Source organism: Macaca mulatta, chromosome X, assembly GCF_049350105.2.
Source record: "Macaca mulatta isolate MMU2019108-1 chromosome X, T2T-MMU8v2.0, whole genome shotgun sequence".
Taxonomy (NCBI): Eukaryota; Metazoa; Chordata; class Mammalia; order Primates; family Cercopithecidae; genus Macaca; species Macaca mulatta.
Genome location: NC_133426.1, coordinates 50,063,443 through 50,198,024, shown reverse-complemented (window position 1 = coordinate 50,198,024; position 134,582 = coordinate 50,063,443). Strand labels below are relative to the sequence as shown.

Here is a 134,582-nt window from a genome sequence, read left to right as displayed (position 1 = left end):
GTTACTGGGGAGGCAAAGTGGGATAGAGTGTAGCCCAGACTGTTAAAAAAATGCATAAGGCACCTTGAAATCTGACAATATAATCTATTCCCCCCAATGCATACATCACATACTCCTCTCCTCTCCAGAGGGGTTTGAGGTGGGAAGGCATATTCTGTTCAAATGCAAAATCAGTTGGGCTCAGCATTAAATACAGTTTAATTTCTGTCACACTAATAGTGACCCCAGGGGAGCCAGTTCTTAGTCATGTTTAATAGGTAGGGAACTGAGGCTGTACTAGGCCAGGATTCCACAACATGCTACACTGGAGTGAGAACTTGAGTCTTCTAAATCCTTGATTTTCCAAACTGAAAAGTGTCTTACTTAGAGACAAAACATCTGTGACCTTCGGGACCACATTTCAGTCTACCCCCATAAAAACTACATTTTTAGGCTTTATGAGGGGAAACAGCCTTGTTGTTGAGGCGCTACCATCAGGGTGGGCCCTGTAATCCACATTAAGAAGTCTGTACTGCACCCTGTAGGCTAGTGAAGGACCATCAGAATTAAATTTTAAGTCTATTTTTCAAATGATCATACAATTGCCCTTTTCTTTTGGTGTAGAGTTCCATGAATTTTAACACATGTAGACATTCATGTAACCACCACCACTATCAGGATACAGAACAGTTTCCACTGCCCCAGAAATCTCCTATTATTTCTTTATAATCACACCTTAACCCTATTTCTAACCACTGATCAATTTTACATCACTATGGTTTTGGGCTTTCAAGAATGTCATAGAATATGTAACCTTTTGAGACAGACTTCTTTAATTCAGCGAAATGCCTTTCATATTCTTTCAAGATGTCATGTGAATCAACAGTTTGTTCCTTTTAATTGCTGAAGAGAATTCAATTACATGGATCCACCAGTTTATCCATTCATCCACTGGAGGTCCTTTGGGTGGTTTCGTTTCTTTGACCCATGGATTAAAGGTATGTTATTTCCAAGTGTTTGGAGATTTTACTATTATTCATCTGTTACTGATTTCTAATTTAATTCAATTGTGGCCAAAGAACATACTCTGTGTTTTCTATTGTTTTTAATTGGTTAAAACTTGTTTTATGACCTAGGATATGGTCTATCTTGGAGATTGTCCCATGTGCACTTGAGAAGAATGTGTATTCTGCCGTTTGTTTGGTGAAGTGTTCTATAAACATCAGTTGGATTCAGTTGTCTAATGGTGTTCATTTCTTCAATATCCTTTCTGATTTTCTGTCTGCTAGCTTCCATCAATCACTGAAACTATAATTATGGATTTGTTCATTTCTTGTTTCAATTCTATCAGTTTTTGCTTCTAGTATTTTGAAACTGTTATTACGACACATTTAGGATTGCCGCCTTCTTGGTGAATTGACACTATCAATATATAACATCACTCTTTATTCCTGACACTTTGCAGTGAAGTCAAGTTTATCTGATGTTAATATAGCCACTCCAGCCTTCTTTTGGTTTTCAAATGGCATTTGTTTTCAGGCTTTTACTTTTAACTTACCTATATCATCATATTTGACATGAGTTTTTGTAGGCAGCATGGGGTCATGCTTTTTTAATCCATCCTGACAATATGTCTTTTCATTTGTATGTTTAGACATACAAATGAAATCTTACTGATAAGACCGGATTGGGGTTTGCCATTTTAAAATTTTCTGTTTGGTATCTGTTTTTTTTTCCTTCTCTGTTTCCCTTTTCCTGCTTTTTTTAGATTATTTGAACTTTTGGTATTACATTTTAATTTATCTATTGTGGCTTTGATATCTCTCTGTATAATTTTTTTAGTAGTTGCTCCAGGGATAACAAAATATATACTTTTCACAGTCTACTTAAAATCAACATTTTACCACTTCAATTGCAATGTAAAAACCCTACCAGCATATTGAGCCCTTTGTTCTCTCCACTTTATGCTATTACTGTCTTATGTATTACATTTACATACATCAAAAATCCCATCAAAATGTAATTTTTGCTTTCAATCAACAAATATGTTTTACAAAACTTAAGAGAAGAGTAGTCTATTATATTTAGCCAGATACTTACCAGTTCTATTGCTCTTCCTTCATTCTGGATGTTCCAATTTCCCTTCTGGTATTTCTTTTTTTAATTTGTATTAATTTATGGGGTGCAAGTGCAATTTTATTACAAGCATAGATAGTGCAGTGGTCAAGTTGGGGCTTTTAGTATATCCATCGACCAAATAATGTACATTGTACCCAAGTATTTTTTCATCACCCACCCTTCCGAGTCTCCACTATCATTCCACTTTCTATGTCCATTTCATTTCTATATGAATAAATTTCTTTAGCAATTATTTTACAGCAGATATGCTTGCTGTGAATTTTCTTAGTTTTCCTTCATCTGAAATTGTGTTTTAAGTTTTACCTTCATTCCTTAAAGTTATATTTTGCTAGATACTGAATTCTGGATTGATCATTCTTTCAACACTTGAAAAATTTTGTTTCTTCCTTCTGGTCTACAGAGTTTCTGATGGTAAATCTATAGTCATTCAAATTGTTGTTCCCCTATGCAGTACATAATGCATCATTTCTCTGTTTTTCTTAGTCTTTTCCAGCAGTTTGACTATGATTTATCTATTTATCCTGCTTGAGGTTCACTTGTTTTCTTAAACCTACAGGTTGGTGTCTTTAACCAAACTTGAGAAATTTTCAGCCATTGTTTCTTCAAATATTTTTTCTGCACTGTTCTCTTTCTCCTCTCCTACTAGGGCTCTAATAGCATGACTGATAGACCTTTTGTTATTGTCCTACAAATCCCTGAGGCACTGTTCATTTTTTTTCAATCTTTTTTCTGTCACACTGCATAATTTCTATTTATCTACCTTCAACTTTACTCTTTCCTTTGTCCCCTCTCTTCTGTTGAGTCCACCCAGTGAGTTCTTAAATTTCAGTTACTGTATTTTTCAATCCTAAAATGTCCATTTGGCTCTTCTAATTCCTATTTGATGAGACTCTATAGCTTAACATTTATGTTTTAACATTTGTTCCAAAAGTGTTTGCAATTGTTCATTTGAGTTTTTATGGTAGCAGACTTAAAGACTTTGTTGGATAATTCCAACACCTATATCTTTTTGTCCTTGGCTGTTGTCTTTTGCCATGCAAGTTGAGATGTCAATGGTTCTTCGTATGCCTAGTAATTCTGGAGTATATCCTGGATGGACATTATAAAATTGTAGATCTGGTTTAAATCTTATGGAAAATGTATGTTTGCTTTTGCAGTCAATTTGATTAGGTTCAGGACACAGGTTTCCATCTGCCTTCCGTGGGCTGAGGGTTCAACCTCAGTTTTCTAAGCCTTTGCAGTGCTATCTGGATCTGTCTGCTGTGTATGTCATGAAATGGTCAGTCTAGAACCCAGATGGGTGTCAGCTCAGTTCTCAAATTATTTAGTATACTAATTAGGATCTGGATCAACACACGTACAGGTTGAGGATACACACCAAAGAGCACATTAAAAAAAACTTTATGGGGTTACTTTCCCAAGCTCCTACTTCTCCACATTCTCCCCAGTACTCCCCAGTTCCTAGTACTTCCCTTTCAGTCCACTAGTCAGAAACTGTTCATGTCTGCAATTGTGCCACGTCTGGAGATAAGCATTGAGAGAACAGAAAGAGAAAAAAAATCAACAGAATGTGCTTTGCTCTCTTGGGGTCCATCTCTACCTCAAATAGAGATCATGGGTCCATTCCCTGAGAGTATTGGTTGTCGAAGGCTCCCATTGCTATCATTGTTGCTGTTGCTGTATGATTGCCTGAGGGTTGGGATGTGAAGGAAGAGAGAAATAAAAAGATGGGGATTTCCACCTCCCCAACCGCAAGCTTTAGGAATTCCTTCTCTCACTTCTCAAGCCAGAACTAGAAAGCTTCTTCTGGAGCTTTCTGTCTGTACCATAGTGCTCCCTTCAAGGTTTCTGACTGGATTAAGTTGCCAGAGAAAAAAATGTGGGAAACTCGCCATGAGTTTGTTGCTTCTTCACATTCTGCTGTTTTCCAATCTGCTTGCTGCTATTTACTTTTCAGAATTCTCAAATAGCTGTGCCATGCATTCTTTCTGGGTTTTATGATAGTGTTCAGTGGGAAACAAAGGGTAACAGATGCTTAAATATCTTACCCAGAACTGTAATCCTAAAATTGAATTTTAAATAAATCTTTCTGGTGCTTGTATGGAAGGTGAATTTGAAAGGAACAAGATTGAAGATAGGGAGATCACGTAGGAAACTACCACAGTAATCCAGGCAGTAGAATGAGATCTCAAACCTGGGTAGCAGTAGGAGAGATTCTCTATGATGAGAATGCCAATCCAAGAAATATTTGGGAGGTAAAATCAGCAAGACTTAATGATGGCACCCTCTTATAAGGCCATAATTGAAACATGGAAGTCTAAGACATGAGTGGTCAGGCTTTAAGTTAGGAATTGAAGGTAAAAAATCAGTATGATTGAATAAGAGATTATTAGGGAGGGAAAAGAGAGCCCAGATGAACTCCTGAGTGTCTGGTTTGGGTGACTAAGTGGATGGTGATCAAGATACAGAATATAATAGAACCATGTTAGCAGAAAGAAAAAATTCACTTTTGGACATGTTCAGTTTGAGGTAACTGTGTGACGTTCCGGTAGATATGGCCAACAGAAGACAAATATAAGCCTGAACCTAGGACCACAGGTTTGAGCTGAAGACTAAGTCTCAAAAGTTAATGGCTTGGTGGCACTTGAAACTATGGGAGTAGCTGAGATCACTCAAGGAGATAAATCAGAGAGCCAAAGCTGGAAACCAACAGAACACCAAATTTTGAGGGCAGATGGTACAAAAACAGCCTACAAAGAAGATAGAAAAGGAAGGTCAGAAAGATGAGAGAACTAGAAAAACCTAATGGCCCAGAAACCAAGAGGCTAGAGAGTGCCAAAAGGAATGAAAAGACACCAGTGTCACAGGGAGCAAAAGGGTTCCAGTAAGATAAAGCTCAAAACTGTTGACTAGATTTGCAAACCAGAAAATCATCAATGTTTCCGCTAAAGGCCCATCAATGAAGTGCTAGGGGACAAAAGCTACATTACAATGGGTTAAAGGACTGAATGGAACATGAGTTAAGTACAAACAGTGAGTCAGTGTACTTAAAAAGAAGTTTAGTACAAAAAAGAGATGAACTGGACAGCAGGTGGGAGGTGGATGCAGATAAAGAGTTTTATTTTGGCCGGGCACAGTGGCTCATGCCTGTAATCCCAGCACTTTGGGAGCCCGAGGTGGGTGGATCACCTGAGGTCAGGAGTTCGAGACCAGCCTGGCCAACATGGTGAAACCCCCGTCTCTACTAAAAATACAAAAAAAAAAAAAAAAATTAGCTGGGAGTGGTGGCATGCGCCTGTAATCCCAGCTACTCGGGAGGTTGAGGCAAGAGAATCACTTGAACCCAGGAGGTAGAGGTTGCAGTGAGCTGAGATTGTGCCACCGCACTCCAGCCTGGGTGACAGAGTAGGACTCCACCTTGAAAAAAAAAAAAGGTTTTATTTTGTTTTGCTTTTCATTTTGTATGCATGTGGCAAGAGTGTCTTGAGCATGTTTTTAAGCTAGAAACGGAGATTACAAAAGAGGAAGAGGATGAAAGTACAGGAAATGGTGGCAGGGAAAAGCAAGGGAAGGGCTAAGATGAGGGAGAAAAATTGATGGAGAGAAGTCCCAAGGTAGTTGAGTTGCTTTGAACAATAGGTGGGTCAGTCCAACCTTTAAAACAGAAAATAAAGATACTTGAGATAGGTGAAGAGGTAAGTATGTCTGTGGGGAATGAAGCAGGAAATTGAAAGTGATTCAAGACTGATGGCTCAATCAAAAAATACTTAGGATATACTTAGGAAAAGAAGAACAAAACTTATATACTGAAAACTACGAAAAACTGTTGAAACGAACTAAACATGACCCAAATAAAAGGAAAGATATCCATGTTCATAGACAGGAAGATTTAAGATGGTTAAGATGAAAATACTCCCCAAATTGACCTATGAGTTAAATGTAAGCCCTATCACAATCCCAGTGGACTTCTTTTCAGAAACTGACATGTTGATGCTAAAATTCATATGGAAATGAAGGGACCCAGAATAGCCAAAATAAACTTGAAAAGGATCAAAAAATTGGAGGACTTATATCTTTTTTAAATTTTAAAACTTACTACAAAGATACAGCAATATAATTTTTATTTGTCATTGTTTTTAATCTTTGAAAAATTACAGTACTAGCATAAGGGCTAGATATCACATAAGTAAATGGAATAAAACTGAGAATCCAGAAATAAGCTCTCATATTTAATTTTCAACAAGTGTATCAAAATAATTATGTGGGGAAAACATAGTTTTATTCAACAAATAGTGCTGAAGCAACCAAATATCCATATGCAAAAGAATGAAGTTGGAATCCTACATACCATATATAAAAATTAACTTAAAATGAATTTAAAACCTAAACATAAGAGCTAAACCTATACAATTCTTAGAATAAAAGGGATAAATCTTCAAGACCTTGGATCAGGTGATGGTTTCTTAGCTACAACACCAAAAGTAAAAACATTTAAAAATGGATAAATTGAACTTCATCAAAATTTGAAACTTATATGCTTTAAATAACACTATGAAGGTAAAATTTTCAAGACAATTGGTATAATCAAATGTTGCTAAATCATATATATGACCCAGAATATATATTAAAAAACTCTTACCACTCAATAATAAAGAGACAAATAACCCAATTAAAAATGTGCAAACAGGAGCTTGAGACCAGCCTGGGCAACACAGCAAGACCTCGTCTCTACTAAAAATAAAAATTAAAAAATTTAGTTGGGTGTGGTCGCAAGTGACTACAGTCCCAGCTACTCAGGAGAATGAGGTAAGAAAATTCCTTAAGCCAAGGAAATTAAGGCTGCAGTGAGTCATGTTTGTGCCATTGTACTCCAGCCTGGCCAACAGAGCAAGACTGTTTCAAAAAACATATATATGGGCAAAGGATTTGAATAGATACTTCTGTAAAAAGGATACACAAATGGCCAATATGCACATTAGAATATGCTCAACATAATTAGCCATCAGGGAAATGTAAATCAAAATCACAAGATATCACTTTGCACCCACTAGGAGGGCTATAGTAAAAATATAATAACAAGTGTCAGAGAGGGTGTGGAGAAACTGGAATCCTCACATACTGTTTATGGGAATGTAAAATGGTGCAGCCACTTTGGAAAAGTATGGAGGTTTCTCAAGTTAAACATAGAGTTATCACATGATCCAGCAATTCTGCTCCCAAGTATATACCTGAGAGAAATGGAAACTGAGGCCCACACACTTATACATGAATGTTCATAGCAGAATTATTCCCAATAGCCGCCAAATTTCTACCAACTGATGACTGGGTAAACACAATGTATATATATCCATACAATGGTATATTACTCAGCAATAAAAGGAAATACTGATACATGCTACGACATGCATGAACCTTGAAAACATTGCTATGTGAAAGAAGCCAGACACAAAGGCCACATATTGTATGATTAAATTTATATGAAACGTCCAGAATAGGCAAACTGATAGAGACAGAAAGTAAATTTCTGGTTGCCTAGGGCTCATGGGGTGTGGGAAAGGAGATTGATTGCTAATAGGTTGGAGGTTTAATTTGAGGGGTGATGAAAATGTTCCAAAATTGGATTGTGGTGATGATTACAAAACAGTTAGGTTTTTTGTTTTTTTGAGACAGAATCTGGCTCTGTCACCCAGGCTGGAGTGCAGTGGCACAATCTCAGCTCACTGCAGCCTCCGCCTCCTGGGTTCAAGCAGCCTCCACCTCCTGGGTTCAAGTGATTCTCCCGCCTCAGCCTCCTGAGTAGCTGGGATTACAGGCATGCACCACCATACCTGGCTAATTTTTGTATTTTTAGTAAAGACGAGGTTTCACCATGTTGGCCAGGCTGGTCTCAAACTCCTGACCTCAAGTGATCTGCCCGCCTCAGCCTCCCAACCTGCTGGGATTACAGGCGTGAGCCACCGTGCCCAACCACAAAACTGAATATACCGAAAACTTGAATTACATACCTTTTAGTTTTTTTAAATATTTTTAAATTTTTTGTAGAAACAGGGTCTTACTATGTTGCCCAGGCTGATCTTGAACTCCTGGGTCCAAGCAATCCTCCTACCTCAGTCTCCCAAAGTGTTGGGATTACAGGCATGAGCCACCAAGTCCGGCCTGAATTATACACTTTAAGTGGGTGAATCATATGGTATGTGTAAACCCTGAAGACTCGTCCAAAAAGCTCCTAGATCTGATAAATAAATTCCGTAAAGTTTCAGTATACAAAGTCAATGTACACAAATCAACAGCACTGCTGTACAACAACGATGACCACGCTGAGAATCAAATCAAGAACTCAATCCCTTTTACAACAGCTGCAAAAAATAAAAATAAAATACTTAGGAATATACTTAACAACCATACTGCCAAAAGCAACCTACAGATTCAATGCAATTCCCATTAAAATACCACCATCACTCTTCACAGGACTAGAAAATACAATCCTAAAATTCATATAGAACCAAAAAAGAGCCCACAGAGCCAAAGCAAGATGTTCAAAAAGAACAAATCTGAAGCATCACATTACTCGACTTCAAACCATACCATAAGGGTATAGTTACCAAAACAGGATGCTACTGGTATAAAAATAGGCACATAGACCAATGGAACAGAATAGAGAACCCAGAAATAAAGCCAAATATGTACAGCCAACTGATCTTCAACAAAGCAAACAAAAACAAAGTGGGGAAAGGACGCCCTATTCAACAAATGGTGTTGGGATAATTGGCAAGCCAATTTGAAGAATTAGAAGAATAAAACTAGATCCTCATATCTCACCTTATACAAAAATCATACATCTAAGACCTGAAACCATAAAAATTCTAGAAGTTAACATCGGGAAAAACTCTTCTAGACGTTGCTTAGGCAAATAATTCATGACCAAGAACCAAAAAGAAAATGCAACAAAAACAAAAATAAATAAATGGGACCTAATTAAACTAAAAAGCTACTGCACAGCAAAAGAAATAATCAGCAGAGTAAACAGACAACCCATAGAGTGGGAAAAAATATTCACAAACTATGCATCTGACAAAGGACTAATATCCCGAATCTACAAGGAACTCAAATGAGCAAGAAAAAAACAACCCCATCAAAAAGTAGGCAAAGGACATGAATAGACAATTCTCAAAAGAAGATATACAAATGGCTAACAAACATATGGAAAAATGTTCAACATTGCTAATTATCAGGGAAATACAAATTAAAATCACAATGAGATGCCACCTTACTCCAAAAAAGTCAAAAAATAATAGATGCTGGTGTGGATGTGATGAAAAAGGAACACCTTTACACTGCTCGTGGGAATGTAAACTAGAACAACTACTATGGAAAACAGTATGGAGATTTCTTAAAGAACTAAAAGTAGAACTAACGTTTAATTCAGTGATCTCACTACTGGGTATGCACACAAAGGAAAATAAGTCATTATATGAAAAAGACACTTGCACACGCATGTTTATAGCAGCATAATTCACAATTGCAAAAATATGGAACCAACCTAAATGCCCATCAACCAATGAGTAGACAGGGAAAATGTGGTATATATACGCCATGGAATACTACTCAGCCATAAAAGGGAACAAAATAATGGCATTTACAGCAACTTGGATGGAGTTGGAGAAAAATGGAGACCATTTTTCTAAGTGAAGTAGCTCAGCAATGAAAAACCAAATAGCATATGTTCTCACTTATAAGTGGGAGCTAAGCTATTAGGATGCAAAGGTACAAAAATGATATAATGGACTTTGGGGAGTTGGGGGGAAGAGTGGGAGTGGGTGAGGGACAAAAGACTACCCACATAGGGTACAGTGTATACTGTTTGGGTAACAGGTGCACCAAAATCTCAGGAATCACCACTAAATAACTTATCCATGTAACAAAAAACCACCTGTTCCCCAAAAACTATTGAAATATAAAGAAGTCAGGCTATTTCCTTTCTCACTCTGCCTCCAGCAATAGGTCTGGCAGTAATTTTGTTTCCTTCCTGGCTCCAGCCTTCTTTCATCAGTCCTACCCTCATTGGTCCCAACTGATCACTGGTTCCAAATTCAGCTTATATCCCTGGCATCTGGGGCTCTGGTGACACCACCTCTTGGCTACTGTTCCTCCAGCCCTAAGTATAACAGAAGCTTCACGCTGTGCGTGTGACTTCTTAGCTCTTCTGTCCTTGAGTAACCAATTCCCTGTATTAAATTTCCTGTTTGAAATATAACTGGAGTGGTTTCTGTTTTCTGACTGAACCTTGATGGATTATGTCTCCCAAATCAAAACTCTTAGCATAAAAACCTTCAACATACCGATTAAGCGTTTTCTTTTTTTTCTTTTTTGAGAAGGAGTTTCACTCTGTCACCCAGGCTGGAGTGAGTGGCATGATCTCAGCTCACTGCAACCCCCGCCTCCCGGGTTCAAGCGATTCTCCTGCCTCAGCCTCCCAAGTAGCTGGGCCTACAGGCGCCTGCCACCACACCTGGCTAACTTTTTGTATTTTTAGTAGAGATGGGGTTTCACCATATTGGCCAGGCTGGTCTCGAACTCCTGACCTTGTGATCCACCCGTTTCAGCCTCCCCAAGTGCTGGGATTACAGGAGTGAGCCACCGTGCCCAGCCAGGCCTTTTTTTTTTTTTTCTTTTTTTTAACAGTCTCACCCCTCCTTACCTCTGTAGCCACTCTGTGCCCCTTCTGCTACCAGAGAGTACCACCACCATTTATTAGATATTTATGCTATGTGTCAGGCATTTTTCTAAGCATGTCACATTATTTCACAGGCTATGTTTGTTTTACTTATGAATTACTGGGCACATTTCTCTACCAGAGTGTTTTTATGACCTATATAGATGATTTTGTGGTTTATTTAAACTTTTAGCATTTTTTAGTTTTGTTTTTTAAACTGTTATGATCTTAAAGATATAGGCAGATATAAAGTTATATATACATACAGAAATAAAATAATTTGCATCCAGTTAAGAAAATAAAACTGTTAAAAATACATAAGGTTACAAAGAAAGCTAGTTTTATTTATATAGAGAGAGAGAGTCATCAAAATATAAAAGCAAATTTTTTTTGAAGCAGGATCTTGCTCTATTGCCCAGACTGGAGTACAGTGGCATGATCATGGCTTACTGCAACATCTGCTTTCTGGGCTCAAGTGATCCTCCTGCCTCAGCCTCCTGAGTAGCTGGGACCACAGGCATGAGCCACTATACCTGGCTAACTTTTTAACTTTTTGTAGAGACAGGGTCTCACTGTATTGCCCAGGTGGGTCTCGAACTCCTGGGCTGAAGTGATCTTCCCTCCTTGGTCTCCCTAAGTTTTGGGATGACAGGTGTGAGCCACCTCACTGGGCCAGCAAATTCCTGATAAAGAAATAGATATGCTTATTTAATAAGGCACTAAATATTAGGTTGGTGCAAAAGTTATCCCGGTTTTTGCCATAAAAACCACGATAACTTTTGCACCCACTTTTAACAAGATCCAGTTCTAACAGCTATCTTAATTTTGAAGTAGTGATGAGTGTGTGCAAAATAAATGTTGACGCATTGCAAAAACAACAAAAATTACTGATGGTTTCATTAGCACCTTTAAAGAACAGGGTTGGTAAAAAGGGGGAAATAATTCAACCGGTTAATTTTTTTTCCCTTGACGTAAAGCTCCAGAATTCAAAAGCAGGTACACGACACATCCTTCTAGTAAGGCTGGAGACTTGCAAGATGGCTTCCAGCCTAATGCTTTTAGCATGTTCATGCAAAGTTGGCTGTGCCCGCAGAATCACTGCTGAGCAGCTTGGACCTCTCTGGCTGTACCTTTAGTCATCTTGCAACACAGTGGAATGGGGCAGGAGGAAACCTAGTGATGTCTGGTCTCCAAGGCAAAGCAAGTCAGGAGAAGAATGGGAAACTGATTCAAAGGGAAGGAAAGCGCTGAGACACCTAAGGGCTTGGCATGCTCATCCATCTGTCTCTAACCCATCAGAAAAGGTGATGTAATTACAATAGCATGGAGAGTCTTGGGACAGAATTGAAGAGGCATTTTCCCCGTAACTGCTTCCTTGATTGTCCTCTCCACCAAATGTCCACCCTCCAGGACTGATATTCAAAATATTTGACAAGTGGTAACAAATGGTCACAGACCAATCAGCATAACTGCCAGCTACAATACTAGAATAGAGTACTAGAGGTCTCCTGCTGTGGTAGACTTTACATGCTGGATTGTGGGGAGGTCCTGGGGTGAGACTGAGGAGCGGCTCTTGAACAACTGGCATACTGGATGTTCCACTCCTCCATTAACAACTTAAGTAACTGTCCCAGTACACATCACCCCAAAGGTAGGGCACAGTGAAAAAGAAAGCAGAACCTCTTAATGCTATATGAGTTAAAGATTGGGCAAGTCGTTGATGCTTGCATTTATGGGACACCTTGCCAATTTCACAGGTAGGAATTTCTTCTCTTGGCAGAAGACAAGGGCCAAAAATGATTTCAGCACATACCACTCCAAGAGTGTTTTCAAATTTGGACTCTAAAAAGCTGCCAAACTGAAAGCAAGGCTACATTTGGATTAAAATCCTGATCCCCAACTTTTCATCATCTAGGAAGAAGCAAAGAAAGCAAAATACCTGAGATTGAGACCAAAGGGTATTAGCCTACACTGCCAGCTGCCCAGCTCTGAACAGAGAGGCCTGTCTGTCAGGTAAGGAGCTTTCTCCTTGGACTGGGCACCTCCTTCTGTAGCACCATCCATCAGTTCACAGTTAGCTCAATTCCTCTTCCCATGAGGAGAAGGCTTCTAAACAGAGGAGGGAATTGGGTAACCTAGGCCCTGGGGCCCAGCCTTGACTAGGAAGAAGAAAAGAATTATTCAGCTGTGCATGGGATTCCTGAACAATAAGAGGGGAGATGAGCCATTTTAACAATAACTATTAATTTTTTATTAAATTTGTAGTCAAATATGACAATATTTTTTTCTTTCATAAAAACAAACAACATAAATATTTATAACATTATCAGTTTGGGAAAAGACAAAGAGGAAAAATGAATAAAAGCAATCAAAAGACAAATTCAAACACAGAATAAATATACCCTATTAACATGCATGCCTAGTCCTGTGGCTGCTGCTAGAGTACCACGCCCTTGGCCTCACAATCAGCAGTTCAAAATCTCCTCCAGCTTCAACACATCCAAGGCGGGGATTTTGGCGACTTCAAAGAAGACCCTGCAAAAGGAAGAGGGGTCTCCTCAGTATAGAATAGGGCAAATACAATCAGGCTCCATGGAACAAGTGGGACATATGACCCTTAGTTCCCTATCTTGCTTTAACCCTAGAGTAGAAAGGAAGGTGAAAAGTGCCTGAATCTTTTTCTCCTAAGTGAGGCTAGTCTGGGTCTAGTATTTTAAAGCTTCCCCATAAATGAACACAAACCCAACCTCATCCGGGGCTTGGTACTTACGGGTGAGAATACTTGTAATACACAGCCTTGAGACTATCGTAAGAACTGAAAGTCAGCAGTTTGTTCAGCCGTCTGACCAAGGGGTGAAGCTCAGAGATACTGTAGCCACTGTAATACTCCAGGAAGGGAACCTGGAAGAAGCAGCATGAATAGTGATTTCTACTATAGGAAGCACAATCCTCCCTCCATCTCTGCTATCCCAAGTCTAAGCTTCCCACACATGGTTTAAACAGAGATGACATTCAAAACATTTCAAAGACTCACATAGTATGGATGCTGATCAATAATTATACTATGCTTTACAGAAGAATAGGTTCCAGCCACAAACTACTGAGATGGCTATATCCATACGTACCATTTAGATATTAGCTCTTGGCCAGGTGTGGTAGGGATCATGCCTGTAATCTCAGCACATTAGAAGCCCGAGGCAGGAGGACTGCTTGAGCCCAGGAATTCAAGACCAGCCTGGGCAACACAGCAAGACTCTATCTCTATAAAAAAATTAAAAAATTATCTGGGCATGGTGGTGTGGACCTGTAGTCCCAGCTATTGGGAGGCTGAGGCAGGAGGATCACTCGAGCCCAGGAGTTCGAGGCTGCAGTGAGCTATGATCGCACCACTGCACTCCAGCCTGGGTAACAGAGCAAGACCCTATCTCTTAACAACAACAACAAAAAAGATATTAGCCCTGGTCACAGATGTTCATGTAAGCAGAAATCCACCAGTCCTAAGGAATAGGACTGATTTTGTAATTTACTCACTCTCAGGTCCAGAGCTAATGGCCAGGTAAACCCTAGAACAAAGTTTAGGTGCCAACTCAACTGCCAACGTGAACTTAAGGCTGATCCTCCTCTCCGACTGTAACAGCTATCATGGCACAGGTTCATTTTCTCACTCAGCTAAGAATGCCTATTATGTGACAGAAGCGGTATAGCAGTGTTTAAGGGCAGAGGTCCTGGAGGCAAAATGCTTCAGGTCAAATTTCAGTTCCCCTAACAGCTTGGCCTGGAGCCAGTTAATTAACCTCTTGGGGCCTCAGTTTCCCAATCTGCCAAATGGGGATTATTACAGTAATTCCATCATAGGGTTAAATATGTGTGTGTGTGTGTGTGTGTGTGTGTGTGTGTGTGTGTGTGTATGTGTGTTTATCATACATAGAACAGAGTCTGGCATATAGTAAGTGCCCAAACAATGCTAACTAGGATTACCAAGCCCTATACGTAGGATCCTGGGAACACAAAAATGAACAAGGGACCTGCCCTTGAGGAGTTTGTAGTCTAGTAAAGGAGACAGATGTGCAAACAGAGTTAAAAATGTGGTAAGTGCTAGAATGGAAGTGAGCATAGAACACTGGAGGAACACAGCAGCAGGACCCACAAACTCTGTGGGGAGAGTCACAGAAAGCTTCACAGAGGAGAGCATGTCCACAATGGTTGGTGAAGTGGGGAGCTCAACAGACAGAGAAAGGAAGAGGATTTGGTGGTTTCCTCAAAATGTCTTATTTTCCTTGAACTCCTCTTTTTCAAGTATCTTACCTGGAAGCCCAAATAGCTTACCTGGAAGTGAGGGTGGGAGCTAAGAAGCCCACGAATTTGGATCCCTTTATCTTTCACATGGTACCTGAGACACTTCTGCAGGAAACCCAGGACTCCCCCAAATACTGTTTGGAAACTACCACCACCACAGGCAAAGGGCGGTCATTGGCGTGCTGAGTAGGGGAGTAACACAAGGGGGTAATGGAGTAGACTGGATGTGTTAAATAAGATTAAAAGGCCCCAGTGCCACTGTGTCAGTTCAGACTCTCAAATGCTTCACCTTGACTATGTTATAATAGCCTGCTCACTGGTGTTCTCTCTCATCTACTCTACCTTCTATTTTGCTACACCACTACTGTTTCTAAAACACACAAACAGGAGCAGGTCAACCTCCCTGCCTAAAAAACCTTCAATGCCTTAGTGTAGCCTTCAAGGCCTTTCTTTCACAATCGGACCATGATCTACCATTCTGGTCTCATCTGTCACTATTAACATCATTAGCACCTCTCTTTTTACAATACTCTCTGCTGTATCCACAGGGGATGTCTTATTCTGCCCTAAACACAACATACTCCCTCCTCAATGCCTTCGTGTCTTTTTAATTATTGCTCCCTCTACCTAGAATGTCTCCTCTCACAAGTTCCTACACACCTTTCAAGACCCAGCTCAAAAGTCACCTCTTCTGTGAAGCCTTCCTTATCTATAGGAGAGGCAGTATACTAACATAGAGGATTGTGGAGTCAGACTACACGAGTTCATATTCAGGATGACATTTAGCTGATAAGCCCTGGTTTAGTCACCAAGTGTGAAAACACTGAAATATTTCTATCTTAGTTGGCACACAGTTTGCTGCCCTGGACCCATCAGCTGTCCCCCTCTTGGCCCACTGGATTTCCATGGGATCCAAGGGTCAAAGCTTGGTTCAGCATGGGGCCTCCAGGCCCTTAGCTCCAGAGCTGTGGCCATGCCCATTCTGATTACACAGTTGGTTTAGATTGTGAACACCACTCCTAGTTTCCAAAGCCTAGCTCCACCTCTCATCAGCTGTGTAAACATGGGAGTTATTTCTTATCTGCAAAACAGGGATAACAGTACTATCGTGTGGGGTTATTATGGAGATTAAATGAGTTAATATGCAAAGTGCTTAGATCACTGTCTAAGCACTCAATAAATGCCAGTCATAATTATTATTTATTCTTTTTCATCATCACTATCATCTATTGAATACTTTCTCTGTTTCAAGAAATTTTAATATGGCTTGTCCAAGTTCACATAAGTACTTTATGTGGTTCTTTCTCAGCACACAGAGGTTCTTCCCTCAGTGGCTCCAGGATTTTTAGGTAGGAGGAGCTCAGAAGTGGTTGAGCAGAGGGGCTGCATTTGTGAGCATACTCCTGCTACTTGGATTACATATTATACATATCATCAGTAAGAATGCAAAATTCACTAAAGTTGATTTTACCCCCAACTTTTCATACAATTGAGAAAGCATCAAATATGAGTTTTATTTGTATTGGAGCAGGAGGCTTTGTGAGGGCCTTCTTCACAGAAGAACACTATAGTCATGCCCAAGTGCCACTTTTATAGACACAGACGGTTGCTTTCACTACTCTTCTCTGGCTCAGTGCTTTTCAAACCCTGTTCCAACAAGCTCCCTCAGGGGCCAGCCTTGCTGAGGGGATTGCAAGAGACAAGAGGGGAACAGGGCTGGGGATAAGAAGTAGGATCACACTACTCCCTATGACAACCAGAATACCTTCACAGTAATCTGGTGTGTAATATTTGGCTTTCAGGTGAGCTTTCTTTGGAACAAAGGGTACTTTGATTATGAAAAATGACATAATTCAAAACTATTGCTATAGAAGCCCTTGTCCGGTTGTCCAGGTGTTAGAGTTCATAATTGTGAGTATGTGTCAGTTTTGTCCCCAAGAGTTTCCCATGGCCCTAATTTACACCTTCCCCCGAGCTGACCTTGTGCTTTTTAAATCTCTGCCCCCACACCCCTATCTTGCAAGCGTTTACCCAGTATCCGAGCTTCTTCATGTAGAGGGCCAGTAGTAAGGAGGCAGCAGCTAGCTTGGAAGCCTTCTCCTGGACATAGTTGTATTCCTGCAGGGTCATCTCACAGATGTAGCGGGACAAGGTCAGTGTCTTCATGTTGGTGTGGATACACTAAAGGCAATGAGAAGACTGGCTCAGAAATCAATTTAGAAAGCCGGTACCAAGCAGAGGACTCCCTCTCCAGTTACATCATCCCGAGCCTCAGTGGCCCTCTGTTTGAGTAATGTGCCTTTCTCCTGCAACCATAATTCACCTCATTTTCCCTACCCACAAAAACAGACTTTTAGGGGGCATTCTGAAACAGTCAGTGGGATTTGCCACCTTTAGGATTTTAATCAAATTATCAACTGTATGTATGGTACTGGCCTACATCCCCCCTTGCTATATGGGTCATTCTTTAAAGAGCCAAAGTTCCTCCCACCGTGACTGTGTTCCCGGTCCTCCCTATAAGGTGTTCCATACTTCAAAACAACATTTTCCCTTTTCTTGTTTAAACTTATTTTTTTTTAATTACAACCTATCACACACACAAAGAGAAAAGTACATTGTACACATTTGCACAATACAATGAATTATAAAGTGACCTCCCTTGTAACCAATACTCAGGCAAAGAACGAGAATATTGCCAGTGTCCCCCCACAAAGCTTTCCACGTGTCCCCCCCACCGATCAAAGAAACGTTTCCCCTCCCCAACTCCGGCCTCACCTCAAAACCTTATAGACACACTGTGGAAATCTGCAACTCACCCCCGCCCACCTCCCATTGTTTCACAAAGATTGCCAAGCTTTAACCTAGGAGGTTGGATGGAAGGAGAATGCTCCCTGCTGCCTGTTGTCCCTTTCCCCTTTCCTACCACTAAGGCAGCTACTCTGGGTGTAAAGGAGACTAACTCAGCAGTGGGAGAATGAAGATGTGTCTCTTCTCTCTTACCCTAGCATATCTTCGCAGAAAATGATAGGCGACCGGAATGTTAATGTCAAATTTGAGGACATTCAGGATGTCGATTTCCACGTTGAGCATCTCATATCGCTGATAATTATCATCACAGATGTACACAAAGTCATCCACACAAGGTGGGTGGTGCTCCTATGGGTGGAGAGGAGAGGAGGTGACAACCAGGCAGACAGCCCCATCCTTTCTGCTTAGAGGTAAAAGCCAGCGGGAAGAAGGGTGAAGGATTTCCTGGCATAAATCTTCAGGGTAGCTCTGAGACTCAGCTTCTGGTTGATGTGAGTGGCTCATCAGAAAAAGTAAACCAAAGAAAGGACAGAAGAGGCCTGCCCCAAAACTGTACCACCACCACCAGACAGAGGATAGGACCTCCTGGGGGTGGATTCTTACAGTGCCAGAAGCAACATAATGGGGCACAGGATCTAGGAGTAGCAATCTGCCCTCTGAGAACCACGAATGGGAAACCTAAGGCCTGCTCTGGAGGGAGGAACAGAAGGAAGCCACAGAAAGGGGAGCTAGAGATAGAAAATAAGCCTGTATTTTGTGTCCTAGGGTAAGGAATGAGTAAGGATGTTTGAAGAGGGCAATACAAGGTATCCGGCAGTGAGAGAGGGGGAGAGGCAGACAGGCACAGAGGAAACATAAGCAGAAACAAAGGTCTGCAGTGGGCAGAGTGTGCGGAGGTGCCCAGAGGTCAGACAAGGGAGGGCCAGGCCAGGCTGAGGGTAAGAAGAACCTCTGTCCCAGGAGGTTCTTCCAGTGCTCTGCCCTCTGGAGGTCAAACATTGGTTTGGAGAAACAATGAGGACACAGGAAGGCCCCTAATTCTTCTCCCTACCTGCAGCTTACTGCCTACCACAGCCTTCTTCCCCCACCTTTTCCCTATTTTTGGATCACAGACAGGACCAACCCTTTGGTTTGGCAGACAAAGAAACCTAGGCTCAGAGAAAAGTGATGTGCTCAGGTTCACACAGCAAGCTAGTGGCAACACCAGGGCAAGAACCTCTCTCTTCCACTGCTCTGTGCAACAGCTACTGTCTCCTTTCTCTCCTCATGCCATCTCCACACCTCCCCTAAACAAAAGGCTTTCTGTACTTCTTAATCCTGTGAGAGGAAGACACCCCTCCTCCATAGGACTTGGTAGGGGCGCTCTGTCCTAGCCAACAGAGGAGGGGTGCTCCAACTCCCAGGATTTGCTAAGAAGTGCCCACCACTCCCTCCCTCCCTCTCTTTCACTTCCACCCTCCCTTCCCCTTTCTGTCAGCCAGGGACCACCCGCAGTGTTCTTAACACCACTGAAGCTAAGGCACAGCACAGCTCTCCAAGACACAGAGAGAGCCAGCCAGGGAGAAAGCAGGAAACAAAGGGAGGGAACAAGGGAGGTAAGGAAAGAGGAGGGGAGGTGGGCACAGGGTGGGGAGGGAGGGGCAAGAACTGAGTGAGAAAAGCCACCGAGAAAGAGAAAAAGAAAAAGAAAAAGATTGAGTAACTGAGGAAAGAAAAGATCAGTTGAGGAAAGATGGAAGAAAGGAGGAAGGAAAGAGGGAAGGTAGGAAGGAGGGAGGGAAGAAGGAAGTAGAGAGGGAGAACAAAGGGAAAATGGAGTAAAGGAAGGAGAAAAAAAGAAGGGAGGGAAAAAAGGAGGGAAGAAGGGAGGGAAGAAGGAAAAGAAAGGAAGGGAGAGACTGAGGAACAAGGGAGGAGGGGAAGGAGGGAGGGAAAGAAGGAGAAAGCAGGGAGAGAATAAAGGAGGGAGTGAAGGAGGGAAAAAGGAGGGAGAAAGGGAGGGCAGGAGGAAGAAGAAAGGAAGGGAGGCAAGAAAGCAGGGAGGGAGGGAGGGAGGAAGGGTAGAAGGAAAAAGAGAGGGAGGGAGGGAAGGAGAAAGGAGGGAGGGTAGGAAGAAAAGGGGAGGGAATGAGGAAAGGAGGAAGGAGGGAGAGAGGTAGGATAGAAGGAAGGAGGAACAGAGGGAGGGAAGTGGAAAACAGGGAGGAAGGGAGGGGAGGAGGAGGGAGGGAGAAGAGGAGGAGGAGGGAGGGAGGAGGAGGAGGAAGGAGGGAGGGGAGGAGGAGGAAGAAGGGAGGGAGAAGGGGAGGAGAAGGGGAGGAGAAGGGAAGGGAGGGAGAAGGGAGGAGGAAGGAGAAGAGGAGGAAGAGGGAGGAGGGAGGAGGGAAGGAGGGAGAGGAGGAGGAGGGAGGAGGAAGGAGGGAGGGAGAAGAGGAGGAGGAGGAAGGAGGGAGGGAGAAGAGGAGGAGGAGGAAGGAGGGAGGGAGAAGAGGAGGAGGAGGAAGGAAGGAGGGAGGAAGAAGAGGAGGAGGAGTAAGGAGGGAGGGAGGGAGGAAAGTAGGAGGAAGGAGGGAGGAAAGGAGGAGGAAGGAGGGAGGAAGGGAGGAAAGGAGGGAGAGAAAAAGGAAGGAGGGAGAGAGGGAAGGAGAAAAGAGGGAAGGAGAAAAGAGGGAAGGAGAAAAGAGGGAAGGAAGGAGGGTAAGAGGAAGGAGGGTAAGAGGAAGGAGGAATGGAGGTTGGGAAGAAGAAAAGAGGAACAGAAGGAAGGAGGGTATAGGAAAGAGGGTGGAAGAAAGGAGGGAGGGAGAGGAGGAGGAAGGAGGGAAGAAGGGAGGAGGGACTGAGGGAGGGTAGGAGGAAGAAGGGACAGAGGGAGACAAAGAGAAAGGAGGGAGGGAAGGAAGGAAAGAGGGTGGAAGGGAGGGTAGGAGGAATGAGGGAGAAAGAAAGGGAAGGAGAAAGAAGCGGGGGGAGAGGGTAGGAGGAAGGATGGAGGGAGGGAGGGATAAAGAAAGGAAGAGAAGGAAGAAGAAAGGAGGGAGGACAGGAAGGAGGAAGGGAGAAAAAGAGAAAGAAGGGAGGGAGGGAGGAAGGGATGGAGGGAAAGGGGGGTGCAGAAGGAAAGAGGGTAGGAGGAAGGAAGGATAGGATGAAGAAGGAGAATGGGAGGAAAAGAGTAGGGAGGGGAAGAGGAGGGAGGAAGAGAGGGTAGGAGAAATTAGGGACTAAAGGAGTGTAGGAGGAAGGAGGGGAGGAAGGAAGGGAGGAGGAAGGAGGGAGGGCCGAAGGAAGGGTAGACAGGAGGATGGTGGGAGAGAGGGTAGGAGGAAGGAAGGAGAAAAAGGGTAGGAGGAAGGAGAGAAAGAAGGAACAAAGGAAGGAGAAAAGGAGGGAAGGAAGGAGAAGGGGAGGAAGGAAGGAGTAAGGGAAGGAAGGAGGAAAAAAGGAAGGAGGAAAGGAGGGTATGAAGAAGGAGAGTAGAAGAAAGTAGGAGGAAGGTGGGAGGGAAGATGTGTGGGAGGAAAAAGGGAGGAAGAAAGGGAAGGAGAAAAAAGGGAGGGAGGGAAGGAGGAAACGGAGAAGGGAAGGAGGAAAAGGAGAAAGGAAGAAGGGAGAGAAGGAAGGTAGAAAAAGGGAGGGGGAAGGAGGAAGGAGGGTGCAGAGGGAGGGTAGGAGGAAGGAGGGACAAAGGGAGAGTAGGAGGAAGAAGGGAGATAAGCAAGGAGGGAGGGAGGGAAGGAGAAAGGGAAGGAAGGATGGAGGAAGAAGGGAGAAAGAAAGGGTAGGAGGAAGAAAGAAGGGAGGGAGGGAAGAAGAAATGAGGGAGGAAGGGTAGGAGGAATGAGGGACAGAGAGAGAAAGAGGAAGGAGAGAAAGAGGAAGGAGAGAAGGAGGGAGGCAAGGAGGGAGGGAAGAAGGAAGGAGGGAGGGAGGGAAGCACAAAGGAGGATGAAAGGGAGAATAGGAGAATGGAGGGTGAAAGGGAGGGTACAAGGAAGAAGATAGGGAGGGAGGGTGAGAGAAAGAAGGGAGGGAGAGGAAGGAAGGAGGGAGGAAGGGAAAGAGGGAAGGAGGAGGGAGGGAGGGAGAGGTCCTGTGGGATAGGGAGGAAGAGATGGAGCTAGCAAGGGAGAAAGGGAGTGTGCCAGGGAGAAAGCAAGCCAGGGAAAGGAAAAGAGAGGGAAAGAAGCAGAGAGTGAGCAAGCCACATAGGGAAAGAGGGAGAGAGCAAAGGAGGGAGGGAAGGAGGAAGGGGGAAAGGAATAGAAGGGGAGGAGAAGAGGGGTCCTGTGAAATTCGGAGGAAGGGAGGGAGCAAAGGAGGGAGGGAAAGCAAGCGAGGGAAGGAGAGAGGGAAGGAGGGAATGGGTAAGAGAAGGAGGGAGGGAAAAAACAGGACAGGGAGTAAAAGAGGAAGGGAGAGAGTGAGCAAGGAAGAAAAAGAGGGAGCCTGGGAGGGAAGAAAGTAGGTGAGGAAGGGAGAGAGCAGGTGAGGGAGCAAGGGAAAGAGAGGAAAGGAGAGAGCAAGCCACGGAGGGAGGGAGGGTGTAGACTAGCCAGGGAGAGAGGAATCTATCCACCAAGTAAGAGAGGGAGCCTGGGAAGGAAGCAAGAGGGAAAGAAAGAGGGAGCCAGCAGGTGAGTGAGGGAGGGAGGAAACAAGGGAAGGAGTGAGCAAGGGAGGAAAAGCAGGAGGAAGGGAGGAGGGAGCAAGCAAGCTGGCATAGGAGGAAGGGATAGAGTGAGGGAGGGAGGGCTCAAGTGAGCAGGTGAGTAAGGGGCAACGAAGGAAGGTGGGGTGGTGAGTGAAGGAAAAAAATCACTGGAGGGCAGGTGACAGGGAAAGAAGGAGGGGAGGAAGGGAGCAAGTTAAGGAGGGAAAGAATGAGGCAGGGAGGGAGGGAGAGGGTAAGAGTCAGTATGTGTCTGGGGAGGAGAGGGAGGCAGGAGCTGGGGAGTGAACCAACACAGAAACAAGGCCACAGTTCTAAAGTTCTTTGAAATCCTTGGTAAAAGTTGCCACTTCTCTGCTCCCAAACCCTAAGGCTTCCTACAACTAGCCTAGCTGAAGGAAAAATGAAAGTTGAACAAGATCAGTTAGCACCTAGGGAAGGGGAATCAGAGAGGTTAGTTAGATGGATAATGGTCATGAAGAAAAGGTCAGCTACTCACTTTTATACTGCTACTTCCCAAATTACTATTTCACCTGGACCATTTAGACTCACTGCCATCAACACCAGGCCATTTTCTCTTAAATGTCTCCAGCACCCTGGTTAGGCAATGCTTTGTTATATAAGCAGATTGAGACTCCACCAGATGGGAATGGAGTTGGTAGAACAAGAAAATGGTGGAGGCAGAGAATCATGGACCAGAAGGAAGCTGTAAAAAGAACTGCCCATTTAATTAGGTGGATGCCCACATAATACATCTTCAAATAGAAAATGGAAGAACCTTGCTGATGCCAGGAAACCAATACACCACCATTGCCAACCAACACCAGCTTTTCTGCTTTGGGAAGAGGGACAAAAAATGTGGCAGAAAAAAATTATTTGTATGTATGTAACTGTATACACACACATCAGTACACATATACACAAGTGTATACACATGTGTATATATGTACATATAAATGTATGTATTCACAGTTATGTGTCACTTAACAAGAGTGATACGTTATGAGAAATGCATCATTTTCATCATTGTGGGAAGATCACAGATAAGAGTGTACCTCCAAAAACCTAGATGGTACAGCCTATACACCCAGGTTATATGGTATATAAGCCTGTTGCCCCTAGGCTACACACCTGTACACACGTGACTCTACTGAATTCTGTAGGCAATTATAACACAATGGTATTTGTTTAGCCTATCTAAACATAGAAAAAGTACAGTAACAATACAGCAAAAAAGATTTAAAAACAGTACACCTGTATTGGGCACTAACCATGAATGGAGCTTGTGGGAGTAGAAGTTGCTCTGGGTGAGTCAGTGTGTGAGTGGTGAGTGAATGGCAAGGCCTGGGACATTCCTGTACACTGCCATGGACTTTATAAACACTGTACCTGTACAATTAGGCTACACTAAATTTATAAAAAATATTTTTTCTTCAATAATAAATTAACCTTAGCTTACTGTAACTTTATTTTATAAAACTTTGACTCTTTTGTAATAACAGCTTAAAACACAAACACAGTATAAAGCTGTATAAAAATATTTGCTTTCTTTATATCCTTATTATATAAGCTTTCTTTGAGACAGGGTCTCGTTTTCTCACCCAGACTGGAATACAGTGGCTTGAACAAATCTCACTACAGCCTCAACCTCCTGGGCTTAAGGGATCCTCCTGCCTCAGCCTCCTATGTAGCTGGGACCACAGGTATGTGCCACAATACCCAGCTAATCTTTTTTATTTTTTTGTAGAGATGGGGTGTCACTTTGTTCTCCAGGCTGGTCTTAAATTCTTGGGCTCAAGCAGTCCTCTTGCCTTAGCCTCCCAAAGTGCTGGGATTACAGGCATTGAAATACCATGTCCAGCTTTACTTTTTACTTTTTAAACTTTTTTATTAAAAATGAAGACACAAACACACACATTAGCCTAGGCCTAGAAACGGTCAAGATCATTAATATCACTGTCTTCTACCTCCACATCTTGTCCCATTGGAAGCTCTTCAGGGCTCATAACATGCATGGAGCTGTCATCTCCTACAACAATGCCTTCTTCTGGAAAACCTCCCTAAGGACATGCTTGAGGCTATTTTACAGTTAACTTTTTTTTTTTTTTTTTTAAATAAGTAATAGTATACTGTAAAGCGGGTCAGGCACAGTGGCTCACACTTGTAATCCGAGTGCTTTGGGAGGCCAAGGCAGGAGGATTGCTTGAGGCCAGGAGTTCAAGACCAGCCTGGGCAAAATGAGACGCCACCCCTACAAAAAAATTTCTGAAACTTAGCCAGGCACTGTGGTGCATGCCTATAGTCCTAGTTACTCGAGAGGCTGTGGTGGGAAGATTCCTTGAGCCCAGGAGTTTGAGGTTACGGTGAGCTATGATCACATCATTGCACTCCGGCCTAGGCAACAGAGCGAGATTTTGTCTCTAATACAATAATAATAAAACAATTAAAAGTATAGTGAACACATAAATTAGTAACAGTTTATATCATTATCAAGCATTATGTACTGTATGTAATTGTATGTGCTATACTTTTATGACTTGCAGTGCAGTAGGTTTGTTTACACCAGCATCACCATATGAATAATGCATTACATTACAACGTTACAAAAGATAAGATGTCACTAGGTGACAGGACTTTTTCAGCTCCATTATACTCTTACAGGACCACCATAGTATAAGCAGTCCATCATTGACCAAAACATTGTTATGCAGCACATAACAATGAATATATATGAATATATATTCATTCACTGGGTTGGACGGAAACTTGATTAGTTCTCCAGGCCATAGGGACTCAGGCTCACCTCAAATTTTGCTGCAATCATAAAGGCAGTGGCTCCAAGGAGTTGTAACTTATCCTTCTTGCATACTGCCTTCATTAGGTAGAGATCCACCAGCTTCACCGCCAAGTACAGGGTCTCATGGGTCATCTCAAAGGACACCTGGAGGAATACACACACGACACAGATCTGCATATTGTCCAGCTCCAAAGTCACCTCCAGACAGATCTAGCTACCTGGACTGTCTGCAACATCAAGAACAGTCCTGGCTAGCTGGGACTCTTCTACGAATACAGAAACTGCTTTAGCTAGATTCCTGTGTATATCTCCTGTGCCTCTGAGGACACTGGCATTATCTATCCTTACACATTTGGGTAGTTGACCAGCCTTACAAATCAGAGAGAAATGCTCTGCCTTCTCTATAAAAGCCTTGAGTGGACACATCCTCTCCCTTTGATCTCTGATACTTAGATTCTTGCTTTCTCCATTTGCTGCCAACTTGTACAGTGACCTCCCAAAGGAGATGTTTATTTAGCTCTGAAATATGGAAACTCATTTATTAGTTTATTCATGTACTACTTTCTCTTCCCAACTAGATATGCTATTAGAATATATCAATTGGGAGTAGCACAATTCAGAAGTGAGCTAAGGGACTGGAGAAGTCAGACTGGGATTAAAGTATTAATAATATAACCCCCTTCCCTTCTTTTCGTTTTCTGACTCATTTGGTTTCTCTCTCGCTTTTTTCTTAGTCTAGCTTATGGTTTGTCAATTTTATTTATCTTTTCAAAAAACAACGTTTTATTTTGTTGATCTTTTGCATTTTTTTTTTTTTTAGTCTATTTCATTTAGTCTTGCCCTGGTCTTTATTCTTTCTTTCCTTCTACTAATTTTGGGTTAAAGCAGTTCTTGCTTTTCCAGTTCCTTAAGGTGCCTTGTTAGATTGTTTGATATTTGTCCACTTTTTAAAAATTTATTTTTAAATTTTATTTATTTATTTATTTATTTATTTATTCATTTATTCATTCATTTATTTATTTTGAGATGGAGTCTGGCTCTGTCCCCCAGGCTGGAGTGCAGTGGCATGATCTCAGCTCACTGCAAGCTCCGCCTCCCGGGTTCATGCCATTCTCCTGCCTCAGCCCTCTGAGTAGCTGGGACTACAGGCGCCTGCCACCACGCCTGGTTAATTTTTTGTATTTTTAGTAGAGACGGGGTTTCACCGTGTTAGCCAGGATGGTCTCGATCTCCTGACCTCGTGATCCGCCCGCCTTGGCCTCCCAAAGTGCTGGGATTACAGGTGTGAGCGCCCGGCTGATATTTGTCTACTTTTTAAATAAAATTTTGCTATAAATTTTCCTCTTAGTACCACTTTTGTTTTATCCCATAGGTTTTGGTATGTTGTATTTCTATTTTCATTTGTTTCAAGAATTTGATTTCCTTCTTAATTTCATTGACCCATTTGTTATTCAGGGGCATGTTGTTTAATGTCCATGTATTTGTACAGTTTCCCAACTTCCTCCTGCTATTGATTTCTAGTTTCTTTTTCTTATGTATCCTTGTCTTGCCTTCACCAACTCCAAGAAACCATCTCCTATAGCCCTAGTCCCATGGTTTGTGCTGGCCCGTGCAGTACCTTTCTGCAAATTAGAAAAAAAGTGCCTTCTTTGGGTGAATGCAGCCCTTCAAGCATACATCTTATTAAGTAGATAATACCTTTATATGAATTAGCCAAAGGCTACTGCTACCTCAGGGCACAGCAGCCCCATAGCCAGAATGCACAGCTTGGCAAACAAAGTGTGAGCTAGATTCTATTGGCGGTTTCAGTCTTGGCTAGAGACGCTGTACAGGAATAATTTGCACATCTATACACAAGAGTCCCACCCAATCTTCAGTGATGCTTCTTCCTCACAACCCCTTGGGTTCTTAGGATTCAAGAATAAAATCTGTCCTCATCCAACAACTCAACCAATGCATGAATATTCTCTTTAACATCTCTACCAAGTAATTGTTTAGATCCTGCCATACAAACCTCCAAATATAGCCCAATGTCTTTTTGAATGGCTTTAACAGAAAATTCTCCCTTATATTGAGTGACATTACCCTCTCTGTAAGTTTCACTTAATTGGACCTCCCCTTGTATAGGTTACTCTTAATGACTGATGAGTAACCTAGATGATCCAAATCTAGTACATCTAGTACCTAGATGATCCAAAAAATAGTCAATGAGAAGCACTTGAAATTGACATGTATTTTCATGGATGAATGATTGTCTGAAGATGGTCAAATACAATGGTTCAGCAATACACACATTAAATTTCTGAATAACAGAAATACTAAGAAACAGTTCTTATTGTTTCTGGAATATGGCCTTGGATCTACTCAGAAACCTGTTCTATGTTAGTTTCCGATTGGTGCCTGATATAGTTTGGATGCTGTCCCCTCTAGATCTCACGTTGAATTGTAATCCCCAATGTGGGAGGTGTGGCCTGGTGAGATGTGTTTGGGTTATGGGAATGGAGCCTGCACAGCTTGGTGCTGTTCTGGCAATAGTGAGTTCTTGTGAGATCTGGCTGTCTAAAAGTGTGTGGCACCTTACCCCACCCTCTTGCTCCTGCTTTTGCCATGTGACAGCCTACTCCTGCTTTGCCTTCTGCCAAAAGTACAAGCTCCCTGAAGGGGCCTCCTCAGAAGCCAAGCAGATAGCAGTGCCATGCTTATACACCCTACAGATCTGTGAATCAATTAAACTTCTTTTTTTTTTTTTTTTTTGAGAGACAGGGTCTCACTACGTTGCCCAGGGTGATCTCAAACTCCTGGCCTCAAGCAATCCTCCCAAAGTGCTGGGATTACAGGCATGAGCCACTATGCCCAGCTAAGCCTCTGCAAAAGAAAAATAAATCTTGGGACCCCAAAATCACTAAGCTAAAGAGAAAAGTCAAGCTGGGAACTGCTTAAGGCAAGTCTGTCTTCTATTCTATTCAGTCATCCCTCTGCTTAATGAGATAAATGAATATCTGATTGGTTCCTTTGATAAGGCTAATCAGAAACTCAAAAGAATGCAAACCATTTGTCTCTTATCTACATATGACCTGGAAGCCCCCTCCCCACTTCGAGTTGTACCACCTTTCCAGAGTGAACCAGTGTACATCTTACATATATTGACTAATGTCTCATTTCTCCCCAAAATGTAAAAAACCAAGCTGTGCCCTGACTACCTTGGGCACATGTCATCAGTACCTCCTGAGGCTGTGTCATGGAAGCAAAATAAACTTTCTACATTGACTGAGACCTGTCTCAGAGATTTTGGATTAACATATCTTTTTAGAATAAATTACCCAGTCTCAGGTATTTCTTTGCAGCAGTGCAAAAATTGCCTAACACAGAAAATTGGTACCAAAGAATGGGGTACTGCTATAAAGATACCTGAAAATATGGAAGCAACTTTGGAACTGGGAAATGGGCAGAGGATAGAAACATTTGGAGGGCTCAGAAGAAGAGAGGAAGATGAGGGGAAGTTTGAAACTTCTTAGAGACTGGTTAAATGGCCAAATGCTGATCAAAATGCTGATACTGACATGGACAGTGAAGTCCAGGCTAAAGAGGCCTCAGATGGAAATGAGAAATTTATTAGGAACTACAGCAAACGTCACCCTTGTTATATGCCTTAGCAAAGAACTTGGCTATATTGTTAAGGGAGGAGACCACCCCTCATATTGTCTTATGACCAATTTCTGCCTCAAAGAAAAAGTAGGAGTTAAAGAAAAGACAGAAGTGAAATCAGTAGTCAGTATGCATTCCAGGCCTGGTAGTTAAAAATTGACCCCTGACCTAGCCGGTTATGTTATCTATAGATACCAGACATCGTATGGAAAAGCACTGTGAAAATCCCTGTCCTGTTCTGTTCCATTCTGATTACCGGTGCATGCAGCCTCCAGTCACATACCCACTGCTTGCTCAATCGATCACGACCTTCTCACACGGACCCCCTCAGAATTGTAAGCCTTAAAAGGAACAGGAATTGCTCACTCAGGGAGCTCGGTTTTTGGAGACATGAGTCCACCAACGCTCCCAGCTGAATAAAGCCCTTCCACAACTTGGTGTCTGAGGGGTTCTTGTGTGCGGCTCATCCTGCTACATTTCTTGGTTCCCTGACCGGGAAGCGAGGTGATTAATGGATGGTCGAGGCAGCCCCTTAGGTGGCTTAGGCCTGCCCTGTGGAACATCCCTGTGGGGGACTCCAGTCAGTTTGAGCGACGTGGATCCTGAGAGTGCTCCCGGGTAGGCAATTGCCCCAGTGGAACGCCTCACCAGAGCAGTGCATGGCAGGCCCCTGTGGAGGATCAATGCAGTGGCTGAATACCAGGAAGGAACTGGCACTTAGAGTCCAGACATCTGAAATTTGGTAAGACTGGTCTTTGGAACTTAGCCACTCCATTTGAGTGGAAGCATGGCCTAATCACCCATGACGTGTCTGTACTGGCACTTTGGTTTTTGTTTTTGACTTGACTTGGATTGCTTGATACTTTGGTTTTGGTTTTGACCTGGCTTGGATTTCTTGATACTCTGATTTTGGTTTTGATTCTGGTTTGGTGCAAACTGTAAAAGTGTGTGTGTGCCCTCTTTACCCGTTCTTTGTTTTGTGGTGTGCATGTGGTGTGAGCGTGGTGTTTTGTCTCAAGGAAACATGGGTCAGGCACAAAGTAAGCCTATCCCACTAGGAACTATGTTGAAAAATTTCAAAAAGGGATTTAAGGGAGACTATGGAGTTACTATGACACCAGGAAAACTTAGAACTTTGTGTGAGATAGACTGGCCAGCATTAGAGGTGGGTTGGCCATCAGAAGGAAGCCTGGACAGATCCTTTGTCTCGAAGGTATGGCACAGGGTAACCTGTAAGCCAGGGCACCCAGATCAGTTCCTGTATATAAAGTCTTGGTTACAGCTAGTTTTAGATCCCCCATAGTGGTTAAGAGGACAGGCAGCAGCAGTACTAGTAGCAAAGGGACAGTTAGTTAAGGAAGGTTGTCAGTCCACCCACCGAGGGAAGTTGGCGCCAAAAGTCCCGTCTGAGCCAACACCAGAAGAATCATGGCAGGAATTGGTATCAGCAGTGCCTCCTCCTTATTGAGAGGAAGGGCTCCCCACTCCTGAGCCCACAGCACCTCCACCTCCACGAGATATCCATACTCCCAGACCACCCAGAGTAGACAAAAGAAGAAGTGAAGCCGTGGGAGAAACTCCTCCTTTGGCAGCTCACTTACGGCCCAAAACTGAAATCCAAATGCCCCTGAGAGAACAGCGATATACTGGGGTAGATGAGGATGGACACATGGTGAAAAGGCAGCCTTTGTGTATCAACCTTTCACCTCTGCTGACCTCCTCAATTGGAAAAATAATACTCCATCTTACACCAAAAAGCCTCAAACTTTAATTGACTTGCTCCAAACTATTATACACTCATAATCCTACTTGGGATGATTGCCACCAGCTGCTCATGTACCTCTTTAATACAGATGAAAGGCGAAGGGTGCTCCAGGCGGCAACTAAGCGGCTAGAGGAGCACATCCCAGTCAATTACCAAAACCCCCAAGAATATAGAAGAATTCAGCTGCCAGGAACAGACCCCCAATGGGACCTGAACGAGGGGCCAGACATGGAGAGGCTAAGGCAGTACCATGAGGCATTGATATAAGGTCTAAAGAAAAAGACTCAAAAGGCTACAAATGTAAATATGGTCTCTGAGGTCATCCAAGGAAAAGAGGAGAGTACAGCGCAATTCTATGAACAACTGTGTGAGGCTTACTCTATGTACATTCCTTTTGATCCAGATAGCCCTGAAAATCAGCACATGATTAATACGGCCTTAGTTAGTCAAAGCGCGGAAGGTATCAGGAGAAAGTTGCAGAAACAGGCTGGGTTTGCAGGTATGAATACCTCACAGTTACTGGAAATAGCCAATCAAGTGTTTGTGAATAGAGATGCAACAAGTCCCAGAGAAAGCCATAAGGAAGACAAACGCCAGGCCAGGTGAAACATTGACTTACTGGCCACGGCCATTAGGAGAATTCCCCTGAAAGGACAGGGAAATGGGGGTTCTAGGAAGAATACCCAATCTAATTGCCCACGCTTGCAATAAAACCAATGCACCTATTGTAAGGAAATAGGACATTGGAAAGATAAGTGTCCCCAACTGAAGGAAAAGCAAGGTGATTTGGAGCAAAAGACCTCAGATAAAGACGAGGGTGCTTTGTTCAATCTGGCTGAAGGGCTATTAGACTGAAGGGGGCCAGGCTCAAGTGCCCTCAAGGAGCCCACAGTCAGGATTACAATTAGGGGCAAGGACATTAAGATTTTGGTTGATATTGGTGCTGAACATTCAGTAGTGACCACCCTGGTTGCCCCCTTAGAAAAAAACAAGAAACCATTGATGTAATCAGAGCAACAGGAGTTTCCACTAAGCAGGCTTTCTGTCTACTTCAGACCTGCTCACTGGGGGGACATGAAATAGTTCACCAGTTCTTATATATGCCTGACTGTCCCTTGCCTTTGCTGGGAAGAAACTTGCTTAGCAAGCTGAGAGCCACCATCTCCTTTACAAAACAGGGCTTTTTACAAGCTAAAGTTACCAGGAACAGGAGTTATCATGGCCCTTACGGTCTCCAGGGAAGAAGAATGGAGACTTTGCTGACCAAGCCAGGCCAAGAGATTAAACCAGCTCTAGCTAAGCAATGGCCCCAAGTATGGGCGGAGGATAATCCTCTGGGACTGGCGGTCAACCAAGCCCCTGTACTCATAGAAGTTAAGCCTGGGGCCCAGTCAATTAGACAAAAGCAGTATCCGGTTCCCAGAGAATCTCTCAAAGGAATCCAGGTTCATCTCAAGCACTTGAAAGCCTTTGGAATTATAGTTCCTTGCCAGTCTCCATGGAACACCCCCCTCCTCCCTGTCCCTAAGCCAGGGACCAAGGACTACCAGCCAGTACAGGACTTGTGCTTGCTCAACCAGGCTACAGTGACTCTGTACCCTACAGTTCCTAACCTTTACACATTGTTAGGGCTGCTGCCAGCTGAGGACAGCTGGTTTACCTGTCTGGACTTAAAAGATGCCTTCTTTAGCATCAGACTAGCTCCTGAGAGCCAGAAGCTGTTTGCCTTTCAGTGGGAAGATACGGAGTCAGGTGTCACTACTCAGTACACTCGGGCCCGGCTTCCCTAAGGATTCAAGAACTACCTTACTATCTTCGAGAAGGCCCTGGCTCGAGACCTGCAAAAGTTTCCTGCTAAAGACCTAGGCTTGCTCCAGTACGTGGGCGACCTTCTGCTGGGACACTCCACAGCAGTTGGGTGCACAAAAGGGACAGATGCCCTGCTTCTGCACCTGGAGGACTGTGGGTATAAGGTGCCTAAGAAGAAAGCTCAGATCTGCAGACAGCAGGTACACTATCTGGGATTCACTATTCGGAAAGGGGAGGGCAGCCTGGGGTCAGAAAGAAAGCAGGTTGTCTGCAGCCCACCGGAACCCAAAACCAGAAGGCAAGTAAGGAAATTCCTAGAAGCTGTGGGGTTTTGCAGATTATGGATTCCAAACTTTGCAGTACTAGCCAAGCCTTTGTAAAGGGTTACAAAGAGGGGCAACCAGGAGCTTTTTGAATGGAGGCCTCCACAACAGCAAGACTTTTGTGAGTTAAAGGAAAAACTTATGTCAGCCCCAGCCCTAGGACTACCAGATTTGACAAAGCCCTTTACACTCTATGTGTCAGAAAGAGAAAAAATGGCAGTTGAGTTTTAACCCAGACTGTGGAGCCCTGGCCAAGGCCAGTGGCCTATCTCTCAAAACAACTAGACGGGGTTCCCAAAGGCTGGCCCCCATGTTTAAGGGGCCTGACAGCGACGGCCCTGTTACCACAAGAAGCGGATAAACTAACCCTTAGGGAAAACCTCAACATAAAGGCCCCCCTATGCTGTGGTAACTTTGATGAATACCAAAGGATATCATTGGCTAACAAATGCTAGATTAACCAAGTACCAAAGGTTGCTATGTGAAAATCCCCGCATAACCACTGAAGTCTGTAACACCCTAAATCCTGCCACCCTGCTCCCAGTATGAGAGAGCCCGGTTGAGCATAACTGTGTAGAAGTGTTGGACTCAGTTTATTCTAGCAGACCTGACCTTTGGGACCAGCCATGGGCATCAGTAGACTGGGAGTTATTCATGGACGGGAGCAGCTTCATCAACCCACAAGGAGAAAGATGTGCAGGATATGCGGTGGTAACTTTGGACATTGTCATTGAAGCCAAACCGTTGCCACAGAGCACTTCAGCCCAGAAGCCTGGGCTCATTGCTTTAACTCGGTCTCTAGAACTCAGTGAAGGTAAGACTGTAAACATCTACATTGACTCTCCATATGCCTTGCTAACCCTCCAAGTGCGTGGAGCATTATATAAGGAAAAGGGCCTTTTAAACTCTGGGGGAAAGGACATAAAATATCAACATGAAATTCTACAATCATTAGAGGCAGTGTGGAAACCTTAGAAGGTGGCAGTCATGCACTGCAGGGGACACCAGCGAGCCTCCACCTCAGTGGCCTTAGGAAATTCCCAAGCTGACTCAACAGCTCTAAAAGCAGCATCTACGCCTTATCAGACATCAGTAGCAGCCCCCTTACTCCCTCAAACACCTGACCTGGTACCTACCTATTGTAAGGAAGAAAAAGACTTTTTCCACACAGAAGGGGGGCAAGTAATAAAAGAAGTATGGATCAGACTGCCAGATAGGAGGGTAGCTGTGCCACAGTTGCTGGGAGCCACAGTCGTACTGGCTGTGCATGAAACCACTCATCTAGGTCAAGAGTCACTTGAAAAGTTGTTAGGCCAGTACAGTGAGATGTAGGCCACTACATCTCACACTTGCCAGCCCTTGCCAAAGCAGTAGCACAACAGTGCATTACTTGCCGACAGCACAATGCGAGGCAAGGCCCCACTGTTCCACCTGGCACACAAGCTTATGGAGCAGTTCCTCTTGAGGATCTTCAGGTAGATTTCACAGAAATGCTGAAATGTGGAGGTAACAAGTATTTGCTGGTTCTTGTGTGTACTTACTCTGGGTGGGTGGAGGCTTATCCAACACGAACTGAAAAGGCCTACGAAGTAACCCGTGTGCTTCTCTGAGATCTTATTCCTAGGTTTGGACTGCCCTTACAAATTGGCTCAGATAACGGGCTGGTGTTTGTGGCTGACTTGGTACAGAAGACAGCAAAGGCATTAGGAATCACTTGGAAGCTACGTGCCACCTACCGACCTCAGAGTTCTGGAAAGGTAGAGCAAATGAATCGGACCATCAAAAATAGTTTAGGGAAAGTATGTCAGGAAACAGGTTTAAAATGGATGCAGGCCCTTCCTATGGTATTGTTTAAAATTAGATGCACCCATTCTAAGAAAACAGGATGATCCCCTTATGAAATACTGAATCATAGGCCTCCTCCTATACTATGGGAGCTTCCAGGCACTCCCCGAGAGTTAGGTGAAATTGAGTTACAGCAACAGCTACAGGCTTTGGGAAAAATTACACAGACAATCTCAACTTGAGTAAATGAGAGGTGTCCCGTCAGCTTATTCTCCCCAGTTCACCCTTTCTCTCCAGGTGATCACGTGTGGATCAAGGACTGGAACGTAGCCCTTTTGTGGCCACAGTGGAAAGGATCTCAGACCATAATCCTAACCACTCCCATGGCTGTAAAGGTAGAAGGAATCCCAGCCTGGATCCACCACAGCTGTGTGAAACCTGCAGCCACTGAAACCTGGGAGGCAAAACCGAGCCCGGACAACCCCTGCAAAGTGACTCTGAGGAGGACAACAAGACTTGCTCTAGTCACACCCAGAAGCTGACTGGTCTACGCACAGCCAAAGCATGAGGGGAATCATCGTGGGACTCATTTTCCTTATAATTTGGACTTGTATAGTAAAAACTTCCACCGATTTTCCCTGCATGGAGGACTGCTCTCAGTGTATATACATCAGGTTACTGAGGTAGTGCAACAAGTTAAAACAATCTTTCTGTTCTATAGTTACTATGAATGCCTAGGAACTTTAAGAGGAACATGTTTATAAAATGACACCCAGTACAAGGTATGTAGCCCAGGAAACGACCACCTAGATGTGTGTTATGACCCCTCTGAGCCTCTCATATCCAGAGTTTTTGAAATAAGATTAAGGACTGAAGCCTGGTGGGGACTCGTAAATGATACAAGTAAAGTATTAGCCAAAACAGAAGAAAAAGGAGTGCCCAAATGCGTAATCTTGAAATTTGATGCCTGTGCTGTCATTAATAATAGAGTTAGGAAGGGGATGTGGCTCTTTTGAATGGGAAAAAGGCTATATGACTGAAAATAAGTACATTTTTCATGAATTAAGACTGTGTGGAAACGAATGTAGATACTGGTCTTGTGTCATTTGCGCCACTTGGATAAAAAATGAAAAGGATCCAGTCTACCTTCAGAAAGGAAAAAGTGGCCCTTCCTATACTAAGGGACAATGTAACCCTTAGAGCTGGTAATAACCAATCCCCTTGATGCTCGCCAGAAAAAAGGGAAGCATGTGGCCTTAGGAATCAGTGGGGCCAGACTGGATCCTTGAGTAAATATCTTAGTTCGAGGAGAAGTTTACAAATGCTCTCCTGAGTCAGTGTTTCAAACTTTCTATGATGAACTACATGTGCCAGTACCAGAAATTCCAGGAAAAACAAGAAATTTGTTTTTGCATTTAGCCAAGCATGTAGCCCAGTCTCTCAATGTCACTTCATGTTATGTATGTGGAGGAACTGTAATGGGAGATCAATGGCCATAGGAAGCCCGAGAATTAGTACCTACAGACCCAGTTCCTGATGAATTCCCGGCTCAAAAGAATCACCCTGATAATTTCTGCATCCTAAAAGCCGCAATTATTGGACAATATTGCATAGCTAGAGAAGGAAAAGAATTCACTCACCCCGTAGGACGACTTAGTTGTCTGGGACAGAAACTGTATAATGGTACCACAAAAACAGTCACTTGGTGGAGTTCAAATCACACAGAAAGGAATCCATTTAGTAAATTCCCAAAGCTGCAAACCGTGTGGACCCACCCAGAGTCCCACCAGGACTGGACAGCCCCCACTGAATTATACTGGATATTTGGGCATAGAGCTTACACCAAATTACCCAACCAGTGGGCAGGCAGTTGTGTTATTGGCACTATTAAACCATCTTTCTTCCTACTGCCTATAAAAACAGGCGAACTCCTGGGCTGCCATGTCCATGCTTCCTGAAAAAAGAGAAGCATAGCTACAGGAAATTAGAAAGATGTTGAATGGTCCCAAGAGAATCATACAATATTATGGGCCTGCTACTTGGGCACAAGACAGCTTGTGGGGATACTGGACCCCCCATTTACATGCTCAACTGAATCATACAGTTACAAGCTGTCTTAGAAATCATCACTAATAAAACTGGCAGAGCCTTGACTATTCTGGCCTGGCAAGAAACTCAGATGAGAAATGCTATCTATCAAAATAGATTGGCTCTCAACTACTTGCTAGCAGCTGAAGGAGAGGTCTATAGGCAATTTAACCTTACTAATTGCTGTCTACATACAGATGATCAAGGGCAAGTAGTTGAAGACATAGAGATATGACAAAACTGGCACATATGCCCATGCAAGTGTGGCATGGATTTGATCTTGGGGTCATGTTTGGAAAATGGTTCCCAGCGCTAGGAGGATTTAAAACTCTTATAACAGGAGTTATAATAGTAATAGGAACCTGCTTACTACTCCCTTGTTTGCTACCTGTACTTCTTCAAATGATAAAAAGCTTCATCGCTACCTTAGTTCACCAAAATGCTTCAGCACAAGTGTACTATATGAATCACTATCAATCTGTCTTGCAAAAAGACACAGGTAGTGAGGATGAAAGTGAGAACTCCCACTAATGAGTAAGGTTCTCAAAGCGGGGGAATAAGGGAGGAGACCACCCCTCATATTGTCTTATGACCAATTTCTGCCTCAAAGAAAAAGTAGGAGTTAAAGAAAAGACAGAAGCGAATCAGTAGTCAGACAGCGCGGCACTGCATTCCAGGCCTGGTAGTTAAAAACCCCTGACTTAACCGGTTATGTTATCTATAGATTCCAGACATCGTATGGAAAAGCACTGTGAAAATCCCTGTCCTGTTCTGTTCCATTCTGATTACCGGTGCATGCAGCCCCTAGTCATGTACTCACTGCTTGCTCAATTGATCATGACCCTCTCATGCAGACCCCCTCAGAGTTGTAAGCCCTTGCCCTTAAAAAGGACAGGAATTGCTCACTCCGGGAGCTCAGATTTTGGAGACCTGAGTCCACCAATGCTCCCAGCTGAATAAAGTCCTTTCCTTCCACAACTCCGTATCTGAGGGGTTCTTGTCTGTGGCTTGTCCTGCCACATTGTGTCCATGCTCTAGGGATCTGTGGAAGTTTGAACTTAAAGTAACAACCTAGGGTATCTGGCAGAATAAATTTCTAAGCAGAAAAGTGTTCAAGATGGGGCCTGCCTGCTTCTAAAAGCCTACACTAAGATGCAGGAGCAAATAAATCACTTAAAGTTGGAAGTTTATATTTAAAGAGGAAGCAGAGTGCAGAAGTTTGGAAAATTTACAGCCTGGCCATGTAGTAGAAAAGAAAATACTGTTTTCAGGGGAAGAATCCAAGCAGGCTTGGGAACAACCAATGGCTAGAGAGATTTACATAACTAAAAAGGAGCCAAGTGCTGATAGACAAGACAATGAGAAAAAGGCATTTAAAGCTTTTCAGAGATATTCAAGGTAGCCCTTTCATCACAGACCCAGAGGCCTAAGAGGGTGAGTGGGGGGTGGCTTCCATGTGCAGCCTCAGGACACTGCTCCCTGCATCCCTGAAGCCCCAGCTGCAGCTCAAAGGGGCCCAAAGGGGCCCAGGTACTTGGGCCCACTGCTCCAGTGGGTGCAAGCCATAAGCCCTGGCAGCTTCCATGTGGTGTGAAGTCTGTAGGCACAGAGAGTGCAAGAGTGAAGAAGGCTTGGCCCCCTCCACCTAGATTTCAGAGGATGTATGGAAAAACCTGGATGTCCAGGCTGAATCCTGCTGCAGGGGTGGAACCCCCCCAGAGAACCTCTATGAGGGCAGTTAGGGGGGGAAATACGGGGTTGAACCCCCTCACCAGAGTCCCCACTGGGACACTGCCTAGTGGAGCTGTGGGAAGGGGGCCACCATCCTCCAGACCCCAGAATTGTAGAGCCATGGGCAGCTTGCATCCTGAGCCTAGAAAAGCGACAGGAACTCAACTCCAGCCCATGAGAGAAGCTACCAGGGCTGAACCCCATAAAGTCACAGGGGCAGAGCTGCCCAAAGCCTTAGGAGCCCACCCCTTGCAGCAGTGTGCCCTGCATGTGGGACACGGAGACAAAGGAGATTATTTTGGAACTTTAAGATATAATGACTTTATTACATTTAAGATTAAATGACAGGGCTTAAGATTTAAACCCTACTGGGTTTCAGACCCCCTTTTGTTCATTCTCCCTTTTGGAATAGGAGTATTTACCCAATACCTGTACCTCCATTGTATCTTGGAAGTAAATAACTTGTTTTGATTTTATAGGTTCATAGGTAAAAGGAACTTGCCTTGTCTCAGATGAGACTTTGGACTTGATGCTAGAATGAGTTAAGATTTGGGGGGACTATTGGTAGGGGATTATTGTATTTTACAACGTGAGAAGAATGTGAAACTTGAGGGGTTGGGGTGAAATGATATAGTTTGGATGTTGTCCCCTCTAAATTTCATGGTGAATTGTAATCCCCAGTGTTGGAGGTGGGGCCTGGTAGGAGGTGTTTGGGTCATGGGGACAGATCCCTCATGGCCTGATGCTGTCCTCATCATAGTGAGTTCTTGCAAAATCTGGTTGTTTAAAAGTGCATGGCACTTCCCCCACTTGCTCCTGCTTTTGCCATGTGATGTGCTTGCTCCTGCTTCACCTTTTGTGATGAGTAAAAAGCTCCATGAGGGCTCCATGAGGCCTCCCCAGAAGCTGAGCAGATGCCAGCATCATGCTTATACAGCCTGCAGAACTGTAAGCCAGTTAAACCTTTTTTGTTTAAATACATTACCCAGTCCCAAGTATTTCTTTATAGCAATGTGAGAATGATCTAACACAGTGCTATAATAAATTACCACAAACGTAATGCCTTACACCACCACCAATTCTTTATATTACAGATCTAGAGGCCAGAAGGCCAAAATGAGTCTTGCTGGGTTAAAAATCAAGGTGTCATCAAGGCTGTGTTGCTTTCTGGAGGTTCTAGTAGAGAATCCATTTTCTTGTTTTTTTTTTTTTCTAGCTTCTAGAGGCAGCCTGCATTCCTTGTTCTGTGGGCCCTTCCACCTTCAAAGCCAGCAATAGCCAGCCAAGTTGTTCTCACATTATATCACTCTCTGCCTCCCTTTTCTATATTTAAGGATCCTTATGATTACATTGGGCCCACTTGGGTAATGGAGGATAATTGCACTATCTTAAATTAAGCTGATAGGCAACCTTAATTCCATCTGCTACCTTAATTCCCCTTTACTAGGTAAGGTAACATATGTACAGGTTCTATGGATTAGAAAATGGACATTTTATTCTGCCTACCACATTGTCTAAAGGAATGTCAGGAGAAAGGGATGGAACGAGCTCATGCATGTGAAAAGTAATGACTACCATGTTAAGTATCAAGAAATTACAGTAAGGTGATTATGAAAAATAAAAAGAGCATAGGAATGGAAAGCAGCAGTTCTCTAAGGATAATGCCTCTGTGAGCAAATGGCACAGCCAGTGCTTGCATAGCCTCCTAGTACCTCACATAGGCACTTGGCCACTTATGCATGCATTCATGCATGTTGGTATCAAGTGGTAACATCAAAGTGTGTGGGTTATATCTGAATGAATGTTTGAAATCTAGAGGCAATAAATATTTAAAACACCAGCTGTGTCAGTTATAGCAATTCTCCTTCCTTGAATATAAGATGATACCCTTCTATCTACCACTTGGAACCACATAAAACAAGTCTAATCCTTGTTGTGACAACCCTTTAACTACTGAAGATAGTTATTATGTCTCCTATAAACCTTTCCCATTCTAAAACAAATAACTTGACTTCGTCTAACTATTCTTCACATGATAATGGTTTTCGGCCCTCTCAGCATCAGGCTCCAAACAAGCGTCTCTGTGCTGGTCAGAAAACAGGGGCAGTGCTGCAGGTAACTTCAAGCAGCTACAACAAATATGGACAAGAAGCCCTTCAGCACATTAGCAAGATTCTCTCCTTTCCTCACAAGTGCCTCTGGTTATGTAACACTCTCCCAATTCTTCAGAAACAACTGCTCTCCCTATCTAGAGATGGGTAAGAAGAAACAAAAGGGAAGTAACAAATAAATCAAAACTATAGAACATATAAAGAATACTCTTAGTCTTGAACTAGGAGACAAATCTGATAAAATCCGCCTCAAATTCCAAAACTCAAAGATCTACCACCTTCTAGAAATACAGAGAAAATCAACCAGATGTATAAAAAAAAAGAACAAGTAATTTTTAAAGGAGAAAAATCCTGAAGAATCAGAGTAAGTGTCTATCTACGCAATCTTTTTATTCCAAAGAACTGAAATACACTTTTAAAGAGTACACCCTCAACAAGGTCTGAGAGGACACTGAATCTATGAAAAGAGGACATTCTGGGATCCAGAAAGACTGATTTCTGATGAAAAAAGGAACTAATTTAAACAATGTAATGGGGGCAATGAACAGCATATTAGATACTGCCAAAACCAAATCAGTTATTCCAATGGCTACCTTAAGAAATTCTCCCAGAATTAAGATATAAAAGAATATTGAAGATAATGAATAAAAACTTGAGGGAATAAATTCTGGAGACACACACACAAAGAGAAAAGGCAGAAGGGTAATAATGTCAAAAAACAAAAGATAAAAATTTATCTGAGTCAAAGAAATAATGAACTTTTAGATTGAAAGGACTCACAATATACCAGACAAAATTAAGGAAAACAGGCTCACATCCAGAAATGTCAAAAATAATTATCCATAGGGAAGACAATATATTACATATAATCTGGATCTAAAAGCCTAGACTATTTTAACTAAAATCAGAAGAAGGAATGAACTAAAATATGCAAATTATCTCAGCTTACTTGAGGGGAAATTAACAGACCAGGTCTATCAAAAGAGTTCGTTAACTAAATACAGACTATATTCACATAAAAAGATATCATGCCACAGTTTAAAAGAATGTTGTAGATCTATACTTATATGGAAAGATGACTAAGACTTATTCCTAAAAAAGCAAGGTGCAGAGCAATGTGTACAGCATAACCTATTCATATTATTCATACAACAAAAATATGTAACCCACACAATTAAAAGCTATATTTCATGTATTGCTCATATAACCTAGGATTTTAAAAGGATAATAAAAAAAACTTTAAAAAAAAGTGGTAAGACATACAATAAAGGATCTGTAAGAATACACCCAAACAATTTATAGTTGTTACCCCACAGAGTTAGGAGAAAAGTGTTATTATGTACACACACACAAACACACACACACACACATATATATATATGAACACTTACACATATACACTGTGAACAAATGTAAACCTGAAACAGCCAATCTTTCAGGATGGATCCTCAGTAACTACCTGGGTCAAAATTTGAAATACAGCCAAGTGACCATTTGCTGACTAGAGGTCACATAGGTGCTCAGAGGTCTGTGTAAAACTCACACATTTTTAATTTTGAGACTTTCGGAGTTCACTTGCCTTGGCCAATCAGAGTTACCAGCCAATGAAAGTTCCACTGTATCAACCAATCAGAACTCAGCTGTGTATACCATATACCAATCAGAACTAAGCAAGTTTGAATTTTTCATTTGCATAAATAGACCTGATTGGCAATCTGGGTGGGAATTTTTGCTGGAAAACCTAAACCCTTAATTTTTTTCTCAGGAGCACACCTTTATTTTACACTGAAGGCTGTATCTCCTGGCTTGCAAACTGTTCACTGGAATAAAGTCTCTTTCCTCAAAATTCCTTTTCAGAATTTTTCAGTTAAAATATTGTATAAATCAAGGAGGTTAAGGTAGGATGGCAGAGGTGAAGAAATGCCAGGAGAAATTAACTAAGCAATAGTATTTGTGGGTAGTTACCATACTGCTGTTAGGCTTTGATAAATTAGAAAAAATAAATTAGCATATGAATTATGTAATTATTAAGCCAAAATTGATATAATGATCATTGCCCTATAGAGAATACAGTTCTTCAGTGAATCATTTATACAAAATTATTATACCTGAAACCAGGAAGAAAACCTTATTAACTTTAAGAAAGAAATTATTCAGGTCACATTTTCAATACACAATGAAATAAATCTAGAAATTTATAATAAAAGGATAAATCAAATAAAGAAAAGGAACATATTTTTAAAATGTTAAGCACTGAAAACACCAAAAAACAGGGTCAAAGAGGAAATAAAAATTGCGACTGCAGATTATTGAGAAAAATCAAGATAGCTACAAAACTATTTTTCAAAATTAATGGGATATACTCAGAACTAAGAAGAAAATGTATAGCTTTGGATCTTTTGTTATGAAGTCAAGAATAATTAAAATAGACTTAGCATTCATTTCAAGAAGCTAGGGAAAACAACAAAATAAACCTTAGTAAAACAAGAATAAAATAAAAATAAAAGCAGATGTTAAATGAATTTTTAAAACAGAAAAGGTATCTATTTACCCATGAGCTGGTTCTTTGAAAAGACTAGAGGATTTTTAAAAAACTGCTTGTGAGGAACATTGAGGAAAAGAACATGTAGATATGAATGCAAGCACATGTGAGGAAGATAACACATCATACAATGAGAAAAGAAATCATTATAAAGGGTTATAAAATATTATGTACAATCTATGATAATAACAATATATCCAAGAAATGGATACATTTCTAGGAAAATATAAACTACAAGGCCAGGCGCAGTGGCTCACACCTGTAATCCCGGCACTCTGGGAGGTCAAAGTGGGTGGATCATTTGAGGTCAGAAGTTTGAGACAAACCTGGCCAACATGGTGAAACCCCGCCTCTACTAAAAGTGCAAAAATTAGCTGGGCAGTAGTGGCACACACCTGTAATCCCAGCTACTCTGGAGGCTGAGGCAGGAGAAGAGCTTCAGCCTGGGAGGCGGAGATTGCAGTGAGCCAAGATTGCGCCACTGTACTCCAGTCTGGGTGACAGAGTGAGACCCTGTCTCAAAACAAAACAAAACAAAACAGGAAAATATAAACTACAAAAACGACTCAAGAAGGGCAAGAAAGCCTTACTAGGCCAATAGCCATTGTTATTAGAAAAATTTCTCAAAGAATCACACACAAAAATGGCACTATACACATTGATGGGTTCATGGAAAAGTTCCTCAAGGAAAATACAATTCCTGTGTTAAATTTAGTACTGCCAGAACATTTCCCTAATTAAATTAAAAAGCTAGAGTAATCCTTTATAAAGACCTTTATTAAATCTTTATTAAACCACACTTAATAATGACAGCATCCTTCAATAGAAACTTAAAAAGGAATCTGATTTATGAGCAAAGATGCAAAAATTCTAAATAAACTATAAGCATATCAAGCCCAAGAGTAAATTAAACAAATCATGACTAATTTCAGCAAAGTAGATGAACATAAAATACATTAAGAAATCAACTGTTTCCCAATATACTAGCAATAAATCTTGGAAAAAGGATAACACTCATAACATTTAAAAAATTCTCAATACTCAAGAAAAACATTTTTAAGTTAGTGGGACCAATATGAAGACAATTTTTTCAAACTTGAAATTCTAAAATACCTGGGAAGTAAATAGACACAACATAACTGACTTAGTAAGTTTGATATTATAAAGTCTGCGAATTTTTCCTGAATTAATCCTAACGGGCTATTTTTGAAAACTTGACAAAATTATTCTACAGCTCACCTGGAAAAATTAATATGCAAGAACAACCAGGAATATTTTATAAAAGATGAGTAAAGAGGCAATAACTGTATTACAAAGCCATAATAATAAAAACAGCATACTACTGATGTTGGAGTGGACAAATAGATCAATGGAAGAGAACTGGAAAGACTACAAACAAACTCAAGTATATATGATAAAGGTGTCATTTCAAACCAGTGTATAATGAAAATAAATGGTGTTAGAATAACTGGATAATCATTGGAGAAAGGTGTTTAGATTCTGACACCAAACAGACTAAGGATTTAGAAGTAGAAATGAAACTATAAATATTCTAGAAAAAAATTTGGAGAAATATTTATATAATTCTGGACTAATGACTTTCCTAAGCAAGAAACAAATCTTAAAGCTATAAGGGAAAGAACTGATAAATCTGACTACTTAAAATGCCAATGCTTCTGTACATCTAACTAAAATAACACATTAAAATGTTTCACTTATCGGATGGTAAAAAATATAAGTTCTTGTGTTGATAAGATTATGGGAAAATAAGCATTTTCATTCAGTAATGGTAAAAGCATAAGTGGTCATGACATTTCAGAAGGACAGTTGTCAACATGTACAAAAATTTTTCATGTGCATGTTTTGATCTAATAACCCTATTCCTAGTCATTTGGTCCAAAGAAACAATAGTAAAATTATAAAAAATGCACATATATGTATATTCACTACAGGGTTATTTCAAAGAGCAATATTTGAAAATAACCTAAATGTCCATTAATAGCAGGATGGGTACGACAGAAGAGAAATACCATACTGCAAACAAAATGGATATAGAAATATGTCAGTTTGACTGGAAAGATGTTTGCAATCATATAACCATTGTTATATGAAGAAAAAGTCAGAAATAAATATAAAGAAGATATAATAATCCTAAATGTGTATGTTCCTAACAACAGAACTTCAAAAAACACAAACCAAAAAATGACAAAACTTAGAAATAGACAAATCCACAATTATCGCTGAAGACTTCAGTACTCCTGTGTCAGTAACAGAGTTAGTACATAGAAAATCACCATGGATAATAAAGAAATTAAGACATAAGCAAGAAGAAAGGGAACTATTTTTAAAACTATAAAAATTAGAGCAGATATGAAGAATACTAAAAACAGAAAAATAAGGAAAAATGGATGAAACCAAAATCTGGTTCTTTGGAAAGATGAATAAAATTAACAAACCTCAGGCCGGGCGCGGTGGCTCAAGCCTGTAATCCCAGCACTTTGGGAGGCCGAGACGGGCGGATCACGAGGTCAGGAGATCGAGACCATCCTGGCTAACACGGTGAAACCCCGTCTCTACTAAAAAATACAAAAAAAAAAAAAAAAAAAAAAACAAAAACTAGCCGGGCAAGGTGGCGGGCGCCTGTAATCCCAGCTACTCGGGAGGCTGAGGCAGAAGAATGGCGTAAACCCGGGAGGCGGAGCTTGCAGTGAGCCGAGATCGCGCCACTGCACTCCAGCCTGGGTGACAGAGCCAGACTCCGTCTCAAAAAAAAAAAAAAAAAAAAAAATTAACAAACCTCTAGCAAGACTGACAAACAAAACAAGAGAAGACACAAATTACCAGTATCAGGAATGAAAGAGGGAACACTATGAGCAGCTCTATGCACATAAATTCGACAACTTAGATGAAAGGGACCAACTCCTTGAAAACTGCAAACTACCAAAAGTCACCAATATGAAATAGATAACTTAAATAACCTTATAACTATTAAAGAAATGATATTCTTCACTGAAAACCTTTTGGGGGAAAAAACCCTCCAGGCTCCAATGTTTTCACTTGCAAATTCTACCAAACATTTAAAGAAGAAATGACATCAGTTCTACACATCCCTTCCAGAAAACAGAAGGGTTGCGGATAGTTCCCAACTTATTTTACAAGATCACTATTATTCTGATACCAGAACAAAAAACAAACAAATAAAAAACCCAACCAGAACACTACAGACCAACATCCCAACATCCATCATAAACATAGATGTAAAAATCCTCAACAAAATATTGCAAATCAAATCCAGCAATACATAAAAAGAAAAATATACCAGGACAAAATAGGGCTTATCTCAGGAATATAAATATAAGGTTGCTTCTATTTTTGAAGATCAATTGATGTAACTTACTATATTAGTCTAAAACAAAAAAAAAATCATATCAATAGATGCAGGAAAAAAGCATTTGACAAAGTCCAACATTTATTCATGATAAAAAATATATTACACAGCATCAAACTAGAAATAGAGAATAACTTTCTCAACCTGATCAAAGGTGTTTACAAAAGTCCTACAGTTAAAATCACACTAATAGTTAAAGTCAATGCTTTCCTCCTAAGATCAGGAGCAAGGCAATGCTGTCCATTCTTATTGCTTCTATATCAACATCATAATGGAAGTCTCAGGCAGTATAATAAAACATGAAAATGAAATAAAAAGCATGGAGATTAGAAAGGAAGAAATAAAACGGTCCCCATTTGCAGATGACACAATTATCTATGTAGATAACCCCAAGAAATCTACAAAAAAAGAACTCCCGAGTTTTAGCAAAGTCACAGAATACAAGGCCAACACACAATTATCAACCGTATTTCACACTGGCAATGTACAAATAGAAAGCTAAATTTAAAAAACATCGTTTACAATAGCTTCAATAAAAGAAAATATTTTTTCTAAATCTAACAAAACATGTATAGGATCTGTATGATGAGAAAAATAAATCAAAGAAAATTTAAATAAATGTAGAGACATACCATAGGTTGGAAGATTCAACATAGTAACATGTCAATTCTATCTGAATTCACCTATAGATGTGTACTGGGGTTCCCTAAGACCCCCTCAAGCACAATGATTTCCTAGGAGGGCTCACAGGACTCAGCATATAGTCATACTCATGACTATGATTTATTTCAGTGAAAGGATACAAAGCAAAATCAGCAAAGGGATAAGAAGCATGGAGCAAAGTCTGGACAAAGCCACAAGCAAGCTTCTAAGAATCCTGTCAGTAGTCACGTCAGGATGCACTTAATTCCTCTAGCAATGAGTTGCGACAATACGTGGAAAGTGTTGTCTACCAGGAAGCTTACTATCACTCAGTGCCCAAAATTTTACTGGGAACTGGTCAAGTAAACACTCTGTGCCTAGCATGTTCTGAAGTTCCAGACTCCCAAAAGGAAAGCAGGTGTTCAGCCTAAACCACATTGTTTGCATAAAGAGTTTAAGCACAGTAAGCCACAATTATCATTCGGGGAAATTTTACATTAGTGTACAGACTGCTTACCGGCCAAGTTTCCAGATTACCAGCCAAGGGCCAACCTTGAGAATAGACCTTTCTAGGGACAGCAGTATCAGGCCTATTATTTTAACTCTTTTCTGCACAAAATATATCTCAATTCCAATCAAACTCCTAGAAATATTTTTAAGATATAAACTGATTCTAAAATTTATATAGAAAGGCAAAGGAACTAGAATAGCTAAAATAGGTGTTTTTTTGTTTTGTGTTGTTGTTGTTGTTGTTTTGAGATGGAGTCTCGCTCTATTGCCCAGGCTGGAGTGCAGTGGTGTGATCTTGGCTTACTGTAATCTCCGCCTCCCGGGTTCAAGCGATTCTTCTGCCTCAGCCTCCTGAGTAGCTGGGATTACACGTGCGTGCCACCACACCTGGCTAATTTTTGTATTTTTAGTAGAGATGGGGGTTTCACCACGTTGGTCAGTCTGGTCTCAAACTCTAGACCTCATGATCCACCTGCCTCAGCCTCCCAAAGTGTTGGGATTACAGGCATGAGCCACCATTCCCGGCCAGTTTTTTTAAAAAAAAAGAGTTGAAAATATCACAATATCCAGTTTTAAGACTAACTATAAAACTACAGAAATAAAGACAGTGTGATATTGGTGAAGGAAGAGACACAGAGATAAAGGAAACAGAATATTGGTATAGACCCATAAAAACTGTTTTTAGCAAGGTGCAAAAACAATTCCATGAAGAAAGTATAGTTTTTAATTCTAACACATGGTGTTAGAACAATTAGACATTCATATGCAAAAAAAGAACCTTGACCTAAATCTCACACCTTATACAAAAATTAACTAAAAATGGACTATAGATTTAATATAACATGTAAAACTATAAACCTTTTAGATAAAACATAGGAAAGAAGTCGGGCACAGTAGCTCATGCCTGTAATCCTGGCACTTTGGGAGACCGAGGCAGGCGGATCACCTGAGGTCAGGAGTTTGAGACCAGCCTGGCCAACATGGTGAAACTTCATCTCTACTAAAAATTAAAAAATTAGCTGGGCATGGTGGCAGGCGCCTGTAATCCCAGTTACTTGGAAGGCTAACGCAGGAGAATCGCTTGAACCCAGGAGGCAGAGGTTGCAGTAAGCTGAGACCATGCCATTGCACTCCAGCCTGGGCAACAAGAGCAAAACTCTGTCTCAAAAATAAATAAATAAATAAATAAATAAATAAACAAACAAACAAACAAATAAATTTAAATACACACACACACACACACACACACACACACACACACACACACACACGAGAGAGAGAGAATATTCCTGACCTAGGTTTAGGCAAAGAGTTCTTAGAAGCAAGTACAATTCATAAAGAAAGCATTGATAAACTGGACTTTATCAAAATTAAAAAATTTTGCTCTGGGAAAGACACTGGTAAGAGAAAGAAAAACTACAGACTGAGAGAATATACTTATAAATCACATATCCAACAAAGGATTTGTATCCAGAATATGTAAAGAACTCTCATAACTTGACACTAAGGAAATGAACTAACCTATTTATAACTGGGAAAAGACTTGAACAGACATTTCATCAAAGAGGATATATGCATGGTAAGTATGGTTGTCAACATTATTAGAACTTAAAGAAATAAAAATTAAAACTATGAGGAGATTCCTCTATATACCTATTAGATGGGTAAAATAAAGTACTAGCAAAACTAAGTGCTGACAAGAATGCAGAGTAACCAGAACTCTCATGCACTGGAGGTGAGAATACAAGATGTACAGCCACTCTGTGGCAATTTCTAATTAAGTTAAACATACACTTATCGTACATCCCAACAATCCCACTCCTGTGTGCTGACATTAGAAATTAAAACATATCTTCACATAAAAACCTGTACATTAATGTACAGTTCTTTTCACAGTTATCAAAATCTGGAAACAAACTAAATACACTTCCACAGGAGAATGGATAAACTGTGATATATCTGAACCACAGAATACCACTCAGCAATAAAAAGAATGAATTAATGATATCTGCAACAACTTGAATAAATTTTAAAGGCATCATACTGAATGAAAGAAGCCAGTCTCATAAGGTTACATATAATGCAAATCATTTATACAATATTCTTGAAAAGGCAAAGATAGAGAATAGATCAGTGGTTTCCAGAAGTTAGGGGTGGGAGGTGGGTGTGACTCTAAACAGATAACATAAGGAAGTTTTTATGGCATGATCAAACTGTTCTATTTCCTAATCCTAGTGGTGGTTACGCAAATCTATACATATGCTAAAAATTAATAGAACTGTCACACTCTTCAGTATTAATCCCAGAGAAATAAAAACTATAGTCACAAAAAATCTGTATTCAAATATTCATAGTAATTTTATCCTTAATAGTCAAAAACTAGTAACAACCCAAAAGTCCTTCAGTAGGTGAATGGTTAAACATACCATGTGTATTAGTCCATTTTCATACTTCTATGAAGAAATACCTGAGACTGGGTAATTTATAAAGAAAAAGAGGTTTAATGGACTCACAGCTCCACACGGCTGTGGAGGCCTCACAATCATGGCGAAAGGTGATGGAGCAGCAAAGGCACATCTTACATGGTGGCAGGCAAGAGAGTGTGTGCTGGAGAACTGCCTTTTATAAAACCATCTGATCTCGTGAGACATATCCACTATCACAAGAACAACATGGGAAAAACCCGCCCCCATGATACACTTACCTCCCACTGGGTCCCTCCCACAACACATGGGGATTATGGGAACTATAATTCAAGATAAGGTTTGGGTGTGGACACAGCCAAACCATATTACCATGGTACATCTGTACCATGGAATACTACTTAGCAACAAAAAGGAATGAACTATTCATACACACAACTTGGATGGATCTCAGGGGAATTATGGTGAGTAGTAAACATCAAGCTCAAAAGGCTATACACTGTATGATTCCATTTATATAACATTCATGAAATGACAAAATTATAGAGATGGAAAACAAATAATTTGTCAGGGACAGGAAGGAGAGGGAAGGGAGATAGTTGTGGCTAACAAAAAGTGGGATGAGGGATCCTTGTGGCGACGGAACAGTTCTGTACCTTAACTATGGTAGTGATTACAAAATTAACACGTGAAGAAAATAAACTAAATATTTATTTACACATGTGATCAAATAGACTATACACACCCCCAAATGAGTGCATGTAAAATTGCTGAAATCTAAACAAGGTCTGTGGATTATAACAAAGTCCATTTCCTGACCATGACAATATACTATAGTTATATCAGATGTCATCTTCGGGATAAACTAGGGTAAAAGGTATACAAGCTCTCTTTGTCCTTTTTTTTTCAATTTCTTATGAATCCATTATTTCAAAACAAATGTTAAAATTTTATGGAACTAAGATGGCCGAATAGGAACAGCTCCAGTCTCCAACTCCCAGTGCGAGTGACACAGAAGACCAGTGATTTCTGCATTTTCAACTGAGGTACTGGGTTCATCTCACTGGGAAGTGCCGGACGATCGGTGCTGGTCAGCTGCTGCAGCCCGACCAGCGAGAGCTGAAGCAGGGGGAGGCATTGCCTCACCTGGGAAGCACAAGGGGGAAGGGAACCCCTTTTCCTAGCCAGGGGAACTGAGACACACAACACCTGGAAAATCGGGTAACTCCCACCCCAATACTGCGCTTTAAGCAAACAGGCACACCAGGAGATCACATCCCACACCTGGCCGGGAGGGTCCCACACCCACGGAGCCTCCCTCATTGCTAGCACAGCAGTCTGTGATCTACCGGCAAGGCAGCAGCCAGGCTGGGGGAGGGGTGCCCGCCATTGCTGAGGCTTAAGTAGGTAAACAAAGCTGCTGGGAAGCTCGAACTGGGTGGAGCTCACAGCAGCTCAAGGAAACCTGCCTGTCTCTGTAGACTCCACCTCTGGGGACAGGGCACAGTAAACAATAACAAACGCAGCCGAAACCTCTGCAGACGCAAACGACTCTGTCTGACAGCTTTGAAGAGAGCAGTGGATCTCCCAACACGGAGGTTGAGATCTGAGAAGGGACAGACTCCCTGCTCAAGTGGGTCCCTGACCCCTGAGTAGCCTAACTGGGAGACATCCCCCACTAGGGGCAGTCTGACACCCCACACCTCACAGGGTGGAGTACACCCCTGAGAGGAAGCTTCCAAAGCAAGAATCAGACAGGTACACTCGCTGTTCAGAAATATTCTATCTTCTGCAGCCTCTGCTGCTGATACCCAGGCAAACAGGGTCTGGAATGGACCTCAAGCAATCTCCAACAGACCTACAGCTGAGGGTCCTGACTGTTAGAAGGAAAACTATCAAACAGGAAGGACACCTACACCAAAACCCCATCAGTACATCACCATCATCAAAGACCAGAGGCATATAAAACCACAAAGATGGGGAAAAAGCAGGGCAGAAAAGCTGGAAATTCAAAAAATAAGAGCACATCTCCCCCGGCAAAGGAGCGCAGCTCATCGCCAGCAACGGATCAAAGCTGGACGGAGAATGACTTTGACGAGATGAGAGAAGAAGGCTTCAGTCCATCAAATTTCTCAGAGCTAAAGGAGGAATTACGTACCCAGCGCAAAGAAACTAAAAGTCTTGAAAAAAAAGTGGAAGAATTGATGGCTAGAGTAATTAATGCAGAGAAGGTCCTAAACGAAATGAAAGAGATGAAAACCATGACACGAGAAATACGTGACAAATGCACAAGCTTCAGTAACCGACTCGATCAACTGGAAGAAAGAGTATCTGCGATTGAGGATCAAATGAATGAAATGAAGTGAGAAGAGAAACCAAAAGAAAAAAGAAGAAAAAGAAATGAACAAAGCCTGCAAGAAGTATGGGATTATGTAAAAAGACCAAATCTACGTCTGATTGGGGTGCCTGAAAGTGAGGGGGAAAATGGAACCATGTTGGAAAACACTCTTCAGGATATCATCCAGGAGAACTTCCCCAACCTAGTAGGGCAGGCCAACATTCAAATCCAGGAAATACAGAGAATGCCACAAAGATACTCCTCGAGAAGAGCAACTCCAAGACACATAATTGCCAGATTCACCAAAGTTGAAATGAAGGAAAAAATCTTAAGGGCAGCCAGAGAGAAAGGTCGGGTTACCCACAAAGGGAAGCCCATCAGACTAACAGCAGATCTCTCGGCAGAAACTCTACAAGCCAGAAGAGAGTGGGGGCCAATATTCAACATTCTTAAAGAAAAGAATTTTAAACCCAGAATTTCATATCCAGCCAAACTAAGTTTCATAAGTGAAGGAGAAATAAAATCCTTTACAGATAAGCAAATGCTTAGAGATTTTGTCACCACTAGGCCTGCCTTACAAGAGACCCTGAAGGAAGCACTAAACATGGAAAGGAACAACCGGTACCAGCCATTGCAAAAACATGCCACAATGTAAAGACCATCGAGGCTAGGAAGAAACTGCATCAACTAACGAGCAAAATAACCAGTTAATATCATAATGGCAGGATCAAGTTCACACATAACAATCTTAACCTTAAATGTAAATGGACTAAATGCTCCAATTAAAAGACACAGACTGGCAAACTGGATAAAGAGTCAAGACCCATCAGTCTGCTGTATTCAGGAGACCCATCTCACACGCAGAGACATACATAGGCTCAAAATAAAGGGATGGAGGAAGATTTACCAAGCAAATGGAGAACAAAAAAAAGCGGGGGTTGCAATACTAGTCTCTGATAAAACAGACTTTAAACCATCAAAGATCAAAAGAGACAAAGAAGGCCATTACATAATGGTAAAGGGATCAATTCAACAGGAAGAGCTAACTATCCTAAATATATATGCACCCAATACAGGAGCACCCAGATTCATAAAGCAAGTCCTTAGAGACTTACAAAGAGACTTAGACTCCCATACAATAATAATGGGAGACTTCAACACTCCACTGTCAACATTAGACAGATCAACGAGACAGAAAGTTAACAAGGATATCCAGGAATTGAACTCATCTCTGCAGCAAGCAGACCTAATAGACATCTATAGAACTCTCCACCCCAAATCAACAGAATATACATTCTTCTCAGCACCACATCGTACTTACTCCAAAATTGACCACGTAATTGGAAGTAAAGCACTCCTCAGCAAATGTACAAGAACAGAAATTATAACAAACTGTCTCTCAGACCACAGTGCAATCAAACTAGAACTCAGGACTAAGAAACTCAATCAAAACCGCTCAACTACATGGAAACTGAACAACCTGCTCCTGAATGACTACTGGGTACATAACGAAATGAAGGCAGAAATAAAGATGTTCTTTGAAACCAATGAGAACAAAGATACAACATACCAGAATCTCTGGGACACATTTAAAGCAGTGTGTAGAGGGAAATTTATAGCACTAAATGCCCACAAGAGAAAGCAGGAAAGATCTAAAATTGACACTCTAACATCACAATTAAAAGAACTAGAGAAGCAAGAGCAAACACATTCGAAAGCTAGCAGAAGGCAAGAAATAACTAAGATCAGAGCAGAACTGAAGGAGATAGAGACACAAAAAACCCTCCAAAAAATCAATGAATCCAGGAGTTGGTTTTTTGAAAAGATCAACAAAATTGACAGACCACTAGCCAGACTAATAAAGAAGAAAAGAGAGAAGAATCAAATCGACGCAATTAAAAATGATAAAGGGGATATCACCACCGACCCCACAGAAATACAAACTACCATCAGAGAATACTATAAACACCTCTACGCAAATAAACTGGAAAATCTAGAAGAAATGGATAATTTCCTGGACACTTACACTCTTCCAAGACTAAACCAGGAAGAAGTTGAATCCCTGAATAGACCAATAGCAGGCTCTGAAATTGAGGCAATAATTAATAGCCTACCACCAAAAAAAGTCCAGGACCAGATGGATTCACAGCTGAATTTTACCAGAGGTACAAGGAGGAGTTGGTACCATTCCTTCTGAAACTATTCCAATCAATAGAAAAAGAGGGAATACTCCCTAACTCATTTTATGAGGCCAACATCATCCTGATACCAAAGCCTGGCAGAGACACAACAAAAAAAGAGAATTTTAGACCAATATCCCTGATGAACATCGATGCAAAAATCCTCAATAAAATACTGGCAAACCAGATTCAGCAGCACATCAAAAAGCTTATCCACCATGATCAAGTGGGCTTCACCCCTGGGATGCAAGGCTGGTTCAACATTCGCAAATCAATAAACATAATCCAGCATATAAACAGAACCAAAGACAAGAACCACATGATTATCTCAATAGATGCAGAAAAGGCTTTTGACAAAATTCAACAGCCCTTCATGCTAAAAACGCTCAATAAATTTGGTATTGATGGAACGTACCTCAAAATAATAAGAGCTATTTATGACAAACCCACAGCCAATATCATAGTGAATGGGCAAAAACTGGAAGCATTCCCTTTGAAAACTGGCACAAGACAGGGATGCCCTCTCTCACCACTCCTATTCAACATAGTGTTGGAAGTTCTGGCTAGGGCAATCAGGCAAGAGAAAGAAATCAAGGGTATTCAGTTAGGAAAAGAAGAAGTCAAATTGTCCCTGTTTGCAGATGACATCATTGTATATTAAGAAAACCCCATTGTCTCAGCCCAAAATCTCCTTAAGCTGATAAGCAACTTCAGCAAAGTCTCAGGATACAAAATTAATGTGCAAAAATCACAAGCATTCTTATACACCAGTAACAGACAAACAGAGAGCCAAATCAGGAATGAACTTCCATTCACAATTGCTTCAAAGAGAATCAAATACCTAGGAATCCAACTTACAAGGGATGTAAAGGACCTCTTCAAGGAGAACTACAAACCACTGCTCAGTGAAATAAAAGAGGACACAAACAAATGGAAGAACATACCATGCTCATGGATAGGAAGAATCAATATCGTGAAAATGGCCATACTGCCCAAGGTAATTTATAGATTCAATGCCATCCCCATCAAGCTACCAATGACTTTCTTCACAGAATTGGAAAAAACTGCTTTAAAGTTCATATGGAACCAAAAAAGAGCCCACATCTCCAAGACAATCCTAAGTCAAAAGAACAAAGCTGGAGGCATCACGCTACCTGACTTCAAACTATACTACAAGGCTACAGTAACCAAAACAGCATGGTACTGGTACCAAAACAGAGATCTAGACCAATGGAACAGAACAGAGTCCTCAGAAATAATACCACACATCTACAGCCATCTGATCTTTGACAAACCTGAGAGAAACAAGAAATGGGGAAAGGATTCCCTATTTAATAAATGGTGCTGGGAAAATTGGCTAGCCATAAGTAGAAAGCTGAAACTGGATCCTTTCCTTACTCCTTATACGAAAATTAATTCAAGATGGATTAGAGACTTAAATGTTAGACCTAATACCATAAAAATCCTAGAGGAAAACCTAGGTAGTACCATTCAGGACATAGGCATGGGCAAAGACTTCATGTCTAAAACACCAAAAGCAACGGCAGCAAAAGCCAAAATTGACAAATGGGATCTCATTTAACTAAAGAGCTTCTGCACAGCAAAAGAAACTACCATCAGAGTGAACAGGCAACCTACAGAATGGGAGAAAATTTTTGCAATCTACTCATCTGACAAAGGGCTAATATCCAGAACCTACAAAGAACTCAAACAAATTTACAAGAAAAAAACAAACAACCCCATCAAAAAGTGGGCAAAGGATATGAACAGACATTTCTCAAAAGAAGACATTCATACAGCCAACAGACACATGAAAAAATGCTCATCATCACTGGCCATCAGAGAAATGCAAATCAAAACCACAATGAGATACCATCTCACACCAGTTAGAATGGTGATCATTAAAAAGTCAGGAAACAACAGGTGCTGGAGAGGATGTGGAGAAATAGGAACACTTTTACACTGTTGGTGGGATTGTAAACTAGTTCAACCATTGTGGAAAACAGTATGGCGATTCCTCAAGGATCTAGAACTAGATGTACCATATGACCCAGCCATCCCATTACTGGGTATATACCCAAAGGATTATAAATTATGCTGCTATAAAGACACATGCACACGTATGTTTATTGCAGCACTATTCACAGTAGCAAAGACTTGGAATCAACCCAAATGTCCATCAGTGACAGATTGGATTAAGAAAATGTGGCAGATATACACCATGGAATACTATGCAGCCATCAAAAAGGATGAGTTTGTGTCCTTTGTAGGGACATGGATGCAGCTGGAAACCATCATTCTTAGCAAACTATCAGAAGAACAGAAAACCAAACACCGCATGTTCTCACTCATAGGTGGGAACTGAACAATGAGATCACTTGGACTCAGGAAGGGGAACATCACACACCGGGGCCTATCATGGGGAGGGGGGAGGGGGGAGGGATTGCACTGGGAGTTATACCTGATGTAAATGACGAGTTGATGGGTGCAGCACACCAACATGGCACAAGTATACATATGTAACAAACCTGCACGTTATGCACATGTACCCTACAACTTAAAGTATAATAATAATAAATAAATTAAAAAAAAAAATTTTATGGAACTGTATATCCAAAAAGTCATTTTTGTTATTTGGTTATTTTAAAATAAAAAACCCAAAGAGTTATAAAAGTACTACATATAACTACAGTTATGAAAACAATATGGTATTTTCTAGAACTGAGATTCTCTTTCAAGGGTATACATTAACATAACTTGTGGAGCTTTATAAAAATATGTGTGCCTGGGACACATCCCCACAATTCTGATTGGATAAGTCCGGGATAGGACCTGGGCATCTGATTCTGAGGTACACCCCTAATGGATAACCACTGTTTAAGATGGGGAGATAACATATGCAAACAAATGAGAACAGCAGTTTAGGGTTGTGGGATCACAGGTAATTATAATTTCTTTTTGCTATAATGTACATTTTTATGCAATAACAAAAACTTTAAATAAAAAATATTTAGTTCATCATTCCAGCTGGCAGAGATATTTTTTCTCTGTAAGCCGTTTATTTCCTATCCCTACTCCTAGTTTCATGCCATCCAGGAATTTAATGAATACATCTTCTCTGTTCCCATTTACATCACTAATGAGAATGTTAAGCAGAATAAAGTCCAATGGCAGTCACTAGAAATTTCTTTCCAGCTTGGCAATGATAAGCAATCTTTGGGTTCTATTTCACTTATTTAAGATCTACCCAAATTTTACTCTTATCTGATTTACTGTTCTCTACCATTTTCATAAGACGAGAGACATTTTCATGCTTTTCTGATGTTCAGATATACTGTGTCCACCACAATTCCTTGGTCTGTCACTCCAAAATGAGCCTGAACCACTCCTCTGATATTTAACAAAGGATATAAAACTATATTGTCTTTTCTTCCTAATTACATACTAAGACTGCTGGGCATAGACTGACCATGCTGTATGTTTCCTTGCAAACTACATAGCAATTCTCTCACTTCCATTCATTCAACAAATACTTACTGAACCCCCACTATATGCTATGTACTACTCTGGGCTCTCCTTCCTTAGTATAAAATAATAACTAAGTATTCATAGCAGTATTCCCTCAATGTCTAACCTTGGACAAACAGCTACCTGCGATGTCCTGTGCCACACTGTACTTCCTATTATCCATTCCACCCAAAGCTTGAAAGACTTTGTCATCGACTCCAATCCAAATCACTAGATATACTTTTACAAGACTTTAAGAATGATAAAACGACCATACCGTCACTGCCTTTTCTAGAAAGTCTCTCCTTACAATTAGTTCTCACAGTATTTTATTTGAAACACTCTTAGAGTACTTAGTATATTCCACTTTCTATTATACTAATTTGTCGGCATATCTTATCTTGCCTCTTAAATCATGAGCTCCTTGAGGGCAGGAACCACGGCTTATTCAACTCTATAGACCCAGTACATTTTTACCATGCTTCTGGCCTGGCAGCCCTGAATGAGAAAGAGAACAGCAGCTCCTTAAAGCAGGAGTTGTCAGGCTTACCTGCACCTCCACCAACCAGTCCACGAGAATGGCCCTCATGTCACTGGTGATTTCAATCTGCTTGTTCATGTAATCTGTAAGTATAAACTGTTCCTGGCATCGATGAGAAAGAAATGTTAATAAATAAACTCTTCTTGTAGTTCAAAATTGTAACTTAACAATTAACTTCTCCCTCATAGTTCTAACTCCTTATTTTCAACTGGTATTAGATAGGGGCAGATCAAAGTATCCTTTTCCAGGCAAGTTGCAGTTATCCTTTGGGAAATAGACACATGTGATATTCAAGTGTCAGAGTGGATATTGAAGAATCCAGGGGGAATAAGGGCAGAAACATACCTATAGCTGTAGACAAATGCCAAAAAGGTTCTGCCCCTTCTTTGCAATTCAATCTAAAGCACAATACCATGCTATGTAGAACAGCACTTCTCAAACTTTAACATACATATGCACTACTTGGGGATCATGTAAAACTTCAGATTTTGATTTAGAAGGTCTGGGATGGGGCTAGGTATCTGCATTTCTAACAAGATCTCAAGTGAAACTGATACTGCTGAACCAAGGCTCACACTTTTATTATAACAAAGATGTCCCTTACTTAGGTATGCCAGAAAAAGTGTGGGCTTTGGAGTCAATCAATTGCACTCTCTCTATAAAGAGGATAGGTGGATCTGTAGGTGGGTTTCCATCCACCCACCCTCTTATACATGACATGCTAAAAATTCTACTTGGTAGATAATCTTGGTCCCATCTATTCTGTTGAGAGAGATAGAAGAAACTTTGGAATTGATGAATATTAGTGGTAAAGGAGACTGGCAGATTTCAAAGGAGAAATAAAATTTCACCAGTTTGGAGAGATGAAACAAAGAATACGATTTTGCATACAATGCCAGAAACATGCATAGGGAAGGAAAAAGATCTCTAAGAACAGCCACTCAGAGACTACTTGACCATTTTTATGTCTAAGACTGTCTTCTTAGCAATTAGATGTACAGGATTATGGTCTTCAAGGTAATCAGATTTTAGCTCATATCCCAGCTCTACCATATACCACTTACATGACTCTGGGCAGTTTCCTCTATCTATAAGAGGGAGATAATAATGCCTATCATCATGAAGTCACTGAGAGAATTAAGATAATATCTACAAATCTGTTAGTACAATATCCAACTCACAGAAAGCTACTGTTAGTTGTTGCTATTATTATTTTTATCATCATTATTACCAACCCTTTCAACTTGCATACTGAAGGATGGAATGATGAGGAAACGAAAACTAGAAATCATTGCCCACCCCCAAATCCAAGAAACCTACATACCTCTCTCTCCTTCATGTAACTGAAGATTTCCTTGGCATACATTGGGTTGAAACTTGGATCACTGCTGTCCTCGTCAATATCTTCCCATGGGGTTATCTGCTTAGAAATCACCAAAAAGATATATTATGAGGAGAATTATTCCAAGGAAGACTTAGCACATACATATCAAGGATTAGTCCTTTCTCTCCACTGTCTTCTTCTGCTAAGGTGTCTCAAGCCTTGTATATGTTGGGCCACAACACAGTACTCCTTGGCCGTGCAATCCTCATATGGTCCAGTGATCAAGAAATGCCTAGTTTTTGTTGTATATACCTTCGCTGCCCTTGGAACAAGGGACCCTTTTTATAGGTAAGCTCAAGATTCTCCAAGATGGACATTCTTATTTTATTATTTCAGCTGTGTTACCTGTCTTCTTAGGTCCCTAATTATGTCAATGCTTTGATCTGGCCCAATTCATTTTGGTAGTCTTTTCCTCCCTTCTATACCTTTACCCAGGTTGTTTTGCTACAAAAAGGACATTTCTCCTCCTGCTTGCTAAATATCATCCCTTCATTATTCAAATTTACAATGTAAAGACCACCTTTCTTGGGAGATGCTCCTATGAACTTTGCCCATTTTTTTTAACCAAAGCCCATTGTGATGCAAATTACAATTACTAAGAAAGGCAATTTCCTGAATGAAATTACCTGGCCACTACTGCAAAACCCAAGTATACAGCACAGTAGTCCAGACCCTTGTGGTATTACTGGAATAAATACTTTCTGATTGCTTAGATCTATCACTGTGCCAAATCAGGAAGTCAAGAGATTCTACAAGGCCAACTTGATTTAAGAGAAAAATGCCAAAGAACCTGGGAAATATATTCCATATCATGGGTAACCTCAGGCTATAAACGGTGAGAAGAGATGATTCTGCATCACGTATCATTAAATAAAACCAGAAGTAAACCCAAGAAATATCACCCTCTCACTAGGTAGAGGGATACTCTCAATAACTTACTGTATATGGCTCAACTGCTTAGGAAGGCAAAAAACAAAAAAAACAAAAAAAAAACAAAAAAAAAACACTTTGCTAGCAGCCACGTCCAGGATATCAAAGAACACTTTATCTAATTTAAGAAGAAAGAGAGATGAATACCTCCTTTGGTGGTCCCTTGGCCTGTGGTGAGAAAGGTTTATCAGAAGCAAATTCACATGCACTGGACTTGGTGGTGGTACTGGACTTGCCCACGCTGGTCATGGTAGCAATGCTGGACTTGCCTGTTATGGATTCAGGGGTGGTGCTAGATACATATGGGCTGGTTCCAACTTGGGGGATCAAGAATGTTTCCAGAAAGGTGTCTTCCTTGCAGGCGGGACTCTTTTGTAAGGCCAATGGCTCCTTGAAGGACAACTCTTTCCCAGTGGTGGGTTTTTCATTCAGAGTTATCATATCTTCGAAGAGGAATGCCTCGTTGATGGTACCAGATTTGCCCATGCTGGTCACGGTAGCAATGCTGGACTTGCCTGTTATGGATTCAGGGGCAGTGCCAGACACATTTGGGCTGGTTCCAACTTGGGGAATCAAGAATGTTTTGAGAAAGGTGTCTTCCTTATAGGTGGGACTCTCTAGTAAGGCTAATGGCTCCCTGAAGGACAACTCCTTCCCAGTGGTGTGTTTCTCATTCAGAGCTATCATATCTTCTAAGAGGAATGCCTCATTGATGGTAGACATCTGCAAGGCTAATGGCTTTTTGAGGAGGGTCTCCTTCTCAATGCTGGGCTTCTCCTGCAAGTCCAAAGACTCTTTGAAGATGGTCTCCTTCTCAGTGCTGGGCTTCTCCCACAAAGCCAAGTGTTGCTTAAAGAGGGCCTCTTGCTCAATGCTGGGCTTCTCCTGCAACGTCAAAGTTTCCTTAAAGTGAGCTTCTTTGTCAACAGTGGGCTCCTTGAGGACAGCCTCCTTCTTAATGCTGGGCTCCTCTTGCATGGCCAAAAGCTTCTTGAAGAGGGTTTCCCCCTCCTCGATGCTGGGATATCCCTCCAAGGCCAGTGGCTGCTTAATAAGGAACTCCTCTTCACTGGTGTTCTCATTCAAAGCCAACTGCTTCTTCAAGAGGAACGCTTCTCCCTGAGCAGTGGACTGCTCCTTTAAAGATAATTGCATCTCTATGTTTGTGGCTGCCTCAGCAGAAAGCTCCTTCTTCAGAACCAATAGCTTATTGATAAAGGACTCTTCTTCCATGGTGCTTTTCTCCTGCAAGGCCAACAGCTTCTTCAAGGAATCCTCTTTGGTATTAGTCTTCTCTTGCAAGACCAAAGCCTTCTGGAAGAGGGACTCACTTTTGTTGGTATGCTTAACATGCAATGAAAATAGTTCCTGAGAGAATTCCTCCTCAGTGGTAGTCTTCTCCTGGATGGCCAATGACTCTTTTGAGAGGGACACTTCCTGCAAGGTGGTGTGCTTCTCTTTCAATGCAGATGGTTCCTGGAAGAGGAACTTTTCTTCAGTTGTAGATTTCATTGTAAAGGGCAACAGCTTCTTATAGAGTGACTCCTCCTTGGAAATGATCTTCTGCAAGACCAGTGGCTTCTTTAAGTGGGACATCCCCTGAGTAATTTTCTTTTTCCGTACAGACAATGATGTCTTGGTAAGTACTGTCTCCTCAGCTGTAGGGTTCTTCCTAAATGACACTGGCTCCATAAAGAAAGAATTCTTATCTTCACCAATCATATCCTGAAAGTCCAACAGTTCTGGACAGATGGACATCATCGCTTGTATGGTACACTTTTTCTTTAAAGACACTTTTTCTTCTTTAAAGGACAGTGGCTCCTTAATAAGTGACTTCTCTCCAGAGGTGGTCTGTAATACTAGTGGTTTCTTCAAGTGGGACATTGTCCCCTGAGTGGTGTGCTTCCTCTTTAAAATTAAAGGCTTCTTGGTAGAGGGCGCCTCCTCAATGGTACACTTCTTTGTAAAAGCCAAAGTCTCATCAAAAAGTGACTCTTCGGTTAGAGACTTTAACAAGGATGAGGGCTCCTTTAAGATGGAAACCTCCTCCTGAGTGATGTGCTTCTCTTGCAATGCAGATGGTTCCTCGGCAAAGGACTCCTTCTCAGTAGATGGCTTTTCTTTAATGGACAATGGCTTTGTAATGAGCGACTTCTCTCCAGAGGTGATCGCCTGCAATATTAATGGCTTCAGGCAGGACCTCTTCCCCTCAGTCATACACTGCTCCTTTAATATTAATGGCATCATGATTGCCTCCTCAGTGCTAGGCTTCTTCTTAAAGACTAATGGCTCCTTAACAAGGGAATCCTCTTTAAAGTTGGTCTTCTGCAAGGTCAATGATTCCTTTAAGATGGACATCTCATGCTCAGTGGTGCGCTTCTCTTGAAATACAGATGGCTCTTGGAAAAGGGTCGCCTTCTCAGTGGTAGGCTTCTTCTTAAAGGACAATGGCTTCTTAATGGAGGACATCGCTCCGGAGATGGTTGTCTGCAATACTGGTGGCTTCTTAAAGTGGCACATCTTCCCATAAATGGTACATTTCTTCTTTAAAGATGATAGCTTATGGATTGGGATTGACTCCTCAGTTTTAGACTTCTTAAAACTCATTGACTCCATAAAGAAGAAATCCTCTTCAGTATTGACATCCTGCAAAGCCAACAACTCTTCCTGGCAGGACTGCTTCCCCTGACTTGCACACATCTTCTTCTTTAAGGATAATGTCTTCTTGGTGATGGCTGCCTCCTCAGTTTTATGTGTCTTCTTAAAAGTCATTGGCTCTATAACAAACTCATCATCACTGCCACTCTCCTCCTGCAGGGGCTGTGGCTTTTCCAACAGGGACAACTCCCCATGATTTGAGCACTTCTTTAAAGATAATGACTTATTGATAAGGGTTTTATCCTCAATAGTGGGTTCCTCTTTTAAAACTAATGGCTTTCTGAAGAGAGATGCCTCTTCAGTGTTGGGTATTTTGGAGGTGGTGGATATGTCTGGAATGAGTGGTTTCTCCGTAATGTTTGGTACCATGGTAGTAGAGGCTACTACTGGTGTGACTTCCAGCTTATGCCTGTGAAGGAAACAATGTCTGGGTAAGAAAAATGTAGTTCCTAGAGTCCTCACCTACCATTTCCTTTTGTTGCTATATTTACTAAAGGTATGAAAGGGGAAGAGGCTTCAACCCCATAAGACAGATTAGAGGGACAAAATCAATAGGTACCATGGTGAATCAACTTAAATAGTACACTGTATAGTTTCTATGGCCTAGATTCCTACACTTTTCTATAATTTTTCCATTGAAATTCATGTTACGTTTTCTTATATATGCTTCATTACCTTACATACAAAGGCTTTTATTATAATACTTATCACATTGTATGAGTTATCTGTTCATACATCAGTCTCCTTCACTAGCTGCATTTGTCTTTGTCTATCAACCCAAGGCATCTGGTAAACTTCAGGTTGAAATTAACATTGTTTGAAGGCTAATGAGAGAGGTGGGCTGATAATTAACATTGGTAGTATCTAACTACATTCCCCTCACCCTGGGCTATTAAGGAGATGCTTTCCCAATGGAGGTAATAAAAAGCTCAAAATAGAAACTTGTCACATGTGTCAGATGCAAAGCTTTGTTTTGAATAGGATTGTATATTCAATTAGAGTGATGAATCTAGTGAAACCAAATCACAGGAAGACTAAAGATCAGAATAAGAAGAAAGAGAATTTCAGGCAGATATAATCACCAGTCTCAGCAGGAGTAAATACCTTCAAAAGACCAGATATGATATGATTTAGTTCAATATGAAATATGCAGAATGGACATATCCATAGAGGTATATCCATAGCAGAAACTAGACTAGTGGTTTCCTGAAGTTGGGACAGTGGTAGGAGTAGAAAGGGGGATTGGGAAGGGAAAGGAACTCCTAATAGGTATGGATTTAGTGGACGGAGGGCGTTGAAAAAGTTCTAAAATTAGATAGTGGTGATAGTTGTACAAATCTAGGAACAGAATGAAAACCAACTGATTTGTTAAGAAAAAAAAAGTGCTTCAAAAGGTTCTGCTTGACCAGATAAGAGTCCAGGTCCCTCCTGATAACTTTTAGAGATCTTTAGATAGTCTAGCTATGGTAAGAACATGCACTCTGGAGCTAGACTGCCTGGATTCAAATCCTGGCTCCTCCACTTACTGACTGGGTGACCTTGGGCAAGTTAACTCTCTGTGCTTCAGTTTTTTTCACCTATAAAATGGGGATCATACTGTCTCCTTCGTAGGCTTATTGTGAAGATTCAACAAATTAATATGCTCAAAAACACTTAAAGGAATGTTATAAACAACTGAATGTCAATAAATTAGATAATTGAGATGAAATGGACAAATTCCTAGGAAGACACAAACTACCAAAACTGACTCAAGAAGAAAACAGAAAATCTGAATAGACCTATAACAAGATATCAAATCAATAATCAAAAACTACTCACAAAGTAAAGTCCAGGCCCAAATGGCTTCAATTCTATCCAAGCATTTAAACAATAATTAATACCAGTTCTTCATTAACTCTTCCAAGAAATACAAAAAGTGGGAAGTTTCTAACTCATTCTATGAGGTCGGTATTACTCTGATACCAAAAACAGACAGACACCACTAGAAAACTACAGACTGATACCTCTTATGAATATAGATACAAAAATCCTCAGCCAAATACTGCAAACCAAATCCAGCAACATATAAAAGGATTATACACCACAACCAAGTGGGATTTATCCCAGGAATGCAAGATTAATTTAACACCCAAAACTCAATTTGTGAACTACATCATATTAATGGAATAGAAAACAAAAACTACATGATCATCTCAAAAGATCCAGAAAAATCATTTGACAAAATCTAACCCTCTTTCATGATAAAAAGCACTTAACAAACAAGGAATAGAAGGGAGGTTCCTCAACCTGACAAAGGGCATCTACAAAAAACCCAAAGCTAACATCGTACTTGATGGTGAAAGATTGATACTTTCCCCCTCAGATCAGAGAGAAAACAAGACTGTCCAACTCTTGATACTTCTATTCAACATTGTACTAGAGGTTGTAGCCAGGGAAAGTAGGCAAGAAAACTAAATAAAAGGCATCCAGTTTGGAAAAGTAAAACTATCTGTATTCACAGATGACATGATCTTATACAGACAAAATCCTAAGGAATACACACAGAAACTATTAGAATGAACATCTTCGTCAAGATTCCAGGACACAAAATCAATATACAAAAACCAAATGTGTTTCTATATACTTGCAATGAATAATCTGAAAATGAAATTAAGTAAACAATTCCATTTACAATAGTGTCAAGAAGAAGAAAATGCTTAGAAATAAATTTAACAAAATAAACATAAAACTTATACTCTGGAAACTGTAAAAACCACTGAAAAAACTAAATATCTAAATAGATAGATATCCATATTCATGAATTAGAAAACTTAATATTGCTAAGATGTCAGGCTGGGCACAGTAGCTCATGCCTGTAATCCCAGCACTTTGGGAAGTTGAGGTGGGCAGATCACTTCAGGTCAGGAGTTTGACACCATCCTGCCCAACATAGTGAAACCCTGTCTCTACAAAAATACAAAAAAAAAAAAAAAAAAGCCAGGTGTGGTGGCCGCACACCTGTAATCCCAGCTACTCGGGCAGGCTGAGGCATGAGAATCGCTTGAACCTGGGAGGTGGAGGTTACAGTGAGCCAAGATTGCACCACTGCACTCCAGCCTGGGCGGCAGAGCAAGACTCTGTCTCATAAATAAATAAATAAATAAATAAGAAAAAAAACATATCAATACTTCCCAAGTTGATCCACAGATCCAAGGCAATTTATACAGGAATCCCAGCTAGCTTGTTTGTAGAAATTGACAAGCTGATTCTAAAATTTATATAGAATTGCAATGAGCCCAAAATAGTCAAAACAATCTTGAAAAACAAGAACAAAGTTTGGAGGAGTCACACTTCCCAATTTCTTTCTTTTTTTTCTTTTTTTTTTTTTTTTTTTTTTTGAGACAGAGTCTCGCTCTATCATCCAGGCTGGAGTGCAGTGGCGCAGTCTCGGCTCACTGCAAGCTCCGACTCCCGGGTTCACGCCATTCTCCCGCCTCAGCCTCCCGAGTAGGCGGGACTACAGGCGCCCACTACCACGCCCGGCTAATTTTTTTGTATTTTTTAGTAGAGACGGGGTTTCACCGTGTTAGCCAGGATGGTCTCGATCTCCTGACCTCATGATCCGCCCGCCTTGGCCTCCCAAAATACACTTCCCAATTTCAAAACACAACATGAAGCTGCAATAATCAAGACAATATGGTACTGGCATAATGATAGTTAATGAGAGGCATATGGATTGATGGAATAAAATTAAGAGTCCATATATAAACACATTTATGGTCAATTGATTTCCCACAAGGGTGCCAAGACAATTAAGAAAGGTTAGTTTTCTCAACAAATAGTGCTGGAAAAACTGGATATCCACACTCAAAACAATGAAGTTAAGGCTCCTAATACACACCGCCAACAAAAATTAACTGAAAATAGATCAAAACCCTAAGTTAAGAGCTAAAAATTTAAAACTCTTAGAAGTAAACAGGTATAAATTTTCTTAACCTGGGATTTGGCAGTGGTTTCTTAGGTATGACATCAAAATCATAAACAAAAGAAAAAATAAATTAGACTTCTTCAGAATTAAAAAATTTGTGTACTTCAAAGGACATCATCAACAAAGTGAAAAAGATAACGCAAAAAATGGATGAAAATATTTGCAACTCATATCTGATTAGGGACTTGTATCTAAAATATATAAAGAACTCTTACAACTCAACAATACAAAGACCAGTAACTATTTACAATTATTATATGTCAATTAAAAATAAAATTTTAAAAATTAAGAAATAAAAGCATAAAAACTGGGCAAAGGATCCAAACAGACATTCCTCCAAAGAAGTATCAAATAGCCAATAAGCACATAAAAGATGCTCAACATCATTAGTCAGAGAAATGCAAACCTAAAAACCACAATGAGATGCCACTTCACACCCACCACGATGGCCATATACATATTAAAAAAAAAAAAAACACTGTCAGCTGTGCATGGTGGCTCACTCCTGTAATCCCAGCACTCTGGGAGGCCGAGGCAGGCGGAATATCTGAGGTCAGGAGTTTGAGACTAGCCTGGCCAACATGGTGAAACCCCATCTCTACTAAAAATACAAAAACTAGCCAGGTGTGGTGGTGGGCGCCTGTAATCCCAGCTACTTGGGAGGCTGAGGTACGAGTTTGCAGTGAGCCGAGATCACGCCATTGCACTCCAGCCTGAGTGACACGAGTGAGACTCTGTCTCAAGGAAAAACAAAAACAAAAACAAAACACTGCCACCATTGCACAGTGGTTATACCATTTTACATTTCCTCAAGTAAATACACTACTGGAGGAAATGTAAAATGGTGTAGCCACTATGGAATACAGTTTGGCAGTTCCTCAATGCATGGAGCACAGAATTACCATATGACCCAGCAACCACACTCCTAAGTATATACATAAAAGAACTGAAAACAAGTGTTCAAACAAAAAGGTATACACAAATGTTCATAGCAGCACTATTCACAATAACCAAAAGGTAGAACAAATAGAAATATCTATCAACTGATGGATGGGTAAACCAAATGTGTTGTATATATGCAATGAAATATTACTTGGCAATAAAAAGAAATGAAGTACTAATAACCTGCTATGACATGGATAACCTCAAAAACATGCTAAGTGAAAGAAGCTAGACACAAAAGACCACACATTGTCTAATTCCATTTATATGAAACATCCAGAATAGGGAAATCTATATAGAGACAGAAAGATTAGCGGTTGCCCAAAGCTGGGCAGGTTGGGGGTATTGAGAGATGATAACCAAAGGTACAGGGTTTCTTTGGAGTTAATGAAAATGTCCAAAAATTGATTGTGATGGCTGTATAACTGTGACTATACTAAATACCATTGAATTGTATACTTTAAATGGGTGAACTGTATGGTATGCAAATTATATCTCAATAAAGCTGTTACAAAAAAAAAAAAGACTTAATGATTATACTTGTGTGATTACAGTGAGCTCTCAATAAATGGCAGCTATTACTAGTTTTCCTACTATTATTAGGGTCCTTTCCACTGAACCCTGAGTGAAGAGAAGAATGTTTACGGCATTTGTGAGGATTACCCTGCTAAAGTCAGAATGATAAAAGAAACTCAAAATAATGCAGAGAATTAAGGTCAAAATATGCATGCAAACTCCAGAATTCCATTTTAGCAGGAAACCAAGTAAAGCTAAATGCTAATCTTCTTTCTGCTGGGTAATTAGCAAAATATCCTGTGGACTGTGCATGTTATTTTCTAGAGTTACTCAGTCTTTTTAGCTTACCCTTTGGTGTTCCCAGGAGTGATAATCCAAACATCTTACAACCAGTATGGCACTGCGCCAACCAATCACAGTGGAAGCTAGCATCAAACAACCGGTACAATAGTACTGGTATGTGTTGGCTAAATAGCAGCCCTACATGTTTCCAAGAGACACAGGATGTAGTTCTGTGCTCTATGCCAGGCCTTCTGGCTAGCAAATAACTGAAAAGATGTTGTGTTAATATCACTACACCTTGACCTCGTAAGATTTTCAGAGGGGAAAAAAGGCAGTATAATTGACTTTAGCCCGGTAATAGGTAATAGGCATCTATCTAATCTATTCAGATGTAGATTAGTCAGTCCCTGAAGAATAATTCTCACTGGAATGAGGAGGGGATATAGAAAGGTCTCATTCCACTATCTAAGTCATCTTTCAATAACAGTCTTCCTAGAGGTAAATTCTTTTTTCAGTCCTAAATGGGAATGTGCATCTGTACTTGTAGAACCTGTGACCGGTACCTGTAACAGCTGAAAAACACATGTTTTTGCTCTAGGGAGATAGTAATTTATCTCCAGTAACAAGGTACAAACCTCCCCTAAAGCTTCTAATGGAATAAGCAGACTGGCAAGCTACCAGTCAGCTGCTGAGAATCCCTGAAAAGTTAAGTTGTCTCCACACTATAAAGCACAGACTAGCTCAAACAGGTACTGAATTACTAGAAGACAGGAAAAGATGAGCACGAAGTCTTTTGGTAAATTTTCCAATGACAACAGCTCTTTCATTATGCACACACATAATGAAAGAGGAGAAACAGAAGAGGCCTATAACACTTCAGCAACCACAGCTGAGCCCACCTCAGCACCCAGGGTTAATGTGGTAGTCACCATTGTGGCTTGCTAAATATGTTCTCAATGGGGACAAAAGGATGTCACATACTCTACCATCTAAAATAATGCCATCTGAGTCCCCTCTCACTCACCATTTTCGATTCCGCTTATTCTTTTTGGCCAATCCAAGAGCACGTGTACTCCTGCTTATCTTCTTAGAAACATCTTTTACAAACTCTTTATTGGCTTCTTTCTTGGGCTGGACAGGTTGACATTGAGAAGCCTGCAAAAAAAAAAAAAAAAAAAAAAAAAAAAATGGGTGCGGGACGGGGGAAGGAGGAGGCAAGAAAATGAAGAAAACCACAAATTACCTAATAGGTGGCTCTCATAGGAAAGTCCTGATCCACATAAGTTGGTTGGGTGTTCCCAGGAGTGATAATCCAAACATCTCACAACCAGTATGGCACTGGGCCAACCAATCACAGTGGAAGCTAGCATCAAACAACTAGTGCGGCAGTACTGGTATGTGTTGGCTAACTAGCAGCCCTATGTGTTTCTAAGAGATACAGGATGTAGTTCTGTTATCTATGCCAGGCCTACTAGCTGGCCCACAACTGAAAAGATGCTGTGTTAACATCATACTCCACTTTGACCTCATAAGATTTTCAGAGGGGAAAAAAGGCAGTATGATTGACTTTGCTGTCTGGGTGTGCCTCTTCAGGATACACCTCTAACACAATACTACCTGTGATATATCTATCCCATCTCACTAAGTGGCATTCATTTAACACATGGCTTTGGGGAGTTCCATACAGACTCTAATCCTGACTAACACTTTTAACAGTAGGAAAGATCATGGGACTGTTAATAATGTCAGTAAAAATACACTTAAAGTTATGTCTTTAAAATGAAACAAACAGGCTAGTCACAGTGGCTCTTGCCTGTAGTCCCAGCATTTTGAGAGGCCATGGTGGGAGGATCACTTGAGCCTGGTAGTTCAAGACCAACCTGGGCAACATAGGGAGACCCTGTTACCACAAAATAATAATAAAAAAAATATAGCTCGGTGTGGGGGCACATGCCTATGGTCCCAGCCACTTGTGGGGAACGAGGTAAGAAGACTGCTTGAGTCTGGGAGGTTGAAACTGCAGTGAGCTTCGATCACGCTACTGTACTCCAGATTGGGCAACAGAGCAAGACCTTGTCTCAAAAAATTTTTTTAAATTAAAAAATTAAATGACACAAATGAACCTAATTATATTTCAAATAAGTACCATAACTATGTTAAATGATTTTTCCTTTCTTTTTAGAAAGCACAAGAAAAGATCAGAAATAACCAATCCAAGTCACTTATAAATAGTATTTGACTGCCACCTTCAAAGTATACATCCTCAATTAGGATAGCTCTGCAGGGGGGTGTAGATATTGCTAATAAATCTGGAACTCTTTTTAGTAGGTTTGTTTATTACAGTGGTTTGGATGAAGCCATTTTGAAACTCTTTTAGCTGTATTACAGTATTAAGTAAATGTGTTGATGTTCTTAGGAGCCAGGGTTCTCATTATAGAACATACAAATAAGGATTAGTGAACCCAAGAAAGAATTTTATGTATTGAAATTGAAGTTGCATGAATTCATGATTTCCTAAATAGGTATATGTGTATACAAATACTAAATGCCCACATCAAAAAGCTAGAAAGATCTCAAATAGAGGCAGGAGGATTGCTTGAGCCCAGGAGTTCAAGACCAGCCTGGGCAATATGGAAAAATCCCATCTCTACAGAAAGAATACACAAATTAGCTGGGCACAGTGGTGAGCACCTGTAGTCCCAGCTATTTAGGAGGCTAAGGCTGCAGTGAGCTGTGATCACGCCAGCTTGGGCAAAAGAGCAAGACTTTATCTCAAAAAATAAAATAAAATAAAATGAAATAAAATAACATATATAAATAAACAAAAGTCCTACCTACACAAAACCATTTAGGCAAACATGGATATAGGCCCTATCTCCCTGTCTACTGGCTTAGCACCAGCTCTTAAATATCACAAGTCCTTCCCATGCTAGAAATGATAAGGGAGAGGAAAATAAAAACTCACAGCAGATTAACTAATTAAAACAGATTAACTCTTTTTGGCAGGCCAGGATCTCACTGTGGCAAATGTTGAGAAGAACACAGGGATGAAAACATGGAGACCTAATAATACTGACTGTTAAGAAGCAAATTATCATATAGGGAACCTCCAAAACCCAGAGCGAAAGGAGCCCTCAACTGTCAAATAGATGAGTTCGGATATCTGCAGTAATGCCCAACCTTAGGAATGGCTTAGGTACATTGTAATGATGGAACTGTCTCTGGAAGGCACCAAAGACCATTCAAGGTAACCAAGGTAAATCTTCAGAACTTGAGTGCAAAAGGGAAATGGGCTTTCTGAGCAGCTAGAGAGCTAGAGGCAGAAACTCTGCTAATGATGCCTTGCTCCCCTGCCCCCTAGCCCCATGCAAATATGGCCAAATGGATGCTCAATTCAGTTGGAGAATCAGGAGGGTCCTAGATATCTGCATGGATTTCCCATTATTGATACAGTTCATGTATGTCTGTTCTTTCTGAATGGTAAGATAAACTCATGAAAAAGGGACTCAGATGTCACAAGAAAGTTTCTCATATGCTGTGATACTTTACTGCTGTGATCTGAATACTTGTGTCCCTTTGAAATTCATTATGTTGAAACCTAATCTCCAATGTGATGCTATTAAGAGATAGGCATTTTGAGAGGTGATTAAGTCTTGAGAGCACAGCCCTTGTGAATGGGATTAGTGCCCTTATAAAAGAGGCCCGAGGAAGCTTGTTTGCCTCTTCCACCATGTGAGGGCACAGGCAAAAGATGTCATCCATGAGGAATGGGCCCTCACCAGATAGCAAACCTGCCAGCACCATGATCTTGGACTTTTCAGCCTCCAGAACTGTGAGCAATAACTTTTTGTTGTTTATAAGTTACCCAGTCTAAGGTGTTTTGTGATAATTGCCCATATGGACTAAGACACTTCCCTTGCATTATTGTCACTGTACTCCCGTCAGGGACTTGGAGGGACCAAGGGAAGTTACACTAAGATAGGCTGCATCTGCTCCTGATTCATGGCTACCTTATTTCAGCCAAATTCCGCATCCATGGTTAAATAAGTCAGGAGATGAATCTAACCTTACAAGTGTGTGTGTGTGGGAAGGGGCTCTTTCTACCAATTGATAGTAGGTCTGAAATTATGCAGAAAGTTATAACTTAAAAAAACTATGTTGTAATCTGTATAGGGAAGAGATTGTATTTGCAGAAAGGTGGTCATACAGAATCTAAAGGGCAGGGATCTAAAGGAAAGAACTTTGCGAATGCCTATCCAATTATGCCCAAGGGAGTAAAACACTATTTAGTAGATATAAGTATTCTGGTAGCTACATAAGTACACTATATAATGCAGGGCAAGAATAGTTCACCAGGATTATCTATAGCCTAGATAACACAGACTTCAAAACCAACATTGGCAAAGTCCTCATCTATCAAGAAGAGATTATAGTATCTACCTCATAGGATTACATGAGGATTAAGTGAGCTAATACAGGATAACATGCTTAGCATAGTGCCTGACGTATGGTAAGCACCCAGTAGGTATATCAGTTATTATTATTTTTTAAGACAAAGATTGCCTTTGGCTTGATTCTATATTCATTTAACAACATTCTATTAATTCTGATTTTTACTGGCACCTTAGTAACACCAGAAGGGAGGTTACTTGAAAGAATTCTAGCCAAAATTGAATTTCTAGATCCTCATAGTTAAAGACTGGATCATGGAACTGTGGTTCTCAACAGTTCTGTATATCTGGAGGCATTTTTGATTCTCACTATGACTGGGCTGCTGGTGGAATTTAATGCCTGAGGACCAGGGATGCTAGCTGAGATCAGTCCTGCACAACAGAAAAATTGTCCTGTGTGAATTGATAAACACTGCACTAGACTACAATGATTCCACCGAAATACTTACCTCGAGGGCCTGGGCAGTCACCTCTGGACTTCATCTAAATGCAGTTCCATAGTTCTCATAGTTATCTGCAATTTCATATCTGATAATCACTGTCTGCTGCTTCCCGAGAACTCCACCAATTGCTCCAGATGGTATGTGCCAGGAGCAGAGCCCCTGCAGTTTCTGAAACTGGGTCATTGATCCCAAATAAAATTTGCTGTCGACATTCCCGAGAGGGTCTGGTAAAGTGGAAAGGTCCCTCAAGAAAGAGGGTGTCTAAGCCTTATGCAAAACCATAGAAAAGGATTGGACTAGCATACTCACATTAGTGAGATCTTCAAAAGCTGATCTCTTTTTGAGTGCTCCCTGAAGTGAAGATGGAGACTCCTGAAGTGAAGATGGAGATATCTTCATTTGGCAATTCTCCCCTGTCTAAAAAAGTAAAAGAGGTAAATGAGTATATCCAATTGTGAATAGTCTCTTCAGGGACTCTGGGTCCTCTTTAGGGCTCAGGGGAACTCCAGAATCTCAAAGTAACTGGGGATGCATATAACAACCCCCAATAAACTGTAACAAAAGGAAATTCTGGCACTCAGAGCTGTTTATTAAGTCCCTAAAGGTGGTAGACATTGATAATGGGTAAGTCTATGAAGAGGCAAGATGACCTTCAGTGTAACTCACAAAATGAGCAAAATGTAGCTCAGTAAAGCTCATTTTTCCTCTTACTTCTCTCATACTTATGGTTATCCTAGCCAAGGTGGGCCACTACCACCCCTACCATTCCTAGTCATTCCTTTAATATAGATGCTTTCAGGTAGATCACTTTAATAATTTAACAAATATCTACGTGTCTCTTATGTTAAGTAGCTTTTAAAACAGCAGTCCCCAACCTTTTTGGCACCAGGGACCGGTTTCATGGAAGACAAATTTTCCACGGACACTGGGGTGGGCTGGTTTTGGGATGATTCAAGCACATTACATTTATGGTGCATATTTATTATTACATTGTAATATATAATGAAATAATTATACAACTCGCCATAATGTAGAATCAGTGGGAGCCCTGAGCTTGTTTTCCTGCAACTAGATAGTCCCATCTGGGGGAAATGGGAGACAGTGACAGATCATAAGGCATTAGATTCTCATAAGGAGTACACAACCTTGATCCCTCACATGCACAGTTCACAACAGGGTTCATGCTTCTATGAGAATCTAATGCCCCTGCTGATGTGACAGGAGGTGGAGCTCAGGAAGTAATATGAGTGATGGGGAATGGCTAGAAATACAGATGAAGCTTTGCTCACTCACTGCTCACCTCCTGCTGTATGGTTGAGTTCCTAGCAGGCCACAGACTAGTACCGGTCTATGGCCCAGAGGTTGGGGACACATTTTAAAAGACATTACCACTAAGGATAATAGCACACACATCTATATACTGCTCCAGGATCAGTTCTTTACTAACTGTTGACCTTGGACCAGTCACTTAATCTCTGAGCCTCAGTTTTCTTATCAGTAAAACTGGATAACTTGCCTTACAGTCCTTGAAGATTAAATAAGACAACACATGTTTTTTAAAAGTTTGTATGAACTGTAAATGGGCAGAAATAGTATTTAAAATAACGAAGTCTGATATGATTGTAAACCACAAAGGAAAATTTTATATTAAGAAAAAAAGTTTAGTAATCCAGATTAATCTCTGATTATTAGTATACATAAAGGAGGGGGTGAGGAAGGGAAGGGGGATGAATATTTTGAAGCAGAAGGGGCTTTCTTTCCACATATTCTGTATCTGTGCTTGCCTTAACCCATTCCCAAATGAGTAAGACCATCTCTATAGGGTTAGAGGTTAGGGCAAATCACACTATAGGAGTCTTCTACCCTCTAAGAGCTTTACGTGGTAAAAATCTCCTAAGTCTCAGACTGCCCTTATGAAATTCTGAGAACAAACCTTCCCTACTTATATCAGAGAGTTGTTGTAATGTGAAGCAGGACACTGGGATCAGACCATTTGCTCTGTTCTCCAGCTGTACCATTAACAGTTAATACATGGCACAGTGAGTTATCAGAATTGGATTCATGACACAATAAACCACTCCAGCACAGAGAGCAATCTTAAAAGAGCTGAGGCTGGACGCGATGGCTCACACCTGTAATCCCAGCACTTTGGGAGGCTGAGGCAGGCGAACATGAGGTCAAGAGATTGAGGCCATTCTGGCCAACATGGGGAAACCCCGTCTCTACTAAAAATACAAAAATTAGCTGGGCATGGTGGCGCATGCCTGTAGTCCCAGCTACTCGGGAGGCTGAGGCAGGAGAATTGCTTGAACCCAGGAGGCAGAGGTTGCAGTGAGCCGAGACCATGTCACTGCACTCCAGCCTAGTGACAGAGTAAGACTCCAACTCAAAAACAAAAACAAAAACAAAAAAAATACGAGCTGAGGGCCAAGCATAGTGGCTCAGGCCTGTAATCCCAATCCCAGCACTTTGGGAGGCCAAGGAGGGTGGATCACGAGGTCAGGAGTTCAAGACCAGCGTGGCCAAGATGGTGAAACCCTGTCTCTACTAAAAATACAAAAATAAGCCAGGCATGGTGGCAGGCACCTATAATCCCAGCTACTCAGGACACTGAGGCAGGGAATTGCTTAAACCCAGGAGGTGGCGGTTGCAGTGAGCCGAGATCGTGCCACTGCACTCCAGCCTGGGCGACTGAGCAAGACTCCATCTCAAAACAAAACAAAAAAAGCTGAGAAAAATTACTTCCATTTTCTAACTGATTAAGCCAAGACATAAGTAAGCTATTAGCCTTTCATCTAGCTGATGATAAATAATCCTACTAGAAATTAGCCAAAAATGAAACATTATTTTCTCGGAAATTAGCTAAGAAATAAACTGTTATCCAACTCCTATTTAATATTACTGGTAGAAATAATTGACCCAAAATAAAATTACAGCTGAAACTGAACTCAATAAAACTTAGATTTGCAAAATGTACTCCAAGAAAGTTGGTTTTGGAAAACTAATTGCCACTAAAGGAAAGTTACAATGGCAGAACACTAATCCGAAAATTTGATGTCGACAAAAATCTAATCAATATATCAAATCTTTCTTGAAAAATTTACATAGGAAAAAATTTGGCACCTCTGTGAAAATCATTTTAGTAAAATAAACAAGATTAGAAAATGTTTATCTGTGCTCAGAGAAAACCAATCAAGGAAATTAAATTCACCTAATGATGTTTTGCTCCAGGAAATACTCTCTTGATGCCAATTCATCAGTGCTAGTATAATTCTGATTAAAATATGTATGATGATGAACACAGAATATCCTAAGGTTAGAACATCAAACTATCAATAAAGTCAAAACAGCAGAGTCAAAATATACCCATTCTTCAAATTTAATAGCTATAAAAAGCATAATAAATGTGCTGATATAATCTTCATACTCTCCCCAGAATGTACCAGTCTTTCAGCAAGGTGCTTGGAGCTTCTCAGAGAAAGTAAGGACATAGACATGATCATTAATGAGGACTGAGTGTTGTTCAGTTTTGAGGGTTATGGAGGGTGGCCTTCATTCGAGCCCTGCATTTATGAGAAAGAAGAGTCCAAAGTTCTCATTTGCTGGCATTCTCCAACTACAAGGGCTGCCACCCCTCCCCATTTTCTCAGGTTAAACCAGACATATTTCAAAAGACTCACAGGTGAGGATAGGTACTGAGCCAACACAGGAAGAAACTACCAAAGATATTGTCAGGGAATACAGCTTGCTCTAACCTTTTCAGACTGGTCATGATGACTGGGCACAATTTTGCTGGACTGAGATTTCGTAGGCTCAGGTTTGGAGCTCTGGGGTGGTAGTGGCAGTAGCATCTCTTACAGATTCAGCTGTGTCTTGTCCAAGGCAGGGCTGCAATCAGAAAGAGGCTCTTTAACACCATTCACCAGAAACACCATGAATTCTCTGAAAATTCTTGAGAAAACCCAGTCTATCTATAGCATCCCTAGGAGAAAACAGACTTTGATGTTGGGCAGATCTGGATTAAAATCTTGGTTTTATCACAATTAACCTCAGGCAAGTGACTGACTTAAAATCTCTGGACTTCAGTTACCTCATCTGTAAAATGGAGATAAGTATACCTACCTCTGCAGGGTGTTTTCAAATTAAATGAGATACTTTATGTAAAAAGCCAAGCACTGTGCCTACCATCCTCTGTGAACACTGGGATGTTGTCTAGCCCCTAGTTTAGGCCTAGCAGCACTGGGAACAAATTACATAGGAGTTTTGCATTGAAAACAATGAAGAACATGACGGCTCATATAGTATGGAGGCAAGCTGGTAGAGCTAATGTTCTTTAAAAGGCATGGGGTCCTGACAAAGCAATTATGACCCTACAGAGAAAACAATAACTGCACACACATGTATTCGCGATAGGCCAGGCAGCATTCAAAGACTGCATTCAACAGAAGAAACTGTAATCCAGTTCCAGACACCTGGAAGGAACAAAAAATTCAAAAGATGAGATTATAGCAAAATAAACTAACTTACTAAAAAACCACTTGACATAAGAACTTGATCTTGGATTCCCAGTCTCCAGAACTGTGAGAACTAATGCCACCCAGTCCATGGCACTTTATTATAGCAGCACAAACTAAGTGCTATAGAAACATAATGGAAAGTCAGTAATCTTGTTGGGGACAGGGGCTGGAGGAAGGCTTCACAAAGGAAGTAACATGTGATCAGGACTTAAAATGACAAACAGGTTCCCAAGTTGACTGGGAGGTTTCCAGGCAAAGAAAGCCTGAGACCAGGTAAAGGCATGAACATACAGAGTTCAGGGATGTCCTAGCTGTCTGGAGTAGGGAGCGTAAATAACATGTTGGGGAGGGGTTAGAATGAGGCTGAAAAGCTAGGCTGGGGCCAGGTTGGTAAGAAAAGGAAACAGAAAATTCTGCAGCTTGAGGGGAAAGTTTAAGAAAGGGGAAAGGCTGACTTGGGTTTTGTTTTAGATGGAGAAGGATGAAACATTTTGTAGGTGAGGAAAAGCCAGTATAAGTATATGCATTCACATATATTACCTCAGTTGATTCTCACAACAAAACCATGAGGCTAAGCAAGGCAGGTACAATTCTATTTTACAGTCTCAGATGAATTAAGTAACTTACTACCAGGACAAACTATTAAGGAGCATAGACTGCCCAGCTTTTTCCAGGACAATTTCTAAAATACCATGAAGTCTCTTTGATCACACTCAAAAACATTCCAAAACAGTGAAAGGCCATAGTGTGAGGAGGTAGAATGAGCACAGGTCTTGGAGTCTGAATAACTGGACTTCTAAGCCAAACAAGTTAGCATTTCTGAGCCTCAGTTTCCTCATTTTCAAAACAGCTATAACACCACTTACTTGCAGAGGACTTGTGTGGCTCAAATGCAAATTTACATGTACGAAACCTGATACATGGCAGGCATTTAATAAATGCTGTCTTACTCCCCTCTCCTATCAAATCCAAACCTATATTCCATCTCATTCCTCAAACCTCAGCCAAGCAGCAATAAAGTTAAATTGGGTGCACCCACACTTAACTGCACTGTATGAAAATCACTTACTCCACTACTATTATTTACACCTCATAATTTTTTTTTTTAATGGACAACCAAAGACTCACACTCTGAAACCTTTACCTTTTAAAAGGAAAAAGAAATATGGAGTCCACAGGCTAGAAAACTCTCAGTTGATAACATACAGGTTAACTAAATCTCAGAGAAAATAAGGTTACTTAAATGATGGTCATATACCCCATTTATTATCCTGAACACTAATCATTTGCATTGAGGGAAAGACGCACTGACTTGGGTAAACTAATTTTCCCAGGGGGAAGGGGAGGAGAAGGGATTGACATCATCAAAAAGATCCTTTCATAAAAGGACACTCTCTGCAGAACACTCTCAACTTCTGCCACCTACAGAACCCTGAGCCTTGGGCAAGAAAATTAGAATCCTTTCCCCTTTTCAGACTTTCCATGTCCCCTATATACACACTGGCAAGTGTTGCAGACTCCACTGGACCTCCCAGGGCTGGTGCTGAAACCAACACAGGGGCAGCAGGGCTAAGCTGATCAAAATAGTCTACAGGAAGTAGTAGCAACTTCATTTTTTATATAAAGACAGGTTACAGACAGCAAGGCTCTGGGGAGAGAACACAGCACTGTGTCAATAAAGCAGCACTGGGCTGGGAAGGATGGCTAAGGTCTAGTTCTGGCCCTGCTCTTAGTTGGCTGGGTGACACTGAGGCAAGTGGCAAGTGGCAAAGAGGCGAGTCCCTTTCCCTCTCTGGGCCCTAGTTTTCCCACCCAATAAAACGAAGCAGTGGAACTAGAGCCTCCTCGCTATTCAGTGTGGTCAATGGACAAGCAATATTAGCATCACCTGGAAATTTGTTAGCAATTTAAAACCTCAGGGCCCAAACTAGACCTATCAAATAAAAATCTGCAAATTAACAATGTCCCCAGGTGATTTCTATGCACGTTAAGATTTAAGCCCCGCTGTTCTAGGGTCCCTTCTACCTCTGATCTTCTACGATTCTAAGTGGGCCGTAGCAGAGGGTGGTGAGAAAGCCAAAGCTGAAGGGGGTTGCAGGTGGGAACAGAAAAGAGCCAGTGAAGATAAAGGGTTAACAATAGAGTGAGGACACATGTGTCCATCCTCCCTTCATGTCCTTCAACCTGTAGCTCAAAAGACATCCTGCAAGGAGCATTCTATGACTTAAATATGTCTGATCCCTCTACACTTGTAGATGAAATTAATCCGGCCGGGCGCGGTGGCTCAAGCCTGTAATCCCAGCACTTTGGGAGGCCGAGACGGGCGGATCACGAGGTCAGGAGATCGAGACCATCCTGGATAACACGGTGAAACCCCGTCTCTACTAAAAAATACAAAAAACTAGCCGGGCGAGGTGGTGGGCGCCTGTAGTCCCAGCTACTCGGGAGGCTGAGGCAGGAGAATGGCCTAAACCCGGGAGGCGGAGCTTGCAGTGAGCTGAGATCCGGCCACTGCACCCCAGCCTGGGTGACAGAGCGAAATTCTGTCTCAAAAAAAAAAAAAAAAAAAAGAAAGAAATTAATCCTGCACACTTTCACTTGTGAAAAGACGTTTTGTAAAAGTACTCTGATTCAGGCACGTGTACTAATTGCTCCATCTAAAAGCTGGGACCCAGTCTTGTTTGCTTTGCCATCTCACTCCTTAACAAACACTCCCCCTGCCCAACCTTGTACAGGGCTCACTCCACAGGCTGCTGATCGACAGGAGATTGAAAAGTTTCCTTACAGGAACACCGCGCATCCCAGTAACAGAATTCAGCAAGGGGCTGGAGTGATGCCCAAGGACCCACTGGTAGGCGACAGAGCCGGACACTGGAGCCAGCAGTACTTGCCCAAAGGCACCTACCTCACACCGAGATTGAGGACAGACAGCAAAGACCATGGACGCACCCCTGGACCAGGAGAGGCCAGGGAAATGAACTGAGCTCCTTACTATAGCGGCTCGAGTTCCTCTCAACCTGGCTCCTGCGCCCCTCCACCAGCCCAGTTGGGATTTTGAAAACTACAGTCGTCACTAAGTGCAGTGGTGATTGGCCAGCAGAGGACCAATCAGCGTGCACAGCTGCAACACGCGAAAGCCTAACAGGAAGGGGTGGAGCTGGGTAGTTTAAAAAAAAAAAAAAAATCGAACTCTGTCACTGGGGACCTCGCAGTAGGGTGTTGTTTCTAGTATAATTGGTTGGACCAGGCTGGGCTGACATGCAGGGAGTATCGGGTTTCTTTAAAGAAGGGTTTTTGGCCAGGAGCGGTGGCCTACTCCTGTACTCCCAGCTCTTTGGGAGAGCGAGTTGGGGCGGATCGCTTGAGCACAGGAGTTGGAGATGAGCCTGTGCAACATGGAAAAACCCCGTCTCTATGAAAGATAAAAAATTAGTAAGGGCGTAGTGGCGTGTGCCTATAGTCCCAGCCACTTGGAAGGCTGAGGTGGTAGGATCACTTGAGCCCGGGAGGCAGAGGTTGCAGTGAGCAATGATTGTGCCACTGCACTCCAGCCTGAGTGACAGACTAAGACCCTGTCTCAAAAAAAATAAAATAAACGACGTGTTTTCATTTAAATAATCTTGCCAGAGGATGGGAAGAGCAGAGCAGGTGTATAATGCAGGCACAGGCCTATTAAAACATTAATATTAATAACCACTTATAGAGTCAAGCCTTAACTCCTGCAGGCTTCACAAATAGCCTTGTGAAGGAAGCAAGGCAGAAGTTACTGCCCCTATTTTATGAATGAGCACCCGAAGTGCAGAGAGCTAATAGTAGTTAAGTTAATTCAGCATGTGCTATCTGCTATAAAATTTTTTATTGCTTTAAATCCTGTCCAAAAACCAGATACTCGTATTATTGCCATTTTACACATGACAAAATTGTAGTTTGCTAATAGCTCAATGTCTCATTCATTTCATTCATACATTAGTTCAATTGTTTAACAAATATTTATTGATCACCTGCTTTGTGCCAGGAACTAGAATATATATATATATTCTATATGTATGATCCCAGGCCCTCTTCTCTTTTTAATCTCCCTGGGTTATCTCATCCAGATACATGACTTTAAATATTATCTAAAAGCTGGCCCTAAACTCCACGTTCATGAATCCAAATTACTACTCCACATCTCCACTTGGATGTCTAATAGACAACTCAAATTCAATATGTTCACAATAGAACTCTGAATTGTCAAGCCCCTCCCCAAACCTGATCCTTTTCTCAGTATCCCCCATTTCAGAAATTGATACCACATCAAACCTGTTATTCAAGCCAGAAAGCTGGGTATCATCTATGATTCTAACTTTTTTCCATCACCTTTGTTGATTTGACCTCAAAATATATCTATATCCATCAACATCTCTCCATCTCCACTGCCACCTAGGCTCTCATTTGGCTCACTGTCAAGAGCCTCAAAGCTGTTTCTCCCATTTCCAAAATTTACCTTTCTCTGATACAAATATAACACAACAACAAGAGTGATCTTTTTAAAAAAAGAAAAATGGTATTGTGTCCCTCCCTTCTTCAGTAATTTCCCACAGAATTTAAAATAAAAATCCTAACTACCTACCCTGGTCTACAAGGTCCTGCCTACCTCATCAACCTCATTTCATAGACTGCATTTCCCATTCCCTGCTCTCCAACCATAATAGTCTTCTTTCAAATATTTGAACTTACCAAACTCTCTCTACCTGGTATTTTTGTACAAGATGTTCCCCCAGCCTGGAACATTCTTCCCTCTATTTTTAAAATTGCAAGTTTTTTCTCAAGGATCAAGTCTCAGCTTAAATGCCCCTCTTCAGAGAGGCCTTCCCTGCCCATGTTATTTAAAGGATTCTTCTCCCACTCCATTATACTCAGCCCCTTAACTTTTTAAAGAGTAATACTGCTATTTGTAATTTTTAATTTCTCAAGAATGCAAAGTTCATAAAGAGTAGGACCATACATGTTGTGCTCTATCTTCAGTAGTGAGCATTAACAAAAGCTCACGTTTATAAATTATTTACTATATGTTAGAAACTGTTCTAACATTCACAAAAATCCTATAAGGTATTAATATCCCCATTTGCTGATGAGGATCCTGAGACATGGAAAAGTTTAGTAACTTTCTCAAGATCACACAGCTAGTAAGTGATCAGATTGGAATTTAAACACAGGCCGTCTGATTCCAGAGAACAAACATAACCACCACCCCATATTTGCCTCCTTGATAGATAACTGAAAAATATTTGTTCACTAAGTAAATGAGTATCTTCTTGTAAAGGTCATCATTGTAGACAAGTATCTCACTGGGATGCACATAAAGGAAATGTAGCATTGACACAAGTCACCGTAAGTCTTTAGTCATGAGAGGAAAAGGTCTATCCACCAAAACAACAGCAACACAAAAATCACAAAACAAGCAATTTCATTTATGTTATTTTTTCCCAGCTTTTCACATCAACAACAAAAACTTATTGAGTAAAAGTTGTGATTTTTCCAAAAATTTTTAAACGTATTTTTCCCTTAGCTGGCATACCTGCAGTTGACGTAAACTTTTCTTTGGGTACCATCCTGAGAAGACACTGAGAAAAGAGAAGACAGCCCTTCGACTCCACAATTTGTCAATATTTCACTCGTCCCAGGTATACAACATTCTCATAAACTCTCCTTTCTCCTCCCTATACCTCTGTATTAAAGTGTAATAGAAAAGATCTATTATAATGTACCTTACTTTTACATGAAAATATATTACAGATGGATCCAAGATTTGAATTTAAAATGGAACCATGAAAATACCAGACAAACTATAAAAGAACATTTTTATAATTGTGCAGAAGGAAAAAAACTTTCAAAACAGGATGATAAATTGTTAGTAGCTAAAAATTTAAAAATTCATGTTTGGCACAACAAACAGCAAAGCAAGGTTAAAAAAAAAACCTAACAACAAATGGGGAAAAAAAAATTGACAATACAAATGACAAAAGAATACTTCCCAAAATGTAGAACAAGCTCTCTAGATTCCTCCTCTCTGGGTAGGGCATCTCTGAAAAAAAGGCAGCAGCCCCAGACATGGACTTATATATAAAACTCCCATCTCCCTGGGACAGAGCACCTGGGGGAAGTGGCAGCTGTGGGTACAGCTTCAGCAGACTTAAACGTTCCTGCCTGCTGGCTCTGAAGTGAGCAGCGGATCTCCCAGCACAGTGCTCAAGCTCTGATAAGGGACAGACTGCCTCTCAAATGGGTCCCCGACCCCCGTGCCCCCTGACTGGAAGACACCTCCCAGCAGGGGTCGACAGACACCTCATACAGGAGAGCTCTAGCTGGCATCTGGCGGTTGCCCCTCTGGGACAAAGCTTCCAGAGGAAGAAACAAGCAGCAATCTGCTTTTCTGCAGCCTCTGCTGGTGATACCCAAGCAAACAGGGTCTGGAGTGGACCTCCAGCAAACTCCAGCAGATCTGCAGCAGAAAGGCCTGACTGTTAGAAGGAAAACTAACAAACAGAAAGGAATAGTGTCAACATCAACAAAAAGGATGTCCACACAAAAACTCCATCCAAAGGTCACCAACATCAAAGACCAAAGGTAGATAAATCCACAAAGATGAGGAAAAACCAGTGCAAAAAGGCTGAAAATTTCAAACCCAGAATGTCTCTTCTCCTCCAAAGGATCACAGCTCCTTGCCAGCAAGGGAACAAACTGGATGGAGAATGAGTTTGATGATTTGACAGAAGTAGGCTTCAGAAGGTGAGTAATAACAAACTCCTCCGAGCTAAACAAACACGTTCTAACCCAATGCAAGGAAGCTAAGAACTTAGATAAAAGGTTACAGGAACTGCTAACTAGAATAACCAGTTTAGAGAAGAACATAAATTACCTGATGGAGCTGAAAAATACAGCACGAGAATTTCGTGAAGCATACACAAGTATCAATAGCCATATCGATCACGAGGAAGAAAGGATATCAGAGACTGAAGATCAACTTAATGAAATGAAGCGTGAAGACAAGATTAGAGAAAAAAGAAAGAAAAGGAACAAACAAAGCCTCCAGGAAATATGGGACTATGTGAAAAGACGAAACCTACGTTTGATTTGTGTACCTGAAAGTGACAGGGAGAATGGAACCAAGATGGAAAACACTCTTCAGGATATTATCCAAGAGAACTTCTGCAACCTAGCAAGAGAGGCCAACATTAAAATTCAGGAAATATAGAGAACACCACAAAGATACTCCTTAAGAAGAGCAACCCCAAGACACATAATCGTCAGATTCACCAAGGTTGAGATGAAGGAAAAAAATGTTAAGGGCAGCCAGAGAAAGGTCAGGTTACCCACAAAGAGAAGCCCATCAGACTAACAGCGGATCTCTCTGCAGAAACCCTATAGGCCAGAAGAGAGTGAGGGCCAATATTCAACATTCTTGAAGACAAGAATTTTCAGCCCAGAATTTCATGTACAGCCAAACTAAGCTTCATAAGTGAAGGAGAAATAAAATCCTTTACAGATAAGTAAATGCTAAGAGATTTTTGTCACCACCAGGCCTGCCTTACAAGAGCTCCTGAAGGAAGCACTAAATATGGAAAGGAAAAACCAGTACCAGCCACTGCAAAAATATACCAAATTGTAAAGAACATTGACACTATGAAGAAACTACATCAACTAACAGGCAAAATAACCAGCTAGCATCATAATGACAGGATCAAATTCACACATAACAATATTAACCTTAAATGTAAATGGGCTAAATGCCCCAATTAAAAGACACAGATTGGCAAATTGGATAAAGAGTCAAGACCCATCAGTGTGCTGTATTCAGGAAACCCATCACACGTGCAAAGACACACATAGGCTCAAAACAAAGGGATGGAGGAATATTTACCAAGAAAATTAAATGCAAAAAAAAAAAGCAGGGGTTGCAAACCTAGTCTCTGATAAAACAGATTTTAAACTAACAAAGATAAAAAAAGACAAAGAAGGGCATTACATAATGGTAAAGGGATCGATGCAACAAGCAAACTATCCTAAATATATAAGCATCCAATACAGGAGCACCCAGATTCATAAAGCAAGTTCTTAGAAACCTACAAAGAGACTTAGACTCCCACACAAGAATAGTGGGAGACTTTAACACCCCACTCTCAATATTAGGCAAATCAACGAGACAGAAAATTAACAAGGATATTCAGGATTTGAACTCAGCTCTGGACCAAGCAGACCTAATAGACATCTACAGAATTCTCCACCCCAAATCAACAGAATATACACTCTTCTCAGTACCACATCACACTTATTATAAAATCAACCACATAATTGGAAGTAAAACACTCCTCAGCAAATACAAAAGAACGGATATCATAACAAACAGTCTCTTAGACCACAGTGCAATCAAATTAGTACTCCAGATTAAGAAACTCACTCAAAACCACACAACCACATGGAAACTGAACACCCTGCTCCTGAATGACTACTGGGTAAATAACAAAATTAAAGCAGAAATAAATAAGTTCTTTGAAACCAATGAGAACAAAGACACAATGTACCAGAATCTCTGGGACATAGCTAAAGCAGTGTTTAGAGGGAAATTTATAGCACTAAAATGCCCACAGGAGAAAGCAGGAAATATCTAAAATCAACACCCTAACATCACAATTAAAAGAACAGAAAACCAAATACCGAATGTTCTCACTCATAGGTGGGAATTGAACAATGAGATCACTTGGACACAGGAAGGGGAACATCACACACCGGGTCCTATTGTGGGGAGGGGGAAGGGGGGAGGGATAGCATTAGGAGATATACCTAATGTAAATGACGAGTTAATGGGTGCAGCACACCAACATGGCTCATGTATACATATGTAACAAACCTGCATATTGTGCACATGTACCCTAGAACTTAAAGTATAATTAAAAAAATTAAAAGAAAAACAACAACAACAACAAAAAAGAACTACAGAAGCAAGAGCAAACAACTTCAAAAGCTAGCAGAAGACAAGAAATAACTAAGATCAGAGCAGAACTGAAGGAGATAGACACATGAAAACCCCTTCAAAAAATTGAAGAATACAGGAACTGGTTTTTTGAAAACATTAACAAAATATATAAACCGCTAGCCAGACTAATAAAGAAGAAAAGAGAGAAGAACCAAACATACACAATAAAAAACAATAAAGGGGATATCACCACTGATCCCACAGAAGTAGAAACTACCGTCAGAGAATACTATAAACACCTCTATGCAAATAAACTAGAAAATCTAGAATAAATGGATACATTCCTGGACACATACACCCTCCCAAGACTAAACCAGGAAGAAATAAAATCTCTGAATTGACCAACAACAAGTTCTGAAATTGAGGCAGTAACTAATAGACAACCAACCAAAAAAAGCCCAGAACCAGACGGATTCACAGCTGAATTCTACCAGAGGTGCAAAGAGGAGCTGGTACCATTCCTTCTGAAACTATTCCAAACAATAGAAAAAGAGGTACTCCTCCATAACTCATTTTATGAGTTATCAGCATCATCCTGATAACAAAACCTGGCAGAGACAGAACAAGAAAAGAAAATTTCAAGCCAATATCCCTGATGAACATCGATGCAAAAATCTTCAATAAAATACTGGCAAACCAAATGCAGAAGCACATCAAAAAGCTCTTACAAGAGCTCCTGAAGGAAGCACTAAATATGGAAAGGAAAAACCAGTACCAGCCACTGCAAAAATATACCAAATTGTAAATGCTAATCAAAAAGTGTATCCACCACGATCAAGTCAGCTTCATCCCTGGGATGCAAGGATGGTTCACCTCAACACAGGCAAATCAATAAACGTAATCCATCACATAAACAGAACCAATGACAAAAACCACATGATTATGCAGAAAAGGTCTTCGATAGAATTTAACACAACTTCATGCTAAAAACTCTCAATAAACTAAGTATTGATGGAATGTATCTCAAAATAATAAGAGCTATTTATGACAAACCCACAGCCAATATCATACTGAATGGGCAAATGCTGAAAACATTCCCTTTGAAAACTGGCAAAAGACAAGGATGCCCTCTCTCACCACTCCTACTCAGCACAGTATTGGAAGTTCTGGCCGGGGCAATCAGGCAAGAGAAAGAAATAAAGGGTATTCAAATAGGAAGAGAGGAAATAAAATTGTCTCTGTTTGCAGATGACATGACTGTATCTTTAGAAAACCCCATCGTCTCAGCCCAAAATCTCCTTATGCTGATAAGCAACTTCAGCAAAGTCTGAAGATACAGAATCAATGTACAAAAATCACAAGCATTCCTATACACCAATAAGAGACAAACAGAGCCAAACCATGAATGAGCTCCCATTCACAATGGCTACAAAGAGAATAAAATCCCTAGGAATACAACTTACAAGGGATTTGAAGGACCTCTTCAAGGAGAACTACAAACCACTGTTTAAGAAAATAAGAGAGGACACAAACAAATGGAAAAACATTCCATGCTCAAGGATAGGAAGAATCAATATCGTAAAAATGGCCATACTGCCCAAAGTAATTTATAGATTCAGTGCTGTCCTCATCAAGCTACCATTGACTTTCTTCACAGAATTAGAAAAAACTACTTTAAATTTCATATGGACCCAAAAAAGAGCCCGGATAGCCAAGAGAATCCTAAGCAAAAAGAACGAAGCTGGAGGCATCATGCTACCTGACTTCAAACTATACTACAAGGCTACAGTAACCACAACAGCATGGTACGGGTACCAAAACAGATATATCGACCAATAAAACAGAACAGAGTCCTCAGAAATAATGCCACACATCTACAACCATCTGATCTTTGACAAACCTGATGAAAACAAGCAATGAGGAAAGGATTCCCCATTTAATAACTGGTGTTGGGAAAACTGGCTAGCCATATGCAGAAAACTGAAACTGGACCCCGTCCTTACACCTTACACAAAAATTAACTCAAGATGGATTAAAGACTTAAACGTAAGACCTAAAACCATAAAAACCCTAGAAGAAAACCTAGGCAATACCATTCAGGATATAGCCATGGGCAAAGACTTCATGACTAAAACACCAAAAGCAATGGCAACAAAAGCCAAAATTGACAAATGGGATCTAATTAAACTAAAGAACTTCTGCACAGCAAAATAAACTATCATAAGAGTGAAAAGGCAACCTACAGAATGGGAGAAAATTTTTGCAATCTATCCATCTGACAAAGGGCTAATATCTAGAATCTGCAAAGAATTTAAACAAATTTACAAGAAAAAAACAACCCCATCAAAAAATGAGCAAAGGATATGAACAGACACTTCTCAAAAGAAGACATTTATGTGGCCAACAAACATATGAAAAAAAGCTCATCATCACTTGTCATTGGAGAAATGCAAATCAAAACCACAATGAGATACCATCTCATACCAGTTTGAATGGCAATCATTAAAAAGTCAGGAAACAGATGCTGCAGAGGATGTGGAGAAATAGGAACACTTTTACACTTGGTGGGAGTATAAATTAGTTCAACCATTGTGGAAGACAGTATGGCAATTCCTCAAGGAACTAGAACCAGAAATACCATTTGATCCAACAATCCCATCACTGGGTATATACCCAAAGGATTATAAATCATTCTACTATAAAGACACATGCACATGTATGTTTATTGCAGCAGTATTCACAATAGCAAAGACTTGGAATCAAGCCAAATGCCCATCAATGATAGACTGGATAAAGAAAATGTGGCACATATAGTATACCATGGAATACTATACAGCCATAAAAACAGATGAGTTCATGTCTTTGCAGGGACATGGATGAAGCTGGAAATCATCATTCTAGGCAAACTAACACAGGAACAGAAAACCAAACACCACATGTTCTCACTCATAACTGGGAGTTGAAAAATGAGAACACATGGACACAGTGAGGGGAACATCACACACTGGGGCCAGTCAGGGGGTGGGGGCCTAGGGGAGGGATAGCATTAGGAGAAATACCTAATGTAGATGACGGGTTGATGGGTGCAGCAAACCACCATAGCACGTGTATACCTATGTAACAAGCCTGCACCATCTGCACATGTATCCTAGAACTTAAAGTATAAGAAAAAATGTACAATGAGAACTCTATGATCAATAAAATAGATGAACTTCCCATCAAAAAAGTTGGCAAGAAGATGAAAAATTAAAAAAGAAATACAAACAACCAATAACCATGAAAATATGTTCAATTTCACTAAAAACAAATGCAGATTAAAACAACAATAGATTATTTTTGTTTAGGACACTGACAAAGCTTTAATATATTGATAATAACTTCTGTTGGTGAGGGGGTGGGTAAACAGTCATTTGTATTCACTGTCAATGGAAATAAAAACTGCCATAAACTTTGGGAGGGTTATTTGAAAATATCTATTGGATTTCAAATGTTTGAACCCTTTTACCCAGAGATTCTACTTCCATTAATCTTCACCACAAAAATACTTAAGTCTCAGAAATAAGACTGAAAATTTCCCAAATCTGGGAGAGATATAAATCTAGACTGAAGATGCTAAGCAAATCCTAAACAGGATAAACCCAAAGCAATTAACACAACAAACACATCATAAAACTTCTGAAACTTAACAACACAGAAAAAAACTTTGAAGGCAGAAAGAGGGGAATGAAATATTTCTAACAGAAGTAAAAATTTCTGAGTAATAGTAGATTTCTTATTAGAAACTGTGCAGCCCAGAAGGAGGTGACACAATATTTTCCAAAAACTAAAAGAAAACAGCTCTAAACTCAGAATTCTATATCCAGGGAAAATATCCTTCAAGAGTAAAGGGAAAATCAAGACATTCTCAGATGAAGGAAAATTAAGAGAATTTGTTGCCAGTAAATCTACCCCAATAGAATAGAAAATTCACAAATTAAAAAAAAATAAAAGGTATAAAAGAAAGAATCTTAAAACATCAGGAAGAAAGAACAATAGAAAGAGCAAAGTATGGGTCAATTCAACAGACTTTCCTTCTGATCCTGAGTTTTCTCAAATATGTTTGACAGTTATGGCAAAAATTAGAACATTGTCTGATGTGGTTCTCAATGTAGGTACAGGAAATGTTAAAAACAGTAATATCAAAAAATAAAGGAGGATAAAGAGATATAAAGGAAGGAAATGTTTCTATACCTCTTGCAAACTGGGAAATGATAACTCCAGTAGAATCTGAAAATACACAAAAAATACACACATACGCGCGCGCGCGCACACACACACACACACACACACACACACACACACAGTAATACCCAGAGCAACCATTATGAAAGCCATATGAAGAGAGGCACTCAAAACCACTACAGATGCATCCAAATGGAATTACAGTGGATGTTCATGTAACTGACTGGAAGGCAGAAAAATAAAATAAAATATAAAAATGAAAACTAGAAGGAATAACCAGAGAACAAAAAATAAAAATGGCAAACTTAAGGTATGACATATCAATAATCATATTAAATGTAAATAAATTAAGTAAAACAATTAAAAGACTGATACTGGCAAAGTAAATTTTAAAAAGCACACCCTAAGCTGGGCACAGTGGTTCATGCTTGTAATCCCAGCACTTTGGGTGGCCGAGGTGAGCAGATCATGAGGTCAGGAGATAGAGACCATCCTGGCTAACACCGTGAAACCCCATCTCTACTAAAAATACAAAAAATTAGCTGGGCATGGTGGCCTGCCCCTGTATTCCCAGTTACTTGGGAGGCTGAGGCACGAGAAATGCTTGAACCTGGGAGGCGGAGGTTACACTGAGCCAAGATTGCACCACTGCACTCCAGCCTGGGCGACAGAGTGAGACTCTGACACACGTACACACACACACACAAACACACACACACACAAAAGGCCTGGTGTGGTGGCTCACACCTGTAATCCCAGCACTTTGGGAGGCTGAGGCAGGTGGATCACAAGGTCAGGAATTCGAGACCAGCCTGACCAACATCAACATGGTGAAACCCCGTCTCTACTGAAAATACAAAAATTAGCCAGACATGGTGGTGCGTGTCTGTATTCCCAGCTACTCAGGAGGCTGAGGCAGGAGAATCACTTGAACCCGGGAGATGGAGGTTGCAGTGAGCCGAGATCGCACCATTGTACTCCAGCCTGGGTGACAGAGGGAGACTCCATCTAAAAAAAAAAAAAAAAAAAACCAGAGAAAAAAGAAAGAAAGAAAAGAAAAAAAAAAAAAAAAGCACACCCTAGTGACACGCTGTCAACAAGAAAACCCCCTTCAAATACAATGATATAAGCAGGTAGAAATTAAAAAGTGGAAAAAGATATATCATGCATACATTAATTTTAAACAAACAGGAGTGGCTATATTAATATCAGTTAAAGTAATATCAGAGCAAAGTAAATTAACAGGGTCAGGGAGAAACATTACATAATAATAAAAGGGTCAATCGACCAAGAAGATACAGCAATCTCAAACGTGTATGTACCAACCAACAGATCTGCAAAATACATGAAGCAAAGACTGACAGAACTGAAGGGAGAAATAGACAAATCCACATTTGCAGTTGGAGACTTCAACATCCCTATCTCAATAATTGATTTTTAAAAACCAGCTAGATAAAGAAATCATCAAGGGTATAGAAGAATTCAACCACAACAGCAACAAACAGAATCTAATTGACATTTATAGAACACTTCCCCGCTCCCAAGAAAAAACAAAATACACATTCATTTCCAGTGCCCATGGAACTTTCACCAAAATAGATGATACCCTCAATTGTAAAACAAATCTCAGCAAATAAAAAAGATTGAACTCATAACACAGTATGTTCTCTGACCATGATGGGATCAAACTAGAAATCAGTGACAAGAATAACAGAACAATCGGGCCAGGCGCCATGGCTCATGCCTGTAATCCCAGCAATTTGGGAGGCCGAGGCGGGTGGATCACGAGGTCAGGAGATCAAGACCATCCTGGCTAACACGGTGAAAACTCATCTCTACAAAAAGTACAAAACATTAGCCCGGCATGGTGGCGGACGCCTGTAGTCCCAGTTACTCGGGAGGCTGAGGCAGGAGAATGGCTTGAACCTAGGAGGCAGAGTTTGCAGTGAGCTGAGATCGTACCACTGCACTCCAGCCTGGGCAACAGAGCAAGTCTCCATCTCAAAATAAATAAATAAATAAATAAATAAATAAATAAATAATAACAGAACAATCTCCAAACACTTGGAAATGAAACGACATACCTCATGGATCAAAGATGAAGTTTTAATCAAAATAAAAACAAAACACTGAACTAAATGAAAACGAAAATACAACACATCAAAATTTGTGGGTCAGGTATGGTGGCTCACACCTGTAATACCAGCAATTTGAGAGGCAAACATGGGGACAATCACATGAGGCCAGGAGTTCAAGACCACCCTGAGCAATATAGGGACATTCTGTCTCTATTTAAAATATATATATTCATTTTTAAATTATATATATGAAATATACATGTTGTATACATAAAAATATATTATATATTATATTTCATTATATATTTTATTATACATAAAATATAATATCATATATTATATACTACTATATGTAATACAATATATATTGTACATATACATAGGGAGAGAGACCGATTATATATATAGAATGGATGATACCCATATATACATATATACAGGGGTCACAGCTAAAATATATACATATATATATGGGCCACAGCTAAATCTGAAAGGGAAATTTATAACACTATTTAATATTAGAAAAGAGGAAAAGTTTAAAAGTCAATACTCTAAGCACCCACCTCAATACTAGAAAAATAAGAGAAAAATAAATCCAATGCAAGCATAACTTAGGAAAAAATAATGATAAAAGCAGAAATCAATGACATTAAAAACAGAAAAACCAATAGTAAAAATCAATGAGACAAAGTCTGGTTCTTTGAAAAGATTAAAAACCTGGCAAACCTCTACCAAGATTGACAAAGAAAAAGAAGACACAAATTAGCAATATCAGAAGTGACATAGATTAATAAATTTTACAGATCTGCTATACAACAGAGTGCCTAAAGTTAACAGTATTGGGCGCTTCAAAATTTGTTAAGAGGGTAGATATCATGTTAAGTGTTTTTACCAAGAAAACACCCAACAACAACAACAACAAAGGAACACAAGGAAACTTTGGCTGATGTTGGATATGTCTACTACCTTGATTATGGTAATGGAATCATGAGTGTTTATATATGAACAAGCTTGTGAAATTGTACACATTAAATATATGCAGTTCTTTGTATTAATATATCAATAATACCTCAATAAAAGTTTTTTTAAAAGAAATAAAACGGGATTCTGCTACAGACCCTACTGACATAAAAAGGGTAAAGGAATACTTTAAACAACACTACACACATCAATTTGACAACTTAAAACAAATGGATAAATTCCTTCAAAAGCACACTGCCACAACACACCCAGTAGTAAATACATCATTTGAATAGCCCCAGTTTTAAATAAATTCAATTATTAAATTTAAAATTTCCCAAAAGAAAAATATCCAGGCCCAGATGATTTCACTGGAGAATTAAACAAAATATTTAAAGAAAAATTAATAGCAATTCTACATATGTCTCTTCCATAAAATAGAAAACGGAACAATTCTCAACTTCTTATATGAGAACACTTTTATAGTGTTGCCAAAAACATCCAAAGATAATACAAAACAGGAAAACTCCATGGCCAATATCCCTCGTGAACATAGAAACAAAATTCTTAGCAAGATATTAGCAAACAAATTTGAGCAACATATTAAAAGTATTATTTAACATATACCATGACCAAGTGGGATTTATCCCAGGGATGCAAGGCTAGTTTGAAAAATCAATCCATGTAATCTAACATAGACATTGTCTTGTACACTGAGAACTACAAAACATCATTAAGAGAAAGACCCCTAAATAAATGGAAAGATGTCCCATGTTCATTGATCAGCTTACTCAATATTAAGATGGCAATACTGCCCAGATTGATCTACAGATTCAAGACAATCCCTATCAAAATCTGTGTGGAACAGAGATAATATATTAGACCTAAGAATATTGTCATTTGAAAATCCTGCTTACAAAGGTTGGCCCTTAGCTAGCATCTGGGAACTTGGATTTGAAGAGGCATTTACTAATATATATGAACCTGTGCTACCCTTAGCAGGGTAAGTGAAAATGGGTAAAACACAGTAATTCGCTACCCTTAGCAGGGTAAGTGAAAATGGGTAAAACACAGTAATTCTCCTCAAGAAGTCCTGTTTTTGGAAAGATAAAGCTCACAATGAAACAAATACACCACAAGGCAGAATGTGATATGTGAATTATAAACTCACTAGGTGAATGTAAAACTGTTGAGAATTTCAGAAGACACGTATGATTGAGTCCACTCTTATTATCAACACCATCACTATTGTCATAATCATCTCAACATCACCAAAAGTTACTGAGTGTGTAAACACATGAGCCACTGCTAGGTTGTACAAAGAGACAGTTACTGCCTTCCTTGAACCTATACACATCTTCATGATGGAAATATTAAGGAAATGTATCAATAAATACGACATACACAAAAATGCAGTTTTTAGGATGGGGAGTGCTTCTGTCAAAAGAAATCACCAATTTCCCTTTTAATTGGAGGGATGCCTTCTCAAGACGCCTTTTGTACAGGGTGTTCTTCTACTGCATGGGAAAACGTTTTCCAACAGCTGCGACCTCCTAGTGGCCACATGAAGTCATTACCCCGATTCATCATCCTGACTTGAGAGCAAGAGGCACAGGAGGCTGGAGGGCAGTTGGTGAGATCACGGCTCACTGCAGCATCAACCTCCCATGCTGAAGCGATCCTCCCACCTCAGCCTCCTGAGTAACCGGTACTACAGGCACGTGCCACAACACCAAGCTACTTTTTTGTTTGTTTGTTTGGTAGAGACTGAGGTTTTGCTATGTTGCCCAGGCTGGTTTCAAACTCAAACTCCTGTCCTCAAGCAATCCTCCTGCCTCAGCCTCCCAAAGTGCTGGGATTACAAGTGTGAGCCACCGCACCCGGCTGTAATGTTTAAAACATGCATTCACTGATATACTACGCGCAGGGCAGGATAAAGATTTTTTCACCAACTAATACTATAGTTAAGGTTTTTGTGTTTTGTTTTGTTTTGTTTTTTCTTTTGAGACACAGTCTTACTCTTTCACCCAGGCTGGAGTGCAGTGGTGCGATCTAGGCTCACTGTAGCCTTCGCCTCTGGGTTTCAAGTGATTCTCCTGCTTCAGCCTCCAGAGTAGCTGGGATTACAGGTGCCTGCCACCACACCCGGCTAATTTTTGTATTTTTAGTAGGGACGAGATATTGCCATGTTGGCCAGGCTTGTCTTGAATTCCTGAGCTCAAAACAATCCACCTGCCTTGGCCTCCCAAAGCTAGGATTGCAGGTGTGAGCCACCATGTCAGGCCTCAAGTACTCTTTAAAAGGTTATTTTGCCAGATGTTCCAGACAAGTTCGTTGGTTTGACAGGGAGGAAAAAAATCTGATTAAAGGCTACATTCCCTCAGTCAGTTTTCCACCCACATCTCCAGCTTGATACCTTATATTTCTATATTTATAATATATAATCAATATGTAAGGCAAAAAGCTCTTGTCACAGGTAACAAAACAAAATCTTCATCATTCCCTGCAGATAGTATATCAGTGAATGAATGTTTTAAATATTACAGTCAGAATTTAAACACAAGCAGTCTGATTCCAGAAAACAAACATGACCAGTACCCCGTATCTGCCTCCTTGATAGATAACTGAAAAAATATCTGTTCGCTAAGTAAATGAGTATCTTCTTGTAAAAGTCATCATTGTAGACAGTATCCTACTGGGATGTACATAAGGGAAACGTAGCATTAACACAAGTCACCCTAAGTTTTTAGTCATGAGAGGAAAAGGTCTATCCACCAAAACAACAGCAACACAAAAATCACAAAACAAGCAATTTCATTCTATTTTTTTCTAGCTTTTCACATCAACAACAACAAAAAAACTTATTCAGTAAACGTTGTGATTTTTCCAAAATTTTTTAAACGTATTTTTCCCTTAGCTGGCATACCTCCAGTTGACTTAAACTTTTCTTTGGATACCATTCTGGGAAGATACTGAGGAAAGAGAAGACAGCCCTTCGACTCCACAATTTGTCAATATTTCCCTCCTCCCAGGTATATAACATTCTCATAAAGTCTCCTTTCTTCTCCTCCCTATACCTCTGCATTAAAGCCTAAGAGAAAAGATCTGTTATTATCTACCTTACTTTTACATGAAAATAGATTACTGATGGATCCGAGATTTGAATATAAAAATGAAACCAGGAAAATACCAGACAAGCTATAAAAGAATATTTCCATAATCTTGCAAAAGGAAGAAAAACTTTCAAAACAGGATGAGAAATTTTTCAGTAGCTAAAAATTTTTAAATTTCTGTTTGGCAAAAATCAATACTCTAAGCACCCACCTCACTACTAGAAAAAGAAGAGAAAAGTAAATCCAATGCAACCATAAGGTAGGAAATAATAACAACAAAAGCAGAAATCAATGAAATTAAAAACAGAAAAACCAAGAGTAAAAATCAATGAAACAAAGTCTGGTTCTCTGAAAAGATCAAAAACTTAACAAACCTCTAGCAAGACTGACAAAGAAAAAGAAGACACAAATTAGCAATATCAGAAATGACACAGATGAATAAATTTTAGAGATCTGCTGTACAACACAGTTCCTATAGTTAACAATATAGTATTGGGCCAGGCTCAGTGGCTCATGCCTGTAATGCCAACATGCTGGGAGACCAAGGCGGGTGGATAACTTGAGGTCAGGAGTTTAAGACCAGCCCGGCCAACATGGTGAAACCCCATCTCTACTAAAAATACAAAAATTAGCCAGGCGTAGTGGCGGGCACCTGTAATCCCAGCTACTCAGGAGGCTGAGGCAGGAGAACCTCTTCACCCAGGAGGCAGAGGTTTTGCTGTGCTGCCCAGGCTGGTCTCAAACTCAGACTCCTGCCCTCAAGTAATACTCCCGACTCAGCCTCTCAAAGTACTGGAATTACAAGAGTGAGCCACCGTGCCCAGCTGTCACCAAGTAATACTATATTTAATTTTTTTTTTCTTTTGAGACAGTCTTGCTCTGTCGTCCTGACTGGAGTGCAGTGCCATGATCTCGGCTCACTACAACCTCCCACTCCCAGGCTTAAGTGATCTTCCCACCTCAGCCTCCCGAGTAACTGGGACTACAGGCGTGCACCACAACACACTGCTAATTTTATTTTATTTCATTTATTTTTTGGTAGACACGGAAGTTTTGCTATGTTGCCCAGGCTTGTCTCAAACTCAAAGTCCTGCCCTCAAGCTATCTTCCCGCCTCAGCCTCCGAAGGTGCTGTGGTTACAGGAGTGAGCCGCTGCGCCCAGCTGTCACCAATAGTATATTTAATATTTTTATTTTTTATTTACGTTTTTTTTTTGTTGTTGTTGTTTTTTTTTTTTTTTTGGAGATGGAGTCTCGCTCTGTCACCAAGCTGGAGTGCAGTGGCGCGATCTCGGCTTACTGCAACCTCTGCCTCCCTGACTCAAGTGATTCTCCTGCCTCGGCCTCCCAAGTAGCTACAGACACGTGCCACTATGCCCAGCTAATTTTTGTATTTTTAGTAGAAACGGGTTTTCACCATGTTGGCCAGGATGGTCTCGATCTTTTTTCCCTGTGATTCGCCTGCCTCAGCCTCCCAAAGTACTGGGACTACAGGAGTGAGCCACCTCGCCCGGCTATTTATTTATTTTTTTTCTTTTGAGACAAGAGTCTCATTCTGTCGCCCAGGCTGGAGTGCAGAGGCATGATCTCGGTTCACTGCAACCTCTGCCTCCTGGACTCAAGTGATTCTCCTGCCTCAGCCTCCCAAGTAGCTACAGACGCATGCCACCATGCCCAGTTAATTTTTGTATTTTTAATAGAGACGGGTTTCACCACGTTGGCCAGGATGGTCTCGATCTCTTAACCTCATGATCCGCCGGCCTCAGCCTCCCAAAGTGCTGGGACTACAGGCGTGAGCCACCGCGCCTGGCTATTTAATTTTTTTTTTTTTTCTTTTGAGACACGAGTCTCACTCTGTCGCCCAGGCTGGAGTGCAGTGGCGCCATCTTAGCTCACTGCAACCTTCACCTCCCAGTTCAAGCCATCCTCCTGCTGCAGCCACGGCGCCCAGCTATAATGTTTAAAACATTAATTCACTGATATACTATCTGCAGGGCAGGATAAAGATTTTGTCACCAAGTAATAGCATATATATTTTTTTTCTTTTGAGACAGAGTCTTGCTCTGTCACCCAGGCTGGAGTGCAGTGGCGCCATCTTAGCTCACTGCAACCTTCACCTCCCAGTTCAAGCCATCCTCCTGCTGCAGCCAGTGCGCCCAACTGTAATGTTTAAAACATTCATTCACTGATATACTATCTGCAGGGCAGGATAAAGATTTTGTCACCAAGTAATAGTATATTTAAGTTTTTTTTTTTTCTTTTGAGACAGTCTTGCTCTGTCACCCAGGCTGGAGTACAGTGTCGCCATCTTGGCTCACTGCAACCCCCGCCTCCCAGTTACAAGCGATTCTTCCACCTCAGCCTCCCGAGTAGCTGGGACTAAAGGCGCGTGCCACCACGCCCAGCTAATTTTTGTCTTTTTAGAAGAGACGCGGTTTCGCCATAGTGACCAAGCTGGTCTCGAATTCCTGAGTTCAGGTGATCCGCCCGCCCCGGCCTCCCAAAGTGCTGAGATTACAGGCGCGAGCCACCACGGTCGGCCTGAAGTACTTTTTAAAGGTTATTTTGTCAGATGTTCCAGACAAGTTTATTGGTTTGACAGGGAGGAAATAAACTACTTAAAGGCTAGTTCCCTCAGCCAGTTTTCCTCCCACATCTCTAGCCTGACACAGGATATATTTCTATATTTATAATACATAATCAATATACAAGGCAAAAAGCTGTCGTCACGACTGACAATACACGCTGTACCTTTAACACGCCACAGATGGACTGGAACAAAAGCTTTTAGCAGAAAGTTCTCCACCAATCGGAAACTGAAAGAAAACAATACAAAAATAAGCCAATCAAAATGTAGATGAGGGACGGAGGGAGAGGGGACCAACCGCCTCAGCCCAACTGCCTCAGAGTAACGGAAAAGCTTCCACAGAAACGCACATCAGCATAACCGGTACAAGAGGCTGCCGGACTGACCCCACCATTCTCACCAGCAGGGGGAGATCACGAATCAGCGCTTTTTTTTTTTTTTTTTTTTTTTAAAAGTCTGACTTGAAACCACCAGATGGGGCCAGAAGATCAGAGTAGGTACCTTTCTACTTTTCTTTTTCTCAGGGAATTTCTCTTCTATCTCCAGACCCTGAATGAAATAAAAGGCATATTAATCATCACACACACAGACACACGCCCCCCAACCCCCAAGACGATGGAAGTGGCCAGTGCTCCCAAGCACCCCACCAGTCACGTGGCCTCTGCGCGCGAGCTAGTCGTTTATAATTAAAGTGGTAGGCATTTCATAAGGCTGTGCGTGAATTAAATGAGATAATGCATGTAATACACAGTACCAGGTAAATTCTCAGCCCCGACTCCAAACCCGCAGAATGAGAAACCGAAGCCCTCCAGGTGATTCTGATGCACACCAAAGTGTGACAATTATTGCTCTGGGAAAGAAGCCTGCCCACTCAGATAGCTAACCAAATTTTTTGGTCATTTTTACAGCTCTCATGACGCTGTGATTTCCGAATTATGTTTCCTGCCCTAAAAATTCCAGAACCTTGTGTCTTGAGCCCACCTGTGTGCCCAGTATTGTGGTGGATGCAATGGAAAAGAGATAGATAACCTTCTAGGCTTGTAATGTAAGTAATCTAGGAATAGGAAAAGGTAATTAACTCCACAAGGTCAGATTTAGTAAATGTCAGATGAATTATCCTGACAATAAGCAAATGTTCTAGGAAATCAGGGGAAGGAAATTTCATAATTATAAAGGGGAAAAGCCTGACCAGAAATAGCCACTGCCAAGCCAAGCCCACACCTCAAAATTAGCCATAAGTCATTTTCTACCACAAGGTTATGGAACAGAACTTTAGCTGCCTAATTAAGCCCCTGCCTATAAAAGAACCCCTAACATACCTAAGACTCCACTTATCTTTAGCAGTTGCCCCCTGAAATTTTTTTATGATAATGTTTATAGCCTTTAAAAGTCCTTTATTTTCCCCCTCCACTCCTCCAATCACTCATAGGAAAGAACAAATTTGTACAATGCAGACAAAACACAAATACTTGACAGAAGTAATTATACAGTACCATTGCCAAGATGTTCAAAATGACTAATTTTTCACTTTGGTTGCATGAAGCTGCTCTGAATGTCAGTGTGCACTCTCATGGCAGGAAAACAAATCAGGAGAAAAAGAAGTGGTGTTCCCAATTTTATTGGTCCACAGTAAATGATGTCTGATAATCATTGGCATCACTGCCCATTTTCTAAATGATCATTGTGTCATCACATAAAAGGTAGGGTAAATCTGAGACTGGAAGATACCCAGCAAGACTACCAGACAGTGATTTCATGAAGGCTGATGGTTCACTTCATTCAATTTCCTTTTGCCATTATTCATGGTAATGTTATAAACACAGGTCCCATTTTTATTATCTTCATAGTTTTTTCTAGCCAAATGCAAACTGAGAGTGTATTTAAAGTGTTGATTTGCACAATTATTCACAAGTTTGTGTGAAAGAGAAGATGTTTGGGTAGAATAAACAAGGTTACAAAATAGATGATGGTGCTTAGAAAAAAAAATGATGACCAAGGCTTTTGTGTTTAATATCTCTATATTTGGCTCTTAAAGGCAAACCTAAGTGCAGACTATTCACATGTATTCACACACTAATACAATATATTCCTTACTTTGACTGTTTGAACATCCCTTATCCCTCACCTGCCCTCCACCCCCTCTACTCAGTACAGACCAATTTGAGAGCCTCATGAAGAGAAAGAAGAGGCAGTAAATGTACTGTGACCTATGACTGAGCCAGGTCTGCCTTGATTCTTCCCTTACATTTTGCTCATTGGTTTCACATCCAAATGCTGCTCTTACCTGCTCCTGGTTAGCCTCCAGGATGACAGGATTCAGGTGCTCTGGGAGAGTGCTCTAATCATCCATAGTAGTTCTCTCTTTGTCATTTGGGGATTACTAAGACATTTTCTAGGCATGAATCATGGTTGTTCCTTTCTGGGCTGCGAGACACAGAATTTTTGTTTTTGTTTTGTTTTGTTTTTAATCTCTTAGAGATATGATTTCTTGTGTTTGGAGAATATGTAAACATTTTCTTCCTTTGCTTCATATTCCACAGGGATGAGCCAGACACAGGAGCTCCAACTTTGTCTTTAATCATCGAAAGTTGCCCCTTGACAAAAGGATGGTATAGGAAAAAGCAATAAAGACCCTCTTCATGACCAAACTTTAGTCAGGCTTCTCTGAGCCCATTTCTCAACTAGGCCTCAACTTTGGCCTGTAAGAACTGCAACTTTCAGCACAATTTCATCCACCTGCCCCCAACACATACACACACTAAGAGACTTGAACAAACACTAGCATAGTTTCTATCAGCTCAAGGCCATTTCCCTAGGATGACAACCTCAGCCCCTTTAAAATGCCTTCCTGAGACTATTCAATGCTGCCAAAAGGCCATTTCCCTAGGATGACAATCCTAGCCCCCCTTAAAATGCCTTCCTGAGACAGTTCATTGCTGCCAAAAGAATTTACTGTTTGTTCAGACCAAAACCTGACTACAGCCCCTGACTCCCTTTCCTTACAGCGTGTACTTTAGAAAACTTGCAATTGTAAATTCTTTCTCTCTTCTTTTAAGATGTATCTTCTACAACCCAGGACTGTCTTTCTCAACAACCTGGAAGCCATCCCTTTGTAATGTAATGATCAAGAAAAACAAGGTCCATGTCTCCCTGTCTCTATGGGAAGGCAGGAGCTTAGCTTTCTTTTCTCTTCTTTTCTTTTTTGGATTTTACTCTGTTTATTTAATTTCTTTTTTTATAGTTCTTAATTATGTTTTTCTTTATAAACCTGACATTGTGAACGTAGAGAACCTAACTTTAATAAGCACCCATTAGCAAACACAGATGCCTCAATACATTGACCAAGCTCACCCCCACTCAATGTCCTTCGGTACTTTTCCTTAGCACACCCTGCCTTTTGTTTCAGTGGAGTTGACATCTGTTCATCAGAAGTCTCTCTCCTCTACCGCAGTGGCCTGAATAAAATCTGTCTTGCCACCTCTAACAAATTCCAGGCTCTGTTTCTCTTTGACACCATGAGCTAACAGGATCAAAATCATATAGCAGAGTTAGAAGATGCAATCTCAGGGGCAACAGGAAAAATAATAAATGGAGGTAGAACCAAGAATATGGAACTCTTTTAGGGGATCATCTCAACTGATTGTTAATTCAGATACATTTATTTACATGCATGCAGTATTAAAGTGGAGATGTGGAGGAAAGACAAGGAAAGACGAGACTTGGGCACAGTGAGAGCCATTTGGTTGTGGGATAATATTTCCAAACTGGGGCTAAACTCAGTAAGATGAGATGAAGGCATCTCAAAGTGTGATGGATAAACCTCTAACACATACTGTAGCCAACAAACCAGCACTGACCAGATTGAAAAGATTAAGTGGAGCTTAAGTCTTTTCATGGCCTAAGGAGTCTGTAAAAGAGACCCTGTCTCAACTAGATCAGCCTTTCTCTGGACAACTTATTTCTCATAGGGAAGGTCAGAGCCTGCTAGACCACTTAGAGCACACAGAATCCTTAGAGCCCTCCAACTTTGTGCTGTCACTGTTCTCTATAGAAACAGTGATGTCATGAAGAAGTAACTCTGGTACCAGCTGGCAGTCAAGGCTGTAGGAGGGCATGGAGAGTTGAAGAAAAGAGCAGTATCTTGAGGCAGACTGGAAGAGTCATCACAGCATCCAAATCGACAAGAAAACATCATTCCAGGGTCCTACATGATGGCCTACTCTGATACTACAACGGTAGGGACATCTAACTTCTTTTTGACTAGCTAGGGGGGCATCTTAATGGTGACGTGAAACTACAGAAGCTGCTAAGGCAGCCTCCAAGTTTCTATTTTCATACTTTTATTTGGGATACCCAGAAAAGATTTTGATTAACATTTCTCTGTTTCTTTGTAAATCTAAAGATCTCTTGCAACATAACTCTGATTCTCTAGTAGGGATATGATTAGATTGTTCTGGAGGTCTAGCAGGAAATGAAAAGAGAAGGGCTATCTTGATGGACTGTGAGCCGGAGAAAATGTGAGAAAAATGGTGTGTACCCTCATAGAGATACCAGAAAAAGTTTGTCCCACAGCAGGCAGCCTGTTGTGCTTTTGATGGGAATAGTTTACTGAGTTTGCCAACATGCCCACCTTTGCTTAGGTTGTGACAGTTTCAGGCATTGTGACCCAACAAACTCTGTTGCCACACCCCAGGGTCAGAGGCAGCAGGGGAAAGCCTGGCCCCTCAGTCTGGTCCAACAGCTGGCAGGGGTGGCAGCCAACTGCAGGTGCCCAAGAACTTGGCACTTCTCAGTTCCATCTAAAGGGGCACATCTCCCTTCTGGGTGTCACGTTTTCAGCCAAACGTCTAAAAGAACTTCATCATCAAGGTAATGAGTTCATAAATTTTGTTTTTCACAGTTCTGTTGGACTTGGACGTACGCTGTTTCTGAATCACATGAGGGACTCTGCCTCCACCTCTTTTTTTACTAGGCTAGTGTTCTCTATCTAGCTCTTGGAAAAAAAGAAACTCCCTCTTCAGAGTGTGTAGGAGTCTTTTCCTGTAACTTTTTCAAGGTTTCACAGAGATTCCTGAAGGAAGAGTTCAAAAAGATCTTGGTTGGGGCAGGGATGGTAAAGAGCAGGAATGTAGTATTATCATGTGAAAGGATAGCCATTAGAGAATAGCTATTATTAACATGCTGTGGGGGAATAGAGAAGAGGTGGAAGGAAAGAAGGAGGAAGGCAGAAAGAGAAGGGGAGGGAGGGGGAGGGAACGGGGAGAAAGGGGAAGGAGAGAAAGAGGGGATGGGAAGGGGAGGGAGGGAGAGGAGTGGGGAGAGAGGGGAGGGGAGGGGCAGAAGGGAGAGTGGGAGTGGGGAGGGTGGGAAGGGGAATTCAACAGCCCTCTAATACTTGGCAAAAAGGATTTCTCTGGTTAAAATTTGAAAAGAAATCAAATTCAAGCCCCAGATACCAAAACAAGTCTACTGAGCTCTTTACTGTGTGTTCTGAGTATAAATCTCAGGTCTTACGTAGCAAAAATCAGTCACTGGCTTCTGTCATTTCCTTTTTACTTTTAGTTCCAGACTGGGTTGGGAGATGGTGGCCGGGGTGGGGTGATGGTGGAAGGAAGTTGGCAGAGATTATTTTTTCTTTCTAAAATAAATTAAACTTGATCCTATTGGATCAGGGTCTGGTCTTCTCTCAGATTTCTGTCTCTTGGTGTTATATTTATGGTTATTAGACTGGGTTTTCTCACCATTCAGAATCTTGTTCTATATATTGAAATTATATATGTTGTTTTAATAAAAGGGCTATTTATTTACTGCTATTGACTTTAGTCTTTTCCAATGGCTTTGAGTGATGTGTTATAGCTGTTTATCTAATTTCACTTTCTTTAGTGTAATGGGAAAGACTGGTTGAACTGGAGTTAGCTAGAATTAAGTTAGAGGGGGTAACGTGAGCTGGAGTTTTTTGAAGGTACTTGAGGGGGTAAAGAAATGTGGAGATTAGAGAGATTTAGTTAGTAGAGTTGGGTAGAAGTAAATCACTAAATGTAATCCCCAAAGTCACTAGATTTCCTTTTAAATTTGATTCCCAGGTCATCATACTCTCATGATTCCAAGTACTTGGTGTGGGGAGTCTAAATTAAAGGAGACTATGGATTTTGCTAAAAGATAATGATCCTGAGCATCAAGTTCAAACATCTTAATGTGTCCCCCACTGCTCGCCCCACCAGTCCCTAACCTAAACCTATATATGAAACACAAAAATGGATTTCAGAACCCCTCCAGAGATTCTTATCCAAACTGATCCGGTTTCCAAAAACCATATATAAGCATTTCAGCTTTCTTTTCTTTCTCTTTCCAGATGTCTGATGATATTGACTGGTTACGCAGCCACAGGGGTGTGTGCAAGGTAGATCTCTACAACCCAGCAGGACAACAAGATCAGGACCGGAAAGTGGTAAGATAAAAAATGACTCATGCCGAGGAGTAGGAAAAATTGGCATATGGGTATACATATCCCTGGGACCCAAGATAAACTAATGGACGATGATACCATGACTTCTCCAAGCAACCAAGCTCAACAAGGTCTGTCAGGGGCCAGCGTGCTCATACATCACACAGAGATAAAAATCAAGGGAGGGGCAGGGTGTGGTGTGATGTAAAGGACCTAGGGAGGGGAGGCTGGGGAGGAGCCTGAGGGGAGGGAGGAGTGGTGGTTGCCTAGCAACCAGCCCCTATTAGTTAAGACCTCTTAAGTCATAATAATATTGCCTAGCTAACAATGTTACCCTAGGACCCCTCAGGAGGGCAAAATGCTTCATGGTCTATTTCCCAAACTTCGAGTAATTTCATAGGGCTTCACAGTCTTCAATCATGTTCAAATGCCACACATATTATTATTTAATTAATTTGTATTTTTACAATGTTTTAAAAATTGACTTACATTTTAAAAATTGCAATCATGCTAAGAAATATTATCTATAATATCCCAGGTTTGATGTTCTAGTATATATTCTCCCTAATGCACAATAAAATTCGCGTATTAAATGCAGAAATGTTTATCCATATACTACTTAAAATATTCTATATTAATGATAATAAAATAAATTTTGAGAAACACTAGTGTGGTAGCAAGTGCCCTAAACTGGAAGCCAGGAAAATTGAGTTCTAATATAAGCTCCACATTTAAGTTTGTCAGTTGGGCAAGCCATTTCTCTTCTCAGTTTTCTCAATTAATACATGTGGATATTGTACCTTGGGCCTCGCTCTGACAGGAGGTTGGTATTCTCCTTTAAGAAATGTACTAATGCTAAGATTCTGTCTGCCTAACAATAATCACAGTATTAACATTTATTGGGTACTTACTATGTGCCAGGAAATCTGCTTTTACATGCCTTCCATATAGTGTCTCAGTTAATCCTCACAAGAACCCTCTGAGGTAGGTGCTATTATCATCTCCAAGAAAGAAATTATGCCCCTTTCTCTAGAGTTTTTCTAAATTCACCCTTCTAATTTGATGCAGATATGTTTTGTCGATGTGTCCACCCTGAATGTAGAAGATAAAGATTACAAGGTGCGTATTCTCTGCTCAGAGTCGGAATCGGTCAGAAGCTGCTGAGAAGGGTTATCAGTGAAATATGAAAAATGGAAAATGTTGGGGGAGAGAGGGGAAAGGTGGAGGGGACTCAGGGGGAAAGCCAGCATTCTCATGAGCCCAAGATCCCTGGTTCTGAATTTACTGTCACTCTTGATATCAAGTCTCATTTTAGAAGCCACTTAAGTTGCTGGTAGGGCTGATAAAGATAAAACATGGAAGACAGCATGTCAGAAAAGTTGTTTTTTATTTTTTATTAAAAAAAAACCCATCCAAAGGGTGATGAATATGGTTCTTGAGATTGATGGCTTTGTGAGCATCTTCAGAGTGGGGAGTAGTAATTTGTGGAGGGAAAGTCATCTCATTCTTCAAAGACTAGATAGCCTCAGAAGCCTACCTCTCCTGCAGAAAGAAAAAAGATAAAGAAAGTCATAACATTCACAATTTGAAGTAATAGCCTAGGTGGGGCAGCTTGGAGAAATCTCCAAAAGCAACTGTCTAAGAATCTCACCATTTAATTCCATAGGATGCTGCTGGTTCCAGCTCAGAAGGCAACTTAAACCTGGGAAATCTGGAAGAAAAAGAGATTATCGTGATCAAGGATACTGAGAAGAAAGACCAGTCTAAGGTACACTTAGCCTCTGAGATTCCACCACTTCTATTCTCAGAGCTCAATGATGAGTCTGCAGACTCTGGATCAGACATGGTAAGACAACTACTGTCAAACAGGCTCATCAATTTGAATACTATGACATTCTAGAGAACACAGGCCTAAGTTCAAGACCACAGTAAGTTCAACACACAGGTACTTAATAATGGCACTAATCACAGAGGCTCAGAATGCCCTCTCCTGATTTCCAGCTACGCGTCCAATCAGAATCACGCAAGACTATTTGTAATGTTCTTTGCTGGTTGGTAATGGACCTGTGTGCCCCACATTGCCCAGCATCCAGCAAGGAAGAAAGAGGGGTATGGAGCAGAGACAATCCGTAACCAGCAAGAATTTGAGTGCCTCGTCCTTACCCTGTTGTCTAAGAGATTACCTAGGCTGTTGAGTAGCTTAAAGTTAGAAGCAATTAGACTTGCATGCCACTGTGACATACAAACTCCTTTTGGTTTTGTTTAAGTATCCAAAATTACATCTGTTTAGGGTTCTGGCTTTGGGAGGGCACTGGAGCATACAACAAGTCACCCTCTCATGCCTACAAGCCTGGAGTGGCTGGTAATGGGACAGGATATTTGACTTTAATGCACAGGAATCAAATGTTTCTTGTTCTGTGTCTCTAGGCTCATATTATAACCAAAACATTATTTCTGACCCCAGACTCCTTTGGAGTGAAAGGAGTGGCCCCTAAGGAAGGAAAAACAAGTTTACATTACAGTATCCAAAGAGTTTTCAGTTTATTTCGGTATAGCCAACTCAATTTTGGAGTCTTAAGAAAGGGATAAATTATACCTGGCATTGATTTTTGGAAAAGCAGCCCATGTTTCCTACATACAGTGCAGATCTGCTTGATTGTAACTTAAGCTCGTTTGCAAAAAGTTGACTTTATCATGACCTCACATTTCTAGAAATTCAGTGAAAAGAGAGGAGATGAAGCAATAGAAGGAGCAGAGGGCTTGGCAGTTAGTGTTGGGTGGAATATGTGTATATAGTACATATACATATATCTGGACATGGGCATACACAGTCACAGGCATAGATATACACATATAAATTTATACAAAATGATACACACATCAACATATACATTTATATACATTTACAAAAAAATTTATACAAGCAATGATAAATACATGCTTGGCTACATTTGATATTGACACACATAAGCATTGATGTAGCAAACTTAATCTGATCATAAATAATGACACACATATGCAAATATATACAAAGTCATACAGCATCAGATGCAGTGACATGCCCACACACAACACACATAAACACCCATATTACACAATGCATGAACATACATTCACACACATTACATGCATAAGACTTGATCAAAACATAGTGACCATGCAGACTCAGTTATTGGTATACATGCTTATAAATATACATATCTATGCAAAGACATATATGGTCATACACAGTCATGCTGACATACACACAAACTTACACTAAGCGACACATATTTACTAATGCACTTGTTTGTATGCATTGATACATACACTGTTGACACAAATGCAATAACACACCTATTCACACACATACTCAAATACCAGGGTATGTACAACATTGACATACACATGGTCAAGCATTGACATATAAATATAGCATAAATTGATACCCAATTTATGAATATACATAGTCATTATACAATCACCTGTTTACACATACTCATATTTTAACATACATATACATTAATATATTAAAATTGTATCTTATATTAATGTGTGTGTTAATATATGAATTTATGCTTTAACATATATAAATGCATTTATAGCTGCATGATACATACTAGTGAATTTATATACACACATATATGCAGATTACTCAAATTGACTCATTTACATATTCAGAGACACACGGACATAGACACTCATATTTTGACATTCACACATGTACAAATATGCATACTAACATGCACATGTCAGCCTATACAATAGACATATACAATAGGTAATGATGTCAACACATTGTTACACATGCTTAGACACAGTCACACATATGCACACACACACAGAGGTGCATTTTCACACACTAACAATACAGAATGGCACATTCTCACATCTATTGAGATGTTCACACGTTAACTGCTATATTTCCATGCATATATACACACACAACAGACACACTGACACATTTTTGACCCATTGAGATACAACATATTCATATGAGTTGGCAGACATATATTGATAACACTTGTATATAGTTAAGTATACACATGTATATACTTTGAACTTTTGTTGCTGCCACTTCTGCTTGAATGTGTACTAATGGATATAACTGGATGTTATGTTCCCATACAAACTCTAAAAGGTCAAATCCCTAATCTGATACATCTTCTAAATAAAATAAGGGAAATAAATAGCCTGCCCAAACTCTTATGGATAGGTCTTCTTCTTTTTTTAGACGGAGGGATCTGTGTGCCTTTTCAAACAAGCTCCCTCTGATCCCGTCAGTGTCCTCAACTGGCTTCTCAGTGATCTCCAGAAGTATGCCTTGGGTTTCCAACATGCATTGAGCCCCTCAACCTCTACTTGTAAACATAAAGTAGGAGACACAGAGGGCGAATATCACACAGCATCCTCTGAGAACTGCTACAGTGTCTATGCTGATCAAGTGAACATAGATTATTTGATGAACAGACCTCAAAACCTACGCCTAGAAATAGCAGCAGCTAAAAACACCAACAATAATCAAAGTCCTTCAGCTCCTCCAGCCAAACCTCCTAGCACTCAGAGAGCAGTCATTTCCCCTGATGGAGAATGTTCTATAGATGACCTTTCCTTCTATGTCAACCGACTATCTTCTCTGGTAATCCAGATGGCCCATAAGGAAATCAAGGAGAAGTTGGAAGGTAGAAGCAAATGCCTTCATCATTCAATCTATCCATCCCCTGGGAACAAAGATAGAATCAGTCCCCGAACTGCTGTGAGCAAGATTGCTTCTGAAATGGCCCATGAAGCTGTGGAACTGACCGCTGCAGAAATGCGTGGCACTGAGGAGGAGTCCAGGGAAGGTGGCCAGAAAAGCTTTCTATATAGTGAATTATCCAACAAGAGCAAAAGTGGAGACAAACAGATGTCCCAGAGAGAGAGCAAAGAATTTGCAGATTCCATCAGCAAGGGGCTCATGGTTTATGCAAATCAGGTGGCATCTGACATGATGGTCTCTGTCATGAAGACCTTGAAAGTGCACAGCTCTGGGAAGCCAATTCCAGCGTGTGTGGTCCTGAAGAGGGTGTTGCTAAGGCACACCAAGGAGATTGTGTCCGATTTGATTGATTCCTGCATGAAGAACCTGCATAATATTACTGGGGTCCTGATGACTGACTCAGACTTTGTCTCAGCTGTCAAGAGAAATCTGTTCAACCAATGGAAACAAAATGCTGCAGACATCATGGAGGCCATGCTGAAGCGCTTGGTCAGTGCACTTATTGGTGAGGAGAAGGAGACTAAGTCTCAGAGTCTGTCATATGCATCTTTAAAAGCTGGGTCCCATGATCCCAAATGCAGGAACCAGAGTCTTGAATTCTCCACCATGAAAGCTGAAATGAAAGGGAGGGACAAAGGCAAAATGAAATCAGACCCATGCAAGACGCTGACTAGTGCTGAGAAAGTCGGTGAACACATTCTCAAGGAGGGCCTGACCATCTGGAACCAAAAGCAAGGAAACCCATGCAAGGTGGCTACCAAAGCATGCAGCAATAAAGATGAGAAAGGAGAAAAGATCAATGCTTCCACAGATTCACTGGCCAAGGACCTGATTGTCTCTGCCCTTAAGCTGATCCAGTACCATCTGACCCAGCAGACTAAGGGCAAAGATACATGTGAAGAAGACTGTCCTGGTTCCACCATGGGCTATATGGCTCAGAGTACTCAATATGAAAAGTGTGGAGGTGGCCAAAGTGCCAAAGCACTTTCAGTGAAACACCTAGAATCTCACAGAGCCCCTGGACCATCCACCTGTCAAAAGGAGAACCAACCCCTGGACTCCCAGAAAATGGATATGTCAAACATCGTTCTAATGCTGATTCAGAAACTGCTTAATGAGAACCCCTTCAAATGTGAGGATCCATGCGAAGGTGAGAACAAGCATTCTGAGCCCAGGGCAAGCAAAGCAACTTACATGTCCAAGAGATCTGACAAAGGGGAAGAACAATGCCAGGACCATCAAGAACTTGACTTTATCAGTGGGATGAAGCAAGTGAACTGGCAATTTATAGATAAACTGGTAGAATCTGTGATGAAGCTCTGCCTTATCATGGCTAAGTATAGCAACGATGGGGCAGCCCTTGCTGAGTTGGAAGAACAAGCAGCCTCGGCAGATAAGCCCAATTTCAGGGGCACCAGATGCATTCACAGCAGTGCAATGCCACAGAACTATCAAGACTCTCTTGGACATGAAGTAATTGTCAATAATCAGTGCTCTACAAATAGCTTGCAGAAGCAGCTCCAGGCTGTCCTGCAGTGGATTGCAGCCTCCCAGTTTAACGTGCCCATGCTCTACTTCATGGGAGATAAGGATGGACAACTGGAAAAGGTAAGTAATGTATTAAGGCACAAAAAGAAAGTTGGAATGGGCAGAGGCAGGGAGGCAGCATTGTACTTTGAGCCCAAGATCATTCCAGTTTCAAGTCTATTCTTTACCGTGTGCTTCATGAATTACTTTCACCTCATAAAAAGACACAAAAATGGTGAACCACTAGCTAAATGGGCACCTCAAGGCCTGTGCATTTCCACCAAGAGGAGGAGAGTGAGATTAACGCATTTCATCAGTGACCCTTTTGACAAACTATCTGGTAAAACATTAGGGAATGATTAAGTCTCATGTTTTCAGTTTTAAGATCCCCCAAAGTACTCTAGAGAGGAGGGAACAAAAAAGGAAAATGGAGTTCCTCCCTCCCTCTTGAGGTGTTGGAAGTATCATAGACTAATTTTGTGTTTGACCTACCAGAAACAGTTTGAAACTTGTCTCTTACTATTTTCCCTATGCTCCTCCCCCAAACTCATGGGTCCTGCAAGTGCCCTGAGAGTCCTGTCTCCTTAAATTTTATGCCCTAGTTGCCTCACTTGCCTGACCCTAGTCCTGGCCCTGCTCCTCAGATTCCATGGAGGCCAGCATTCATACATTCATACACATACACGTGCACATTCTCTCTGTCTCTGTCTCTCTCTCACACACACACACCCCTACCTGACAGCTGGGTTTCCTGCATTAGATGGATTCCAGAAACATCAAATACTTAACCAACTTATTTTCAGTCCAGGAGCCAAGGCCAGACAATCCTCTGTACTCCAAGTCTCACACTTTTTTAGGGAGGTGGGGGAATGGCAACCCCAAACCTTGACCTAGCAATCAGCACAGACTAACTGAAGGGTCCAGCATCTGGTGAAAAGTATTTAATGAACACAACTAATTTCAGAGTGTGTTTTTGAAGCTCAAAAAATAAAGTATCTTTGGCATTTTGATCTATGACATTAGAGAAGGTTCAAGGAAAAAGGAAAGATGTGTCAGCAGCCTCTAGTCATGGATCTATGATATGCTGTACCCTAATCCTAGAATCATGGGCGGGAAGGTGGTGGGTGTGGGTGAGGAGGTTAGGAGTTGAGGGGGTTGGCTGGTAGAAGGGTGTTAGTTCACTTTGTCCAGCAGGTCTTTCCTCTAAAAAGCATCACGCAGCTCACACTAGCTCTGTTTTCCCCACAGCTTCCTCAGGTTTCAGCTAAAGCAGCAGAGAAGGGGTACAGTGTAGGAGGTCTTCTTCAAGAGGTCATGAAGTTTGCCAAGGAACGGCAACTGGATGAAGCCGTGGGAAAGGTGGCCAGGAAACAGTTGCTGGACTGGCTGCTCGCTAACCTGTGAGCTGACAATTTCTTTGACTCGTCTTCATCTTAGCCCCCCTAGCAGCATTCCATCCCAGCCAGAGCACCACCACCATCAGGCCAGTCAACTGCACAATACACAACTGTGTTTCCCAATACACTTGAGCAGTTGCCTGTGAATGTAAGAGGTGTCAACAAACTGGGAAAGAAAATGAATAAAAAAAAAAATTAAAAAAATTGTGTCGTTTTTTTGGTCAGCTATTTCCAAGACAAGGGAAGGGAGTTGGTCCATTTTCCAGGAATGGTGACACAGTGTTGGAGTTGTATTCCGATCTCACCCTGGATTATTTTCTGAGCACCAAAGACACAGGGATATAATCCATGTCAAGGTCCCTAAGTAATCTGGTTTGTCCAAATAATCTCAATTCACAGTCTATTTAGAGTTTTCCCACCTGTGGCCTTCCTATTTCTCCCTGAACTGCACATCTAACTTGATAATCCCCTTTCTAATCCCAAGGATACAGCTTTCTTAGTTTAGTTGAAGAAAGTGTATAACCATTACCCTGCCTCGCTACACACACATCCCTCAAAAGTGTTCACCGCACATAGCTAAATACTACCCAGAACTACAATGGGATCTGATCCTCTCCCGTGTGTGAATAAAGCTTCCTTATAAGGAATTTCCTTCAATTGATGAGATTTCCTTATCTTCTTCCAGTCTGAAAGAAAAATTTTCCAAGAACATAAACCTCTAAGATGGGTAAATTCCTTTGGGGCCCAATGTCCCAGTGTCTTCTCTGGGAATAACAGTAAGTTCCCAGATTTGTTCTATGTGTCCTATAAGTCAATCATAGTGCTATCATTCACTGCAAATCAGATCAAGACAGTGGTTTCAACCCTGTGGACCTTGTTAGCTAGTTTGGTGTGTGCTCTCATGGCATGTTTTGGCACCCTTGAAGCGTTGCGGCTTAGTAGAACCAAGCACAGGATGGGGTGTCCTTCTGGACTCAACAGTCAAAGCTTTACCTCTTACTAGTCACATGGCCTTAGGCAATCCTGCAGACTGAGCCTGTTCATCTGCAAAGTGTAGCTAAAAATTACCTTACGTTGTTTATAGGTTAAACTAGAGGAATGGATGTGATGGTGTTTTGCACAGGGTGGATTTTGTTGCAAATGTAGATATGTGAATGATACGTGACTTTCAATGCTAGTCCTAACACAGGAGTGCCCTCTTGATACATTTCAGAACTGAAAGCATATCCTCTGAGTATGGGACCCAGAGAGACACTTTTTGGGAGAAGTTAAGCACACAGACAAACTTTGCCAACTTCTCCACAATGCCTGACCCAGTCAGATAGAAGAAGTAAAGGCAGGCTTCTTCAAAGCAGGATGTTTAAAACTCTCCAGCCCGGCTGAAAGCTCATCGAATGTTTTTCAGTCTCACCCCACACCATTAAAATCTTTGGAGTTGAGCCATCACAGATCCTTCTCTTTGCCCTTGAAGAAAATCCTTAATAAACAAATCTCAAGGCCAGGGCTACATGTCTAATGACTCAGTCCTCCCTGAGCACAGCTGGGTCCCATAGCAGTTTACTTCCTTGATTAACTTGGCTCTTACCTTGCTCCTGATTTTTATTATGAGGCAGCCTTGGGGATTCCTTGAAACATGGAAATAGAGCAAAGGAAGTTACATGTTCTGTTAAATGAAAGGGGTTGGGGCAAGATGGTCTCTCAGGGCCTTTCCAGTTCTGACATTTGAGAATTTTATGAACAAGTTTCTTTTCCATAATTTCTAAAGGAAACGTGTGGATGGAATAAGCTCAGGGTGAGGAAACTTGATTTTTGCCAGAGCTAACTGACAGATTCCAGCAGAGAAAGGAATGCTTTGGGCCACAAGGACCCTGACAAGGGTCTGAAGGAGCTCAATAGCCCTTGGGGTTTATTTCTGGAGAATAAGACCCTGGCCTTTGACCTCTCTAAATGAAGAAGTAACCCCGGGCATCCCAATAGCAATGCGGCCGTGCTCAATGCCAGCAGCTGGAAATGGACAAGGACTGCTGCTGAGCTGAGAGTCTGGCATATAGTAAGAAAGAGGCGAAAGGAGCAGAAAAGGAAAACACGATTCTCTCCTGGCAGGCGGTACAATTGGCTTAATAACAGTTTCAGTCTCTCTGATATCAGGCTTCCATCTCAAAAGAAAATTATAAGCAAAACTTGTCTGGGAGGTTATTACAAGGCCAGGACTAGACTGGAATGAGGTGAGAGAGGTACTTGCCTCAGGGATCAAAAACTCCACAATCAAATAATATTTTAATAAATCAAAATGAATGCCAAAAAACCATGATGAACAAAATATCAAAAATTTTTATACACAGGATCAGTAACAGTGCCATGCCAAGCCATAATGGAGCCTGAGGCAAAAGGAAAAATTAATTTGTAAAACTGTTCATGGGAGTAATGTTAGAGAAACAGGAGCCTAGGAGAGCCAGGGTGACACCATTTTAAAATCAATTCCATGTTAAAACTAGCAAGACACGTTCCTTGCCAGTCACCGCCCGTGGTCATAAGATGTTTATGGCTGAGAAAACAGCTTAATAATACCCGTAAGGATAAATGCCCACGACAGCAGAATGTCCAGATGTCCCAATATCGCATAACAATATATGCTTTTAAGTTGATTATAGTCATGCTTTGATGTGCTTACACGCTAAAATGCCAAGAATAGTTTTCTTTACATCAGCAAAATAATAAATTGTCATGCTGTCAGCCCACCAGCACATAGACATAACTTAGTTTTACATAGAAAACAAGACCACTAGATAAGAAAAAGACAAGTCGTTCCTCCTCTTGCTTCCTGAGGACGCCCTACTCTGAGTAGGAGCTGAGGAGGCTTTACTCTGTAACTGAGTAGCAGCGTTCAATAAACTGTCTCTTCTCCATGCGCTCTACAACTTGCCTTGAATTCCTTCCTGCCTTAGATCCAAGAACCCTCTCTTGGGGTCTGGATCAGGACCCCTTTTTCTGACAACAGTAACACTTTCTGGGAGATTGCCAAGGCAGCATTTAGAGAATATGTTCCCCTTAAAGCCTATATCAGAATAAAAAAAGAAACAGTGACATCCTGCCTAAAGAACTTAAAATCTTTAAAGAAAAATAAAATCCAGGTTTAAAATCCAGTGTAAACTCAAATCCAGGTTTGCCTCATGTCAAATAACAAATTAAAAGTTTAGAAAAGGGGAAATAAAATTTGGAACAAGGAAAAAGACCAAACAAGGAAGGCAGTTTTGCTTAAGTCTTAAGAAATCAGAAATCAGAGACGGAGTGGGGGAGGGTGGGTGTTGCAGTGTTTTCTCTCTTGTTTAACATGATAAGAGTACAGCCTTCCGCCCCCCCCCAAAAAAAAAAACAAATAAAAACTCAGATTTATTCTGGGTAAAAACAGGAACCACACTAGATTACCCGTGTTAAAATTCTACCTTAAAACAATTCTAATAATGAAAGAAGAAAAATAAACAAAAAGTAGAAATACAGGAGAGAGAGAAAAAAAATGCCACTTTTGCAAATCATATATTTGTACATCAGTGAAAATCAAATCCCCAAATACCAAAGGTAAAGAAGGAGTTTTGCAAAGGTATTAGAATAGGAGATACTGGTGAGCTGCAATAATTTGCCGTCAATTAAAACAGGTCCAGCTGCTTTCTCCCCAGTGACTCAGAGACATGTAAAAAGTTCACTGCTTCTCCTGAGCCAAAGCCTCTGTGGTGTCAGAACATAAAATAAATCTAAAAGAATCTGTTGAATTCCTATATCCTAAGGCCACCCTGCCAGAAAGAGGAGTCTACTTACAATTGTGACAACAATATTAAACACTTGGGTATTAAAGGAGGCAAGAAATGACATTTACACAGCACTTATTGAGTGCCAGATACTACTCAGTGCTTTAATGTTTTCAAAAACCTTGTGAGAGGGTTTCTTACCAGCCGTGTTTTATGGATGAGAAATTAGCGAATCAGGCCTTTTGCAAGGTCATCTAACCAGTGAGTGGGAAAGTTGGGATTCAAATCCAGGTTTGCCTCATGTCGAATACTATGCTGTTTCCATCCTATCACACTGTCTTCCCATTAATCCAGATCCATGTTTATTAAAGAACAAACTATAAAACAAGAATGAGAAAAATAAAAACAGGCGAATAGTAAAAATAGACCATGCTCTTGACTAGTAAAACTAAATTCAACAAAACAACACTCTCTAATTCAATATATAGGTCTTATATAGTGCTAAATCAAATATTTATGGGATAGTTTCAGTGTCTCTCCCAAGATACTTATTAATTGCAAAGGGAAAAGTAGTAACTTTGCAATGGAGAAATCTGTTAGTCACATCTTAATTAGATGATCAAGGCCGGTATCACCAGGAAAGACATAATGATATAATGTATCTCCCAGTATAATGTGATAAGAAGGGCATATCGCTTCTGTGGTATTCTTGCAAAAAACACATAACCCTAGTCTAATAATGAGAAGCCATCAAACAAACCCAAATTGAGGGACATTCTACATAATACCTAGCCAGAAGTGACTGTGAAGGTCTCAAGGGAACAATTTAGGGTGATGGAAATGTTCTATATATCTTGAGAGAGGCAATGTTTAACACAGGAGTCTATGTTTCTCAAGACTCATTAACCTGTATGCTTAGAATCAGTGAACTTTATTCTATCTAAATTATATCTCAATAAAGTTAATTTTAAAATGTTTAAACTTAATAAGTACCTATAAGGAAAAAAATTCCCTTTCCACTGCTAAAAGTTTCTTTGCTCTCCTGCCTCTTTCCAGAAAATCTCAAATTTAGCAAGTCTTTCTGACTTTGGGCTCTGAGCAACCCTTACCTTGCAATCCTCCTTCCTGCTACAGCCACTTGTCTGTGGTGGCCCCGAGTAGGACCTTGGAAATCCCCTCCTCATGAGGACTTCTCTCCCAGAACCTAGCTACATATCCAAAGTGAGAAGGTCTCCAGCTCATCTCCTGCTTGTCATGAAAGTCACCTCCCCAGAAAAACCCTCCTTTATTCACTACCTTATCGCCCATAATTACTTTGTATCCCACTGCCCTGTTTAATTTTTATTGCACTAACTGATATATACCTTTTATTGTTATTTACTTGCTTATTGATTGTCCCTTTCCACTAAAATGGTAACTTCAGGAGCAGAGGGACCTGTCTGTCTTGCTCACCACTGTACCCTCAGTGCCCAGCACAATGCCTGGCACACAGTAGTCATTCAATAAACTTTTATTGAATAAATAACAATCCATCTAGTTCAGTGTCTTCTGGTGGACAAGAATAACATTACATGGGAAATCATAAAACTTCTCATTAATCATGGCCATCTCACTTCATATAGCCAAGTCTTAGTTTTCTTACCTCAAAAATTGGGATTCTAACCAATAGTCTTTTATACCTACCTCTTTAGAACTGTTATGTACATCAAAAGAGGCAATTATGTTTGAAAATATACCTAAATGTGCCCACTAAAGCTTCAATGTGGTTGGGCACGGTGGCTCAGACCTGTAATCACAGCACTTTGGGAGGCCAAGACAGGTGGATCGCTTGAAATCAGGAGTTCAACACCAGCCTAGGCAACATGGTAAAACCCCATCTATATAAATGCAAAACTTAGTCAGGCACAGTGGCACTCGCCTGTAGTCCCAGCTACTTAGAAGTCTGAGGTGGGAGGATCACCTGAGCCGGGAGGTTCAGGCTGCAGTGAGCCAAGATTGCACCACTGCACTCCAGCCTGGGTGACAAGACCTTTCTCAAAAAAAAAGAGCTTCAATACAAAATAATAATAATAACAATGATAATAATGTCTAACATTTGTTGCACTTTTACTGTGGGTCAGGCATTCTTCTAAGTGCTTTTCAGTATTATATAATCCTCCCAAAAGCCCTATAAGGTAGGTATTACTGTTATCCCTTTTTGCAGATGAGATGATGGAGGCCTGGAAAGGATGAGTAACTTGCCTAAGGTCACAGAGCTAGGAAGTGTTAGAGCTGGGATTAAAAAACACAGATAGGCTCCAAAGCTTCCACTCTATACTACTTCACAGGACACCAGGACCTTGTCCATAACATCATAAGTCAGGATAAATCCTGGCACAGTTCAGGTAACACTGATAGAATGGAGTAGGAACATCTAGGAGGTGACAGGAACCTCTGGAGTAGAGTGGATGGTTGGCTGGAAGGAATCCACACTGGTGGACAGGCACAGGTTTTCAAAGGATATTGCTGCCATAGACCATGGCCCAGAAGAAGGCCGAACGGGGCATCCCCCAAAGCAAGCCGACACAGCTCCTGGGACTCACAGAGCAGACAATATCCCCAAGGAGAAGCATACGTAATGTTGAAAATGCAGTCTCGCAGAACAAGGTATGGAGTTTGCATTTGCTCAGAGGGCTCAGGGCTGCTGCTTGTTGGGGGTTGAGGGGAAGCAGAGCAAAAGAGCAACAAAAGATAGGCTGGCTCCCTTGCACCCTGGCAGGAGAAAAGGACAGTCCCTGATGGTATCCGACCAATGCACACCAGAATGTGTGAAGTAGAAGGAAAGGAGGGGTTACAGACAGTTGGGGTGCTCAGGGCACTTGCCAATCAGTAGGAAAGGATTTCAACATTTGAATAGCTGTGGGGCTGTGCTGGTGCCTCAAGTTTGAAATGCCTCTCCCAGGGTGGAAGTTTTTTACTTTCTCTTATCTTCCTCAAGTCTCGGGCCTGGCTAAGAATTGAATTCTAGGTAACACCTTGGGCAAGCCCAGCTGAAGAAAAGGTACAAACCCACATAGTTCCAATGCCACTGGATCACACTGTCTTATAATGTCTTGTTTTCATGTCTACCTTTCCACCAGACTACAAATAGTTTGTAATAAATGAACAGATAAGGGCCTCCCACCTACTGGGCACCCAGCCAATCAACGTTTGTTGAGCAACAGCTAATTGTGTGCTGAACCAGGCCCTCCACTAGGCTCTTCTCACAGATTGTCACATCTAATCCTCAAGGTGCCTCTGTTGGTAGCCCCAATTCGCAACTGAGGAAATGAAGGTACAGAGGATCAGAAAGTTGCCCACATCTGGGATGAAGCCCAGGCAAAATGAGACTTGAGTCTGTACTCTTCACCACCACACTTGACTTGAGTGGCTGGTGGGTGCCTATCCATGTGCAAAACATCCGAGGTGAATAAAGGCATGGCTTGCTTAGGAATCCAGGAGACATAGCACAGGAGTAGAGGGTGCATGAAGGGGAAGTGAAGGATGACAAAGCTAGAAAAGTCAGCTGGCATCAGAGTGCTATGTGCATTCACTGCTAAGTTCAAGGAGAAACCATTAGAAGGGTTTGAGCCCCGCAGTTTCAGAGTAAGCTTTGTGTTCTGGAGTGCTCACTCAGTCTGCTATGGGAAGGATACATTGGAGCAAGCCATGTGCTGCTTAACTGTTCTTTACTTCCTTTGCTTATTTCTGCTTTTTTTCCTTCCTTTCATTTTTCCTTTTTTAAAATTCCAGCTTCATTGGACTTCACTAAATGTTAAAAGATTCCAGAGCTGAACCAACACACCTCTTGCGGGGCAGATGGGGAAGGTGAGGGGTGTCCTAGAAACCCCAACTGTGATGGAGACAATTGATGAAGAGGAGAGTGGTAGGTTTTCATTTTCCTTCCCTAAGGTTACACTTGACCTCCAGGCCTTTATTTGCCACTGTCACAACCATCAGATGCCAGAAACAGTAGAAGGCAGACTCCATACTCTCCCACACCTCCAAATACCAAATGCATACATTTTCAATGACCTTGACGTGGTTTAACACTGCACCTCCCAAAAGATGATAAATCACGTCCCAGAACTCAGCAAGAGAGGAAAGCAAAATAAAACACCCTGATCTGCTAACTTTCCTCTAGGGGGTTGACAGCATCTGGCTCCCAAAAACCCTGGTTTTGGAAAAGAAATTTCTCTTGTTGGAGACTTCGATGCCTTTGTCAATGAGTCCTGTGGCACAAACCATCTACTAAAGGGAAGGGAGGATTTGCCAGGAAAATCTCCTCTGGAATCAAATGGTCCACTTCTGAACTGACAGTGGAACTTAGCTCTCCCCATCCTGATGCAAATTCCAAGCAGGCACACCTAGAGTGACTTTTCATATCTCTCCATCCTCCTTTGAGGCGAATCTTGGGGTTTCCTTCTTACTTCCCTGGCCCTTTCTTCCCACGCTCTTTCAGAGAACCCTCTTTCTCTGCCCATCTGATAACTGGTGACCTACCCAGGACCTATCTTTCTCTTGGTGCTCTTCCCACCAGCCCCACTATCTAGCTGCACCCACTTTACAGAGGGTGGGTGGACAGGCCTCGCTGGGACATTGCCAAAGAGAACTCGTGCCAGAGTTTGGATCCTGGAGGACGGCAAGGACCAGAGGAGGTAGAGGAGGGGGTGAGATGAAGTTCTCTCCGTGGTGTTTCTTCACTGGGATCCTGCAACTTTTAAAATACAGATTCCCAGCCCATCTGTCCCACCCCAACTCCAGAGAAATTCTCAATTCCTTTGTTTGGGGTTGCAAAACAAGCATGTATATTTTACAAATCTGCAAGTGATGTCATATTACTACGTTCTATTTTTAAGAAATTAAAACTTATGGAAAAGTTGTAACACTAGCATCATGAGTACCCATATACCCTTCATCTAGCTTCATCAATTGTTCATATTTTGCCATCTAGCTTTATCTATCTGTCACACAACTAAAATTGTATGTATATATATAATTATTATATGAAATTATTATTATTTTGCTGAACCATTTGAAAGTCAGTGAAGACATTATGATATTCAACCCTAAATACACCAGTGTGTATCTCCTAGGAACTAGGACATTCGTCCACATACAATTCATAGTCAATTGTCCTAAAAAATCCTAATACTAGCCTCAATAGCTGTTCCCCTCTGCTCTATCCACTATCCATGCACTGTATTTAGTTATCATGTCCCTTTAGTCTCCTTTAATCTAGAAAGATTCCAGACATTTTTTCCTGGTCTTTAATGACATTGTCACTTTTTTAAGAGTCTAGGCCAGGCCTTTTGCAGAATGTCCAAGAGGTTTTGATGCACAAAGAAGAATGAGAACAGCTTAAAGAACAGCTTGGAGAGGTCATGACCAGTCAGGAAACTGAAGGCCAAACTGGAGATGGCACTACAGGTTAGGAACTACATGAAAACTGGAAAGCAGTCAGGAGTGAAGTGAGGAAGATTGGTGGCTGGGTAGGTTGCATGGCTTAAAAACATAAGATCACAGCATTTGTCCTATGGCTCTAAATACGCAACTATACACAGCAGTGACTGGCGCAGTGATTTCTTCCATCCTCTCACCAGTTTCCTGAACCCCAGGCCCTTACACTGAACTGGCTACTGGACATATACAGACATTTCTTAAGCAAACACTATGTCTCAGGCACTGTCTAAGCACATTATGTGTATTATCTCATTTAACCCCCACCATAACAAACTCTCCAGGAGGTAGAAACTTGGATTGTCTCTGGTTGAGGGAGAGGAAACTGAAGCACAGAGGGGTGGAAACTTGTTTGGGGTCAACACAGCTAGTGAGTGGTGTCACCAGAAATTGAACGCCAGAGCCTTCACACTTTTACATTTTATTTTTTAAAGTATTATTCTGTAGAAGTGGCTTTTTACCCTTTTGGTTCACAGTTCTAGAAATTTTGACACATGTATAGATTCATGTAGCTACCACCATAATCAGGATACAGAACAGTTCCATTACACCCAATAAACTCCCTCTGCTGTCCCTTTAAGAGTCATCACCCCACCCCCAACTACAAAGAATGTTATTTCTTTTCTTCTTCTACAGTCTATATTTCCAATGTCAGTTAAGCTTTCAAAAATTTCGCAGTGCTAATCCGTTCTTTCTCGCGTGACCAACCAGTAGGTCAGTTGGTTCCGTTGGGAAGACCGCCTAGCTCAGTTCTCAGTTCTGACAGCCTTCGTTATGCTAGTTAGGATCAGAAAACGGACGCAGAGGTCAAGGATGAACCTTAAAGGTCATAACAGCTCTTTAGGGCCGCTTTCCTGAGCTCCTCACTTTCCGTTATCCTTCCAGTACTTTTCAGTTCCCTGCAGGCTCTCATTGTTGGAGGTTGCCTAGGCCACGTGGGCGGAGATGCCTTGCACGGGGCGGGGACGGAGCAGGGGGGCGGGGATACAGGGCGGCGGGGAGGAGGCAATGGGTTTTGGCCCCTCCCTCTTAAAGTTGCAGCTTCATTGAACAGAAAAGTAAGCTTCTTCCTTTTCATTCACTTTTGGCTTCTGCAGTTTCCCATCCCCGGTTACTCTTTGTCTCTGCCACCACCTCAACTGTGGGACTGCCTGCTGACAGGGGTGACAGACCACAGGGGAAAAAGTAAAAACAGCACCCGTGTATTTCCTCCACTCTCTCTGAGCATTTTGGATCTCCCCTTTCCACCCCTCTAACCAGAAGTAGAGGGTTTCTACTGAATCTCTGTCTGCACCAGATAGCTCACTTCTGAGTTTCAGGTTGTCTTGAGGTCCTGCTGGGGGATGCTGGAGGAACAAAAATAGTAAACTCACTACCAGTTTGGTGGCACTTTTAATTCTAGCCTCCTCTGGTCTGTCTGCTAATATTTACTTTCCAGAATTCTCAAATAGTTTGGCATGCATTCTGTACAGGCTTTGTACTCAAGTTCAGTAGGCAATAAAGGGAGGTGTGTGTTTATTCCATCACGTACGGAATAAAAATCAGCCCTCACTTTTAAACCCATGCCATTGCGCCTCTCCACATGAATGTCCATAGACACTATGAACTCATCATGTGCTAATTGTATTCATCATCTACTCACCTGCCTTATCTCTTCCAGTGTTCCCTGTATCAACCAGTCCCACCATCCTCATTTACCCAGTTGTCCAAGCTGGAATCCTGGGCATTGTCGAGGACTCCTCTCTCTGTCTAATGTCTACATCCAATCATATATTCCCTCTCCTTATTTCCACTACTTTAAATTATTCATGCCTTCATTCTTTCTTGCCTGGATTATTGCTTGTTGTCAGTTAATTGGTGTGAGTAGGAAATTGTTTTTCTTTTGTTGACTTCCTACTTCGTAAATATTGTATTGGCTATATACAGAAAACTGAACAAAGTTATAAGCTCAACACATTATCAATAAATTACCACAAACTGAGCCCACCCATGGTCAAGAAACAGAACATTTAAAGCACTCAAAAGCCCCTCTTGGTTCTGCCATTTTTTTTTTTTTTTTTTTTTAGACAGAGTCTGTTGCTCAGGCTGGAAGGCCGTGGTGCAATCACAGCTCACTGCAGCCTCAACCTCCAAGGCTCATGTGAGGTGGGCTCTTTCCACCTCAGCGTCCCAAGTAACTGGAACCACAGGCATGCACCAACACACTGGGTAATTTTTGTTTTGTTTTGTAGAGATGAGGCTTCACTATGTTGGCCAGGCTGGGTTCTGCCTTTTACAACACTTCATAGCTAAATAGAATCACACTGTATGATTTTTTGTGCATTTGCTTTCCTTTGCTCAACATTATGCTTGCGAGATTCAACCGTACTGCTGTTTGTTGTTTTATTCTAATATTGTATAATATTCCATTATATATCATCCATTGTATAGCTGATGTACATTTATTTAGGTTGTTTCCAGTTTGAGCCTATTAGGAAGAGCGCTGCTATGAATGCGCCTATGCATGACTTCTGTTAGCCACAAGCACTTATTTTATTGGATACATACCTACAAGTGATATTCCTGATATGACTGTATTCAACTTTAATAGATCGTGACAAATCCTGCCACAGTGTTTGTACAAATTTACTCTTCCATCAGTGGTATAGGAGAGTTTCTATTGCTCTATATCTGGATAATATTTTAGGAGATTAATATATTTATTTATTTTTTTTCTTCCTGTACATTCCTCCTTTTCTTTCCTTCCATCAAGTGGATAGCTGGTTCAGGTCCTCTTGGCTACCAGGAGGTTTGTAGCAGGGTAGAAAATATGGCAGAAAAGTGACTTTTCCTACAGCACTTAAAAAAAATAGAGATGAGGTTTCACCATGTCCCCCAGGCTGGTCTGGAACTCCTGGCCATCCACCTGCCTCAACCTCCCGAAGCACTGGGATTACAGGGGTAAGTCACTAGGCCTGGCACCCTACAGCACTTTCTGATTTTGGATCACAACAGTCTTGAGCCTCAGAGAGGGGAAAGTTTGCCAGTAAAGAAACAAAACAAAAACCATCTTGGAGGAGACATGAAGGGAAAAGGATTTTTTTTCCACATCAAAAAAGTGATTTCCCTGATAAAAGGGGAGAAGTGAAAGTTCCAGAGCAGCAGAGCCCGGGCTGGCTTCTGGGCAGTGTGCACGGGAAGGCAGCAAGACGCCAGAGAGAAATGATGAGGTGGAATCTAGGAGGGTGGGATGTTAAGCAGAGGACTTTTGCAGAATCATCAGAGTGCTGTTGGGCCTGAAGGGTCCTGCACAGGGGCCAGTAGCTATCTCAGCATTAGCCACTGTGAGTAGACAACTTGATGACCAGAGAGGGCCATACCCCTATGTCCTGGTACATACAAAAGTCAGAACTCAGGCACAACTCTGAGTGAAGAGTCCCAAGAATAATTGAGGTTGAGTTTCCCTCCAGACTGTGGGTGCTAGGAGCTCAAAGTAGAATTCACTCTGATTTGTAAAACGATGTGCCACTTCTTACCTGAGTGGTGGACTAATACGTGTACCTGCTACATGGGCCTAGCTTTTCCCCAAGGCTAGTGCTAGCACATATAGCATCTTCGTGAAAGTTGTGTTTGTTGTTGTTGTTGTTATTGTTGTTGTTGTTTTTCTGAAAGGAACTACCTCTAGACTGACTCATCAGGAAAAGGCTCACTTTCCTCTGAGCTGGCAGTGTTGTGCCGGGGTGCTTGGCTTCATATGTAGAATTATTGGGCTGCATTGCAGCCCACATTCACGTCCATTATACCACACACGATCTGCAGAAATACACATAGCAATCTTGAGTGGCTGGCTCCTTTTCTTGCTCTGCTCCGCATTGCCTAGGTCTGCACTGACAAATACACTAGTCCCTAGTTACATGTGGCCCTTGAGTTACATGTGGCCTTTGAGCATTTGAAATGTGGCTAGTTCAGATTAAGACGTGCTGTCACGGTAAAACTACACACCAGATTTCAATGACTTTGTATTCAAAAAAGAGTGCAAAATGTCATTAATCAGTATTCATTTTGATTACATGTTAAAATGATAATATATTTGATATAGTAGGTTAAATGAATTACAATATTAATGTTGATTTTACCCATTTTTTTCATGAGGCTGCTAGAATATTCAAAATTGTGTATGTGGATCACATTATGTTCTTAACGGACAATGCTGATGTAGGTAAAGTTCAAACTCCTGACTTTCACAGGAAAGCGCATTGTATGCTGGTCTTTCCTTCTTTGATAGCCTTATCTCCCCTCCAGTTTCCTCTTTTTCCCTCTCGCTCTGAAGCGTGTACATGCACACTAACTCATCTGTTCTTGCAGCCACTCAAAAATCTCTTATAATTCCCTTTCATGACGTTTGCTTTTGCACAAGCTTTTTCATTTTCCTCTAATGCACTTGTTTCCATTGGGTATTGGGTTCCTCATGTGTCAGACTAAGAGAGAGCAACAGATCTGGAACATTCTTTTCACGCCAGTGTTTTTATAATTTGGTCTTAAAGAAGTACACAGTTGCCTGGATGATCCAATGGTCATTTGCATTTGCATTTTCATTCAGTGGGAGGAAATAAGGATAGATACTCTGCACTGGTGGCCTACTGTGTGTTAGGCTCTGTTCCCATGGCTTTCCATACCACTTAATCTCATTAGCATTCCTATGGGATGGGTACTATCATTAACCCTGTCACTGGCTGAACTTCCTTCCATGTTTCTAGTCCTGTAAAAGCTCAATCTAGAAGCTCGGCCTGCACTCCAGGTGGACGCTTTTGGATGCTTTCTCCCCATTCTTGTTCAGCTGTCCCAAGAATCCAAAGGGTCTGGCAAGAAGGGGAGTGTCAGTGTGCCTCAGACCCCTCTCTTCAAGTTTCAGGATTTCCCTGTGTTCTCTGGGGTTAGGTTTCTCAACAGGAAGAAATACATTCACCTGAGAATCCCACCAAGTCATAGGTAAACATGGGAGATATATGCACATACAAGAGCAAAAGTCCATCCATGCTAACAAGGCCTCTCCTCAACACACACTCACGTGCTCTCACACACACTCATACTTTCTAAATAACATTCTAAAACCAACGTAATGGCAACATTAAACAGGAGATGTGGAGAAAATCATCTTGGGTGATATAATAGAAAGGCTGTGGAATCCATCAAACATGGGCTCCACTCCTGGTTTTGCCACACACTAGCTCTGTGACGTTGAGCAAGATGACCGCTCTGTCTGAGCTGCTTTCTAGGGGACACATGTGGCCTTCCTCTAAACTGTGAAGCCCCCATCATCCCTTCAATCTCCCACCATGTCTCCAATCATGTAGCCCCTCCTGTTTTGGATTCTTTCCCAAACCCAGGCCTTCCTTTAGCTTTTTTTTTTTTTTTTTTTTTTTTTTGAGACAGTGTCACTCTGTCACCCAGTCTGGAGTGTAGTGGCGCGATCCTGGCTCCCTGCAACTCAGCCTCCCGGGTTCCAGCGATTCTCCTACCTCAGCTTCCTGAGTAGCTGGCACTAGAGGCAGGTGCCACCACGCCAGGCTAATTTTTTGTATTTTTAGTACAGATGGGGTTTCACTGTGTTAGACAGGGTGATCTTGATCTCCTGACCTCGTAAGGCACCCGCCTTGGCCTCCCAAAGTGCTGGGATTACATGCGTGAGCCACCATTTCCGGCCTCATTCAGCTTCTTTTTTCTCCTTCAAAGAGTCTCAGGCTTCACCTTTCCCAAGACTGAATGAAGTGTGGGATCCAGGCCTGAAGGTCCCCCCTTCCTTGCTGCCCCCGAACACAAGCAGCTATGGCCTGGCACATGGGAAATTCTGACGAATCCAGTACTTTTCATCATTTTCATTCAAGGATTTGGCTGTTAGCCCCTTCAAGAAAATACAGAGGGATTCACAAAAATCAATAACACTGGAATTTGGACAAAATTTCCAGAATAATAAAAAGTCTCGACATCACATCCTACACTTTAAATATATTCAATACAAATAGACACAGATAATGGATGTTTGGATGCATAGAAAAGGGGAAAATAGACACATGTATTTTTTTAAAAGAAAGCAAGAAAGCTCCCTGAGTTTCTGTCCCTATAGTTTTGTCTGTGCTGCTCCTGCTAGATGCTACCTTGAAGCTCCAGGAGCCTTCTGTTCAATTCTATTTCTCAAAATAGAGTTCGTGAATTATCTCATTTGTCACTGACTAGCTGCGTAATCTTGAGCAAGTCACTTATCCCAAATCTCAGTGGACATAATATCTCCTACTGCTTATTTCCATTCACGCTTTCTTCTTTTCTCGAAAACGATATTTCTCTATTTCATTGTTCCCCTCATGTGGAACAATCACCCCAACTCGTATTCCCAGTCTTTGCACTTCTAGCAACTTCAACTTTAGGTCTCAATTTAAATATCTACTCCCCAAAGAGGCCTTCTCTGCGTGCCAAGTCTAAAGTGCACCCTCTACCCTGTTAATTTCTCTCTGTATTTTCTTCCTAGCAATTATCACAATCAAATAGCATCCAAGTTTGTTGTTGTTATTGTTGTTGTTGTTTTACGTAACTGGGCCAGGCACGGTGGCTCACGCATGTAAACCCAACACATTGCGAGGAGAAGGTTTGCGAAGGCTCAAGGTCAGCAGTTCAACACCAGCCTAGGCAAACTAGGGTGATGCTGACTCTATGAAAATTTGTTTTAAAAATTAGTCAGGCATGGTGGTACGCAGCTGTGGTCCCAGATATTCAGGAGACTGAGGTGGCAAGATAGCTTGAGCCTAGGAGGTCAAGGCTGCAGTGAGCAATGATCCTGCCACTGCACTCTAGTGTGGGAGACAGAGGCCCTGACTCAAAATAATAATAATAATAATAATAATAATAATAATAGTAATAATAATTGGTGGTGGGGAGTAGAATTTCTTGAAGATGGAGAGACTGAAGGAAACGTCATACTTTCTCCTCTCTCCCTTACTGTTTCTCTCCTGAGCTATATGCTCTGGCTGCCCCAAGCTCCAAATTCTTCTCTCTCTCATCAGAATTGCCCCTGACCCCCACCTTTACCTCAATTTTACAGCTTCTGGAGAGTCTTTTTTATCCTGTAGATAACTCTGTTAAAACGAACACAGCTTCATTTGCTTCTTTCCTCTGTCGCATTTTCCCTACCCCACCAGAGGCAAATGTTTTGGGCATCCCACATGTAATATCCCATCATGTAACAAGACTGTGGGCTTCCTGAGGACAAGGACTCAACTCTTTCACCCTCCACATCCCCCACGCCAGGCACAGGGCTCAGTCAGTATTTGATGGATGATGGGAAGAGTGGACTTTCTGTTTTCCCTCGCACACTCTTTGTTGGTTCTCCTCTCACAGGGGCAGGGGAGGGTGGGCTCATTCCTGCGAGGGACACAAGAGCAGTGCCTGCCCTTGAGGTACTTAGGATTAATTGAGGAGAGAAGAGAAATGCACAAGGCAGCATATTCTAAGGGCCACATGAAGGGACCAAGTACTGTTTGAGTTCCGAGGAAAGACTGGGCTAGGCCCAGGAGGCCTCAGAGCTGAGATAGGATCTAAGTTGGGTGTTAAAGGAAGGGAAGATTTTAATTAATTATCAGGTAAGTAGGGAGAGTATTAGAGGACAAAAGCAACCCAAGCAAATATGTGGAGGAAGGAATAGAAATACTTCCTTGGACACAATGGTGTCTGGTAGTTTTCTCTCTGATATATCATCATCTACAATTAACTGCTGATCTATGCCTGGAGTTCCCAAGAGAGCCTGTTATTCAAAAGTAGCTCCTCTGATCACCACTTGGGGATTCTGCAGGCCAGCTCACAGGTCACTAGTTTCATAAGAAGCGCTAAATTGTATTCTGGATCTGTTGTATGCGTCCAGTGGATGTGTACCGAGGTATATGATGGGCTGCTGCACAGGCAGTGCCTATCCAGGAGCGTCTGTAGCAGTATGACTTGATATTTTATTTAACGAACACTTATATATTTATCTATAACATAAACATACAAACACATGGCATTTATTAGTGCTAGACATTGTTCTAAGTACTGTAATAGATTAACTCATTCAAATATCAACCTTAGCCAAGCATAGCAGATCACGCCTGTAATCTCAGCACTTTCAGAGGCTGAGGTGCGAGGATCACTTGAGACCAGGAATTTGAGACCAGCCTGGGCAATATAGTGAGACCTCTTCTCTACAGAAAATACAAAAATTAGCTGGGTGTGGTGGTACACACCTGTATGTCCAGCTACTCGGGAGGCTGAGGTGGTTGGATCACTTGAGGCCAAGAGTTAGAGACCATCCTGGACAATATAGTGAGACTTCATGTCTACAAAATTTTTAAAAAAACTATCCGGGCACGGTTGCAGCTGCCTGTGGTCCCAGTTACTCAGGAGGCTGAGGTGGTTAGATCGTTAGAGCCCAGGTGTATAAGGCCACAGTGAGGTGTGATCGCTCCACTGTATTTCAGCCTGGGTGACAGAACAAGATATTGTCTCCAAAAAAAAAAAAAAAAAATTAGGCTGCTCCAAGTGCAGTGGTGTTTACAACTAATTGACCACAGCCAGTCACAGATTTCTTTGTTGCTTCTTCACTCCCACCGCTTCCGTTGAGTAGCCTTAAAAAAATAAACCTTGTAGTGGCCTGTAAGGTAGTTGCTATTATTGTCCTCATTTTAGAGATGAGTAAACTGAGGCACAGGGTGGTTGAGTCACTTGCTTACTCATAGTCACACAGGTAGTAAGCAGTAGAGCTGGGATTCAGTCAGTTCTTAACCGTTACACTGTAGCACTCCTCTCTACAAAAATCTTTGATGAATGGTTGAATTAAGGTCTTTTAAATCCTATTAATGGAATCTTGACACTATTCCTTTTCTTTTTCTTTCTTCTTTGTTTTTGGTCAACTTAATTACCAATATTCCTCTCTTTAACTAAACTTCTTATTTCAGAATAATTTTAGGTCTACATAGAAATTGCAAAGATACCACTGAGAATTCACTTATACCCTTCACCCAGTTTCCACTTTTCATAACCTGTTATATAACCATGATCCTTTCACCAAAATTTAGAGATCAACATTGGTGAATTACTGTTAACTAACTACGGACTTTAGTTATATTTTACTTGTTTTGCTACTAATGTCCTTTTTCTGCTCCAGGATTCAATCCAGGATACCACATTTCATTTAGTCTTCATGTCTTCTTACTCTCCTCTGGTCTGTTAGTTTATCAGTCTTTCCTTGGTACTCACGACCTCCACAGTTTTAAAATGTATTGGCCAGGTTTTTGTGAAATATCCCTCAATTTGGGTTTGTCTGATGTTTTCCTCATAAGTGGACCAGTGTTACGGGTTTGGGGAAGAATACCAGAGAGGTGAAATGCCCTTCTCATCGAATCATGTCACTGGGTACATAAGATCCACGTGACTTGTCACTGGTGAGTTAACCTTGATCACCTGGCCAAGGTAGTGTTTGTACGGTTTCTCCACCATAAAGTTACTCTGTTTCCATTTCTATATATATATTTCTATTTTATGGATGCATTAGTTTGAAGTGAGTTATTAAGTCCAGCCCACACTCAAGCGGGAGGGTAATAAGCTCCGCCTCCTGGAGGAAGGGATTATCTGCGTATATTATTTAGAATCATTCTATAAAGATTTGTTCTTTCTCCCCCATTTATTTATTTGCTCAATCATTTATTTATATAATCACAGGCTCATGTATTTTATACTTTAGGTTATAATCCAATACTATGTTATTTCTTCCTCTTTGTCCTTTCTGTATCTTTGAAAGGTTATTGACTTAAAATCCATAAGTCCTTATTTTGGGGTTTGTTTAAAACAGAAACTATCTGAATTACATTCTGGTAGACAGTTTGGGGAGGATGCGCATGCATGCACCCATTTTACAGAAAGGAATTGGAAATTGATAATGTTAAATGAGTCAAGCATGCTTACACAGGATGTGATGGAATTTTATACAGGAATCGTCTCTCCAAAACGCCCAATTAGATTTCCATCGTCAGCCTTCGCATTTCTGGTGACATGAAGATCATTAGCTCACAAGGCATCTCTTTTGCTATAGGGTCTGCTCGATTCCTAGTGGGACTGCGGGCATCCAGGTAGTAGGATTGGGAGAGGGAAAGGGAGATGGTGGCCTTGGGGGAGCAGACTGTGATGGAGCAGCTGGCAAGAAAAAGGATTTGACTAGAGAGGAAGCAGCAACTGAATCTAGGGTGCTACAACTGAAAACTGGTGTATTTCGCAGGATTTCAGGGATGCAGTTATCTGCCAGGCTGACAAAATGTATGCAGAGAGAGGACTCGTAGTGACCACCCCCCACCACAGCCCACGCCCATCTAGCTATCCACCGTTCTTCCCCCAAGTATATCCATTCTTAGATATAATCTACATTCATCAAGTCAAAAATTATTTCCTGAGCACCCACCATATATGCTGGGACCATGGGTGAGTGGGAAGTATGGTGTGTGTGGCGGGGGGGGGCCTGTGTGC

At 41.1% G+C, this 134,582-nt stretch overlaps 2 protein-coding genes across 3 annotated transcripts; one reads left to right on the top strand and one right to left on the bottom strand.

The window, feature by feature from the left end:
• Positions 1-13,058: 13,058 nt before the first annotated feature.
• Positions 13,059-101,103, bottom strand: CCNB3 (cyclin B3). 2 transcript variants are annotated; one of them, XM_015127414.3, is made up of 13 exons: positions 100,901-101,103; positions 78,704-78,777; positions 78,061-78,193; positions 74,615-74,722; positions 70,436-70,566; positions 61,194-64,113; positions 60,057-60,155; positions 58,742-58,834; positions 25,411-25,548; positions 18,128-18,283; positions 17,159-17,308; positions 13,602-13,732; positions 13,059-13,366 (listed from the first exon to the last, which is right to left on the bottom strand). In XM_015127414.3, exons 3-13 carry the CDS (start codon positions 78,154-78,156, stop codon positions 13,297-13,299), a joined length of 4,092 nt encoding a protein of 1,363 aa, XP_014982900.3. In that variant the 5' UTR covers positions 78,157-78,193; positions 78,704-78,777; positions 100,901-101,103; the 3' UTR covers positions 13,059-13,296. The 2 variants fall into 2 exon arrangements, with proteins under 2 accessions (XP_014982900.3, XP_014982903.3); XM_015127417.3 differs by having other exon boundaries at positions 60,057-60,152.
• A 3,125-nt stretch (positions 101,104-104,228) lies between these two features.
• Positions 104,229-115,051, top strand: AKAP4 (A-kinase anchoring protein 4). The gene is made up of 6 exons (XM_002808529.4): positions 104,229-104,971; positions 107,089-107,184; positions 108,250-108,300; positions 108,848-108,949; positions 111,395-113,527; positions 114,695-115,051. Exons 1-6 carry the CDS (start codon positions 104,945-104,947, stop codon positions 114,848-114,850), a joined length of 2,565 nt encoding a protein of 854 aa, XP_002808575.2. The 5' UTR covers positions 104,229-104,944; the 3' UTR covers positions 114,851-115,051.
• Positions 115,052-134,582: the final 19,531 nt, after the last annotated feature.

Bases quoted from the DNA above. Each gene is read 5' to 3' on its own strand.
- CCNB3 (XM_015127414.3), bottom strand. From the start codon at position 78,156: ATGCTACTGCCACTACCACCCCAGAGCTCCAAACCTGAGCCTACGAAA. The intron at 64,114-70,435 runs GTGAGTGAGAGG...TTTCCTTCACAG, and splicing joins AATAAGCGGAATCGAAAATG to GCATAAGCTGGAAGTCACAC. The intron at 13,367-13,601 runs GTAAGTACCAAG...TTCCTTTTGCAG, and splicing joins TATTACAAGTATTCTCACCC to GGTCTTCTTTGAAGTCGCCA.
- AKAP4 (XM_002808529.4), top strand. From the start codon at position 104,945: ATGATGGCCTACTCTGATACTACAACG. The intron at 107,185-108,249 runs GTAAGATAAAAA...AATTTGATGCAG, and splicing joins AAGATCAGGACCGGAAAGTG to ATATGTTTTGTCGATGTGTC. The intron at 108,950-111,394 runs GTACACTTAGCC...TTCTTTTTTTAG, and splicing joins AGAAGAAAGACCAGTCTAAG to ACGGAGGGATCTGTGTGCCT.